This window comes from Schistocerca piceifrons, chromosome 3 (genome assembly GCF_021461385.2).
Source record: "Schistocerca piceifrons isolate TAMUIC-IGC-003096 chromosome 3, iqSchPice1.1, whole genome shotgun sequence".
Lineage (NCBI taxonomy): Eukaryota > Metazoa > Arthropoda > Insecta > Orthoptera > Acrididae > Schistocerca > Schistocerca piceifrons.
This window is the reverse complement of record NC_060140.1, coordinates 218,106,115-218,250,293: the sequence shown is the minus strand read 5'-3', so window position 1 is coordinate 218,250,293 and position 144,179 is coordinate 218,106,115. Positions and strand designations below refer to the sequence as shown.

The window sequence follows — 144,179 nt, the reverse complement described above, 5'->3', positions numbered from 1 at the left end:
TCAACCTATGGTAATCTACTGTTTCCACAAAGTCCACCCAACAGTTTCTGTCCCTCTGTGCTAGTGCCTCCTTCTCCTTTTCATCTCCCATCCTGTTTATTTGTAATCTTCTGCTAATGCATCTGCTCGTCTTTCCCTGTTCCTCTCCTTTTTTGTTCCTTTTTTTCCCCACCTCCCGGTTCATGTCCTCTTACCCACACTATGTGTCACCCTCCACCAATGCACGTGGCTGTCTTTCTTCTTTACTGCCCCTCACCTTTTTCACTCCCCCTCCCTACCTCCATGCCCCACAGTCTTCTAACACTGTGACTAGCAGGTAGTTCCTGTACACTCTGCTAGACCGTGCTCTTCTTCACCCCCACCCCTCCCTCCCACATACCCGTACCCTGCTATCCCTCTCCCTTTCTCCACCCAATCCGGAGTTGTACTTGTTTGTATGAATATGTGTGTGTGTGTGTGTGTGTGTGTGTGTGTGTTTTCTTTTCTGAAGATGATTTCGGCTGAATGCTAAATGTGTAACAGTCTTTTCATTGTGCCTGTCTGCAACTCACTGTGTCATATTTATAGTGAGCAGCAATCTATTCTTTCCCTAATATTGTTAACTAAATAATTAAATACCAAAGATGATGTGCATAGTCAAAGACTGGTAGAGCTGCAATATATGCTACACCATGCATCCATCAACTCCAAATTTCTGTCAGTTCTGTCTTTAAACTATTTATGAAGTGTGTGTTGTGAGTTTAGAATCATTTCCATGTAAGAATGAATTTAATTCTACTTCTTTTGCTATTTTGTTATTAGTGACAGGAAGAAAACACAAAAAGATAAGAGCAATAGTGTTTCATGTATCCACATTTTTCAAGAGAGAGTTAGTAGTAGAAGCTCATTCTCATACACAGCTTGCACCAGAATTGTTAACTGCTAGGAGATTGCAGCTGAAGTGTGTAATGTGAAAACTGGCAATTTTGTGTTGCATTCTTAAAGTGTCTCAGTGTAGAACAAATTGGGCAACAGATTTCATTCATGCACACTGCTCTATCTGCAGGTGATACATTCTTATACTCAAAACACAGCCAGAAAATGGTGTGTGCTAATTTCTTTCAAACACATGTATCTGATTCAAATATTCAGAATATAATTTTGTATATTGATGCTATGATACATTGTGTTACAGGAGGCTCAGACTCACAGCGTGGCATTCGTGTCAGCAGTTATGATCCAGATGATCCCTCTTTGGCGGGTTGTGGAAATGGTAATGGTGTTAATGGTTACGGTCCTGTATTAGGAATGGGACTAGCTAATTCACGCAGACATACTTCACTATCTGGTGGTCAGCGAGTCTCTACTATCAGTGCAAACTACAATGAGAAAACAACACTTCTGAGTTCTGATGATGAGTTCCAGTAGTTTTTTTTTAATTTTTTATAATGAACACCTACTCTCAGATGTTGCCAAATGTATGCTGATCTTCTGGGTTAAGAAACCCAGTTAATGAGCAGTATTGCTATTATGGTTGTTACAATAACTGCTGAGTTTCTAAACTTGGTGGCTGCATGTTATCAACAAACCTCATTGTAGAGAGCACCATTTACAAATTTTAAGATTGTTCCAAAATGTTGTGTAAATATGCAAGTGTGTATTGGAACTTCGTTGCAAATGCTTTGATGTATTGAGTCTGCATGTAAATATTATTCCTAAATGACTTTTATAAAAAAAAGACACATTCCACTATAAGCCACAACAGTCTTGTTATCATTTTGTCCATTTTTTGTATTGTGTACTGATGTCATTAAGTCTCAGACTATTTGGTCTCAGCAGGACTGTTTGAAAATCTGCATCTATCAATGACACAAGAGAAATTAAAATAGTTCTGGGTCAGTTGCATTTATGTAAAAATTGTGTGAAAACTTTGCCTGACATTTACTGGTACCAAGTCCACTAAATGACAAATTAATTCTTACATTTTGTTCATTTTATTGTTCATTCATTATTTAATAGGTTTCATTAATGTTTCCATACTTGTATCACTTTATCCATTCATGTGTATGAAACTGATATAAATATAAAAATTTGAAGCAATGTGAAGAATGATAAAAAGGTGCAAACAAAGATATATTCAACATCTGAAGTAAATATGAGTTCCACAAAGGATAGGATGTTAACTGATACATAGCAAAGTTGCATATACATATATAAGTTTGAAAGGAAGGAAGTTGGAAAAGGATTAGTGATGATACTGGAAACAACATATATGAAAAAAGATTAGATAAGTACAATGGATCGTAGTTTTTTGAGTAACATAATGGAAGAAGAATCCTAAGCCACAAAGATGAGAAGAGTAATTAAAAAAACTACCAGTGCAGAGAAGACAGAGAAACAAGGTTAATGGCACAAAATGATATGAGTGAGGAAAGAAAGAGATCTGAACACAATGGAAAATACAACAATAACAGGAAATAAAGTAGTTGTAAATTACGGCCACAATTTTGAAATAACAGACAATTTTTTTTGGAGTGTTCAAGAAAGGAATATTTTGAAACAGGATGCACAAAGTTTCAATTAAATGAACAATTTCAGTTTGTTCAATCATCATCATTTGTGCTTCTTGAAATGTTTGAGTTACACAGTGATGTAATTAATGACACAGTCTACACAAAAATTACCAATTTCACATCATTATGTACACTTACAGAATATTGACGAACAAATAGTACAGTTAATATTTCCACCAAAAAAATTTCTGTCTGAAAACTCAAGATAAAGCTATTTGGAAATTCTCCTTATAGAAGGACAGAGAGATGCTATGCTTCCATCTTTCTCTACCAGACATTATGCAACTGCTGCTTCACCTGGCATGGACAAATTGCAGCGACACATGGACTTTGAATAATAATATGTCTGATAGTGTGAAACAAAATTTTGCAGATGTGAACAGTAGGGCCAACACTTTTATGAAAATCACCATCACTGATGGGCTACATCATGAATTGTTTGATCTCCAACCAGAAATACCCAGGTTCAGCTACAGATGTCTGGTAAAAATAGCACTACAATTTTAAACTGTCATGTTCCTTATATGTAAGGCTTTAATTTTAAATCTGAAACGAGCAGTACATTTGGATACTAGATTAACACAATAATGCAATAATCTGTCAGTGTGCTAAACTTCTCATGTCTGAAACTAATAGTTCTGTGTAATGTGTTATGTCCGACCAATTTAATTGTCTGTTAAATACAATGTATGCGATCAGTTTTTTTTCACAGATCTAATCATTTCACCTTAATGAATCTCTTGTAATACTGTATTGTCATCCCACTAAAGTGAGTGCTAAACTTTTTTAGTTCCTTTTAAAATTCACAGAGTCTGATGAGAAGCTATCCAGAAACTCTTATATTAAACAGTAGATTATACATCAGCTTATAGTGTTCCTTAAATGTAAAAGTTATGAAAGGTACAGGATACCTTTGATTTGTAGTATTGGTGGGTACAGAACTGAGCTGATCGCATATTATGTGAAACTACAGTCGTAAGACAGCCTATATGTACTTAAGTAGCTCTGAGTATGACACTGGTATTATTATGAAAGAAGTCAAAACTGGAAGGTAAAAAAATACAGTAGTGACTCGTAAATTTTGCACAAGATGAGAACAAATCTACCTCACGTATACACTTCAAGCTGATGGCAACTGTATAAGAACTGTTAGTTTCCAAGTATATTTTGGTATTTGTAGTTAAAATGCAGTGCTTACTTCACACACACATTCATTTAATTTTGCACATAGGTCCAAAGAGAATAAAGTAAAGTATACTATAAAGGAATTGGACATGTGTAACCCATATTTTAATGTAACACTGTAATTTTGTTTAAGAAACACTCAGAAATAATATTGTCATATCCACACAGGGGCTCTCAGAATGAAATAAAAATGAAAGTCCCTGTTGGCATATCTGCAAAAATTTCCTGTTATGGCTACCTGCCATTTTAGCATGTTTGGAGGAATGAATTACAGCAGTAATGAATCTTTTTGAGAGTTGCATTACCTTTTTGTATCTAATTTATATGACCTACTATGTATATCCTGAAAATAGAACAGACAGTATGGTTAGACTATGGAAATCAGTTTTAGGAACTAAAGACAAAGACAGTCTCAACTTTGCTTTGTCATAATTTCATAAATCACTGACGTGAATCTTATGGTTAACTTCACATTCATAAAAAGCTCTTAATAATATGTGGTTGCATATTAAGTACCTGATTACTGTTGACATTGCCTTCATTCACAATTGCAAACCACTTCTAACAAAGGATCCATCATCAAACTATTAATAAAATAAGGATGAGAAGAAATTACCTTTTATTTCTCTATTTTCTTAAAAATGTAGCAATACTTGACTTGTAGAGGATGGATCGAAGAATTATATGAAATGGGCAGACAAGATTCCAAAAATCATGCTGCATAAAAAGGTTTTTTACTTCTTAAGTATATGCTTTTTATGCTGCCATTAATGGTCTGCATGCAAGGTATCATTTGGCAAATTTCTGACCAGGAGCTGCATTTCCTTTCTAATCATATTAGTATTAACTGTCATACAAATCTGATAATAGTCATATTCATGTTTTGAACCATTTGTCACATTTTTTCTATTACATGCCACTTGTTGTGTTTGTAAGAAAGAAATTGCCTCAGTATTAGTAGGGCATATTAACAAGGAAAATAGTTGTGATTATAATTTAAGACAAAACTACAGAAATAATGTAAAAGGGGTGCTTTTATGAATATTTTTGTACATATCTAAGTGGTAATAATTGTGTTTCTTCTAACTATATAAAAGTCTTGTTGCTATGTTTAGAGAATGTCTTTATAGTTTTACAGGTCTGTGCTTAAAGACAAAACCCATATTATTATTTTGTGTACAAGTTCCTTCCTATGATGTCTTTCTTACATTTTTTTTGTTTTTTATATTCAATTGTCCTTTGTTTAATATCATTTTGGCTGTAGACTACCAGCATTTAATGTGTGTTATTAATTATTTACTTGACCTCTGTAAAAATTCTCCTTTGAGATACCAGTATAAAAAGTCACAATTTCAGGGTTGGAAATTTCGTCACATCTGATTATGTCACATCATTCTTTGTAGTTTTATATTAATGGTGTATTAAAAAATGTAGCATTATAAACACCCACTTTTATATCCAGGCTGTTGTTTTTATACTGTGTTCTTTAAATTTCTAATTTATGGATGTTAAAAGATTGTCTTAACAGCAAAAATTTAAAATTTATACTTTTTGTTACACATCACTGGTTCTGACTTAATCAAGTTATCCTCAAACCATAATGATGATTGAAGTAGGAAATAGTTACATAAAACAAGAATTGATGTCTTCAGTGAGAATATGTAATTTATAACAACACATTTATCAAATGTGTACATTAATATATTACTCATAGTGACCCATTTATCAGATGCATTACATTCCAAGGCCAGCTTGCTTCCTCTCATAAATATTCCGTGTGACAACTTCTGGTTACACAGTCATCCATGTAACATAATGTCATAAAAAAATTGCCCCATACCACTGCAAAGTCGTAAGTTATGGAAGTAACAACCTTACTGTGGTAATAACTTTCATGGTTGTAAGTTAACTACCCAAGTACCATATATGTATCTGCCATAACTAAGCAAGGATAAAAATATGGCTTAACAAGCTTAAATCTTTTTTGCAGCTTAATTTATCTTGTTATTAATATCTTGATGTCTTCACTGACATCCATTTCCAGCTCTCTAAGGTGCATTTTTCACAATACGGTTACTAACAAATAGCAATATCGGCAATGAAGCTTTGGTGTACCATTTCATGTGGAGTACATAGGTCAACATAGCAAATGCATTCTCTGTGATGAAGCATATCTTTAAAAAAGTACAGCACTTACTTCCCAACAACAATTAGTATCACAGTTATGCTGCAAACATTGTCTGTTAATAATATAAATGATTGATACTGCCATAATTTTTAATCAAATATTGACATAACTATGTCTAGTCCTAGACTCCACACCAACCCTGTTCATATAATCTCAAAAAGTTGTGGTTTATTCTGGAGATGCTTGTTCTCCTACCCATTTAAATAACATGTACAAATCCTGTTGTGTGACTGTCTGGGTGGATAAGTGTATGCATGAATGTGTACGCAAGTGTTGAGGGGTGGGAAGGAAGGTGGGGTGGCAGCACACAATGTGAGTCTCATCAGAAAAAGAGAATATTGATGACAATAATGTGCTTGAACATTCACTAAAAATTAACTGCCTGTCAGACCTTGGCCTGAGCCGAGATCCTATTCTTTTGCTTGCAATGAACTAACAATCACACCATTCAAGCTTGCCTCATGGACTGACTCTTAAGTTTCAGACTAATACCAGTTCTTCTCTGCACATTCCAAACTCTACAGCGACCTTCCTTGGAGAGAACTTGCAGCAAGTTGAGGCTTTGAGTAAGCCTGCAAGGTGTCTCTCAGAAGGTGCAGCTAGTAGTAAACTGCTCTTGAAAAGCAGGAATCCTGGTTAGAGCCTCTATTTGCACGCCCTTATAATCTCACAAAAGTACTGTATACTTGCTACAGAATAAAAAGATTTCATCTCAATTATGAAATCCTATTCATGCATTGAGCACTTGTCTGCTACAGAACACATAAATTACACTTCGTTTGATACTTTTACTGAGAGAAAAAGTAATAGAGACTGTATTATGTCTGTTAAATTCCTAAGTAAACTGCTCTAACCTGAAAATAATTTCGAAATAGGAAACAACTGCAAGTGAAGAGAGAACATTCTTCTTCAAGTGCCAACAGTATTTTTATGCTTGTATTGAAGTTCAGTAAATAATACTGTACACAGTTTTGTTCTTTCAGAGGTAGAGAGGGGAACAATAATTTTGCAGTGATACTGTTGTTTTCCATAATTTGATGTAAGCCATTGAGTATCAGCTTATGTATACATTGTTGCTTGTAAATAATATTTAACTTAAGAATATGGGCTTTGTTGTTATGTGAATACACACATAATAATAGGAACAAACACAATCAATATCAGAAATTAGTTCCAAAAAAGAATTTATTTTCAGGTTATTAAAAGATCAGTAATGTAACTTGGGAAATAGAAAAAATAATTAAATACAAATGAAAATAATCATTATATGCTTAATATCAGACCAAAAATACAATAAATTGATTTCATATTATGTAAAAATGTATCACAAGTAGCCCAAAGTGACTGCATGATGGCATACTTTGTATGAAGTTTCACACTACCTAAAAGTAATTTAAATGGTTGTACTTAATCAAAATGTAAGTTGTCATATGACTAATTACAATTTGAGGAAATTAACTCTCCTTTTTGAAATTTCATAAAGAAGGCAATTTTTCTGAACAGTTATGGATAAATATGAAGCACAGAAATATGCCATTTAATCACATACACTCTTGGCTCAAAAAAGAATTACCTGAGGCATAACATAGGATCAAACTTAGTTACAAAAGTAAATATGTAACACATTATCAGTACAGAGACACAAAGAGGTAGTTTGCAACAGATGAATGATGTAGATAATATCCAGAGGATGAGCATTGTAGGAGAGCAATTAATTGACAAGTGCAAGATAAACGCATGAAAGAGATGATCATTATAAAAATACATAAGTAAAGTATGGATCTGTAAGGAAACATTCTGAATACAGATCTGAAAATGACAACTCAGGTGTGATTCTGAGTGTGTATTTTTGCAAGTTTATTGTTCTTTTCCTCAATATTTGCTCATTTCTCCATGTCCCTTGCATGTGTATATCATTTCGAGGATTGTACTCATTTTTATTTGTTCTTTGCTTATTCTAGAAAACATGTTCAGGTTTAATTATAATCACTGTGACTACTCGGTGGCTTCTTTCCAGCAGTGCTTTGTTACCTTCACAGAACATTGAATTTAATCTGTTTTACGGCACTGTTTGAATTCTCAAGAATATCTTCTGTATTCATGTAAGCTACATGAAATTATTTTCTTCTTACCATTCATATGCTTATAGCCTCAATAATAAACCACCTCTTCTGAAAACATTTGTGACAAGAGGTGAATATCTACTTACCATGAACAACTGGTCCAGGGTCGAAGGGTACAATACTGAAAAAAGTTGTTAGAACTATTGTTACTTTACAAAATAAAGAAAGCAAGAGAATTGCTGTATTTTTTAATTACTATGCTTCCCAGTGCTGAGAACATATTTTGGCAGTTGGCAAGTAAATGCTACACTTCTATTTGCAAAATCATTAATATTTATTTTTAGCTTCTCTTCTTGAGATCTGACATCCGTTTTATTACTTTTTCCATTGTTTTTATTGATCTCAGCCCTACAAAAAACTTCAGTAGTCAGTTATAACTTTCACTGTTGACTGTATTTTAAGTTTTAGTCATTATTTTATTAGATAGTCTTCATAATACTATTTTCATAAATTGTCGATATATTTTAAAGGAATGTGTAAATGACATGGTTGTTTATAAAGAAAAGTTTTTAGGGTGTGCATGTTGTTCTTACCTATGTGCATTTCTGATGGATTCCTTCTACAATTGAAAAATTGCTTCACAGAGTTCTTGACACATCAGATGTGTATTCAGTCTCAAATGTCTCACAGTTTCCTCCTCCTCCTCCTCCTCATCATCATCATCAGGAGATATTGTTAGTCCATTAGGTAATTTATTTAATTAGTCAAATTATGTCATGGAGAGGTCATGAAATTTCCACACGCTATTAGAGATTATGTTGATGCCTATGACTGAAGAATACTGGTAGTTATGATGATTTCATTTGATGATAGATGACTCAACATATTTCTCTGCTGCCTTTCAGTAGCAGTTACACTGGTCAGTCAGTATAAATGATTTCAGAGTACTGTCCAGAGCACTGATGCCACATTTCGACAAATCTGCTGTGGCCAAATACATCCTCATGAACATACATACGAATATGATAAAATGGAAATATTATTCCATGCATCTACCTACCGGGATTCTATTATTAAAGACGCAATTGAGATCAGAATGTGCAACAAAAACTTTAACCAGGACAGCAGCTACAGCATTAGTACTGCTTGGGAATGGATGCTTAATACTGAAAGCCAACAGAAAAATAAACAGAGTCATCCACTATCTAGCAAAATCAGCATTGGTAACAATGTTCTTCAGTCATAAATACAGACATAATCTCTTGTAGCATATCAAAGTTCTGTGACTTCATAATGCCTCCTGCACATAATCTGGTCAACTATATAAAGTAACTAGCACACTACTGAAATCTCCTCATGATGATGATGGAGGAAGATGCTGAAAGATTGGGACTGAATACAAATCTGATGTGACAAGAGCACTGTAAAGCTTTTATTTAAGAATGTTGTCATGAAAAACTACACTGTTGTATTCTTTCTCCAGTGCTTAACCTACAGTGATTGTGTGTTTCTCTTCACTTTCAACTGACTGGCACTCACATACAATTAATCATGTCTTCATTCTTCACTAATGATAGAAGAGAGGACACAGGCCAACACAAGTCATAATAATGTTTTAGACATTATTTCTGCTTATATGGCTATATATTTAATACATTCCAAATCATCCAATAAACTGGATGAATGAACAGTGCTGTATATTAAGAGAGAAAAATTAAAAACTAAGAACTGATGTAAATGTGAATGATCTCATTTTAAATGTCTAATAAAGGAAAAATAACTAAATTTTCATGTCAAGTTACACAAGTACTTAAGTTTCATTTGTGGAGAGTATTATATGTCTGAAAATAAAAATATTTTTTATTCAAATGTTAGTCTTAAGAGCCATAATTTCTGTTTTATTCCAAAATATAGTTTTCAAGACATCCTTTGTTTACAAAATATCAAGAAAATGAAGAGAATAAAATATTATACTATATTGTATGAAACAGCTAATATATGTTTTGTTTGACATTACATAATTTTAAATAAGAAACTCTTCTATTTATGTGTGATGTTATATAAATAGAGTGCCATATTTCAAGTATCCTGCACCTGAATGTGTATCATACTACTATTATATACAGCTATTTCAATATATGGATGTTGACCTAAAACCTTTGTTTTTACTCAAATAACAAGTACATTTGAAAAATCATGTTATGAAACTGCAACAACACTTATTACAGAAACTGATGAGTCTTTATATATTGTTTCATCTATGGTACACATGGATCCAGACAGTAATGAGCTCACTCTGGATATGTGACATCTCAAGATAATGGCTGCAAACACCTAGTTGCACATCTAATTTAAACAAAACCAAGCACACAACAAAGATCAATAGAACTCTACTGTACAAAGCTCTCTCTAAAAGTAAAGAACCTTTTTTCCATTTACTTTGATTCAAGATAATGACATAAAACTTATTTTACAACATATTTTGGTATCTTAACTGTTTTTCTACATAGGCATCATTCAAACTTAAAAATTTGTCGTAAAGCTCTGTAAGGAAAAAATCTTCAGTTAGGGAGAAAGATCATAATTACTTGGAACGAAGTTCAGAAGCTTCCTACTAAAAATGAAAAAGAAAATATTTTGTCTATGCTGCACACTGTGGTTGTGCATTATTGTGAAGAAGGGCAACACTGGTAGACAACAATCCCCACCATTTGTTTTGAATAGAATAACGTAGTCAGTGAAAGCTCTGACAGTAGGCCACTGCATTTATGGTGTCTCTTCTAGGCGTGAACTCAAGGAGTAGGATCACAGAACACCAAAATATAAGCAGTGCACTGTCTATGTTACAGTATGGAAGCAGAGAATGGCAGCAGCTCTCCTAGTGGCCTGGCAGTGACCTTCGAATAAGAGAAAATATGGTACAAAAACCTGAGTTTTTAATTTGAAACACTCAATTTAGATCACAATATTTTTCATTTATACATTAGGCATGGAGTCTAGTACCAAAGTGTGTGTCCAGAAACCAAAAAGTTTTTGTGACCTTGCAAAATCAAAAATTAAGATCAACTTCTTGTTGCCTGTGTTTGCAGCCATGTAAAATATTTTCAGTGACATCATGGTCATATTTTGACTGTAAAATTATTTATTTGTAAAATCCAATATCGCAATTTCAACCATGTGGCCATTATCAACTGGAAATTTTTGTACTTTTGCACATGTCTAAACCTAAAAACCAACTAACATGACATGACACAGAATCTGGTTTCATCACATTGTGTTTCTGATTGACTTCTTGTTTGCATTGCACTGTTTGAATTGAATTGTGAATATGTTGCTTGTGTTCTGCTTTATTTTTGCATGCATCCGTAAATGATTCCATATTTGCTTTTGTTTCATATAAAACAAAAACTTTTTTCATTGCATAGTTGTGTGTTAACTGCTCAGTTTAAATGCACTGAAATATATAGTTTGTACCCTTTTTGTATTTAACAGACAACTCCATGTTAGCAGCTTTACACAGAATTGGTATTCAACTTGACTGCGTCTTGTCATGTAATGAGTATCTATTTCTGCTTTGAGTGGTGTTCCTTCTTGCCAATGAGTATGCTTTGTACTCTTAGTGATTAAGGCATTCTTCTTTGCAAATGCTAAAACTGCAATAGTATTATTGCAAATGTGTTCCCATTTTATTAATAGGTTTTACAAATAATACACTTTAACAGAAATCAGTGTGCTACAATCACCCTCTGACTCCAATGAAAATTTAAAATCAAATGATATAGACTCTTACGCTTCCATCGTTGGATCTAGCATTGAATTCTGTATAACTAAATTAGAGTTCACTAAATGCAGTAGGTCTGCCACTCGTGGTCTCGCAGTAGCGTTTTTGCTTCTTGAGCACAGGGTCCCAGGTTTGATTCCCGGTGGGGTCAGGGATTTTCACCTGCTGCGAGATGACTGAGAGTTGTGTCATCATCATCATCATCATCATCATCATTCTACCCCATTATGGTCAGAGGAAGGCAACGGCAAACCACCTCCACTAGGACCTTGCCTAGTACAGCAGTGCGGATCTCCTGCATCATTCCCCTATGCTCTGTCAAGAAGCATGGGACTTCATTTCCATTTTCCACATGCAGTAGCATTCAGTATGGTGAAAGTACATCCAACTATACCACACAGACCCATGTACAAAAATGCAGTTTAAGGCAGAATATTTACACAACATAATAGTACTTGACACAATAACTATGTACTCCGCCACTAATACTACATGCATATTCTGTGAAAAGAAGCATAAGTATGTACTCATTCCATGACAAGATGTAATAAAGCTGAATATCAATTCTGTCAAAAGCTGCTAGCACAGAAATCTCCATTAAAGATGAGAAAATATGGAAAATGGATATGAAAAAATATAAACTGGCATACATGCATTATACTTACAATCAATTTAAATCAAACAGTTTGCATGTGGATTAGTGTGCAGGAAGAAATGTCTACAGAATGTTATGTGATGAAACCTGCTTTTGTTTTATATGAAACAAAACAAATATGGAACCATTTACTCCACCAAATAATAAGGATGTGAATGAATGTCGAGCAGAATGTGAGCAACATATTCACAATGCAATTCAAAGATGACAATACAGGCATGAAAGCGTAAACAGAAACACAGTGCTATGAAACCAGCTTCTGTTTTGAATGAAACCAAAACAAATATGGAATCACCCAATAAGAAACAGAGATGATGGATTTATAAACTTGCAGTGCACTGAGTGGCCTGGCAGCAAACCCAGGTCATGTTACTGGATGTTCTATATTAGTTTCACCCCACTGAGTAGGATGCCATTTCAACTCCAAGACAAAGTGACCATAATCTTTTTGGCACTCAAAATTTGGCTTTTTTTGGTTTTGACATGGATCATGAATGACAACATTCTATTTACTAGCAATCTGTTTCTGGACTTCTATGCAAAACCCAGGTTTTGTCACCACTAACAATGTAGTTAAAAATCTCCTTGATGTGCTCATTGTACCGAATGAGAGAAGTGGGTGCAACTCTCACTCGACGCATTTTGTACTCATCATCAAAAATCGAGAAACCCTCCTACCACACACTTTTCTATAGCCCAAATCACCATTAACAATTGCATTAAGAACTGATTATAAGTTTCAGAAAAGCAAAAGCACAGACCATCGACAGTAAAATATCTAATCTGCTGAATTTTTTCCTCAGTCCTCAATTTAAGTTTGCCAGACACAACTGAAAATTGACCTGATTGATCCTCATCATGCATCGTCTGCCATTAAACATGATGGCATCATTTTCAAAGTGAAACTTCATACATCACATTTACATAAACTTTGGCTATCTGCCTGTAAATTTCGATAGGACAGACTTTCTTTGCATTCAGAAACTGTATTACACTACAAACCTGATGCATGGTGTGATCGTTTATTTTATAGTAGAGTTTAAAATTGCACAAATTAACAGTGAACACTATTGGCATAGCATCAAACTAGCACAATGATTGCGAAGGTTTATTTGGACAGAGCAGGGGTGGGAGGTAGAAAATTCTGCAGCTAAAACATTATTTACTTTTAGAGTGATCCTCATATCGTGTCAAATGAAATAATAAAAAATTAGTATTATATTCTTTTATAATAATTGGAATATTAACTAGAGATCAACAGACCAAATATAAGTGGTACTGCTGGGCTGATACCACCTATACAGTACATATACAAACAGAAACAATGATTAAATGATAATAAGTTGTATGAATATAACATTTTAAAATTGTGGGTGTGTTTAAGGTGTTACTTGCATTCACAAACTCATCAATGGATAGAAATATCAAACCCATAAAAACTGACATAATTTATTTTTAAAAAGTATTCCTGCTTCTTAAGCAAGTAATATGTGTCAGCATTATTGCTGACTCAAGAACTTACACACATATTAAGACAAAACAGAAAATAAAATCAGATTTCTCATAAATGTCATTCGGGGTATCAAACATGCTAATAAAAGACTGAAAGTGGGATGCTACATCAGCTCATTTTTAACTAACAAGTCACACTGATGTAGCTGTAATTGGAAACTCTCTATTATCAATGTAGTACACTTACCACATTCCTAAAATCAAATTTTAAACTTTTATGTAAACTATTGGTAGCTATTTACAATATCCTGAAGACACTTCAGGAAGTAAGGGACTTACATCAACAGCTTCCGTGTCCCCCCCCCCCCCCCCTTCTCAGTTAGTCAAGATTACTTTTCCTTTACTTAATTTTGTAATCAAATTCTGAGTCAGTGTGCAGAAAAAAAGGTCAACATTCAGTGGTTGTGCCAATAAGAACACCGCTGCTTTTACATGCAGCTATACTTTTAAATCTTGGAATGTACAAATAAGTTTTCTGTTTCCACTTCATTGTAATGCTTACACTAAATGACTAAAGCAAAAATTACTATCACTACAATACCTTTAAAAAATGGAAATTATGCAGGAATCTTAACCTCAGGATGTCAACACTCAAAATCACAATATTTTTTGGAATACTTAGCATTATTATTAATGTTACTGTGTTAATTTCATACTAATAAGTGATTAAAAGAAATTTCTGTAGACTAGAATGAAATACCTATCACAAAGTTTAAGAACATTTTGCCACTTCATAAAGTATTTATTTACTTATTTGAATAAGGAGTCCATTTCTTTGCTGTAGCTCTAACTGTTCACATACGGAAAAAATGATTCAAGGCCTGTGCTGTTAAATGGACATAAGTAGAATAAGAGCAGTTACACATAACAGTAGTTACTGAAGCTCTTGTGCAATGGTGGGGGAAGCATTTGAGCCCAATATACAAACAGCTTTTATCTTTCATGACTGTTATATCATCTGCTATGACAGAGTGTCAGTAGGGTGTTTCCAAGAGCAAATTGGTTGTTGTGAGTGACCATGGGGGTATGCATCTGCACGTTTTCAAGACCTGCGGAAAACAGATTTACTTTCATAGATGGTACAAATTTTTATAACACAGCACATGAGGTGAAGGTATGTGCTGGTTTTGAGAAGTTGTGGTATGTATTAACAACTGCCTGTGTAGTATAGATATTGCGTATTAACAAAAAACTGGCTGTGAAACATTGTAGAATTGCTTTTTATCACTTCAAAACTAAATGAACAAGGACAATTTAATACTAGAGTTGGATAAAAAGAAACATTGCCATAACATGAAGGATGTGCATCCAGTGGCATGCATGCCGTCTGTATCTGATAGCAGGAGGTCAGTTGAAGTAACGCAATGAGTTACAATGGCTGTGTCTGCAATGTGTACTGTCTGGAAGCGGGAGGAGCTAGTTGAAGTGCCCTTACAGCATCTTTAGAAAACACGAACATCATGCATGGATCAAGATTGAGGTGAGTGGTGGCCAGTATGCGCAACAATGTTTCTAGGGAGTGTTAGAGGCATGTAGTGATGCAACATTGCTGTACTATATGGTGCCGGGATACGTGGAAGTGTTTTGACATGGCAAGGATATCATTAAAGATTGTACCTGTTTGGGATGTCCCCCCTCCCCCCCAGTTCACCATGGACAACAGGACAATTGAGTTCCTTGCCTTCCTGTTATATGTGGATTGCAAATGGACTCCATGCCATAATCTTTCATGACAATGCAAAATGCCACAAAGCGAACCCCATGCAGGAGTTCCTGTGTGGGAGATAATGGAACATCCACTATATTCAATTGATATGAGTCCATGCAGTTACAATCTATTCACCAAAATGAAGGAAACTCTTTGTAGCATGACCTACAATGCAAGAGACGGCTTCATCCATGCCATAGTCCTTGTGAGACACTGATAGAGAAGAATGCCCTGACAGTGTACAACACCTTCCATCTGTATGGTGGTAGGTGATAGAGATGTGGGGCGATTATATTGAGGGCATGTAGTACAGTGAACGTCTGTCAGTAAAGTCTGGTAGAATAATAACAATGTTGCCACCACTTTTTATACAACATCTGTATCAAATAGATGTACCATTCTAATGCAATTTTAACTAACTACAAAAATATAAGAACAAGGGAAATTCCAGCATGGAGCAATATGTAAAATAAGAGAAAGGCAACCACTCACCTACAGTGGATTGATGCATGGAGCACAGAAACGTGTAACAGAATGCCGCATTCACACTACCTTTCAAGCACTAACTATTTTTCTAATTAAAGTACATACATTCACACACACAACCACACAATATACCCAAATGTACACTTCTGTACCCATGGGAGTATACGTTTGGGTGTCTGTTTGGTTATGTGTGTGAATGTGTTTAGTTCTGCTAGAGAAAAAGTTAGTGTTCGAAAGCTAATGTGATAACAGTTTCCTGTTATGTGTTTCTGTGCTCCATGCATCAATCCACCATAGGTGAGTGGTTGCCTCTCCCTCATTTTAGGTACAACTACAAAAATAATGTTCTCCTGCAGCTGGTAACTTCATTCAGTTTGGAACTATTCCATTATACAGTAACAATCTGTGCAATTATTTGCATGAACAAACAGAAAACTATGTCAGAAATGCATGAATGATAATACTGTTTGTTGTTATTGCAAAGGGCAAAAATGTAATCAGGACAGTTTAGCTCACAAAGACAAATTTAATACAATTTCAAACAAGTTGGTGCCAGTGCCCATGAGGCACCAAGTAGAAAGGACAACTAAATCAAGTAGGAAGATCTGTAGGTTCAGTAACTAGATAAAGAGGCAGTAACGTCATATCTCAATGAGGAACTTGAACTAATCAGATCTGGGTAGTAGCATGTAAAGGAACTGTGGCTCAGGTTTAAAAGAATAATTGACCAGGTACTGCAGAAATGAGAATCTAGTCATATGTAATGGCTGTCAGTGGTGCCAACATCAGTATTCAGACACTTATAGATGACAAGGGAAATTAAACTGAGAATAGCAAAGGAAAGGCAGCTCTTCTTAACTCCATATTTAAGTATGTCTTTGGAAAGGAGCACCTATAAGTACTACCTTAGTTTAATTTTAGCACTCCTTGTGAGGTTCTCTTTTTGTTTTCTCACTTCACTGATAATTACTCGTTTCCTAACAAATGATGGATTTTTTCACTTTTATTGCTATTTGATGATTGCTTGGGTGGAGTTCATTAAGAACAGTGAATTGAGGTACCACTATTAGTTTATTACATTCTTTGTCAAAAGATATTATTGAATTATAGTAACAATATTATGCCACGAGATTTGAATGAAACTTCAACTTTTAAGAATGCATCAACCTCAGAAAACATAAATTACTTGCAAATTACTGATCAATGTTTTTTTCGACAAGTGACAATAAAACTCAGTACACTACACACACTGGCAGTGAAAACTCTGCACATGTTCGAAAATTCATACAAAGTGCACTGTCAAACGACCATAAGGCACAGAAATCAGTGTATTCACCTTGCCAAAACATATGAGAAAACATTACAACATCAAAGCTGTGACAAGTTGTAGATTGTGTAGCAGACTAGCTACCAACATAAGTACCCAATAGCTTCATGTAAGCAAGAAAATAAAATAACCCACTGATGATAGCACAAAAAGTGCTGAAACATGACTGGGTAAAACGAAACTGGAAAGGTATCTTATGTAAGGTGTAATTCCTCATCCTATTTTCATAGCAAGCACAGACATAAGAAGAACTGCAAAACCACAAGATTCCTGCTTGGATTTGTTTTGAATACTTCCTCTGACCAAGTGACCATGACCAACCACATCCATAGATTTTGCTTCAACAACTTCAGTGCTGGTGCTTGCTTAAAAGCAGGCCACCACAGAACTCATTGTTGAACCAACCAAATATACATTGACAATGTGTTTGTATCTTGTGATTGCTAATCTCTCATGAACAGAAAATGTTAACTGCTGTACAAGAATCTCTATGAATTCTGTCTCTTTGACAGGCTTATCCAAATTATGTTACAATCATAATATCTCACCAAAGATTCATGAATGGTACAATTACTGTAGCTGTACAGCGATGGCATCAAATTTATTTACTCAACTGATCACTATTTGTTACAGACCAAAAGTTATTCAAAAAGGCAGCATAAAAATCACTGAAATTATGGTAGCTATAAGGCTCTCACATGACCGACATGCGTACACAATCTTACAAACTGCCCATGCAGAGATCTATTTTTTTGTTCCTCAGAGTGCAGTGTTGAGAAAGTATGTTCGAACTGGTGCATGAAAGCAATGGGATGCAACCCTTGAGCCAGTTTGCACTCTCAAAATTTTTGTGTACCAATACTAATATAAAAAAATCATGTTTGGCATTGCAATGAGGATATCACAATATTTATCTTGTACTAAACAATGGAAAGTCCAGGATGGATTTTGTTGTTATATAATACTGATTTTTTCTTCTGGCATAAGATTGTCTAAAGTGAGTTGCTGCATGTGTTCAAATTTAGAAGCCAGACCATGCATTGTTCTTGTACGATAGTCACCATTTTAATGAGTAACTTTTTACACTCAGAACAATCACTCTTTACCACTATGCGCTCTGCATTGTGATCATTGAATTTATCTTCCTCTCGATCAAGTGTGATTTTGCGGTGCATACAATCTTTGTCTTGCTTAGATTTTAATACTTAAACTTCTGATTTGAGATTAAACTGTAACTTTGTTATGTAATTCATCCTGTCTTCCCATGAACAGACTGATGAGCTACTTTCAGAAATTTCCTAATGCTTCCAAAATTCTAGTGCATTCTTTTTCATTTGACCCCCACTTGATGTAATTCTCATTTGAGATCATCAGTTTGCTGTTGAAGATCCTTACTTATTGCTTTGAAACACTCAAGCAACTGGCTTAGTCCAAACATTACTGGTCATAACTAACTGTTGGTGTGCTAGTCCATAGCTGGAGTGAATTCCAGTTCGCAAAACCTTTTACTATCACAATTTAAATTACTGTTTTAACAAAATTCCCTAATCATTTTCAGAATCAATATTCTCAGTTATACAGTCCTGGTTACTAATACCTATTGCACTCACAGCAATGTCTTCATTGTTAGCCTTCATTGTTATGCATATGCATATGGCCTATTGTTTCTAAAAGTCACATCTACTCACAGTTTATAGGTGACTAATCATCACTCCTTTCCAGCACAGTGTTTAGGAAATCAACGCACCACTATGCTGGAATGCTGTGCACTTACCATTTACTGTAGTTCTGCTGTACCGGCAATCTTCGAAGTTGTCAGCTGACACACGTATCGTCAGCTTTGCAGTCGTATTTCCATCGGCTCTCTTCATTAATAATTACTCATTTTGTTGTCAATGATGGAGTGTTTCATAATTAGTATGGCTTGGTGACCAGTTTGGTGTAGTTCACATGACACAATGGAATGATGATGATGATGATGAAATGATAAGGACAACATGAACACCCAGTCCCTGGGCAGAGAAAATCCCCAACCCGGCCGGGAATTAAACCCAGGACCCTGTGATCCAGAGACAACAATGTTAGCCACTAGACCATAAGCCACACACAATGAGTTGAGAGGATACTATTAGCACATTACAGCCTTTGTCAAATGGTGTTATTGAATTACAGTAATGAAATGATGTTCCCTATTTGCTAACTACTGTTCTATATCCTTCCTATACATAACCATAAAATTCAGTAAACTACTTACATTTCTTTCAAATACCTCCTCCGAATGACTGTTCACGACTGACCTCATCTATGGACTCTCATGGCTGCAGTGCTGGTGTGCACTGAAAAACATGCCACCATAAAATTAATTGTTGTACCCGGAGACACTAAACAGTTGACTGTTGCACATCACAGAAGTTATTTGTTCTCCTATCAATCGAGATGCAGCAGTGGTGACATCACACACTGTAAAGATGAGTGACAGAGATGTCAGTGGCACTGAGAAACAGTTAAAATTTATAAAACTGAACAGGGGCCCAGGTTCTAATGGAATCTCCATCAGCTTCTATACAGAAACGTAGGCTGAGTTAGGGACTCTTTTAATCATAATATTACCATGAGCTGTACTGCATGCAGTGTGGCTTAGCAGTTAGCACCAATTGCTGGTGTGCTGTGTGTTGCCATTTGAAACCTGACCACCAGCAGTTAGTTATTATCATTATGGAAGGTTCTCGAGAGTTTTTATGTATGTGATGTTTATATATTTGGGAATATTTTGTATTTATATTTAGAAATAGCAGCACATACTGTCCAGGAATTCAGTTCTGTTCTGCTCTGCTGGCTGTATATTGGTGTTTGTAATACACATATTTTCAGTATTTGTTTCATTGATGGTCCTACTTTTGGATTTGGACTCTATTCTGGTTATGGGATGGCAATAAACCACAGATACATGACCTAAAAACTGTACACTGTAGTTGAAAGAAGGCACCAGCCATATTTGTCAACATGACTGATAGCAGAAGTCCAGAAAAATTACCATCCAATATAACTGACATCCACATGTTGTGGATATATTATGAGCTAAAATGTAATGAGGCACCTCGAATAGAATATTCTCCCTGCAGAAAGTTGCACTGATTCCAAGAACACTGGTCATGCCACACCCAATTAATGCTTTTCTCACGCGACATCCTTAAGGCCACAGATTATGGCAATCAGGTACACGGAGTATTTATTGAGTTCAAAAAGCATTTGACTCACTGCCAAAACAACACTAATTAATGAAAGTACAGCTGTACGGAAGGAAGATAGCACGTTATCCAGGGTAGAGTCATTGACAAAAGTAGTAGTAGTAGTAGTAGTAGTAGTAGTAGTAGTTGTTTCAGACATGCCCCAGGGCCGCGTACTGCGACTCTCACATGTTGTGTATTAATGTAACCTCAGACATTTTGCAGATGATGTAGTTATCTGTAATGAAGTACTACCCCATAAAAGTTGCATAAATAAGATTGCAAAATGGTGAAAGCTTGACTACTTGCTTTAAGTATTTAAAAATGTACTTCAAAAATCTCTGAAGCATAGTATCCTATGATTACAATTTTCATGGTTCACAACTGAAATCAGTCAACTCGTAAAAATACGTGGCTGTAACAATTTGTGAGGATGTGAAATAGAATGTCCACATAGACTCACTCACAAGTAAAGCAGGTGGCAGACTTCACTTCACTGGCCAGATACTGGGAAAATTAAATCAGTCAACACAGGAGATTCGTTAAGAAACTCGCTTATGACCAATTCTAGAATATTATATTATTCCAGTGTGTGAGACACAACCAAACAGGACTGACAGAGAATATTGAACATATACAAAGAATTGCTACATAAATGGACAAAGGTTTGTTTCACTTAGATTTGAGCTCCCAGAAATGTTAAAAAAATCTGAATTGGTTGACACCTGAAGAGAGCTGCCAGTTACCTCATGAAAGCTTACTTAAAAGTTTCAAGAAGCAGTATTCAGTGAGGAACCTAGATACATTCTTCATCTCCTTATGTATCACCGCAGTAGGGGCAAGATAAGACTAATTACAGTACAGACAAAGGTATTTAAGCAATCATTTTTCCTGCACTCCACAAGTGATTGGAAATGGAAAGAACTGAAACATTTAGTACTATGTTGGGAACATTCCCCCACATCATACACTTAACAGTGGTTTGCAGAGTACGTATGTACATACGAGTGGCGTTTGAAAAGTCCATGCAAAGTCCGAGAGATGGCACCAATGGCACTTATTGAGGTCATGTTCAGTTAGTAACATCTTTGGAAAGAACGTACACCAAGTTTCAGTCACATTAGTCTATTTCTTTGTGTTTTGCATTAGTGTGAATCAAGGAAGTCGAGTGATTGTCAAAAAACGGACTAAGAAGAATTTCGTGTGATGATTAAACATTACTTTATGAAAGGCAAAACACCTCAGGAGACTAAAGAGAAGTTTGATAAACATCACGGTGACTCTGCACCTTCGATTAGAATAGTTTATAAGTGGTTTCAAAATTTTCGGAGTGGCCATATGGGTGCAAGTGATGCTCAACGTTCTGGACACCCTGTGGAGGTTACAACTCCAGAAATCATTGATAAAATCCATGCTATGGTGATGGATGATAGAAGGGTTAAGGTGCGCGAGATTGCTAGTGCTGTGGGCATCTCGAATGAATGTGTACATAATATTTTACATAAACATTTGGACATGAGAAAGCTATCTGCAAGGCAGGTACCACGATTGCTCACGCTTGACCAAAAACAGGATCGTGTGAAGCGTTGCAAGGATGGTTTGCAGCTGTTCAGGAAGAATCCACAGGACTTTAAGCATTATTTCGTCACTGTGGATGAAACATGGACACATCACTATACTCCTGAGACCAAACAACTATCTAAACAATGGGTTACCAAGGGAGAATATGCACCAAAAAAGGCGAAGACCAACTCTTCGGCAAGAAAGGTTTTGGGATTCACAAGGGATAATCCTCGTTGACTATCTGGAAAAGGGTAAAACTATTACAGGTGCATATTATACATCATTATTGGACTGTTTGAAAACCAAGCTGCAAGAAAAACACTGGTGATTGGACCACAAAAAAGTGCTTTTCCATCACGACAGGGCACAAACACACACCTCAGCAGTTGTGGTCGCAAAATTAATGGAAATAGGATTCCAACTCATTTCACATCCCCCCTATTCTCCAGACTTGGCTCCCTCAGACTACTATTTGTTACCAAATTTGAAGAAGTGGCTGGTGGGACAAAGATCTTATTCAAACGTGGAGGTGATTGCAGCAACTAAAAGCTATTTTGCAGACTTGGACAATTCCTATTATTTGGAAGGGATCAACAAATTAGAACAGCATTGGATGAAGTGTATAAGTCTAAAAGGAGACTATGTCGAAAAATAGAAAAGGTTTACTCCAAATATGTACGTAGTTTTTATTTTTGCATGGACTTTTCAAACGCCCCTCGTATGATTAGATGGCTGTTATGATACAGAAATTTTATATGTCGTGTTTCCTCTAGTTGTGATAGTTAAGGTCTATTTCTGGGACACAGGTCATTTTTAATTGCTTGAAATAATTCGGGTCTCTGTTGGAGCAAAACAAACATATTGCTGAAAACCATCTGTAGGTCTATTCAGCTATCCTGTGGTGAAGTTTGTTGAGGAGGCCCGATACTTTCCATTATGAATATAGATCATCATCTCTTCAAAAGGAATATCTTTACAGTCATAATATTTTACTTTCTCCCCCAGACTTTTATAGTCTTCTGTATCAATAGGTTCAACAACGTCACAAAATGTACCAAGATAATTTTCTTGATCAGCTCTGACAGGACTTCTTTGTTAGGTTGAATTATGCTTCCAGTATTGTGATGCCTTTACGAAAAGCAAATTGAGAGGCAGTTAATAAACTCTACACTGAAAAATTAGTATTCAATTATTAATTAGTTATTTCCCATGGAATACTTTCACAATATATTGCAACAGTATGGAACAAGTCCATTTACAGGTTATTCAATCACTATATGGCTGTATGCTGACATTCACAGATGATTTCACGCAACAGGATATAATGTACCAGCTATGCTCCAAAAATTCTGGAAATTCGTCCACAAAGTTTTTCTATGCTTACCTTTTACTTACTGCTCATGTTCGGCTTCAAAATACTCTGCTCCACTATTGATACACCACTCCGTTTCCATTTCCGGAAGCAATCTTGGTATGGATCTAGCTGAACCACGCAAAGTGCAATCTGCGAATTTTCTTTTATTTCACCTGTTGTTCCGAATCTTCAACATTTTGACAGGGTTTTCAACTTTAGAAATAAAAAAAAAGTCTGCCGGGGCCAGGTCTGGAGAGTACAGAGGATGAGGCAGCACAGAGATTTAAATTTTTGTGCAATAATCACCCACCAACAGGGATGAAAGTGTGGGTGCATTATTGTGCTGCAAGAGCCAAGACTTGTCTTACCGCATTTCAGGTCATTTCATTCTCACATTTTCTTGCATGCACTGCAACATACCTTGATAGTATCATCGATTAACGATTTGTCCCTGTGGCATGAATTCATGATGAACAAATCTTTCAAAGTCAAAGAAAATTATCAGTATGACTTTGACATTTGACCTGACCTGATGAGCTTTTTTTGGTCTTGGAGAAACTTTCATGACCCCTGTGAAGACTGAACCTTGTTCTCATCATCTTAACCATAGACTCAAGTCTCATCACCAGTTATGATTGTCTTAAGGAACATCTCGTTCTCATTTGCATGATCCTAAAGCTCTTCATAGACTGTTAGGCGAAGGTCTTTGTGGTCTTGACTCATGAGCTGTGAGACGAACTTGGCAGCAACACGATGCATTCCAAGATGCTGTGTCAGCATTTTGTGACTTGATCCAACTGAAATTTTACATTCATTTGCTATCTCTTGGACAGTCAGTCTTCCATTGGCGTGCACAATTTCATTATGTTCCTGACATGAGCGTCATTGGTAGACATTTAAGGGGGTCCTGAATGAGGGCCATTTTTAACTTTCGTCTGATCACTTTTAAACCATGTGAACCATTCGTAACCAAGTAAGGCTTAAGTACTCATCACCATAGGCTTCCTGCATCATTTGATGTGCGTCTGTATACGTTTTCTTGAATTTCATGCAAAATTTAATACAGACACATTGCTCCTCTAACTCTGCCATCTTGAAATTCACAAACTGTGCGACAACATTATACGCAATACAGCACAGGACAGTAACTAACAGACATATGACAATCAAACTTACAGCAGTTACATGTTAAATACAGGCATGTGAAGGGATGCCAACCGAATTTCACTCCAACGCACCACTGGCACAAAATTATGAATGTTCCAGAATTTTTTGGGCACACCTCTTATAGCTTAATACTGCAGGTAGCTACATAATACCTTTGCCCTAAATAAGTTTGAACATAAAAATTCTTCTATGGGTAGAAATTGTCGTCCAGAATGAAAATTATTTGCTCAATTTGAAATATAGTTTTGCTATTTGTCAGGCATTTAATGTCATTGGGGAAGTGATCAAAGATTTTGATAGCAGCATTATTCACTCCTTCCTGAATTAGTCAATTTTAACCCACTAGTCCCCAGCATTACATTAATAGGAAATGTGACAGGACTGGCCTTTTACTGATTATTTGGCAACAATGAACTTCTCTCATATTGCAATGGAATGTCCGGGATGGAATAACAATTATATTTTGAAAAGGATAGAGTACTACTCACCACATATATGAGATACTGAATCATAGACAGGTACAATGAAAAGACTGCTGTACATTTTAGCTTTCTGTGAAAAGGACTTCTTCTTAAGTAGAAAGTGCACACACATTTATTCAAGCACAACTCACATACATACGACCACCATCTCTGGCCGCTGTGACCAGAGATGGTAGTCACGTGTGTGAGTTGTGCTTTCATGAATGTGTGTGTGCTTTCTACTTCCAAAGAAGGCCTTTTGGCTGAAAGCTAAAATGTACAGCAGTGTTTTTCTTGTGGCTATTTGCGACACGTCATCTCTTATATATGATGAGTAGCAATCTATCCTTCTATACTCTCGTTATTCTTGTTTAAGAGTTGTTTGACATCTGTTCCTTCATTCCTGTATTGGGGTTCTGAGAAGAATTTCCCTACTGGGAGCATTTAGTAACTGAATTTAAAAGTATCTTTTTACAGCCTGAATCTCATCACATCATGGGTTTAGAGTTAGTACAACAAATAAAATAATTTTTTCATTCCAGATCAAAAAATGCAAAAAGTTCATTAATAAACCAAAAATCACATCATTTATATAAATTTATGCAACATTAGTTTTATCACAGACACACATGCTAATTTTACAGTGTTACATAAAAGTAATGCTAGGCACTAACAACACCACTTTCATAATTTTTGTGTGTTACTCTATTATGACTAGTGCTACTGTAATTTTTCTTAGACAGCAAGATTTTGAGGGCAAAGGCACTATGAAGGAAAATTGTATACCCAAAACTGTCCCCTTCCAAAGAAGGAAATAGAGAAAAATGAAAGAGGACCTTCTCATTCTGCCATACACAAAGAAAATTGGCTGTTTCTGTGTAAATGGTATTACAACTTCGTTTTTTTCCGCAGAATTAGATACAACTTGTGTAAGCCCAGTATCTAATGTTAAAGACAGTTCATTGACTGTATATCCTTTTTGTTTTCAACCGTACGGCTAGGGCCCCCCGTCGGGCACACCGTTCACCAGGTGCCGGTCTTTCAATTTGACACCACTTCGGCGACCTGCAGTCGGCGAGGATGATGATGATGGTGATGATGATGATGATGATGATGACGATGACAGCACAATACCCAGTCCCTGGGCAGAGAAAATTCCCCGACCTAGCCGGGAATTGCACCCGGGCCCAGAGGACTGACAATCCCTCATACTGACTGTTCAGCTACCGTGGTCGGACTCCCTCTATCCTGACAAATTACAACAATCACATATGCGGAACTGATCAAATGGATCAAAATGTGAATCAACACAGGATAAATATCCATAACAGGAAATAGTACTGGGCTATTTTCAGTTGTATATTGAATGTCACGGTATACAATGCCTGGATACTATACTGTAAAAATTGAAATACAAAAACTCATGTAGATTTTTGAAGAGTAGTTGTGCAGGTAACTTGAGGAGGCAAGTGATGCCACCGAAAGGACCTGAACAAATCCAGCACTTTGGTACTGTGGCAAATTAGCTCTACTTTGTTGGAATGAAGTACCTGATCTTGAAAATACAGCAGCTCTCAATAAGATAACGTGTTGGAATGAACTGTACAACATTAGCATGTGTAGAGCGCAAGAAATGTGATGTCGGACTGTGTGTTGAGTGTTTTTCTGATTTCATACAAAGCAATGTGTTGCGGATGTGGTTGTTGTTGTTGTTGTTGTTCTTCTACTTTTGTAATTTTTCTTATGTTTCATTTGTTTCTTCCCTCAACAAAAATGCATAACCTTTTATTTTTATCCATTCTGGTTGGAGAGCACTGAAGCAGTTTTCGCAAATTTGACTGTAGGAAATACTGCAAACAGCCACAAATTTTCTTGAAATGATTTTATTATACCATTACTAGTTTCGGGCCTGAGCCCATCGACAGATGGTTGCGCCGATTTCTTGAAAGTTTTGCGTTTTTGTTAGCGGCAGCCCCGCAACCGTTCTTGTTGCAGTTACAACACAAACCTGTCTTACAATATGTAAAGCAGAGCATTTCACAAAGACATAAATGTAAAACTTGTGAGAAGACAACAGTACCATCTGACAATGATATCAGGACCGAAACTATGGTATAACAAAATTATTTCAAGAAAACATGTGGCTGGTTACAGTATTTCATATAGTCATCAGTGTTCTGCCAAAAGGCAGGTTTTCACATGGTAGTTCTCCAGGCTGTCCGGTCTTCTGCCATCCTCTTCAGGTCTGCATAATTTCCTCTTCCCTTTATGTCATCTATCGTCTTGAATCTCCTTCTTCCTCTCAGTCTTCTCCCACAAACCAATCCTTCCAAAGTATCTGCTAGCAAGCACTCCCTTCTCAATGCCCCAACCAGTTCCTTTTCCTTTCTCTTACAACCTTCAGCAGACATCATCTCTCACCAACCCTTTCCAATACTCTTTCATTACTCACTCTTTCCATCCAGCTTATTCTCTCCATTCTCCTCCACATCCACATTGCAAATGGTTTTCATCCTCTCATCTCAGCGTCCATGTTTGTGCCCCATATAGTGCCACACTCCAGATAAAACATTCGCCAAGCCTTTTCCTTAGACCTTTATCTAATTTGACACATAAGAGTATTCTTTTTCTGTTGAATGCCTCCTTCGCTATGGCAATTCGAGTTTTCACCTCCTGATGTAATCTCAAGTCTTCAGTTATTGTGCTTCCAAGATATTTAAATGCACTTACTTGGCTAATGGTAGATTTTCCTATTTTAATAGTGGACAGTTGGTATCTTGTACTGATGACCATTTGTTTTTGCTGTGTTTATTTGTATCCCATATTCCACACAAGCTTCATTCAGATCTTTCAGCATGTTATTCACTGTCCACTCACTTTCTGCCACTAATACTATGTCATCAGCAAATCTTATACATTCTGTTCTCTTTCCACCAATACATATTCCTCTTTTCCCATCTAAGCCTTTCATAATAATCTCTTCAAGGAATGCATTAAACATTCGTGGGGAAAGGCAACAACCTCGTCTAACACCTCGTCCAACGCTCCTTCTTTCTGACATTTTATTTCCAATCCTTATCCTTACTTTCTGGTGTAAATATAGATTCTATATTAGTTGTCTCTCTTTCCAATCTACTCCTTTCCTCTTCAAAACATCCATCATCTTGTTCCACTGAACTCTGTTAAAAGCCTTTTCTAAATCTATAAAAACAGCAAAGATTTCTCTACATTCTTCCATATATCTTTCCCCTATAGTTCTTAACAGTCCACTAGCATCTCTTGTTCCTTTTCCTCTTCTAAATCTGAACTACTCCTCTGCAATCCCTCTATCCAGCTTGCCATATAGCCTTCTATTCAACACTTTCAGCAAGACTTTGCATGAGAAATTAAGACTGATAGTTCTATGCTCTTCACATTTTTTAGTGTTTCTCTTTTTCTCTATTGGTATCATAACTGTTGCAAGGAAGTCCTCAGGCCACTCCCCTTTGTCATAAATCTCGTTACAAAGGTAGACTGTTTCTTATCTTGCCTTGTTTCCCAGACTCTTCAACAGTTCTGCTGGCAAATCATCAATTCCACATGCCTTCCTATTCTTCATCTCCTTCAGCACTTTTTCTGCTTCTGCTTCCAAGATGGGGAATCCCTTTCCATCTTCTGGCACATATTGCTCCTCTTCAACCTTAATTTTACTTTGTATTTCATCCCCCTTATACACACATTCAATATATTATTGCCATCTGTTCAAAACCTCTTGTGGTTTTGCTAGAGTACCATCCACTCTTTCTATTTCCATGTTATTCCTCTTTCTTTTATGTTCAAAAACTAGCCAGTCTATACATAATTTCATACTTTCCCTCTTTCTCCATTTCCTCTATTTCGTCGCATTTCTGTTTCATTCATTTTTCCCTTGATTCCTCAGTTTCTCTTCTTAATTCAGTTTCCTGTACCTCTATTTGCCTCCTTCAGTTTCTACATTTTTCCACTTTCTCCTCTCTTCTATCTTTTTCAACATGTTTTCTGTTATCCATTCTTTCCTGGTACTTTGGGATACTCTAATTCCTAGAACTTCTTTGGCAGAGTCCATGAATCCTTCCCTCATTTTTATTAACACTTTCGTCAACACTATCTCTTTCCGATTTTTCCATAAATCTGTTTTCCAAATCTGATGCCTTCTACCTTTGAGTCTTTCTGTGTTCAGTCTTTCTTTTGCTTTACCTCTCCAGACTTTTTTCAACTTCACTAGTATTTCTACCACTACTAGGTTGTGGTCTGAATTTATATCTGCTCCTGGATAAGCTTTGGCATTCTTCAAGCAGTTCCTAAACCTTTTTTGTATCAGGATGTAGTCCAACTGATTCTATCGCTTGAGCCTTGTCCCGCAGTTACGCAGGATCAGCCATCGTTAATCGGATTTGGCATGTTAATGTTTAAGGGGTGCCCTTCCTGCCGCCACTCTGTACCCCCCGGGATAGAATTAGTGTACCCCAACTGTCTGCGTCAAGTGTTATCCATGGAATAGTGCGAATGTGTCCAGACGTCTGCGAGCCGTGTAACTGAGGCGGAACATGGGGACCAGCCCAGTATTCACCTAGCGGGACATGGGAAACCGCCTAGAAACCACATCCAGGCTGGCCGGCACATCGGCCCTCATCGTTAATCCTCCAGGCGGATTTGATCTGGGGCCAGCAGTCCTACCCAAGTCCAGGAAGCAGCGCGTTAGCGCTCTTGGATACCCTGGCAGGTGATATAGTCCAACTGATATCTTTCTCTATTCAAATTTGATATCCATGTGTAACATCTCCTTTTGTGGTGAACAAATAATGTGTTACCCACTGCTAGTGAATTTTCTTTAGAGAAACTAATTAGTCGTTCACCTCTCTCATTTCTTATTCCTAATCCAAATTTTCCTACTGTATCTTCATCTCTTCCTTCACCCACCACTGCATTCCAGACCCCATGATGATAATGCAGGCATTCCTATTTTCTTTCTCGATGAGTTCTTGAGTTTTCTCATAATATTCTTCCAATTCCTCATCTCTATGCTGGCTGGCTGGCACATATATACACCTGCACTGACACCAAATCTTTTGAACTACCTTTCAGTCATATCATCATCAGTCTTCCATCAATATATTGTACCTTCATTACCTTATTTTTCAGCTTTTGCCCTATCGATATTCCTACTCCGTTTTCACCACTCTTGATTTCCCCTGAGTAAAAGAGCTTATAATCTCCACTTCCTATCTCCCCATCTCATTGCACACAAACCGAGGGCATCTAATCTGTTCCTTTTCGTGTCCTGTTTTGCATTCTCTAGCTTTCCTGCTTGCAGTAGTGTCCTCACATTCCATTTTCCAATCCTTATCTTTCCTTCCTTCACTGTCCCTTTCTTCCTTTCATATATGTCTACTCTGAGTGTGTTTCCCTTCCAGAGATCCGAATGAGGGGATGTTTTAACTCCAGAATCTTTCACATGGAGAGACATACCATGTACTGCTTGGGAATGTAATGTGCTAGTTTCCCGTTACTTTCCACATAGGCAGTAGGTTGCCCAGCCTAAAATCAGCCGCTCACTATGAGTCAGACACTGTCTGTAGCCAATCTTCTGGGGTACAGTTGCTACTTGTACTCTTTTGTACCCAAAGAGAAATTTTTGTACCCATAGAGAATCATATGAAGATTAGTTTTGTTCTCAACAGTGATGGGCATTACATGTATGGCATGATATAATACATTAGAACTGGAAACAAAAATCATATTTTCACTTTAAATGCATCTTTTTCAATGTAACAAAACAAGGTCAAAATAATAAATGCAAAAATAAATAAATAAAAATAGAAAATAAAAATAAATAAAATAAAATAAATTAACAAAAGAATAACTCATGCACTTAACTTTTTTTCCTACAATTGGCATTATTATTTCTTCAGAACTTTAAGAGGTTACTTAAAAGAAAGCTATGAGTGAAAAATGTATTGTGTTGCTGCAGTGAAAATACTGAGTTATTTAAACAACTTCCTGCAACATGATATTGGTGAGCAATAATAATTCTTGTGGTGCACTTAGGAGCAATGAAAATTTACTTTCTTCACAATTAGACACGTTGTCTGCAGAATGAGGTATCATGCAGAAGCCGGTACCTCAAGACTGCACCACAAATAAAGACACTTACTGCCAAATGCAGCAATGGATCAGACACATCAAGTAGAGGTGCCCCCTAGGGCTTCCTTATGCTGCCACAGCTAGATGTCTGGTCGCAGTGCCACTCAACCCAATGATCAATTATAATTATTATTTACGACAACATTACCATTACAGTGCAGATCTGTCTCTGTGTGGATAGAACATTTATTCTGAACTTTAAATCCAGTTAAAGACTAATGTTCTCTGTTGTGAAACTATCATTCTGTAATGAAGTGCTAAATGTTATAACTGCCAATGACAGCATCAGTTTCATGTTGTGTGTATGAACACTACTTGTTTCCAAAGCTAAGTATTTACAATGTTCAAGTTTTAATAAACAACTAATAATTTGTGAACTAGATTTGTTACAAACACCACATTAGATATTCCAGAACACTGTTCTGCAGGAAATTGTCAAATAAAATTAAGCAAATATTATGTGACTGATCAGTTTCTCTTCAAGACTTGAATGACATGAAATGCATAAATGGATAAACTGAACTGTTTAAGTTTGAAAATGCCCCCCCCCCCCCCTCCCAATTTAAATTCTCATCAATATGTACACACAGAAATTTTGAACCTTTTGCTTGATCACTATTCCTGCATCTACAATTTTACTCTACAAACCATCTTATCGTGTGTGGCGAAAGGTTGTCTGATACCTCTATCTTTTTTCCCCCTTTCTTGCTCCATTCGCAAATGATATGTAGGAATAATGATTGTTGGTAAACCTCTGAATGAGCTCTAGTTTCTCTGATTTTCTTATCATAATCATTTTGCAACACACACACACACATGTGTGTGTGTGTGTGTGTGTGTGTGTGTGTGTGTGTGTGGGGAGGGGGGGGGGGGGAGGTAATGCCTTACCTAACTCTCGGAATTTCAGCAGTAAACTTCTCTGTGTTTCATAATGTCTCTATTGGAGTGCCTGCCTCTGGTGTTTATTGAGCGTCTCCACAACATTCTCATGCCTACTAAATAAGCTTGTTCTTAGTTGGATGTTTTCTATTTATCCAGCTTGGTAAGAGTTCCAGACAAACCCGCAATACTCAAAGAGTCAGACAAATCAGTGTTTTGTAACCCATTTCCTTCATGGATGAATTACATGTCCTAAAGATTCTCCTGACGAATCTCAATATGATATCTGCTTTTCCTAAAACTACAGACCACTCGAGATGGTTACATTTGTGTATTTTATAGTAGTTACTTTTGCCTTTAACTCTGTCAATTTTGTTCCATTGAGGATGATGTGCTGAGTTCTATCTGCAATGAAGCCTGAACCCAATACAAATCTAGTTCAATACACGATGTGTTTGTATTTTGTCCACTAAATGATATCAGAAAACAGTATTGAAAGTCAAGGCATATGCCATTAACCTAGATGCTATAGTGTATGGCACTTTGTATCTCATGGACAAATGGAGCTGAGTTTCACAAGATTTCTGTCTGCAAACTCCATTTGGTTTTTATAGAGGAGATTTTTGATTTTCAAAAACTTTATGCATTAGCATAAAACATGTTTTGTAATTCTACAACAGACTGACATCAGGGATATAGGCCTACAATTGTGCACATCTGTCTGATGACTCTTCTTGAAAATGGGTACGAGCAACACTTTTTTTTCAAATTGTTGGATTCCCTTATTACCTCTAGTGACCCACGATAAACTGTTGCTAGAAGTGGAGTAAGTTCTTTTGCATAATCCCACCTGGCCAGATCCCATTCTAATGTTAACTGATTAGTCAATTTTCTATTCTGCTATCACATACCTCAATACCTCACATTTAGGCATTCAAGCAACAACTGAAAGGAGCAATCTCATTACGATCTTCTGCAGTGAAACAGTTTGGAAAAATCAAATTCAGTATTTCGGCCTTCTCTGAGTCATCTTCCTTTTTAGAGCAAATATGGCCACTGAGTGACTGTACAGATGATTTTGATACACTTACTGACTTTTTATAACACAAAAACTACTTCGAGTTTTCAATCAAATCTGCCAAAATTTTACTTTGAATTCAGAGAATGCTTCTTGCATTAATCTCCAGCTCATTTTGCCTTAGTTCAGCTTTTCTCTGTCAACTAGGCTTTGACTTTGTTTATGTCCATGATGAAGTGTTCTTTGTTATCATAACAACTCTCTAAGAGTATTATAGAATTGTTGCGGGCATATTCCATCCCTCACAAAAGCGGCCAGCACATACTGGTGCAAGATGTATTGCAGAATGCTTCTGAATTTTATCCATGTGTGTTCCACAACTTCCTCCTCAAATCTGAGTATTTGCTATTGACTACTCGTATACTGTGTAGTCTGTATCCCCTCACTTTTGCTAATTAAAATATTTTCATGTCTTAACACACCTTATGGCATCTGTAATCACTGATGATATCACAATCTGTCTGAAGCTCTATTCTACAGTAACTGATTCAAAATGTTTTGTATTGTTAGTTACTGGGAGGTTTAAGGCACTGGGCCCTCAGGTCAGCTTTTTAATTATCTACACGAAGTGCAGAGTTGAATGTACTGTATTTTTTCCCATTTAAGAGTCCATTTGCATGACCAGTCAATAAATACAACATAGTATTTACAATTTCCCTAGTGCTATATGTTTAGGGATTGATTACAATACTTGTGTCACCTGCAAAACAAACCTGTGTCACTATATATGTATTAAATCAAATTGATAAACAAGAGAAACACATTCAATAATGAATATTGTGGAACTCTATTAATGGTCACCCCACCCCCACCCGTCTGCAATTGTTGCGATGCGAGACATTCATTAGCAACATGATTAATTCCAAAAAACCTTCAATTTTTTAACGTTTTGCAATTTAAACAGTTTAGGGTACAGAAAATACAGACAGGATGCTTTGTTGTTTTTACATCCTCTTAAAATTGGTGACTGTATATGGCACTATAAATTGAGCAATATTTCCGAAAACCAAATTGTGATTTATTACACATAATACTCCTACCAAGGCGCTATTCTTAAGCACATTACTTTCTCACAAATTTTAGATCATTGTGTAAGGAGTATAACAAGTCAGTAATTACTGACATCACTCCTATCATATTTCTAACAGAGGGTTCAGCAATGGTGTATTTTAATCTCTGGAGGGGGCGGGGGGAATAAATCAATAACGTCCTAGCTTTGTAATGCATCACATGCTGCAGAAAGGATGGTACTTACTATATGGCAACAACTCTTTGGTTATTGAAAATGCGATAACCTTGGGGAAGACTGTAAGGAAATATATCATCAATTATTATGGATGCGGCTTCCTCAACATACCACTTTGATCTTACTGCTGAGCTCTTTGATTCTATGTCTCTATGACATTTTTAAATACAATTATTAAAAATACCTGCTATCTGTGAATGATCATTTATAATCCTTTGATTCAAATCACAAAGTTACCTTCTTCTGTCATATATTTTTCTGTCTTTTGGTTCACTATGACTGTCATTTTGAAACATTTAATGAACTTGTGGTAAGTGGTCCACCTTCTGGAGCTATTACTCAGTCTCCTGTTATTACATTATCAACATACTCTTACATATGTCGTGGAACCACCAACATTATCAGTGCAGATCAAGCAATACTGTATGCTTTCAGTTGACAACCAAACTTATCGGTAATAAGTTCCATACATACACTCACAGTGGGCAATAAGCTGCACTTCTTTCTTCATTCACATCTGCTATACAACGATGTTCTCTGTGCTTGTCAGAAACTCACTGTTAGTGTATCTATAACAAAGAACTATTTGTGTGTTTCAGCATAAGGTAGAGGTGATCAAAAATTCTGCTAAACTGGCAAAGCTGCCTGCCCAACAGGTTCTAAGACTGTGTCTCCTGAGATACACACAATACTGTCTCCTTTCAAAGAAAATGACCAAACAAATGACTCAGCAATATTTTGCCAATAAATAAACATTTATACTCAAGATGGGTAATATAAAATCTTTAATCTACTTCATCCACAGACATTAAGTCTGAATAATTGTACAAGGAATGCGGCACTCTCACACATGGGTCATAAGTCCATTTTGGAAACACACGTTTATACAAATTCATGAGAACAGTATCCTGTGATTTAAGCTGGCCATCGAAGACACACTTCATATGTCCATGAGTACCTGGAAATAACAAAAAGCTTGATTATCAAATAATATTTATTGTTTATAATATTTATGAAGATAAAAAACAAACTTTAAATTTAATTTCTTCATCAGATACTAAATGGAGGTGGTACGCATGGAGGATATAGAAAAATTTAAGTATTTACTCTTTGCTTGTGGACTAACTGACATTTTCCAATTGGAGTATTGGGTGCATCAAACAATTTTATAAGAAAATAGGTTAAACAACATATTTTCTACATAATAATTTATATCATTTTATAATACTGAGGCCCGATTACAATAATTATCACTAAAATATGTGGCTTTGGTCATCTAAACGCAGCTATGCACACAGCACGTATCTCTAGTCATGGGATTTTGGGGTCTACCCAGCGAGAAGACGACCAGATGTCCTCAACATTGTAATCATCAAGGGAATCAGCCACAACAGTGTGGTCAGCATGCATGCAGCACTCTCCCTGGACCATGTGCCAGTCATCTTGATCACAAACACTAACATCCTGCCAGCAAATCACTGTGGCCTAGATCTCTGAGGAAATGGACATGTTCATGGCAAATTTCACACCAGGGGACGATCCCGCTGACAATGACCATATGAGACTTGTGGCAGAATGTCTCACTGCTTTCCTCAGCCGAATGTCTCACTGCTTTCCTCAGCCATCGCGCAGAAGACAACGCAATACAGCCCATTACCATTGAGTAAGTGCAGCTTCAACATCACTGCTGTAACAGCAAGAAAGCATATGGACAAGCCATCAATACTAACCAACTGCTGAAATAACTAACAGCCGACCATCTGCAGTCTTAAATCAGGTGCTGCTTAGCAGTGAATTTCCAACATGCTGGAAACATACTGAGATAGTTGAACTTCCGAAGCCAGGCAAAGACACCAGCCTGGCAAGGAATTACTACCCCATCAGCCTACTACCAACACTGTCGAAAATCTTTGAGCAGCTATACCTGATGCACCTGCTGACTCGCCTAGAAGCAGAAGCCATACTCCCTGATGAGGAGTTTGCTTTTCATCGGAAATACTCATCAACAGACCAGCTACTGTGCCTAACAGAGGAAGTGTTCACAGCAGTTGACCGACATGAGTATTTGATGATCTTCTGCTCAATGTGTCACGTGCCTTTGATTGATTGTGGCCTGACTGTCTCCTGTACAAGCTACTCATGCTGCGAATACCTGTGTCACACATGAGTCTCCTCCAGAGTTATCTTGGAGGAAAGTCGTTTCACGATGGGGCAGGGAATTTTCCATGGAGTGCTGAAAACTTACAGGAGTATCTCAAGGGCTGGTCATCGGCTCAGTACTTTACTCCCTGTACACAAGCCGTGACTCCCTTACAACTTGGGCCATGAAGTGAAGGCTGGCTTACAACGATGAGAAGAGTCAGGTGCTGATCACTGCTCATTGGCACATCAGTCCAAACATGCTCACAGACTCGGTGAGGGGTGACCCTGTACCATGAGGTGCTACAGCAAAGTAATTTGGCGTCACATTAGACAGGAAGCTAACATGGCGACAACATGTTGAGAACATCACAAGAAAAGCACTGGGCAGAATGAGGTTGCTCTACCCAGTACTAAGCCCCACCACCATGCTGCCAGAACATGCCGGTCTCATGCTGTACAAAGTCACCATACGACCACTACTAGAATATGTGGCAGTTGTATGGGGCAATACAGGTGACAGCAACCACAAGAGACTTCGAACGTTCCAGGATAGAGCACTCCAGATGGCATTCTATCTTCCAAGGTACTTCCCCGCAGAGAAGCTGCATCACATCACTGACATCAAGATGTTGAGAGACAGGACCTACGATGTGGCAGCCACCTCCTACAAAAGCACTGAGACATATGGGAGCTCAACTGCAAACCACACTGGCACACATCACCTTGACGGCCAGACATGCTGTGCAGATGATTCACCACAGTACAGCCAAATAAGTAACAGTTCCACGAAGCAGGAACAGTATACACAATCAGTAGCTTCCACACTAACAAATAGCCACAACCAACAGGAACAAAAGCAAGAGGCTTTTATAAACTACAACAATTGCAAGAAGAAACAACCTGGCAGTTTCTTCCAACATAATGAGAATAATGAGAGAGAGAGAGGGGGGGGGGGGGGGGAGGGAGGTTCCGACTCTTCTTTCCTTCTTCCTCTTTTCTCTCCTCTGCACCCCTACATTTTTCCTATTCTGTTATAAGCTACAATGAAGAAAATTATATCCAGACATTATTTTACAAAGCTTGACACATTACCTGTAAAGACTGTTTCACTAATTGGGAACCAACAGCTTTCACTGTCTGTTGACATTTCATATTTTTGAAAGATGCTGATCAACAAATATGTTACTGACGTTTCTTGTTTTGGAAAAACAGAATGACAAAAGATTAAGGTTTAATGTCACAGACAAAATTTGATCATTAGTAACAGATCGCAAATGCAGAACACACTGATGGGCAGAAATGTGACCAGACTTTTTCACAATGTAACATCCTGTCATTTCGCTTAAGCAATCTAGGGATATCAATGAATCTTGATGGTCAGATAGGTGGCGGGATTTTAACTTTGCTTCTCAAATACAAGTGCTGTGAGAAACAATGAACCCCTATCTCAGTTTTGAATTGAATTTTTATAAGGGAAAGGAATATTATACTAATGAGTTTTTCATAATGGAGACAAATAAGGAATGTGGTAACTATCTGGAAACGAACCCCCCCCACCCCCACCTCCACCCCTTTCCGCATACACACAACAGTCACTGAAAGGGTATGAAGAAATGAAGAAAGAAAAGTTCTAAAGATGAAGCTTGGACAGCACTGAAGTTCTGTAACTTTCTTATTTCACAGGTAGGTGTGACAGAATACAAGCATTTCCAGTCCTAGTATATGTTTAATGTGCCACGCTCACCTTAGACTAATATCTCATTTATGAATTATTTTTCGTTTTCAGACTTACCTAGAGGCTCTTTGATATGTCCTCGCCGACCATATTTTGTATGAAGCTCGACAGGCTTAAACCAGTTTATATCTTCTCTGTTAAAAAACATATACCTCGCGACTGCAGACCTCTTGTTCACCTTGATTGGATGTCCACTAAGGACAATTCTTTTCACAACAATCCTATCGGGATTTATGGACAACACACTACCAATTCCAACAAGCATCTGAAAAATATCATTACACATACACTGAAACAAATAATCAGATACAACTTTACTGTGTTTTCATATCCATATTTGTTAATGTGAGGGTGTACTTTTGCATAAGTATCTATGGAGCTAACACTTGGTTCAAGAATCATAAAAGAAGGTTGTATACATGGAAGAAGCCTAGAGAAACTGGAAGGTGTCAGATAGATTATGTAATGGTAAGACAGAGATTTAGGAACCAGGTTTTAAATTGTAAGACATTTCCAGGGGCAGATGTGGACTCTGACCACAATCTATTGGTTATGAACTGTAGATTAAAACTGAAGAAACTGCAAAAAGGTGGGAGTTTAACAAGATGGGACCTGGATAAACTAAAAGAACCAGAGGTTGTAGAGAGTTTCAGGGAGAGAATTAGGGAACGATTGACAAGAACGGGGAAAGAAATACAGTAGAAGAAGAAATGGTAGCTTTGAGAGATGAAATAGTGAAAGCAGCAGAGGGTCAAGTAGGTAAAAAGACGAGGGCTAATAGAAATCCTTGGGTAACAGAAGACATACTGAATTTAATTGATGAAAGGAGAAACCATAAAAATGCAGTAAATGAAACAGGCAAAGAGGAATAAAAACATCTCAAAAATGAGATTGACAGGAAGTGCAAAATGGCTAAGCAGGGTTGGCTACAGGACAAATGTAAGGATGTAGAAGCATGTATCATGAGGGGTAAGATAGATACTGCCTACAGGAAAATTAAAGAGACCTTTGGAGAAAAAAGAACCACTTGCATGAATATCAAGAGCTCAGATGGAAACTCAGTTCTAAGCAAAGAAGGGAATGCAGAAAGGTGGAAGGAATTTATAGAGGATCTACACAAGGGTGATGTTCTTGACGACAATATTATGAAAATTGAAGAGGAGGTAGAAGATGATATGGGAGATATGATACTAATTGAAGAGTTTGACAGAGCACTGAAAGGCCTAAGTTGAAACAAGGCCCCGGGAGTAGAAAACATTATATTAGAACTACTGATAGCCTTGGGAGAGCCAGCAATGACAAAACTCTACCATCTCATGAGCAAGATGTATGAGACAGGCGAATTACCCTCAGACTTCAAGAAGAATATAATAATTCCAATCCCAAAGAAAGCACGTGTTGACAGATGTGAAAATTACCGAACTATCAGTTTAATAAGTCACAGCTGCAAAATACTAACACGAATTCTTTACAGATGAATGGAAAAACTGATAGAAGCCGACCGTCGTGAAAATCAGTTTGGATTCCGTAGAAATGTTGGAACACGTGAGGCAATACTGACCCTACTACTTATCTTAGAGAATAGATAGAGGGAAGGCAAGCCTACGTTTCTAGCATTTGTAGACTTAGAAAAAGCTTTTGACAATGTTGACTGGAATACTCTCTTTCAAATCCTAAAGGTGGCAGGGGTAAAATACAGGGAGCGAAAGGCTATTTACAATTTGTACAGAAACCAGATGGCAGTTACAAGAGTTGAGGGGCATGAAAGGGAAGCAGTGGTTGGGAAGGGAGTGAGACAGGGTTGTAGCCTCTCCCCAATGTTATTCAATCTGTATATTGAGCAAGCAGTAAAGGAAACAAAAGAAAAATTCAGAGTAGGTATTAAAATCCATGGAGAAGAAATAAAAACTTTGAGGTTTTCCAATGACATTGTAATTCTGTCAGAGACAGCAAAGGACTTGGAAGAGCAGTTGAACGGAATGGACAGTGCCTTGAAAGGAGAATATAAGATGAACATCAACAAAAGCAAAATGAGGATAATGGAATGTAGTCTAATTAAGTCGCGTGATACTGAGGGAATTAGATTAGGAAATGAGACGCTTAAAGTAGTAAAGGAGTTTTGCTATTTGGTGAGCAAAATAACTGATGATGGTCGAAATAGAGAAGATATAAAATGTAGACTGGCAATGGCAAGGAAAGCGTTCCTGAAGAAGAGAAATTTGTTAACATCGAGTATTGATTTAAGTGTCAGGAAGTCATTTCTGAAAGTATTTGTATGGACTGTGGCCATGTATAGAAGTGAAACATGGACGATAAATAGTTTGGACAAGAAGAGAATAGAAGTTTTCGAAATGTGGCGCTACAGAAGAATGCTGAAGATTAGATGGGTAGATCACATAACTAATGAGGAGGTACTGAACAAAACTGGGGAGAAGAGAAATTTGTGGCACAACTTGACTAGAAGAAGGGATCGGCTGGTAGGGCATATTCTGAGGCATCAAGGGATCACCAATTTAGTATTGGAGGGCAGCGTGGAGGGTAAAAATTGTAGAGGGAGACCAAGAGATGAATACACTAAACAGATTCAGAAGGATGTAGGTTGCAGTAGGTACTGGGAGATGATGAAGCTTGCACAGGATAGAGTAGCATGGAGAGCTGTATCAAACCAGTCTCTGGACTGAAGACCCCAACAACAACAACAACAACAACAACAACCTATGGAGACAGATTTTAATTTATTACACGATACTCAAATTTCAAGTATAAAGCAATGGAAACAAAAGAAACTTACTATCAATAGTATAACACACATTTAAATAAAACAATGAAAAGAACAATGTCATTCATATCAGTACAAACACAGAATATTAACATCCCATCTAAGAAATGAAACAAGAACAATAAAACACTCTATCTAAGAATAGAAACAAGAACAATATAACACACAGTCTAACAATAGAAACAAGAACTATCTCCATGGATTGAGCATTGATAAGTAGACTTCAGTTTAGGACATTGCTTCAGAAACTGGCCGGTATATATAAGGCTAGGAAGCGTTGAATGGGAAAGAAATACTTTAAAAATTAGTGATATTGAGGCCAGTTGATATGAACTGCTTTGAGGATGGCTGTGTGTTCACAGAATAAATCAGCATTTGTAAATATGTTCGCCTCATGTCACAAAACTGGAAGAGGAGAGGGGAAGGTGATACGCAGGAAGTTGGAATCTGATCCACCTGTTATGTTTTCGGCACCCAAGAATAACTAACATTTTCACTCTTTCATTCTATATCTAATGCAGATGCATTCATAATAGGTAATGTATACAGGAGCGTAAAATTGATATTTGCATTAAGTCTCATTTAAACTTATAGTTATTTGTTTATATTTGTCTACCTGATTACTATGGTGCATTTGATTTTACTAGCAGCCTGAGTTATTAAAAATTACAGCTAACCGAAGTTACGATAATGTCGTACAACGGCAAAATACCATGAGCAAAAAAGCCATAGAGGAAGTATTGTTACTAATCATTCAAAAGCAGACATTTCTGACTTTCCAAGAACATATTTGGAATTATCTGAAATCAATTAACTTATGCAATAATTGACATAAAAAAATCAGGATCCTCAAAATTTTAATCACCTATTTTGCTTAAATGAGTGTAGTATTGCCACTATAACTTTGCTGATGCATTTTTTTTCTGAATCAGACAATACCTCTTACTAATTAATTCAGTAATTAAGATTTGAAATAATTTAGGCTCATACAATACTTATTTAGAAATGGATGCCAACTAAACAGGGGATTTCAGATGACACGTAATAATAATGTTCCATGTAGTTTTATGAATTACTTACCTGAAACATTTTTCATAAACCAAATGTGCAATATAGTAAAATCTAAATTAGCCAAATTTCAAAGCATTAAGTATTTTCATAAATCACATGTTCTTACATTTGTCTTTAAATAGCCACCCTTCGCCAAAATTGGCCGTCTGCACTTGGAGGTCATACCAATAATACATTATGTCAGTTCATGAAAAAGTCGGCAAATGGCCAGCACACTGACAACATCATTATGTCGTTCCATGTAAAACTCTGCTGCCACTATTTTTATGTGCAACAGATATGTCGCCTAATGTAAAGTGTCTCCAATTGTGAAATATCTTTGCTCCGTAACACCTTGTGTGAAACAGTAAATGTAATTTCAGAGTGCATATATCACATCACTATTAACTGGACAGTATTATTAATGCTGATGATCTTACTAAAAATTATTTGTGCACACTGTTAATTTCAAGTGTCCATCTCTGTACATTATGCCATTGTGAACTTTAACCAATACTGTGATGCTGTTTAATGATTGCGTGATTCCTCTTCTGCATGTATATGCAAAGGAAGAGATATGTGTCCTTTTAACTGTATAAACTGTGAATTGTAAAGCTGGAACTGGCCATCAACTATGGCATAGTGGCAAATAAAATACAATGAACCACCTTTAAAAATTATTTTTGGCCAATGTACATCTCTTGGCATTCTCCCTAAAAACATCAATTTCCAGGATTTTTTTTTCCAGTACAGCAAGATATGAAAATTCAAGTTTTATCAAAGTTGGGCGCAACATCAAACAATAGGTAAGCATTCTGTCACAGAGAGATGCCATAGCATGTGTCACAGTAATGTTAACGCTCTCAGATTGTTTCACTCTGTTGTAATCTGTCCACAGTTATGACAGACGGTAACAGAGTGACATGTCAGAACTCAAACCTGGTCACTGTTATTTAGTTATCCATTAGTGAACCGATTATCAACTTAGAGAAATGTGGCATAAATTTTACTTATAAAAATGAATTCCTTAAGTTATAGATCTAGATGATGAAAACAGATCATGAAGCCAGAACAGATGAAGTGCTGAATGTTCGTTTACTCCAGCATATGTACTCTATGTCTGCCTCTACATGATGAAAGGCACTGCTGAGTGAAATGAGAATAGATGTTTATTTTGCCCTCAGATGACTGATCAAGTATTCAGCAGCAAACAAACCAGATACATGGAAAATGTTGTTGAAGAGAGAGATGGTGTCAATGATGACTAGCAAACCATGTGCTGGGCTTCAGAAAGGATAAGGACTAAATGAGCCACAATATGGTTTGTGTACCTCACATACAGATGAAACTTTTGGGCAACTGGATGCAGATAATAATCAAACAAAATAGAGAATATTCAGTGGGTGCTTAGAAGAAACCAACAACTGCATAGTTATGATTGTTAAGGTTATGGATACTTAAACTATGATAACAATATGGAGTATTTTGTCAACTTTTATTGTGATAGTTATGCACTATGTACATTACCAGAAACATTGCAGTGATTATCAGTGCAGCAATTGTAACACATGATTGTGAAAAATGGCAATTATTTTAGAAACTGCTTCTCTTGGTCATTTAGAATATTATAAGTTGACTTTGGTTCCTAGAGTACTGAAATCTGAAACCTAACACTACATAATGAAGGAATTATCCGAATGGGATTGGAACTGGTAGACATGAAATGATTACAACTCCACAAAAACTGGATGATTTATTCAAGACAAAGAGCTCACAAATTTGGAAAGTCAATAACACATTGGTCAACGTCTGGCCCTTATGCAAGCAGTTATTCATCTTAGCATCAGTTGATAAAGTTTTTGGGTATCCTCCTGATGGATACCATGCCAAATTCTGTCCAATTGGCACATCTGGGCATCAAAATCCCGAGCTTGTTGGAGGGCCCTGCCCATAATGTTCCAAACGTTCTCAGTTGGGGAGCTCTCTGGTGACCTTGGTGGTCAAACTAGGCTTTGGTAACCATAAAGACAAGCAGACAGGCATTACCTTGCTGAAATGTAAGCCCAGAATGGCTTGTCATGACAATCAATAAAAAACGGGGAGTGGAATATTGTTGATACAATGCTGTGCTGTAGGGGAGTCACAGATGACAACCAACGGAATCCCACTATGAAAAGAAATGCCACCCCAGACTCCTCATTGTCAGGTCATATGATGGGCAACTGTCAGGTTCATACCCCAAAGCTATCTGGAGTGTCTCCAGACACATCTTTGCTGGTCACTGGGGACCAATTTGAAGCAGAACTCATCACTGAAGAGAATTCCTCTCCAGCCAATGAGATTCTCAGCTGAAGACTGGAATAGAAGGGAGAACCGATAGAGGTACTCAAGGTACCCTCCGCCACACACCGTCAGGTGGCTTGCGGAGTATGGATGTTGATGTAGATGTAGAAGATATGCCTGAAGGTGCCCCAGACAGTGGTGGGGCATGTATCTGACTGCTGCTCACCGTACAACCTGACAACCAGGAGTGATGGTCTAGGATGCCATTTCATTTCATTTCACAGCATCACCCCTTTTGTTGTCATTCATGCAACCCTTGCAGCACAGCAGTATATCGACAATATTCTATGCCCCATTTTGTTGTCTTTTTATACTCTCCTGGAAATTGAAATAAGAACACCGTGAATTCATTGTCCCAGGAAGGGGAAACTTTATTAACACATTCCTGGGGTCAGATACATCACATGATCACACTGACAGAACCACAGGCAACAGAGCATGCACAATGTCGGCACTAGTACAGTGTATATCCACCTTTCGCAGCAATGCAGGCTGCTATTCTCCCATGGAGACGATCGTAGAGATGCTGGATGTAGTCCTGTGGAATGGCTTGCCATGCCATTTCCACCTGGCGCCTCAGTTGGACCAACGTTCGTGCTGGACGTGCAGACCGCGTGAGACGACGCTTCATCCAGTCCCAAACATGCTCAATGGGGGACAGATCTGGAGATCTTGCTGGCCAGGGTAGTTGACCTACACCTTCTAGAGCACGTTGGGTGGCACGGGATACATGCGGACGTGCATTGTCCTGTTGGAACAGCAAGTTCCCTTGCCGGTCTAGGAATGGTAGAACGATGGGTTCGATGACGGTTTGGATGTACCGTGCACTATTCAGTGTCCCCTCGACGATCACCAGTGGTGTACGGCCAGTGTAGGAGATCGCTCCCCATACCATGATGCCGGGTGTTGGCCCTGTGTGCCTCGGTCGTATGCAGTCCTGATTGTGGCGCTCACCTGCACGGCGCCAAACACGCATACGACCATCATTGGCACCAAGGCAGAAGCGACTCTCATCGCTGAAGACGACACGTCTCCATTCGTCCCTCCATTCACGCCTGTCGCGACACCACTGGAGGCGGGCTGCACGATGTTGGGGCGTGAGCGGAAGACGGCCTAAAGGTGTGCGGGACCGTAGCCCAGCTTCATGGAGACGGTTGCGAATGGTCCTCGCCGATACCCCAGGAGCAACAGTGTCCCTAATTTGCTGGGAAGTGGCGGTGCGGTCCCCTACGGCACTGCGTAGGACCCTACGGTCTTGGCGTACATCCGTGCGTCGCTGCGGTCCGGTCCCAGGTCGACGGGCACGTGCACCTTCCGCCGACCACTGGCGACAACATCGATGTACTGTGGAGACCTCACGCCCCACGTGTTGAGCAATTCGGCGGTACGTCCACCCGGCCTCCCGCATGCCCACTATACGCCCTTGGTCAAAGTCCGTCAACTGCACATACGGTTCACGTCCATGCTGTCGCGGCATGCTACCAGTGTTAAAGACTGCGATGGAGCTCCGTATGCCACGGCAAACTGGCTGACACTGACAGCGGCGGTGCACAAATGCTGCGCAGCTAGCGCCATTCGACGGCCAACACCGCGGTTCCTGGTGTGTCCGCTGTGCCGTGCGTGTGATCATTGCTTGTACAGCCCTCTCGCAGTGTCCGGAGCAAGTATGGTGGGTCTGACACACCGGTGTCAATGTGTTCTTTTTTCCATTTCCAGGAGTGTATTTCAGCAAGACAATGCCCACCTGAACATAGCGAGTTTCTACTGTTTTTCTTCATGCCAAACCCTACCTTGGCCATACTGGTCATCAGATCTCTTCCCAATTGAGAACATTTGGAGCATTATGGGCAGCAAACTCCAACTATCTCAGGATTTTTATGATCTAATGCACTAGTTGGACAGAATTTGGCATGATATCCCTCAGGAGAACACCCAACAAATCTATCAATTAATGCCCAGTCAAATAACTGCTTACATAAGGGCCAGTGGTGGACCAACACATTATGGACTTCATAAATTTTTGAAGCTCTTTCTCTTGAATAAATCATCCCATTTTTCTGAAAGTGTACTCATTTGTCTGTCTGTTCCATGTACATCATATCTCCCAATTTCCATCCAACTTGGATAACTCCTTCGCAGTGCATCATTTTTATATCTTCGGGTGTACATTTCTATTAAAAAAAATTAAAATAAAAGTGTGCAATTTCAAGGTATAAAATTATTAATCTGGTATTCAACGTAAAAAATCAAGATTAAGAACATTGTGTCCAGAGCTTTGGTACCTTCATGTGAAACAAATTTGCAGTCTAAACCAAAAAGAATGGAGAGAGCTTTTTATAAATGCAAGAAGTATGGAATCGTCTATCATTAAAAAAACCAATTTTCACTATGCAATAATTAATGAATCTGTAACTGTGGGTGATACAATTCCTAACATCATACGTGACATATTACCACAGGAAGTTTCAGTTATCAACAAACGGGCTCCAAAAATCTAAAGCATGAATAGTTCACTGAAGTTCAGTAACCCCCAACAAAACAATTATGATTAATGATACAATACTTAATTTCAAGTTGAAAAAATATGTTCACACAGTGCGAACCCGAACTCCATCAACAGAACCTGAACTCCATCAACAAAATTTCGGAGGTTGTTGAGGGATATTTTCTGACTCTCTTAATATAACGGAACTGTGGCCTCCAGGTATTGCTCAGAAAATATCTGCCCAACAGGCCAAATGTCAGCAGTATATGGTAGAAACAAACTTCTACCTTTTACTCACATCACTTGCTATTGTTGTATTTGGAGCCTATAAAAAATACATATGAGTTACTCAAACCATTGTTTCCCGTTTGTGGTAGATGGCACTATAATCGACAAATATCAAGTGTGCCTGTTTTTGTAATTACAAACCGAACATTTGATTCTACATTTCATTTATGTTGTAAATGTAAACCTTTGTGTTCTAATAGTTGATTTTTATGTTTGAAATTTACTTTAGTGTTGCAAATTTGACTGTACAATCCAGTATTGTCAGTCATTTTAATGTCTGTTTCGAAACACAGTTTAGTGTGATCCAGGAACAATGACGTGGATATAATAGTTTTCTGTTCCCATAATGATGCTTGATACTGGTGATTCCCCTTGCCTCTCACCATATGGATGTTTGATTTTGTCGAGTCAATTCACATTGCTGTTCCTGGTCACACAAAATATAGTTTCTAACCAATCTCTGAAACAGCTAACCGTACTGTATAATCAAATTTACTGAAGTAAATTTCAAACATAAGCATTCACCATTAGAACACAAAGGTTTATATCTGCATCGTAAATGAAATGTAAAATAAAATGTATCGGTTTGTAACAGTAAAAATTGGCACACTCGATATTTGTTGATTACTATGTGATCTACAACGAATGGGAAACAATGTTTTGAGTAAACTGTATACATTTTCTGATGTAGAATTTGAATATGCTATAAAAATAGAAAACACACCTGGCCCTGCCCATGAAGGAGGGGTATTAGGAGGTGGACAGCTGTAGCACACACATATGTCCTCTTTACTAATACTAACTTTTCATTTATAAATTTTTTTGTATGATGCATCATTTCTGAGATATTTAGTTGTCTCAAGTTAAAACAAACACTAAAATGTTACACTGTTGTTTCTTTCTTATAATTTCAATGTTGGTCTTTCTTACAAGGCATGAAAATTCAAAACTGTTGAGAGACCAATGTTGTTGTCATGCTCTTTAGTACGAAGAATGATTTGATGCACCTCTCCATGCTACTCTATCCTGTGGAGGCCTCTTCATCTCTGAGTAATTACTGCAACTTACAACCCTCTGAATCTGCTTACTGTATTCATCTCTTGGTCTCCCTCTATGATTTTTACCCTCCACACTTTCCTCCAGTACTAAATTGGTGATCCCTTCATGTCTCAGAATGTGTCCTACCTAAGAATCCCTTCTTCTAGTCAGGCTGTGCAACAAAGTTCTTTTCTACCAATTCTATTCAGTAGCTTCTCACCAGTTGGGTAGATCAGGTAACTAATCTCCGGAATTCTTCTGTAGCACTACACTTCAAAAGCTTCTAATCTCTTCTTTCCTAAATTGTTTATCATCCATGTTTCACTTCCATACATGGATACCTTCAGAAGAGACTTCCTGACACCTAAATCTATACTTGATGTTAATAAATTTCTCTTCTTCAGAAATGATTTTCTTGAAATTGCCATATCCTCTCTACTTCATCCATCATCAGTCACTTTGCTCCCCAAATAGCAAAATTCATCTGCTGCTTTGTGTCTCATTTCCTAATCTAACTCCCTGAGCATCACCTGATTAATTCAACTTCATTCCATTATCCTCATTTTTACTTTTGTTGATGTTCATCTTATATCCTCCTTTCAAGACACTGTCCATTCCGTTCAACTGCTCTTCTAAGCCCTCTGCTGTCTCTGACAGAATTACAATGTCACTGGCAAACCTCGATGTTTTTACTTCTTCTCTCTGGATTTTAATTCCTACTCCTAATTTTTCTTTTGTTTCTTTTACTGCTTGCTCAGTATACAGATTGAATAACATCCAGGACAACCTACAAGTGTATCTCACTCCCTTCTCAACCACTGCTTCCCTTGCATGCCCCTTGACTCTTACGACTGCCAACTGGTTTCTGCATGAACTGTAAACAGCCTTTCACTCCCTGTATTTTACCCCTGCCACCAGTAGAATTTGAATGAAAGCATCACAGACAACACTGTCAAAAGCTTTCTCTAAGTCTACAAATGCTCTAAATGTAAGTTTGCCTTTCCTTAACCTATCTTCCAAGATAAGTTATATAGTCAGTATTGCCTCTCATGTTCCTACTTTTCTCCAGAATGCAAACTGATCTTCACCAATGTCTGCTTCCACCAGTTTTTCCATTCTTCTGTAAAGAATTCATGTTAGTATTTTGCAACTGTCACTTATTTAATTGAAAGTTCGGTAATTTTCACATCTGTCAGCACCAGCTTTCTTTGGTATTGGAATTATTATACTCTTCTTGAACTCTGAGGGTATTTCACCATCTTATACATCTTGCTCACCAGATGGAAGACTTTTGTCATGGCTGGCTCTTCTAAGGTGATCAGTAGTTCTAATGAAAGTTGTCTACTCCTGGGGCCTTGTTTTGACTTAGATCTTCCAGTGCTTTGTCAAATTCCTCACGCAGTATCATACCTCCACATCTCCATTGACGTCCTCTTCCATTTCCATAAAGTTGCCCGCAAGTACATCTCCCTTGTATAGACCCTCTATATACTCCTTCAACCTTTCTGCTTTCCCTTCTTTGTTTAGGACTGGTTTAATTTTCTATTTTCTAAATGTCTCTTTAATTTTCCTGTAGGCAGTGTCTATCTTGCCACTAGTGATATATGCTTCTAAATCCTTATATTTGTTCTCTAGCCATTCCTGCTTAGCCATATTGCACTTCCTGTCAATCTCATTTTTTAGACATTTGTATTTCCTTTCACTTGCATTATTTGCTGCAGTTTTATATTTTCTTCTTTTATCAATTAAATTCGATATCTCCTGTGTTGGCCAAGGATTTCTCTCTTCTTCTTACCTTGTGATCCTCTGCTGACTTCACTATTTCATCTCGCAAAGCTACCCATTCTTCTTCTACTGTATCCCTTTCCCCTGTCCTTGTCAATTGTCCCCTAATACTTCCTCTGAAACACACTACAACCTCTGGTTCTTTCAGTTTCTAGAGGTCCCACCTACTTAAATTCCCACCTTTTTGCAGTTTCTTCAGTTTTAATTTACAGTTCATAAGCAATTAATTGTGGTCACAGTCCACATCCGCTCCTGGAAATTTAATACAATTTCCGCCAATATCCAAACAAAATTTAATAAGTAGTTTAATTCTAAGTAAAATGTGACATTTTCTTAAACTTTATGATAGCATGCAAGGTACCTGGCACAGTTACTTATATACTTACTTGAGTTCCCTGTTTTGTTTCCTTAAAAGCAAGTACAGGACATGGCGGAAATATGATGGGTGCGTACATACTCGCAACCACAGTGGTATCTGGTTGGAAGAAGCGCTCATACTGGAACAAGACAGAATATTGCAAATATATGTGAATTTTAATGTATTTATTTTATGTGTAATGATGAGAGTCATAATGTCCTCTCTTGCATTTAACAAGTCATCTTTCATAATAATCTCTACGCTTAAAAGTACCACACAGCACACCAAAACTATAAACTGTCTGATAAGTGAGCAGTAAATGTCCAGCTCTGGGGAAGAGAACATGAGGGACATCCAGCACAAATTCAGATGTATTGTACGGCATGTGTTGGAGAGACTGGTGCCACAGAAGATACTGACTGGGAAGAACCATTCAAGGTTCAATAACAATATTAGGATGCTACTACGCTACGAAAACAAAGAGAGAGCTGGCAAATAAAAGTTGAACAGAGTAAACAAAAATGTAAGGACAATTATGTGAGATTTCTGCAATGATTGCAACAACAAGATCTTACTTGCTCAGTTGTCAGAAACCCCTGAAAAGATTTGGTTCTATGAAAACACAGCAAAGGGAACAATATCACTTATCAAAATGCTCACTGAATATAATGGTGCTGAAATGGAAGATGATAAAATGAAGAGTGGAATATTAAATTCTGTCATCTAAAACTATTTTAATAATTAACTTCACACTGCATTTCTTACATTCGACTATTGAACAAAGGCAAAAATTACAGTACAGAAACAACTGAGGAGGAGGTGGCTTCTATTGCGTCTCTCTTCCAAGAATAATCAACTGTCCTCCAGCGTTTTGGTGGACACTGATAATTTCAGTTTTGCAATGAGTACATGGAGCTAGACCAAACAAATACTGTTTATTACACATTTCATGCAACTCCCAGTGTCAAGGAAAAATGTCAATTTGTTTCTCACTACAAACACAATGTTTTCTGAAGTAGCATCTCATTTGCCCATTCAACAGAACGACTCCAAAATAGTCTAGTTGAGCAGAATCTGTTTAAGGTGACTCCATCTATAAAATACAAAAACAAAACAGTAAATCACTGAAATCAATTTCTTATAATATTATGGAACATCCATTGTGCTTGTATACAATGACTATAGTGGTGGCAGAACAACTCCTATGTAGGAATTAACATGATCTAGAATGAATCTTTCACTAGGCAGCAAGATATTTGCTGGTTTGAATCTTTCTGGTAGATTAAAACTCTTTGCGGAACCAGGACACAAATCCAGAACTTTGGCTTTCGGGGTAAATGCTCCTACAAACTGGTCACTACTCATGATCTGCCCTCACAGCTTCAATTCCATGACTACCTCTCTCCTACATTCCAAGCTTCAAAACTGCAAGTGCTTTGGAACTTGTAGCATGAAACTGGAGGGAGGAGATTAGTGTCTAACATCCTGTTGACACTGAGGTTGTTAGAGATGGAACACAAGCTCGGATTGTGGAAGGATGAAGGAGGAACGCAGCCATGCCTTTTCAAAGGAACCATTCCTGTATTTGCTTTTAGTGATTTAGAGAAATAACAGAAAACCTAAATCAGGATGGCCAGATACGGGTTTGAACCATTGTCCTCCTCAATGCAAATGCAGTGTGCTAACCACTGTGACACCTCACTCGGTAGCATGAAACGGTTTTGATGTGTGTCAAAACACTTAACGAGGTCCCAGGCATTTGTCACTTGTGATATCCAAATGAACACAACCAGCAGTGAAAATTAAGATCATTTTTTTAAGCAGTGGCTGAGGTGGTGGTGTACCTACACCTTAAAAACTCAAGCAAAATCATTTATGTAAGTACCACTCACATCTAACAATTTAATCTGTTCACTCATGAGATCCAGAAGGCAGCAGGTAGCAGAACTCAAATTGAAGATGTCTTCCTTGATTGTCAGAAAGCCTCAGATACTGTTCCATACCACTGCCTCATAAACAAAATACAGTGAAACCCCACTTTTATGCTTTTCAGAGGACTTTAAAATATGGTGTAAAATGCGGGAAAATGTAAAATGTGGGAAATAACATTTTAAGCTGTAAAAGCTACGTATAGGATACCCACCTTGCAGTTTATGTATGTGCGAGTAATAGGCATCAAAATACTCTTGTCAGGCACTTGTTTACTAATACAGGCTTATTATTATCTAATAAGAATTGCTGATATAATGGGAACTGATAAGTGGGAAGCAGAAACGTTTGATTCAATTTCATACGTCATAACCGATGTTTTTGGAATGCCTGCAGCTGTCATTCAGTATTGAAATAATGAAACACTGCAACACTTACATATTTTTTCATGCTTAGCACAGTGTGTTTCAAGAATTTTTTCTCGATATCAAGTGCAAATATTTACATAAGTATTTTTTGTGGTGTTTCCATGTGCATTGTCCTGCGTCTCTTGAAGTGTAGTCGTCTTTTTGAGGTTACCCGGTACTGTGCCGCCTCAGTTATGTAGAAAACCACACACATGCAAATTATCACTCATTTTTTTCTGTGTAACATCACAAAAAACACATTTGTAAATATTCCACTTAACAACAAGAATAGATTCTCAGAACACATTTGCCTGAAAATATATGTAATTCGCGCTGTGTTTAAACCAAAAACATTTGAGCAACGCAAGCTGAATGAAGGTGTCAACATGCGCTACAAGTGGCCAAAAGATGAAGCTTGCTAAACATGGTTTGACAGAGGTGTGATGATGATTGTAACAATCACAAAACTGTGCATGAACTGTACAGAGTGTTTGGAAATCGTTTTGATTGGTCACGATATCTTTATTTGAACAAACAGTTACTCCTATCAGCCACCACACAGAGTAGAGTTTGGTATTGGTACCAATTTAAATCCGCTGAGTAGAGCATCCTGGTGTCAAGAAACTTGGCCATATAATGTATGTAAACACTACTTGATGTCCAACATCATGCCAACGACATTTTACGTAAATTTTTTCTCCACAAACATTTTTTCATAAAGTGTAAATCACGGGAAAATTATGTATTGAATATAATAGAGGGGAACATTTCACGTGGGAAAAATATATATAAAAACAGAGATGCTGTAACTTACCAAATGAGAAAGACTTGGTATGTTGATAGAGACAATAAAAACACACACAAATTTCAAGCTTTGGCAACCCAAGGTTGCTTCATCCGGAAAGAGAGAAGGAGAGGGAAAGACGAAAGGATATGGGTTTTAAGGGAGAGGATAAGGAGCCATTCCAATCCCAGGAGCGGAAAGACTTACTTTAGGGGTAAAAAAGGACAGGTATACACTCATACACACACACATATCCACCAGCATATATACAGACACAGGCAGACATATGTAAATGCAAAGAGGCTGGGCCTCTGTACTTCTGCCTCGAGTGACATCTCTGCCCAACCTCTTTGCATTTACATATGTCTGCCTGTGTCTGTATATGTGCTGATGTGTGTGTGTGTGTGTGTGTGTGTGTGTGTGTGTGTGTGTGTGTGTGTGTGTGTGTGCGCGCGTGTGGGTGGGTGCGCGCGTGGGATTGGAATGGCTTCTTACCCTCTCCCTTAAAACCACATCCTTTCGTCTTTCCCTCTCCTTCCCTCTTTCCTGATGAAGCAACCTTGGGTTGCGAAAGCTTGAAATTTGTGTGTGTGTATGTGTGTTTTTTTATTGTCTCCATCAACATACCAACACTTTTTCGTTTGAAAATTATGTATTTGTTGACATAAAATTGGGTGCGAATTAACACAGTGGACACATGAAATTTGATGGGAGCAATAAAAATGTCATTAACGGCAGGAAAACATCAATTGCAGGAACGTAAAAGTGGGGTTATACTGTACGTACATATGTTATCACAACAGATATGTGACAGCGATGATGACCTCACAGAAAACAGAACTCAATTCGAGATAACCGAGAGACTGGTTCCCTATTAGATTTATGATATGATGGAGAGAAAATTGCTTAATGCCAGAGTATGTAAGTGCCAAACTGCAACTGCCACAGCCAAAGTGTGACACCCAGCCAGTCCTAGGATATTTCTGGAGTTAATATGAGAGCAAACTCATCTAAAGTATGTGACAGAAATGATACAGTAAAGAGTTTGACAGCCTCGATGAGTTCTTAGGTAACATTTCTCTGCTCTGTAACAGAGTACACACTGCAATCTAGTGTGTGTTTTCCTCAAACTAAGTGCAATACAGAGACTCAGATCCAGACATCTGCCTTTTGCAAGAAGAGCACTATAAACTGAGATATTAGTACACCTCTTAGAATTTCAACTTGTCGCTTGTTACCATACAAACCATACAATGTGTAGCTTGGCGGCTACGGAGGAAAACAAAGCATGGACAGCATAGTTCATAGTATACAAGTAGTGAGAGCTAGAGACCAAGTTTCAAGTCCCATTCCAGCACACAATATTAATGTGCCGCAGGAATGAACTTTTTTTTCGTTCAACTTAAGAAGATCAAGCATGATAAAGCCTAATGATGAAGTATACTGTTGAGCAGGGTGCTGAATATTTACTACTCATTCCCCATTGCCAGATGCACCTACACAACATTAAATCAAATCCAGCAACTGTCAAGACTATTACATTCTTCTCTGCAATTTTAAATTTCTTTATATGTGTAATTTTAGTCAGCCTAAAATGACAAAAACTGACACAAAACATAACAGTACTTTCTTTTACTGCTGTTGGGAGCAAATGGTTTTATCATACATGAAATAACAGAACTTATTACTCCAAAAATCTCACCTTGTGCTTGGTACCATTAGTGTGTTGGCTGAATATCGGACATGCTTTGAAACGGCGGTAGCCACAATGGATTATGAGTTGCTCCTTTGACTTTATAGGTAACTGGCCACCCAGAGTATTTGGTCGCTTTAACACTACATTTAGCAGTGACATTTTTTGTTCATGTGGCAACAATCCAAAAATAGTCAATGGGTCAGAGGATTTATGGGATTCAACGAAATGCCGTGGAACATTCTTCACATGTACAGTTATGTACCATCCAACCTTCAACAGAAAGGAAATATGTTTAAATATTTCTCAACATGATCCTTTTTGCAAAAATACAAGAGAATATATACGACAGAATTCTTGCACTGGTACGTTTTCATTTGCTGAATGGCTATAGAACCATTTCTGAAGTAGGATTTATTTGCAAATATAAATATCTAAGACAGAAGCTATAATTGTGCATAAGAAGGGCTACATCATAATATATTTTAAATTATTTGAATTATGTAAAACTGATTAGAAAATTTGAATCAATGAAAAACTTACCATTGATATAATACTTCATGTAGCTGGAGAGATTTTAAAATTTTGTGCTGGTTTGGATTAACAACTGTAGATGAGCAAATTACAGTAAACCTTACAAATAGTGCAGCAAGATTCGTACTGAATTATTTTACACAGAAACGCTATCATCATCTCTCCTTATTTCACACTTTATTGCCCATAGAAACGAGATTACATTATTATATGGAGAAGTTCACTTCCTGAATTTTCCAAAATCAAGCAAATTCTCGAAGTAGTTAATTCCAGTTCAGTTTAAAAAAAGTAAATAATTATGAATAATGCCAACAATATGATTATGTTATCAATGCCTTGACTTGTTTACAACAATATTTAGTTTAGTCAGTCAGTTGTGTATTCTGTACATTACATTCACAACTGTTGTGATGTGGAACATATTAACTGAACATATACTTTTAAAGAGAAAGAAAAATATTTACATGGCTATATGCTTTCTGTATAAATGAATTATTATGTATATTAATGAATTAATATATTGCATAAAAGAAGCACTGTCATGTATTTTATTTTCATGGACAGATTGTCTAAGAGTTTTACAACTGCATATTTCATCTTATTCAGAGATGAAGTTCCATTTGCTAAATGATAAGCACACCATTTTTCTTTTTAGTGTTGTTCTTCAAAATATCTTTATTACTTTCAAACTCAGATGTATTGTTGACAATATTCCATAAGATATAATTAAAATATGCAAAATATGTTAGCTTACCGATTTCCATATTCACAAAGTTGATGCTTATGTTACGGCAAAAGTAACCAAATCTTAGGTTTCAGCATGTTTACTATATGCTTTTTCCAGTTTAAGTTATCATCACAATGCACACTTAAGAATTTAGATATTTGCAGCCTTTTATTATTTCTTGTTGGTATACTCCGTTAATAGTAGGTGGGATATTTAAAAAAATACAAAAGCTGATATATTCAACTATAATTTAAAATTGTGTGCCTAGCAACATATTATAGATCTCATCATTTCAGTTTGTGTAATATGACAGTCTGCAACATTTCATACAAATACTAACATCATTTTATGTACTTGCAACAGCATCATCAAATGCTGAAACAATAAATACACCTAGCAGCAAAGCACTGTATTTGTAATGTCAGTGAACTAATCATTTTGAGTTTCTAGCCGAACTTATATAATTATACTAAATGTATCTTTTTGATTTTCATTCACTTTCTGTTTTAAAAAAATGCAACAAGTGAAGTACCCTTCTTATTAAACTTTTATCTTGCGACTGTCTTCATGTAATAGGATATATATGTGGACATGAAAAAGAATTTCCAGTTTTTGCCAGATTGCCTGTTTAGAATTACACTTTTTCCCAGGTGTAAATGCATCATACCGTTGGTGATTTTTTCTCTGTTAAGTAACAGTACACGGATCCTGGAAGCTGTAAAACTTATCAGTCCTTTGAAAGGTGAAGGTTCTATACCTAGCACTTTAGGAAATGAAACCCAGAAAAAAACAATGTATTTTGGAAAGATCTTTGAAGCGTGGCAAAACTTAAACTGCACATTTTTATATTATGGAAGTATAAACTGAAGTTCCATCAAATGATATCGCTGGCTAATGACAGCAGATATTCAGAGCACAGTGTGCTGAATGATATTATTTTTTTCATTCTTTTCTTTTCTTATCTATAAGCTACATGTACAGTGAATGAGTTACAGACATCGCCAAAGGTAAATTAAAGAGTTGTTTTATGGTAAGGATAATGTTTTGATACATCGTTAAATACCTGTATGACACAAAGTAAGAAATACACTCTTCAGTTTATTAATTCCTGTATCTTCACCCCTTTTGTTTTGAGAAGTGGTAGCGTACGGACATATGCTTGGATCCATCATCCCAGCATTGTTAAAAATGTGAATTTCAACTGTTCATTAAAAGTGTTATAAAAAGTAATTGGAAAAGCAAAATTTATTCTCATGGTTAAGAGGTCAACTCCTATCTGTTCGTCTTTTCACTCACCACCGAGATCCTGTATCAAGAGGTTCGGTGCAGGCAAGAAGAATTTATGCAGTATCTGGAGGAGTGTTCCTTGACCTTGAATATATTGATATTAAAGGTCTGCTGATATTGGTTTCAATTAAAGGCTGATATTGGTTTCACTTAAAGTTCACCCAGGATTGTGCACAGATTCATAAATTACCTTCAAATTTCTTTCAACTATTCTTTCCAATCAATTTTTCCAATTATTCAAGCAATTATTAATCAGTTTCCATCATGCCACGTACCTATTCGACTGAAAACATGATGTAGTCGGCTAATAGTAACATCGTTGTTAAGTAACGCGAACACACAAATAGGAAAAGTTAATGGGAAGGGCATAGCCAGGATTTTGACAAAGGGGATGGTGGTTCGATTTGTTAAAGACAATCTTACAGAAAGGCATGTTTTTAATTTATTCTGTAAATTTCCATAAAGAACAAAAACCAATTTATTCAAAAATGAACTCTGAGCTTTCGCCAAGTGGGGATATAATCTTGTCACTTATGATAACTGTATTTTGGCAAATCACTAAGAAGCAGTCATGTTCCAATCTTGCTTCACCCTCCAAGGTCATTTTGCACTCTTCTTTAAGTCTGGTTTTGAGCTGAGGAAACAACCAGGGGCAGATGGGAACTAACTTTTTGGGAAACCCTCATTATTACTGAAAGGACTTTTGAAATAAAGAGGTCTCTGTTTGACAGAGAAGGTAGAACAAATTTTGGTGGTGAAAATGCAAAGGATCTGGAATTACTCAACCTTACATTTTCCCAAATTTTCTAATTTACTTATGCATCTGCAACATCTTGCAAATGTAAGAAAGATCATTTTCTGCATGAAAGAAGGTCCCAGCAGACAAATGCAAAAGCCTAAGCCAGAAGTCCCCAAAGAGGAGCTCGGTTTGCCTTTGATGCAGCTCTTTTCATTTAAGCAGAATTGCTGATCTCTAATGGAACTGAAATATGTTGCGAAGGAAAGGAATTCAGAAAGAACTGGCTTTGGCCTACAGCACCAAGCTGACCCTGCCACTTCCCCCTAAATTGAGAAGCAGCCTGCTGAAAAAACTCTTTTACAAATGAACAAACTATAGAATGTGCTGTCATCACATACCTCTTCCGCTCTTCACAAATCCTTCCCCATCCTTCTGGATTGGAATTGGTTTTCACAACTGAGTTACCACCTGTGATCAGATTGGATGGTACTTAGCAGTATAAATGCAACCATGGCCGTTTGGGTGATAGTTTGTTGACCAATGCGGTTTTTGGGTAATGCAGACAAATCAAAGTGTACTTTTATACACCGATTTTAATTTAACGTTATCTGTAATGATATTTACTGCTCTGCTGCCTCGTGAAATACTGAAACATTTCAGCCCAAAAGTCCTACCAGCCTCCAATTAATGACTCCAGTGTTCACATTAAACTGCTAATAGATAGGTAATTAGGCTATTGCAGTAGTGATACATATTTTTAACTTGCCAAAGCCAGTCTCTCTCTTCTTTCTTGGTACAAACTAATGCATAAACTATCGCTTAAATCTCTAACTGGCCTTGCTGACTAATGGTAGCGTGTAGATATTCATCTATGTTACTACAAGCAACCAGCTCATGTGTAATTTGATTTAGGTGATGGGGAGGGGGGTCTGGACCCACTGTACAGCCACAAGGAAAGCTAAGCTTTCACATATAATATTGGTCTTTTTTGCATGTGTTCCCTTTCAGATACATCAAACACAAATGTGCCAGCAAAATTTTAAATAATGACATAAATGGCTGGTCTTATGGCCCCAAAATTTTTCTAAGTAGCTGGTCCTCAGCTTTAAGTTTTGAATGAAAGTCTAATGCTGTGTGTGATTTAAGAAACACATCACAGTTTCTTACACGTAACAATTTATCTTGTGTGAACGGAAATTTACTTTGAAAGTAACACTAAAGCCTCCATTCGCAATATTTTCCTGTGAGCTGTTAGAAATGTTAAAAGTTGGGACATCAAGATCATCAAAACAAGGCCCATGAGAAAGACGCATCAAAAGCAGTTCCTTGTTACTAAGTACTGCACAGTCTTTGACACATTTTGCTGTCAACAGACACTTGTGTGTGCACTGTGATTCATTGTTTGTTTCATTGCTGCAGTATTATTCTGCAGCAGTGGCTAGAGTAAAATTCTTTGTTGGCATATCAGCTTCTACCAATCAAAATTACAAAAATTTAACTGAAAACTAAAACTATGAAAAATTTCAGAAATTGTAAAAAATTCCTGGATTTTTCCCAGATTTCCCAGTTGTCTCAGGCTGTATGCACCCTGAGTAAGGATGCATTTCCTTGTCCTCTGTAATTTTAGGTATATCAATGATTTTATTTATGTTCATTTATATTTTTATTTAGAGCCAACTGGTCCATATTCCTTTACTAATTACGTATACAGAGTTTGTTTACCTTTCAGCTATTTTACTACACTGGGAAGCGACTGGTTTGGTAATGTGTCAATTGTGCACCATCACTACGCTATTATATACACATTTGCATTAACAAGCCGAGCCTTGCAATCTAAATTTCTTATTATATAGTCCAATTACTGTTTCTGCATAATGCAAAACATCTGCTGTATTATACTTTATATCGTCATGGTCTGCCGTCACCAAGCTTTTTGCTCTCCAATGACAACTCTGCGCCTGACTCAAAGACATCCAAAAATAGGAGGTAATGAAGCCATCTTCAGCCTAGCAGGAGTTTTAATACCAGTGAACATTAAAATTGTATTTATTCAAGCTTTTTAATGTGCTCCTGCTGAGGTCATTGTGATGTGTTCGGTATCCTAACAGTTAGCTTTTGGAATATTAAAGTTCAGTCATTTTGTTGTTGTTGTTGTTGTGTTCAGTCCTGAGACTGGTTTGATGCAGCTCTCCATGCTACTCTACCCTGTGCAAGCTTCTTCATCTCCCAGTACCTACTGCAACCTACATCCTTCTGAACCTGCTTGGTGTATTCATCTCTTGGGCTCCCTCTACGATTTTTACCCTCCACACTGCCCTCCAATAATAAATTGGTGATCCCTTGATGCCTCAGAACATGTCCTACCAACCGATCCCTTCTTCTAGTCAAGTTGTGCCACAAATTTCTCTTCTACCCAATTTTGTTCAATACCTCCTCATTAGTTATGTGATCTACCCATCTAATCTTCAGCATTCTTCTGTAGCACCACATTTCGAAAGCTTCTATTCTCTTCTTGTCTAAACTATTTATCGTCAATGTTTCACTTCCATACATGGCTACACTCCATACAAATACTTTCAGAAACGACTTCCTAACACTTAAATCAATACTCTATGTTAACATATTTCTCTTCTTCAGAAACGTTTTCCTTCCCATTGGCAGTCTACATTTTATATCCTCTCTACTTCGACCATCATCTGTTATTTTGCTCCCCAAATAGCAAAACTCCTTTACTACTTTAAGTGTCTCATTTCCTAATCTAATACCCTCAACATCACCCGACTTAGTTCGACTACATTCCACTATCGTTTTGCTTTTGTTGACGTTCATCTTATATCCTCCCTTCAAGACACCATCCATTCCGTTCAAATGCTCTTCCAAGTCCTTTGCTGTCTCTGACAGAATTACAATGTCATTGGCGAACCTCAAAGTTTTTATTTCTTCTCCATGGATTTTAATACCTACACCGAATTTTTCTTTTGTTTCCTTCACTGCTTGCTCAATAAACAGATTGAATAACATCGGAGAGAGGCTACAACCCTGTCTCACTCCCTTCCCAACCACTGCTTCCCTTTCATGCCCCTCAACTCTTATAACTGCCATCTGGTTTCTATACAAATTGTAAATAGCCTTTCGCTCCCTGTATTTTTCTCCTGCCACCTTTAGGATTTGAAAGAGAGTATTCCAGTCAACATTGTCAAAAGCTTTCTCTAAGTCTACAAATGCTAGAAACGTAGGTTTGCCTTTCCTTAATCTAGCTTCCAAGATAAGCCGTAGGGTCAGTATTGCCTCACGTGTTCCAATATTTCTACGGAATCCAAACTGATCTTCCCCCAGGTCGGCTTCTACTAGTTTTTCCATTCGTCTGTAAAGAATCCGAGTTAGTATTTTGCAGCCGTGACTTATTAAACTGATAGTTCGGTGATTTTCACATCTGTCAACACCTGCTTTCTTTGAGATTGGGATTATTATATTCTTCTTGAAGTCTGAGGGTTTTTCGCCTGTCTCATACATCTTGATCACCAGATGGTAGAGTTTTGTCAGGACTGGCTCTCCCAAGGCCGTCAGTAGTTCTAATGGAATGTTGTCTACTCTGGGGGCCTTGTTTCGACTCACGTCTTTCAGTGCTCTGTCAAACTCTTCACGCAGTATCATATCTCCCATTTCATATTCATCAACCTCCTCTTCCATTTCCATAATATTGTCCTCAAGTACATCGCCCTTGTATAGACCCTCTATATACTCCTTCCACCTTTCTGCTTTCCCTTCTTTGCTTAGAACTGGGTTTCCATCTGAGCTCTTGATATTCATACAAGTGGTTCTCTTATCTCCAAAGGTCTCCTTAATTTTCCTGTAGGCAATATCTATCTTACCCCGAGTGAGATAAGCCTCTACATCCTTACATTTATCCTCTAGCCATCCCTGCTTAGCCATTTTGCACTTCCTGTCGATCTCATTTTTGAGGCGTTTGTATTCCTTTTTGCCTGCTTCATTTACTGCATTTTTATATTTTCTCCTTTCATGAATTAAATTCAATATGTCTTCTGCTACCCAAGGATTTCTACTAGCCCTCGTCTTTTTACCTACTTGATCCTCTGCTGCCTTCACTACTTCATCCCTCAAAGCTACCCATTCTTCTTCTACTGTATTTCTTTCCCCCATTCCTGCCATTTGTTCTCTTACCCTCTCCCTGAAACTCTGTACAACCTCTGGTTTAGTTAGTTTATCCAGGTCCCATCTCCTTAAATTCCCACCTTTATTTTATTACTACACATTCATTCTTTGAGGGATATATTAAACTGCGCAAAGTCAGATAAAAAGCTATGGGTATGGTAAACTTTCTGATAAATGAAGATACCTTACTTAAGATCAATGATATCTTATCAATATTTAGGAAAAATCATACATTAACTGAGGAAAAATGCTATGACATCAGTACCATGAAGTAATTTATTTCAGTAATATCTTTTCAACTTACCAGAGCTCCCTCCATATCATCTTCCTTCAAAAGCTTTTTTCGCATTCTTTCAAAATTTTCAAATTGGAAAATACGAGCATAGTCCTGAGGCAAATTCTCTTTCGGATCCCATGGTGATGTCCGAAATGACTGCAGGCCTCGATACTTTTGAAATCGTGTTCTTGCTGGTATGTCCTGCGGAGTGTCACGTTCATCAGGGAAAATTTTATCTTCTCGGGCTTCTAAAATTTTATGAAATGGATACATATAAATTTTAAGCTAAAAGTTATAGCTGCGTTATACACTGATAAAGCAAGATTAAAAAAAAAAGGGGGGGTGGGGGGAGGAGACAGTGGATGGGTGGCTGTATTTTTCTGTGAAACCAGAATTTTAGTTGCCATCTAAAATACAATGAAATTCATTATGAAAAAATTTGTCACATAGTAAACTGCGCTTGTAAATTATATTGATCACATCTGTTGTTTACACCATTATAGCCCTTGTCTAATGGTTGTGTTGCATCTGGTGACATAAAATGGATACTATTTTCTCATCCTACTTTCATTAGTTTTTGAGTAAAGGAGAGGTGTTATTTCCAACTCTAACTTCTAATACATCCCGCTAAATTTGCAAGCTCTTTGTTAATTTATTAGGTGTTACATAAGAAAAAACATTAGTTGCATTTTACATTGTTTCTTTGAGTTACAGATTGAGAAATATTTGCTGCCGGCCATGTAAACTGCGTCATTTCTTAGAATGCCAGCATTTTTTGCTAATATTGTACATTTGTTTTACAGAAAACTAGCCAACATTTTGTTGTGGTACTAACTTTTTATGAAAGCCAGCATCATCATCTTCCAGAAAATGTATATGCAGCTCCTTTGATCATTTCGTTTTTTTTTTCCTTATATTTTTAATGATTGTAAGGTTTTACAAAATATACAAAAGTTTACGGAAATGAATAACATGTTTTACTGACATTTTATTCCTCATAATCTGTGGTTTTACATCCATTAACAGAAAACTGGTATCCTAAGTCCATAAATATTCACACAAAATTTCGTCATCTGTAAGAGAGCATGAAGCCATGCCCATTTACTTATGTACTCAACGAGCAGACGCCACTTTCTACCTGCGTGGGTTCATACAGCGAATGCGATCTATCGGCCGTTTGAGGAACTAAATGTACGCGATCTGTCAGCTGTTTTGGACACTACATGTACCAAGTACGGCAATGAAGGCTGATCGAGCCCGTCAATAAACGTGATTTCGCATTTAAAAGTAGGAGAAAGCAGATCATGTTAAATTATGTGATCGGCACTCCACAGAAATTCCCGCATCCCGTCAATTGACGTGATTGGAACTCAAGGTGTTAAACTCACAAATGATGAATCTACCACTATATCTTATTATTTAATTTCTTGAATATTAATTAGTACAACATCCCCACATTATTTCATTGCTTTTCTTTGAACTCCAAAAACATGAACATTGATTTCGTTGTTTTTGACTCAAAAGGCACAAAGTAAATAATAAAATTAATAATAATAATAATAATAATAACCCACTGAACCCACTATCCGACATGCTAAATAATACAAATTATGGATACAATATTACTGGAACATACGCACACAAAATCACACATTTGCTATACATGGATGATCTAAAACTACTGACAGCAACAAATCAACAACTCAACCAATTGCTAAAGATAACAGAAGTATTCAGCAATGATATAAATATGGCTTTTGAAACAGACAAATGTAAGAAAAATAGCATAGTCAAGGGAAAGACACTAAACAAGAAGATTACATATTGGATAACCACAACGACTGCATAGAAGCGATGGAAAAAACAGATGCCTATAAATATCTAGGATACAGACAAAAAATAGGAATAGATAATACAAATATTAAAGAAGAACTAAAAGAAAAATACAGACAAAGACTAACAAAAATACTGAAAACAGAATTGACAGCAAGAAACAAGACAAAAGCTATAAATACTTATGCTATACCAATATTGACCTACTCATTTGGAGTAGTGAAATGGAGTAACACAGACCTAGAAGCACTCAATACACTTACACGATCACAATGCCACAAATATAGAATACATCACATACATTCAGCAACAAAAAGATTCACATTAAGCAAAAAGGAAGGAGGAAGGGGATTTATCGACATAAAAAACCTACATTATGGACAGGTAGATAATTTAAGAAAATTCTTTATAGAACGAGCAGAAACAAGCAAAATACACAAAGCAATCACTCATATAAATACATCGGCTACACCACTACAATTTTATAACCACCTCTACAACCCTTTAGATCACATAACATCAACAGATACGAAGAAAGTAAATTGGAAAAAGAAAACACTACATGGCAAGCACCCGTATCATCTAACACAGCCACACATGGATCAAGACGCATCCAACACATGGCTAAGAAAAGGCAATATATACAGTGAGTTGGAAGGATTCATGATTGCAATACAGGATCAAACAATAAACACCAGATATTACAGCAAGCATATTATTAAAGATCCCAATACCACAACAGATAAATGCAGACTTTGCAAACAACAAATAGAAACAGTAGATCACATCACAAGCGGATGTACAATACTAGCAAATACTGAATACCCCAGAAGACATGACAATGTAGCAAAAATAATACAACAACAACTTGCCATACAACATAATCTAATAAAACAACACGTTCCCACATACAAGTATGCACCACAAAATGTACTGGAGAATAATGAATACAAATTATACTGGAACAGAACCATTATAACAGATAAAACACCACCACATAACAAACCTGACATCATACTCACCAATAAAAAGAAGAAATTAACACAGCTAATCGAAATATCCATACCCAATACAACAAATATACAGAAGAAAACAGGAGAAAAAATTGAAAAATACATCCAATTGGCTGAGGAAGTCAAGGACATGTGGCATCAGGATAAAGTTGACATTATACCGATTATACTATCAACTACAGGAGTCATACCACACAATATCCACCAGTACATCAACGCAATACAGCTACATCCAAACTTATATATACAACTACAGAAATCTGTAATTATTGATACCTGTTCAATTACCCGAAAGTTCCTAAATGCAATGTAACATATACCGTACAGTTAAAAGGAAGTCATGCTTGATCAAGATCCGCGTCACTTTCCATTTTTAACCAGACATAACGTCTGAGAAAGAAAAGAAATAATAATGATAATCTGAAATGTTAAGGAACAGCTAACAACTTTGAAAATTTTTTCTCTAACCAAACTTCAGGCTTAACGTGTATGTGAAATGGAGAATCAAGTTCCTGAATAAATTAATCCTATACAACATGCCTATGTAGTTATTTTGTACAATCTGCTTTCTACAGTAAGTAGTGAAGAGCATCAGTTACATGGTGAACCACATCTTCACTCTGACCACTTCCTATTTCTGTCACCATACCACATATCACCAAAACTGCTTTCTAACTACCGCTTTGTATGAGTTATCTATTCAGCTCTTCTGTCACAAGCACTGTTATCCACTTGCCATATACAGAATAAATAATTCCCAACTGTTTGGAATCACATTCTGTCGCACACACTACTTAATTACTTTATGTTTTTCATGACATGCATCTCAACAATGGCAATTAAATAAACACTTCAATCTCACTTCTAGTTTCATGTTTTTATTACATAAATATAGCACCAAAAACACTGTAGCAGAATATTATCAAGGGTTTTCATGAAAAAATTGCTGTGGAATTGCAATGATGGCAGGCAGAGGTGACAGCACAGTAAACGTAGTTGCACTGCACAATAATACTTACAGCTGAATAAAGTAAAGAAATACACACCTTTTAATTTTTTTAATGTTTCTTTTTCTTCCTCCATGTCCATTTTTTCATCATATTTTTCAGCATCCTCTCCTGCTTCAGACACTGATACTGTTTCATACTCATCTTCATTTTCTTCATAATCATTCTCTGAACTCATTTCTGATTGAGCATCCATTGCTGGATTCTCACTGATATCACTTTCATCATCACTGTCAACTTCTGTAATTTAGGACCCCAAAATGGTTTACAATTTGGATTATACACAAAAACATTACTAACAGATAATAACAAATCACACAGTGAAAGAATACATTTGGAATGTCAAAAGGAAAAAGTGGAAGAATATCACACCTGCATCACAGTCGGGAATCCAAGCAGCTTGATAGTCAGACATGCCTTTTGGCACTCTCTTAACCAACCGCTGGGCCTTTTGCTCCTTCTCAGCTTCAGCTATTTCTTCTGCAGTGGGCCATGTTTGTTCTGCATCCATTGGATCTATAGGATTTTCACTCAGTAGTGACTCCTACAGTGTTATCGAAGATGTCAGAAACAGAGTGACAAAGAATTGTAAAAACTAAAACTATCATTGAACAATGAAGCAAACTTAGCACCAAACAAAACTTAGAATCTAGTTCTCACTAAACTATTTTGTAGGAATACTGATAACTACACCATCTATTTATGAAACGTATTTGTTTAACATCCATCTACTGTAACCACAAAATCCACATAAATATCAAAAATGGCACAGGTAGAAGGGAAAAACTCTTTTCTACACAAATTGTAGAGAGTTCTCACAGCACAAAATTCATCAGTTCGTAACTGACTATTTTGTGTTGCTACTGTCCCTGCCCCATTTGTGCTGGAAAACATGACTCACTTCTCTCTCTGGGCACAGCTCCCAATCTTAATCTTTCGGTTTTATAGCAAAGAAAGGTGGTGTCTGGGTTATTTGGTATGTTTCATTAGAATAAGTGGTTCTGGCTTTTTTTTTTTTTTTTGTATCTCACCTTCAGATCCACAAATGAAACTCCTGCACTTTGCAGAACAGTATGGATCTGAGGATGAACTGTAGCAAAGACCAAATCCACTTATTCTAACAAAACATACCACATGCCTTCCTCCAAGTGTTCTCTGAGGTATCATATCATTAATATGAAATTATGATTTTATGCTGACAAATAACAGATTCGTCTTCACATTCTCAAAGCAGTGGTCACTGCCTTTATTCCAGTGACATTGTGCTGCTGTTTAAGGCGAGGCCCCTGTAGGTATATTCTATGACCTTTCCAAGATCTTTGGTTATGTGAACCATCTATAGTCCTACATGGCTAAATCCAAACAGTCACAGAATTATGTTGTGTATCTAACAGCTTCTTTGAGTAACAAAAAATTTAAATTTCAGTGTTTCATATACTTAGCAACGGAACTTAAAAATTTAAAATGCTGTCATACTTTACTCACTGAGAGCTATAATCTAATGCTAAAGGTTTAACATAATAAGTTAAGAATTAAAGTTAGAAACTGTGTATATGTCTTGAGGCACCGTAACTCATCACACACAAATTACCTATCCACACTATGTTCATCCAATATTTGAGATTGAGAGCACTTTATGACTTCCAATAAACTTACACATAATTTCAAACCTTTTTGATACTTTCTCTCATTGACACCACCACAAAATAATTAAAGGAATAAGTTTATTGCTTACTACTTTGGCATCAAGCAGTACATTTTGCTTTAGTATTTCTTCAATATTAACTCTATTTGCAACACTTTTGTGACCCACATACACTGAGCTGACAAAAATCATGGGATACCCCCTAATATATCAGACCACTTTTTGCACAGCGTAATGCTGCATCTCGACATGGGAGGGGCTCAACGAGTTGTTGGAAGTCCCCTGCAGAAACAGTGGGCTATGCTGCCCATGTAGACACAGCCTATACTGCTATGGAGCCACCACCAATTTGCACACTGCCTTATAGACAACTTGGGTCCATGGCTTTGTGGGGTCTGTGCCACACTCAAACCCTACCATCAGCTCTTACCAACTGAAATCAAGACATGTGTGACCAGGCCATGTTTTCCAGTCATCTGGGGTCCAACTGATATGGTCATGAGCCCAGGAGAGGTGCTGCAGGCTATGTTGTGCTGTTAGCAAAGGCACTTTTGTCAGCCATCGGAACTTCAATTCTACTTGAAACTGGAATTTCTTGTGATTTCTACTATTCAGCAATCTGACCACCAGACTCATCCACAGACTTTGCTAACTGCTGTAGCAGTGGCAATACTAGTCGAGTCACTGAAGTTACATATATTTCTGTTTCTGTCTTCTTTTGTGGAGGAATAAACTGTGCTGCTTACTCACGTCTTCTTTTATCTGTTGTACCTCCATCATGGATACAATAAATTACTGGTGGCAGAGGCTGGTTGCTCTATTGTCTTCTATTTTCTGGCACTACTTCACTATCTCCACAACTGTATTGCCAGAGCAGAAGTGGCACCCTCTAATTTTCCAGTACTGTGTCTGATCACCTCCGATGGAGGACTGCCATTCAATATTTTTATTTCTTTATTTTTTCCCTGTTTCAGGAGTGAACAGAGTTTAGCTTTAAGTTTGAGGGAGCTCTTTTTTGAGGTTATTCTTGTCACAACTTGTTGCTTATTCTTTTCTGGGCTTGGCCATTCCACAAGAGAAACCTGTATCATCATGTGAGCTGCTTAAGTTTCAGTCGATGCAATTCGCACAACTGATGGACAAGGTGACATTGTTATTGGAGGACTGACAGCTCCTGCAGCAAGCCCTTCTTCAATGCATCGCCCAGGCTGACGACAATGGCAGCAGACACTGATCGACTCCACCATTCCACAAATTTGACGTTGCTGCAGAGGAACAGGTCAAATACAAACAGCAGCTGTTTCAACACTTTGTACCCTACAACATTTCAGGTGATACAACAAAAAAAAAACCTAAAAATAGACATAAATTGCCATATCCTCAATGAAAATTCCTTGTGGAATTTATTTCTGAAAAGCAATTGATGGTCTCCACAACTCAAACAGATTAAAAACATTATACATCAAACACACAAGTAGATCACTAATAATTGCCGATGATTATAACATACATTTTCTTCTGTGTTTAAGAAAGGATAGGAAACAATATTATACAAAAATGCAACAATTTATACATGTACCTGCTTAGATGGATCTGCTTCTTCCAGCAAACGTGTTTCTGACTCTGAATGTTTCTTATGGGCTACAGAAATGGGGTATGGGTCTGATGGAGCCTCAATTTTTTCCATCTGGAAATCACCCCAATTGGGAATATGAAGCAAACCATTTACTGACAGTGCATGACCACGCAGATATCCTGACACCTTCAATGAGCCATGGTCCCCCTCCTGAAATGGGGAGAACAATCACATAAAATTCATCTGTTTGTATTAATATGTTACTGAACTCAGGTAATGATCAAACTTTTATTGAACTTACAGAACAAACAGGAAGAAGTTAAGCTTTAATACAGTAGATTATGACAGAAGTATGAAGTTTGGGGAAATGGATTACCAGTTTGCAGTAAATACTCATTAATGGCCATGGTTTTAAACCTTTTCAATAACTTCCAAAATATTTTTCATTCTGGTTTTCATGGATGAAAATAAACAACTTCTAGAATGGTTGCAAACTAAGAGATTTTTTGACAAATGGCATAAACAAACGCATTCAAAAGCATTTCCTGCTTACTTTTATTTTTTTCTGTAAATTACAGAGTTGATACGTGGATGAATGGGTGTATAAAGTTTCTGGCTTTAGATTTCTATGAGGCTTCATGCAACCAAATTACTCTTTTCATTTCTAACATTAGAATAATTATGTTCCCGATTTGATGAAATTTGGACAACCCATATATTAAAAAGAAACATGCAGCAAAGATTACTATCTTAACAAAGGCATATGATTATTTAAATTACTTGTGTTCCATCTTTGCTTGTATAACTGTAGTTAATTTAGAGCACTGCTATAAGCTACAATCTAGTCCACTAGTATACACCACATTTAATATGAACCGCAATAATGATACAATTATTAGCAAACATGGGGCAAAAACTGGTATACATATACAGGTGTACCGATCCACATTAAACAACCAGACATATGGCAATGAATACATGAAAATAAACCGAGACAAGTTTTTACCTGTGAATCTGCAACAAATTCTATTTCTTCCACCAGCATATGTGGCCGACGGTCACGATAAGTAACTGAGCGAAGCTTCTGGCTCCCAGCACGGCGTAATACGTTCAGTGCCTCATCACACTTATCTAGTGCCATTATTTTCATATCTGGCAGCCAACGAGAGAAGATCTTTTGCAGATGGTTCTTCCTATCATGCTGTTTCTGAAGCAAACCACTAAAATATCTCAGAACAATTATTTAAACAACCATCTGCTAAACTGTATGTTTTAAAAATAAGTATAACAACAATGAACTGTAAAAATTGCACTATACTTGGAAACCATGGCTGTAATCAATAATATATTTATGGACTTTAATCTGAACTACTTTTCTCAAATTGATTTTTTGTGGAAATTTCTAACTTTGTTAGATCCCAAGTTACATGCAATATGTGAATATGTATTTATTAGTGTTTTCTTTAGTGTAAATGCAAACCAATCTCTTTGTTCACAGCATAATTTAATTTAAACAATAAGAATTTGCAAGAGAGGGAAAGGAAAACATGGAGACACTTCTATTACAAGCTACAGACTAGAAAAAGTAAACAAAGAAGGAGAAGATGATGATAACATGTACATCAGTAAATAAGAAGTATAAAGGTATGAATTCTTACTGAATATATACCTAAGAAGAAAGAAAGATAATGTGGCATGTCAAGAGGCGTTACTGTCTCAAATCTCACCTTCAATGTCACAGATGTTACCTACATTATCATAACTCTTTTTGGGTGCTGAAGAACGTATGTGTGCACAAAAAACTATCTGCAAATTTTGGAACTGAAATGTTGAGAATGTTACCATGATAAGGGCACTCAGACATGTGCTTTCAAGATATACCCTCTTACATAACAGACTAAGCATTTACACTACAGTCTCTCGACTATTTCTGTCCCTTAACCAACTGGTGCACTACATGTCACTGCCAATGCTAATTCCCTCTACACTAACATCCACAAAGCCTATGGCCTTTCCACCAATGAACATCACCTTCCCAGTGCCCGACTGACTCCAAAATTACAACCTCTTTCCTGCTCATCATGACTACCTATATGTTCACCCATAATTACTTCTATCTGAAGGTTGCACCAACAAACAGATCTGTGGTATAGGCATTGTCACCCGCATGGCACCATCTTATGCTAACCTAATCATGAGCCATCTAAAAGAATCCTTCCTAGAAACCCAGAATCCCAAAACATTGACCTAGTTCAGATTCACTGATGACATATTTATGATCTGGATCGAGAATGAGGAACACCTATTCAAATTAACCTCCATCTCATGGATGGCTTCATAAGTACCACCATCCACATCAAACCTATCAATAATGAACAATACTTCCACTGTGATAACAACTGCCCATTCCATACCAACAAGTGCCTTCCACACAGTGTTGCCACCCATAGTTGCTGCATCTGCAGGGACGAGCAGTCCCTTTCCAATTATGCTGAGAGATTTATTGAGGTCCTCACAGACTGAAATTACTCTCCACTTATTGTCCATAAACATATCTCTGGTGCCTTGTGTCTCCATCACCTACCATTTCTTACATACCTAATGACCAGCCACAACGGGAGGTACTCCATGACTCATTACCACCCAGGAATAGGCCAACTGAATCATGTTCTCCACCAAGTTATCGATTACCTCTTGTTATATCCTGAAATGAGTCATATCATCCCAACACCTCCCAAAGCAGTATTCCACTGTCCATCCTTAAGCCCCCCCCCCCCCCCCGCTCTAACCCAATGGCTTACATCTGCAGTAGACCTAGATGCAAGATCTGTTCCATACATTCATTCCTGTCAATGCATTTCTTTTCCCATCAAAGGCAGGGTCACCTGTAAATTCAACTATGTAGTCTACCAACTTGGCAGTATTCTACATGGGAATGACCACTAAAAATTTATCTGTCTGCATGAATACTTATCACCAAACTGTGGTCAAAAAACAGCTGGACCATCCAGTTGCCAAGCATGCCGCACTACATGGTGTGCTTGACTTCAAAAACTACTTTGCAGCCTGGTGCATCTGGATTCTCCCATCGAAATGAGCTTTATGCATTGCACAGGTAGGAGCTCTCCCTCATTCATGTAACCTTCCTGGTCTTAACCTTCCCTAGTCCCTGTCCCCAACCTACTTCTATGCCCTCCTGCTCCCACTCCAGACTCTCACAATCCTTCTACCCCCACCTCATATCACCTGTATAATTTTTTCCTTCTCTACTACAATCTCTCCCCTTTTTTCCCTCAAACACAGCCTCACGAAGTTACATCTAGCACCCCTCCCACCTGCCCACTGTCAAAAGGCAGCATTGCAGCTTCTTCCACACACATACCCTGCTAACCGACTCCCTCACCATACCACACCATTCCTGTATCCTCATTATCAACTCCAGCTGATCTCACAACAGTCGGGCCATAACACCCAGACATCAGGGATAACAGAGGCTGTCGCCTTTTTTTCTCTCTCTTCCTTTTTTTACAACAAACAACTGCAGTATTTCTTTAAATGTGCCTGCCTGCAGCTCAGCATTGCCTTTCTGTAGCGAGTGGCACTGTATCTGAATTCAACTGTTATTCCATACTATATTTTACGTAGTTTATTTGGAACATTTCATAGAAATGATTGAAGCATAAACCTCACTGCTCGCAACTGCTACAAATATTTCTGCTTGACAAGAAAATGAGTTGCTCTGACTTTTCTAAATGAAAACAATAGTATATGGAACAGGATGGTTCTCATAATAAACTTGTCCTTAGTGGTGATGCAACATTTTTGTGAATAGTACAATGAACAGACATAATATGTGAATTTATGGCACAGACATTTGTGGAAATTAATCCACTGTGTGTAAGCTCACAACAGGAACTAATGAACTGAGAAGCACCAATGTATTATGAACCATATGTTAGACAAGCATGAGTTATTGAAAATGTTACTTTTTCTGAAATAAAGAAGGCATACTATATTCCAGAGTACTGGTTGTTATAAAGTTGATGAATGTAGAAATAAATGAGTGTTTATTAATTCAAACTGAAATCAGAAAATATAATTTTTCATATTGTATGTGCTCAATAATAATACTGTGATAATACACACTTCATATCATGTCATCATCTTTTCCTTTCCCTGGTTGCTATATGTGTTATGGCAATGGTAGTCACAGTTGGTGGCTGCGTGCCCTTCCTCACGCCCCCTCCCCCCCACCCCCCACCCCTCCCAGGACTGAATCGGTGTACCCCATCTGTCTGTGTCTAGAGTAATATCACATTCAAGTTTGAGAATGTTTGTCATGAAATACTGTATGTTTTATGCAGAAAGTTTTGTTTAGCAAAACTAAATTTTACGCAGACAACACTTATTAACTGTGTGGAAGGTGGGGGGTGCGGGGTGGGGGTGGGGTGGGGGGTGGAGAATAGCACATCTAGAAAGATGCCTTCAATTTCGATCCCATGGTGGCATATGCCACCTGGGGGACAGTAGACGCCTTTAACAGGGAATGCTCACAGTCAGAAGGCTCAGTGTGGTGCAAATGTGTGCAGCAAGCAGGCAACCATGCCATGGGGATGCACTCGTGCTTCCTGCAGCCTACTGCGAGTTTGATGGCAGCCAAACTGTGGCCTTCTGAGTGGCAGGATGGTCCTTTCAAGAGAATTGTGACGCATGATGGACATGATGCATCATGCTGTCCAACAATGCTGGTAGCAGTGGACATGAGAACATTCTCATGCCCATAGGCGAGGCTTTGGACATCCACCCTGCACAGACACCTGAAAGGATCGTCATATTGTAAGGACAATGGTGGCAAATTGTACAGCTAGCACAGATAAGAGTGCTTGTGAACCCAGAAGTGTCAACACAGACTGTTGCGCACCACTTAGGTGCAGCGGGACTACAGGCATGCAAACTTGTAGCTCACTTTCCAATCACTCAACAGCATTTACATGCATGGTTTGAAAGGTGCCATCAGAGAATCACTTTGAAGATGGAATGCTGCACCATGGTCTTCAGCGATAAAATCAGATTCTGCCTGCACGCAAGTGATGGTCATTTGCACGTACAACATAGAGTGCAGCTGTCCACGACATACTGACCGCATCCCATGTTTTATGGTTTGGTGTACAATAAGACACAGCTTATGATCTGGAATGCAATAAGATACAACAGTCATTCACCTTCAGTGTCTCTGGAGGGGATGTTAACTAGTGATCGGTCAGTGCAGAATGTTTTTAAGCCTTTTCTTTTGCCATCCTTGCAACAGGTAGGTGCAGTGTTCTTCCAAGAGGATAATGCTCATCCACACCCTTCCTGTGACACTCAACATGATCTGCACGATGTGCAGCAAGTTCCCTGGCCAGTATGATTTCCGACTTGTCTCCAATTGAACGTATGTGGGATAGATGGGAAGAGAAGTGACTCATCAACCAACAACTCTTACAGGACTGCAGTGAACATGTCCAGTAGATGTCAAATAGCACATCCCAGGATGGAATTCACCGCACATATACAGATGGCAGAAGTATTGTGTGCACAAGACAGAAAAGGGCAAGGGATTGGCAGAGCTGTCATTTGTACTCGGGTGATTCATGGGAAAAGGTTTTCAGTGTGATTATGGCTGAATGACAGGAATTAACAGACTCTGAACGTAGAATGATACCTGGACCTGGATGCATGGGATATTCAATTTTGGAAATCATAAGGGAATTCAATATTCCAAAATCCACAGTGCCAAGAGTGTGCCAAGAATACCAAATTTCAGACATTACCTCTACCATGGACAACACAATGGCTGACGGACTTCACTTAATGACCAAGAGCAGCAGCAGTTGCATAGGGTTGTCAATGCTAATAGACAAGCAATACCGCATGAAATGGCCGCAAAAATCAATGTGGGATGTATGACAAACATGTCTGGTAGGACAGTGTGGCAAAATTTGGCATTACTGAGCTATGGCAGCAGATGACCTATGCGAGTGGCTTTGCTAACAGCCTGACATCGCCTACAGCACCTCTCCTGGGCTTGTGATAATACAGGTTGGACTCTACGTGTCTGGAAAAGTGTGGCCTCATTGGCTGAGTTCAGATTTCAATCGGTAAGAGGCGATGGCAGGAATTAAGTGTGGTGCAGACCCCATGAAGCCATGCAACCACATTGTCAAGAAGGCCCTGTCGCACTGTGCAAGTTGGTGGTGGCTCCCTAATAGTGTGGGCTGTGATTACGTGGAACAGACTTGGTCCTCTGATCCAAATGAACTGATCATTGATTGGAAATGGTTATGTTCGCCTACTTGGAAATCAATTGCAGCCATTCATGAAATTCATGTTCCCAAACAACAATGGATTTTTTAAGGATGACAATGTGCTATGCCACCAGGCCACATTTGTTCACAATGGGTTTGAAGAACATTCTTGGCAATTTGAAGGATTTGTCCACCCAGACCACCCAACATGAATCACATTGAACATTTATGGGACGTAATAGAGGGGTCAGTTCACGCATAAAATCCTGCACTGGCAAAACTTTCTCAAATATGGATGGTTATATAGGTAGTATGGCTCAATATTTCTGCTGGAGACTTCCAATGACTCATTGAGTCCATGCCATGTTGAGCTGCTGCACTACACTGGGAAAAAGTATTTATAGAAGATTATAACATTGGACAAGGAATTCTGCCCTATGCAAGACACCTTTTCAGTTTCTTTTTACCCAGACATGTTTCAGCACTTTTTGTGCTTTCTTCAGTGGGTTATTTTATTTTCTTACTGTAAAATTGTTGTTACATATTAACACTTAGAGAAACTTTTGGCACAAAATATTTACAATTGTGAATGAATAATTGTTGTAAAATATTATACATCATTTGTTTACAGTTCGCAGATGTGATATGTATTAACAACCTGATGCATTATATGTTGTTTATTACATTATTACTAAAGTTCTAGTTATAGCTTAATTGGCAAAAGAGTGGATGTAACATTAGTTTATATACCTTACTTGAAGCTATTGGGTATTTATGTTGGTAGCTAGTGGCTCTGGGCACTATGTGACTCAACTTCTGAGGTCATCAGTCGCCTAGAACTTAGAACTAATGAAGCCTAACTAACCTAAGGAGATCACACACATCCATGCCCGCGGCAGGATTCGAACCTGCGACCGTAGCGGTCGCTCGGCTCCAGACTGTAGCGCCTAGAACTGCACGGGCACTACGGCCGGCTTGGTAGCTAGTCTACCACACAGTCTACAACTTGTCATGTGCAAACAGCAAAGCATAATTTTTATTTTGTGTGTGTGTGTGTGTGTGTGTGTGTGTGTGTGTGTGTGTGTGTGTGTGTGTGTGTGTTCAGGGCTATTTTATCTACTCTCTTTGCATCATACCTATTCTCCTGTGCAATTTGTTTTATTGTGTTCAGTTCTTGTGTGTAATCGTGTCTGTTCATGGGTGTTTTTGTTCAGTCTGAGTAGTAAATATCTGAAGCTTGCTTCTTTGTGAGTCATGCGATGATTGGATTGGTTATGAATAATGGTGCTGGTGATTGTGGGTTTCCTGCAGATTGTGAATTCATGTTTGTTGTTTCTCTTCTGTTTGGCAAGATCTAAGAAATTAAACTTCTGTTTGTGTTTCAGTGGTGAACTGTATTTGTGGGTGGATGGAGTTTATGTTGTCATGAAGTTCTTTTATGCAGGTCTGTGGTTTGTCTATTAATCAAACTAAGTGATCTACATATCTGTCTAGTACCAATGTATTATTTTGTACTGTTTTGGTATAACTATTTTGTCAAAGATTTGTTTTTCTATCTGACTGCAGAAAATGTCAGCTATAAGGCCATTGATTGGGGATCCCATAGGTAGTCCATCTTGTTGAGAGAAAAATTTATTGTTGAATGTGAAGTAGTTTTGCTCTGTGATGAGCCAGAGTATGGCTGATATTTCTTGTATGTTGGAGGTTTCTTTGTATGATGTTGATGGTTTCTTCTGTTGGAATGTGTGTACATGGAAATTACGTCAAGTGAAATTAATGTTGCTGTGTTTGGTATGTATTCATTTCTTATTTTTTCTATTAAGTCACTTGAGTTCTTTAGACTTCTGTTTTCTCTGTATTTGTATATTGTCTACAGCAGAGTGTGTGCGTGTTTGGCTAAGTAGTATGTTGGTGCTTGGTAAAGTTTAACAATTGACGTATAGGTCTTCCAGGTTTGTGAACTTGAGACAATGATTTTAGGGTGGGGGCCTTGGAATTTTTCTGTATAATTCTTTTAATCTGTGTTTCTGCAAAAATCATTTCTATGTTTTACAGAGTGTTCTGTAAGCTACTTAGCTATCAGTCTGTTCGGTCACTTCTTAATTCTATGATGTTGTTGCTTTGAATGAATTCTAATGTTTTGTCAATGTATTCCTGTTTGTTTATGACTACGATCGAATTACCCTTGTCGGATTTTGTGATAATGGCTTTTTTCTGTGTCAATTTGTTCTGTAGTTTTCTGTAGGTTTTTTCTTCAGCAGTCCTTGTGTTTTCTTTTATCTCGCCATACACAAGAGAAACAACAAACATGAATTCACAATCTACAGTAAACCCACAATCACCAGCACCATTATTCATGACCAATCCAATCACCCCATAACTCACAAAGAAGCCAGCTTCAGATATTTACTACACAGACTGAACAAACCACCAATGAACAGACATGATTGCACACAAGAGCTGAACACAATAAAACAAATTGCACTGGAGAATGGGTATGATGCAAAGAGAGTAGATAAAATAAACCACAAAATACACAAAACAACACATAACCATGAAACACAAACACAACCAAATGCAACACAACAAATCAGCAGATAGTAAGCAACAAATGGCACATAATGACTTACAACAACAAAGACACACACAGGTTGGGTAATATACTAAAGAAACAAGGACTCAACATAGCATATAGAACCAATAACACAATACAAAGCAGACTTGGAAGAAATACCACCAACACTGACAAATACAGCCAGTCTGGTAAATACCAACTTACTTGCAACTGCTGTCAGTCTCTACATGTGGGTCAAACATGCAGGAATTTCAGAACCAGGTATACAGAACATGTCAGAGCACTGAAAAGCAACAGCTCACACCCAACTTTCGCAGATCATCTGATAGCACTCAATCACAACCTAACAAACACTGACACTAACTTACAGATCCTTAAAACTAGTAGCAAGTTATACAAAAAATTAACTATAGAAAAAAACTATCACATCCAAAAATAAATAGCCCAAGGAAAGAAAGTATTAAATGAATACGCATCACTGTGCAATAAAACCCTCTTTGTCACACCTTAAGCATATAAATGACACCCACACCAAAACTACTCATGAAAAAAAAAAGAACAAAACACACACACACACACACACACACACACACACACACACAAATGCCAAATACACTTCAAAACTTGCTCGTCTCACGCAGAAAAACACGTCACAAAACAAATTAATACTACACAGCTACAACAACATGTAATGGCGGCATAAACTCTGCCCGTGTTTGAAAATTTGTAAGAAAGTGTGTTGTTAAACGACCATAAGTCACAAAAATCAGCACATTTGCCCCGCCAAAATATATGAGAAAACACTACAACATCATAGCCATAAGTTACACACAAAGAAACGTGATATATACTCGTTTCCATTCGTAAATGCATAACAAACAAAGAAATAAAAATTACATTTTGCTGTTTGCAGATGACAAGTTGTACATTGTGTAGCAGGCTAGCTACCAACATAAATACCCAATAGCTTCATGTAAGGTATATAAACTAATGTTACATCCAATTAAGCTTTAACTACAACTTTAAAATATAATGTAATAAACAACATATAATGCATCAGGTCGTTAATACATATCTCAACTGTGAACTGTAAACAAATGATGTATAATATTTTACAACAATTATTCATTCACAATTGTAAATATTTTGTACCAAAAGTTTCTCTAAATGTTAACATGTAACAACAATTTTACAGTAAGAAAATAAAATAACCCACTGAAAATAACACAAAAAGTGCTGAAAGATTTCTGGGTAAAATGAAACTGAAAAGGTGTCTTGTATAGGGCAGAATTCCTTGTCCTATTTTTATACCAAGTACGGACATAAGAAGAACTGGAATACCACAAGATGGTTATAACATTGTTGATAAATAACAAAAAAATTGAATAATTTATAGAGTGTAACAGTTTGTAATACCACTATGATGTAATCACGATATATTTACTAATGGTGAAATTTACTGTACCAATCATCACAAAACCATATAGTAGTGTGTGGTTGAGACTGGGGACTTTTTTTTAGGCTGGTAGACACTGTTTTAAGTTTGTCTTTGTGGAGACTGATTTTTGTGTTGTTCCACTCGCACATATCTCAAATGAATGGAAGTTAAAACAAAAATATCAAGTTTAATAATTGCAAAGACAAAAGCAACACATCCTACAGTTGAGATAAGCACCTATCAATGGAACAGCAATTTGGTTAATTTAACATTGCTGTCACCATTGTTGGCATGTGGTGGTGTCACAGGTAACGAACCATAACAACCCACCAGCTTGTTGTCCTTATTCAGGATGTATGTAAAGCCTGGGAACACTTTCAATTATTTATTGCACAAGAACTAAACAATGTACATATGTCATACATATTGCATATTGAAGAGAATCAATGAAAGCGGTTTTTTTAATATAAACATTCAATATGCGAAACATGAGTGACCTGGAATACGTGAATATGGTAATCAAATTCTTGCCATACCCGTCCCAGCATGGCATTGTTGACTGTGGCAGTCGCTTCCCATACTCTCTCGGAGCTCTGCTACATCACGTGGTAGAGGCGGTACATACACCAGATCTGGTGATCGGGGAGGCCATTTCATGAAACAGCTCGCTACGCACCTGAACTCACCATGTTTGCGACTAGCGCTGACTATCGGCAAATTACCGAACTACGATGTGGCAGTATACAGGGTGATTCAAAAAGAATACCACAACTTTAGGAACTTAAAACTCTGCAACGACAAAAGGCAGAGCTAAGCACTATCTGTCGGCGAATTAAGGGAGCTATAAAGTTTTATTTAGTTGTACATTTGTTTGCTTGAGGCGCTGTTGACCGCTCAACAGAAAGCTTTTTGTGTTATTGAGTACGGCAGAAGCGAATCGACGACAGTTGTTCAGTGTGCATTTCGAACGAAGTATGGTGTTAAACCTCCTGATAGGTGGTGTACTAAACGTTGGTATAAACAGTTTACAGAGAACGTCAACTACCCGAGGCGATTGATCGGCCGCCAGGCAGCCCGTGACAGAGCACTTCATCACTGGCCTCCAAGAAGCCCTGATCTCACCCCCTGCGATTTTTTCTTATGGGGGTATGTTAAGGATATGGTGTTTCGGCCACCTCTCCCAGCCACCATTGATGATTTGAAACGAGAAATAACAGCAGCTATCCAAACTGTTACGCCTGATATGCTACAGAGAGTGTGGAACGAGTTGGAGTATCGGGTTGATATTGCTCGTGTGTCTGGAGGGGGCCATATTGAACATCTCTGAACTTGTTTTTGAGTGAAAAAAAAACCTTTTTAAATACTCTTTGTAATGATGTATAACAGAAGGTTATATTATGTTTCTTTCATTAAATACACATTTTTAAAGTTGTGGTATTCTTTTTGAATCACCCTGTACATGAAAAAAAAACTTTCAGGGGTTGTCTTCAAACTGACATATGTATGATATATGTACAATGTTTGTGCAATAAATAATTGAAAGTGTTTCCAAACTTTATGTACCCTGTATTACGATACAAGTTTTTAATGAATTAGATGGAATGAGAATTTTAAAAACACTTCAGTACACTAGTCTACACTTTGAATAGAATATTCAAATACAGCTGACTTTGAAGTTCTTGAGGAACATTCCTACAGCTATTCTTTCTGCATATGACAGCTTCATCTGCACAGATGATGAGTTGGCTGAAAAAATGATAAATTATGTGGCTGAAGAACTACTGCTGGATTCGGATGATGAACATGTCCACCAGCCAGATGACATTGATCAAATAGTTTGATAAACAGTTTTGAAGGATTCACAAATGCACTAAAGGACACACAATTAAAATCATTTTTGAAATATAAAATTAATGTGGCTGTAATTAAAAAAACTCCCCAATATCCTTAGTACAGTTATGCCAAGTTCACGTCTGCCACTGTATTGAATGTATGATGTACCAGCAGGATACACTAATTGCAGGCAGTTGCAATAGACCCTTATTATTATATAGCCACGGGAATAGCCTGCATTATTTTCTTTCAAAGTGAGGTTATCGAAGGTGTTATCAGCATTTATGCTCAGAAAGTTTCTAAGTTACTCTTTCTAAATGCTATACAAACTAGCTGTCAACACATATGCAATTAAATGGGGCCTCCACAATTGTAAGACAAAGAGCTGTAATGGCATCAGTGAACTACCTTACAACAACAAACAACATACTCCTATCAGAAAAAGAGTAAAAGTTAAAAACTAGAGGTAACTGTTTTCTGTTCTTTGTTTCTATGCATCATGAACCAGTCCTCTATAGGTAGGCCTACGTGGTTGCCTTTCCCTTATTTTATGTATTTTTACAGCATACTATTCTTACAATACACCCACTCTTTCTGGTTCTCAGCACAATTTTATTATCAGAATTAGTTTAAAATATTTTCCCTACACATATTAACCTTCTTTTGCTGTGAGATTTCTATTATGTTTTGCATTTCTGTCATTCAATTTCTAATCTAAATAATTTCACATGTATTTTGGTTCTTGCTTCCCCATCACCAAGTATGGTTCACAATTAAAAGACACCATACGTATGATGCTTGTGAGGAAGTGCAGCAACACACTAATGGGGAAAAGGCTAGTTGGCTGGCTGGCTGGCTGGCTGGCTGGCTGGCTGGCTGGCTGGCTGGCTGGCTGGCTGGTTTAAAAGAAAGGAGAAGGGGCCAAACTATGAGGTCATCGATCCCTTGTTCCGAAGGAAACAATGCCATAAGGGTGAGAATAGGACAATGAAACTTACAACACGAAACAGAATGAAAGGAAAAACCACAACAACGACTGAAGGGCAACAACAACAACTGAAGGGCAACAAACACTTAAATGCACAAAATGGGACAAGAAAACCACAAAGACACAAATACAGGTACAAGAGGGTAAAACAAGAAAGCAGGTTACAACGGCTGGCTGACCATGAGGGTAAAAAGGAAAAGCCAGCCACTCTGCAACACATTAAAAGCTCCACCCTGAAACCACAAGGGTGCAGGACACACAGGGACAAAGGAAATGCGCTAAGACTTAGAGCAAATGATAAAACTCACCCTCATGAATAAAACTTAAGACTAAAGCTGCTGTTGAGGCATTGTTGCCCAACACTGAAAGTAGGGTGCTGGGAAAGTTAAAATTCAACCGCAGAGTGGTTAAAAGTGGGCAGTCTAGCAAGAGATGGACGACCGTCATTTGTGAACCACAGAGGCATCAAGGTGGTGGTGCATACTGAGGTTATTCCATTCCATCTCCCAAAGCCGCAAAACCTTGTGGCATAATACTGAATGCAGGTCAGTTTCGGAGAAGTCGATCTCCGTAACGGTTTCCACATAGCCCGTTTGGCCAACCTGTCAACAAGTTCCTTGCCTGGGATTCCAACGTGACCTGGGGTACAGACAAACACCACTGAATGACTGGACCATTCCAGGGCAGAGATGGACTCCCGGATGTTTGCTACCAAAGGACGGTGAGGGTAATACTGATCAATAGCTTGTAGGTTGCACAAGGAGTCAGTACACAGGAGAAATCACTCGCCTGGGCATGTGCGGATGTGCTCAAGAGCACGAGATATGGCTGCCAGCTCTGCAGTGAAAACACTGCAGCCATCTGGCAAGGAATGCTCTTCTATATGTCCTCCATGATCATCATCCATCGAGCCATCAGCGTAAACCACTTCATGGCCATGGTACATGTCGAGAATCGAGGGGAAGTGACAGTGCAGAGTCGCAGGGTTAACTGAGTCCTTAGGACCATGTGAAAGATCCAGGTGAAGCCGCGGACTAGGTGTACACCATGGAGGTGTTCGTGAATGAACCTTAAGTATAGCTGGTAAAGGCAAGGATTCCAGTTTGAAGAGAAGGGATCACACACGAACTGCACTTGTAAGCCCTGACCTGTGCCGGAGAAGGAGATGGTAATTCGGATGCGCAGGAGAACATGTGTAACATAACTGGCCAGCAGCTGTGCGTGCCTAAACTGCAATGGAGGGACTCTGGCCTCCACCATGATGCTGGGCACCGGACTCATCCTTAAAGCTCCACAGTGGTGCACTGGGTCGAGTAAACGAAATGCTGAGGGTGCCACCGAACCATAAACCACACTCCCACAGTCAAGGCGGGATTGAACAAGGGCTCTGTAGAGCTGCAGCAGCGTAGAGTGATCTGCACCCCAGTTGGTGATGCTCAGGCAGCGGAGGGCACTGAGGTGCTGCCAGCACTTCTACTTAAGCTGACTGAGGTGGGGAAGGCAAGTCAATCGGGTGTCAGAAACCTTTCCTAAGAATCGATATATCTCCACTATGGTGAGTGGACCATCATTAAGGTAAAGTTCTGGTTCGGGATGAATGATACGACGCTGACAGAAGTGCATAACACATGACTTTGCAACTGAAAACTGGAAACCATGGGCTAGAGCCCATGACAGCGCCTTGTGGATGGCTCCCTGTAGGCACTGCTCAGGAACACCGTTACTGGTAAAGCAGTATGAAATGCAGAGAAGTCGTCTGTATACAGAGAAGGTGAGACGGATGGCCCTACAGCTGCTGCTAGACCATTAATGGCCACTAAAAATAGAGATACACTCAATAAAGAGCCCTGCAGGACCCCATTCTCCTGGAAATGGGGGGAACTATGGGAGGCACCAACTTGGACACGGAAAGTACGAAGTGACAGGAAATTGTGGATAAAAATTTGGATCAGGCTGCGGAGATACCTCTTGTATAATGTGGCAAAGATATGATGTCGCCAGGTGGTGTCACACAGTTTTCGTAAATAAAAAAAAGACTATAGCCAGGTGTTGGTGTCTGGAAAAGGCTGTTCAGATGGCAGACTCGAGGGACACAAGATTATCAGTGGTAGAGCGACCCAGGCGAAAGCCACCCCGGCATGGAGCCAGTAGGCCACCTGACTCTAGAACCAAATCCAACCGCCGACACACAGTACGTTCCAGCAGCTTACAAAGAACATTGGTGAGGCTAATGGGCTGATAGCTATACACATCAAGTGGGTTTTTACTGGGTTTACCACCAGAATGATGGTACTCTCCCGCCATTGTGATGGAAAGACACCATCACGCGAGATCCGGTTGAAGTTTACGAGGAGATGTCGCTTGTCATCAGACGAGAGATGTTCAATCATCTGACTGTGGATACGATCTGGCCCAGGAGCTGTGTTGGGCAATGTGCAAGGGCACTGAGGAGCTCCCACTCTGTAAATGGGGCATTATAGGGTTCACTGTGGCATGTAGCGAACGAGAGGACTTTCCTTTCCAACTGCCGTTTGAGGGAGCAAAAGGCTGGGGGGTAATTCTCCTATGCAGAGGCTCGAGCATAATGCTCAGCAATCATGTTTGTGTCGGCAGATAACATGCCGTTGAAGTTAATGCCAGGGACACCTGTTGCGGTCTGGTACCCAAAAAGACGTCTGATCTTCGTCCAGACTTGGGACGACCCAATGGTCGAGACATATCTCTCCCAACACTCCTGCTTTCATCTTTTGATAAGCTGGCGAATGAGGGGATGGAGCCACTTAAAGGCTATGAGGTGCTCCAGGGAAGGGTGCTGCTTATGGCGCTGTAGAGCTCGCTGGCGCTCCTTAATTGCCTCAGCAACTTCCGGTGACCACCAAGGGACTATCATTTGCTGGGGCATCCTGAAGAGGGAGGGATCGCGTTTTCCACCACAATAACGATTGTTGTAGTCACCTGCTCAACCATCACATCAATGTTACCATGTGGGGGAGAGTCAACGGTGACTGCAGATGTGAAAGTATTCCAGTCTGCCTTGTTTAAAGCCCATCTGGACAGGCATTTGTGGGCCTGATGCCGGGGCAGTGACAGGAAGATGGGGAAGTGGTCACTACCACACAGGTCATCATGTGCTCTCTAGTGGATAGATGGGAGTATTCTTGGGCTGCAAATGGATAAATCAATGACGGAGTAACTACCACAAGCCACACAAAAAAGTGTGGCGGCCCCAGTACTTAAGAGGCAGTTCGACATCTCTGCATTGGCCAGTAAGCACAGTGTCACTCCTCAAGGGGTTATGGGCGTTAAAATCTCCCAAAAGTAGGAAAGGTTTAGTGAGTTGATCAATCAGTGCAGCTAATATATTCAGGGGTACTGCACCATCTGGAGGAAGATATATATTGCAGACAGACATTTCCTGTCATCCTTATTCTGACAGCCACAGCTTCAAGAGGGGTTTGAAGGGGCACAGTTTCATTAGAGGCTGAGTTTAGGACATACACCTGACACTTGTTTATAGTTGCTACGGTTCCTGTTATATCCCATATAGCCACGGAGAGCAGGGGTCCGCATTGCCAGGAACTAGGTTTCCTGGAGGGCAATGCAGAGAGCAGGTGTAAAGCTTAACAGTTGCCGTAGCTCAGCCAGGAGGTGGGAAAAAGTACCACAATTCCACTGGAGGATGACATCATCATGAGACTGGGAAGGCATGGAACATTCAATGGAGTAGTTTATACCCCAGAGTCACCTGCTGCCACCGACTTATTGTCTGAGCAGTTTATAACCAATGTGTCTGAGGGTCTGGTGAGATCTAGGTCCTCAGCGGATGCCAAAATCTCCACCCCATCCTCAGACACAGAGCTTGTAGGTAGCGGTGGTGTGGGTGCCACTACAATTTCCTTGGTCTTAGGGGTTTTCTTTTTGGATTTCTCTCGCTGCTGCTTGGGTTTCCCTGGCTGGGAGGACTTCACTGGCTCAGTATCCGGGACTGACGATGATCGTGAAGCCCTACGACCAGCTGCTTTTGGGCTCTTCAGCCACTGGCGGGTGTCAACTTTCCTACTAGCAGAATCCAGGGAAGGGAATGACCCAAGGGATCTCTTCCTAGCGAGAGAAGCCAAAGAAGACTTATGCTTCTCTGGCTTAGAAGGGGGGACGAATGTCACCAATGGTTGGGGCGGTGTTGCTCCCGAAGTAGGTGGTGCAGGAGCTACAGGGAGGGAAATGCCCCACACCATCAAGGGGGCAGGTGTAGTCTTCCGGCTCTGAGGGGTGACTGGGGTTGGCAGAGCTGATGGTGCCAGAATTGTAGCAGCAGTGTAAGATGATGTCATACGCACAGGATGTTGGCGTTCAAATTTTCTCTTAGCCTCAGTGTAGGTCAGTCAGTCCAGAGTTTTGTACTCCATGACTTTCCTTTCTTTCTGGAGAATCCTGCAGTCTGGCAAAAAAGGCAAATGGTGCTCTCTGCAGTTGACACAGATGGGAGGCGGGGCACATGGACTATTGGGATGTGATGGGCATCCACAATTTCGACATGTGATGCTGGAAGTACAGCGGGAAGACGTATGACTGAACTTCCAGCACTTAAAGCACCGCATCGGGGGAGAGATATAGGGCTTTACATCACAGCCGTAGACCATCATCCTGATCTTCTTGGGCAATGTATCACTCTTGAAGGCCAAGATGAAGGCACCGGTGGCAACCTGACTATCCCTCAGACCCCAGTGAACACGCTGGACGAAATATACACCTTGCCACTCTAAATTGGCATGCAGCTCATTGTCAGACTGCAAAAGAAGGTCCCTGTGAAATATGATACCCTGGCCCATACTTAAGCTCTTATGGGGCATGATTGTTACAGAAACATCCCCCGGTTTGTCACAAGTGAGTAACGCCCGGAACTGGACAGAGGATGCTGTTTTGATGAAGACTGACCCCAATCTCATCTTGGACAAGCCCTCCATCTCCCCAAACTTCTCCTCTAAATGCTCAACAAAAAACTGAGGTTTCATTATCATGAAAGATTCCCCCCCAACAGCTCTTGAACATACAAGGTACCGGGATGAATAAGATCCGCTGCCATCCTTAGCCTGATGTTCCTCCCATGGTGTGGCCAGGGAGGGGAACAATTTGGAGTCATACTTCTGTGCGTTGAATTGAGCTCGTGAATGCTTAGAGAGTGCTGGTGTTTCACCACCAGCAAGAGATGATGGACTATGCTTCATCACGTGTGATCCGCCCTGATGCCACCCACTCCGACCAATGGCCCTCCCCATGGTCGCAACCCACCCGCAGCAAAGGCCACCTGGCAGGATGGCCATTGCTGGGAGTCCCGATGCCCCAGGGGGATGGGCATCTACCCCTTGGCATACGTGGGGAGTTAACGGTGCAGGCATCAGCAGGGCGATCCCTGTGTAGTCAGGGGGCTACAACCAACAGGGTACATGGCGGCCCAACCACAATGGACTGGCTACTGTGCTGGATATCAGGTGGAAAGAAGTCCATGGTCATCATTGCATAGTTAATGGTGGAAACACAACTAGGGAGGTGTCCTCACTCAAGAGATGGAGAATGGGCAAGACTGCAATGCGACGGACAGAAAGTGGGCTAAAGATATCAATGCACGATGGACACAATGCGCCATGTAAGGCGCCGTTCCCCAATTGGTTTACTCTTCGGGAAAATTTTTAAGAATGGAGGTCAAACCCTACAGGGGACCATCATAAAGGCCAAAACGTGTGAAACTCCTTTTAGTCGCCTCTTACAACAGTCAGGAATACCTCGGGCGTATTCTTACCCCAGGACCCGCAGGTGGACAGCATGTTAGTCACCACAAAAATGCAAATGAGCTTTTTCTTTTCTATGGCAACAGAAGCCCTTTCATAGATCTTCACACATGAGAAGAGTTCACAAAATTTCATTGGACTGTTCTTCTTCATCCACCCTATAACCTGGATCTCACACCTGATTTCCGACTGTTTGGCCCAATGAAGAAAGCAATCCACAGGCAGTTAGTGGACGGTGACGTATGGCTGTCAAATTGAACAGAGACTATGTTGAAAAACAGGTCTTGAAGCCAAAAGATTGGGGAATAATATGATGTATTGGAATCTGGAATAAATCCAACCTGCTTTTAGAAAAAAAATGCCTGCATTACTTACTGAACACCTCTCATAATATTTATAACTTTTTTGACCATGAAGCAATGACAGGGTGTCCACACAGACAAGGAAAAAAAATTCCCGGATTCCCCAGCTAAAAATACAGTTTCTCCTGGATGAAAACACACTTTTTCCGTTTTATTGACAGTATATTTTCCCTCGGAACTGTAAAACTTATCAATCCTTCTGAATGGTGTTTTTATACACGGGCAAAGAATTTCCCGGCACTTTAGAAAATGAAACTCAGGGAAGAAAACCCCTTTTGGAAAGTTCTTTGATGTGCAGGAACATGTACGCTGCATATTTTCGTATTACAAAAGTATAAATTCGAATTCCACCGAACACCGCATGTTACTTTCCGAACCACTGTAATCGATATTGTGATGTGCTTTTGTAAGCCAGTCATAGCTCATGTCACGTGATCTCGCCAGTCCATGACAGCGGATATTCAGACCCCAGCACACATGATGTAATCAGCTAATAACAACAACATTGTTAAATAGTGCGGAAACAGGAAAAGTTAATGTTTTAAATTAATATACATAGTGTTGCTACAAGAAAAGCAAAGCTTTCACATATAACATTTGTCTCTAAGGTTAATAAGTTGCAAGAGAAGCTAAGCTTTCACATATAATGTTGATCTTTTTTGCACGTGTTACACTTTAAGATATATCACACAAATGTGCCAGTAAAATTTTTAGCCGAATCCAGTGAATTGTCCTTAAAGTTTTCCACAAGTAAATTAGCTACCGCAGAGGAGATTCTCATAGCACTACATCAATTTGCTCATAACAACAACATGAATGTCTGATCTTCTGGGCTCGAAATACTTCTAAATGGCTTGTCATCAAACGCTCTGTGATTTAAGAAGTTCATCGTACATTTTCGCACATAGTTCACCTTGCGTAAAAGGAAATTTACTTTTTTCAAACCATCATTCGCAATATTTTCCTGCGATCTGTTAGAAATAGGTTCGTTTCAGTATTTGTCAGAGAGTGGCAGATAACAGGCGCCACCGCGCTTTGGCAGGTGCTATGACGCAGGAAGCCCGTATGTTCGTACGTGTAAAACATTAAAAAGAGCTTACATTATGTCATAAAAGAAAAAAAGACATCAGAGGATCCCCCAAAAGCATCGGAATTTCATGAACCATACTAAAATGGCACATTCAAAGTGCATACTTAAGGAGCACATTTGTATATCCAGATTCCCAATGAAGTAGGCCTCAACCTGATATTAAGCTTTTCAGTATGGGTTTCGTCATGTAAATTTTCTTGGAGTACCAGTACTGTATCGACTCATTTTTGATTCCTTATTATGGTGTAATGCCACACGTGCTAGAAGATGAAAACGTGCACTTGAAATGGAGCTAGCAGTTGAAATTAGCCAATAGTGTGGAACCAAACACTTCGTTTCAAACACATTGACTGCCTCAGCATAAAAGGTTAATAAAAACCAAATTTCTTTAGCAAACGGACAAAAATAACTAAAGTGTTCTACAAGGCGATTAATGCACAACTGTCAGAAAAGTGGAAAATATAAATAAAATCTGAAACTAATAACATATATCAGCCATCCGTAATTATGTGAACGTATTTTAATTCACTTGATAGCTCTCGGCCACAGAAATCTGTTTTGTTTTCATTTGACATAAGAGCAGTAAACAAAGATGAAAGAGCAAAATCACTAAATGTAAACACGGGTTACATGGAGACTACACACTTCCCCACTGTAACTCCAACTGCTCTGCGCATCAGCCCCCGACCTACGATATTTCCGAACCGGGGCAATACTTAGACCCCCGCCCCTCCTCCCTCGAGCGTTTGAGATACGACGTCGGAACTTTAAAAAAATCGAGTTTTCAAAAATATGTTCATTTTGTAGCGGACATCTTTCTGAAGATGTCTGATGCATATGTCCGAGGAAATGTAAGACATGTTATTTGCTCTTAAGTGTGCCAGAGTGCAGTGCCACCTCTCTTCACACAGCATTCTTCTATCGCACGTCACTGTATTTCGCTCCCTGGAATTGAAGCATGTATATTTATATTTCGTACTGGACGCTATCAAACTATAATCAGGACAGTGGAAATTAAAATGTCCTGTGGTGCCTCTCCTGCTCCCAGTCGCCCGGTTTGACATCCTGCCCTCTTTTTCTTTAAAAAAAAGAAGAAGAAGAAGAAGAAGAAGAAGAAGAAGAAGAAGAAAGAAGAAGAAGAAAGAAAAAAAAAAAACTTGCAATTAATACTGGATGGAATTATTTGTAATCGGGAGAACAAGAACTCCAGAAAATTTGCACTCTTTATTGCCTGTTAACTAAGAACTTTCTGTTTTAAGTGACATAAAATTAAATATAGGATACATAAAACCAGTAAAGACAAAAGACGAGCAAGACAGTACACATTTATTCAATCCTTAGCTCCTAGCATTGTTTTCTCTCTAATATTGCTACAGCTTTAGATGGTGTGCTTTCCTTTCTGCAAAAGAATCTATTACCTCATCAAAGTTAGTCAAACATTTAGCTACATCAAAAACTGAAATATCGTTCTCCAATACTGAGTAAGCTATTAATACAAATAGTATCCAAGACTGGTGTGGTTTCTCGATCTGATTACGCCTATTTTGTCAGTGTCTGCTTTATAAAACAAAATAGGCCTTTCTAACACTGCAGAAATTGTAACACACACCAAATAAACGAGACTTTTTTGTAACATGACAGAATATAATTCATGAAGACCAGCATAAAATGCCTATTAGGCCTACTACAAGCAAAAAGCTTTATATTAGAAAATAGTTTCACATTTCATGCATACGCTCCAGTTTCTCGAGCATGAGATAAAAAAGCAGTAGTACAACATTTTTATGTAAATTTGGAATTGTCATTATCTTCCCTAATTTGTGTGACGTCCCTGTTTCTTCTCCTTCCTCTTTCTAATAAACAATTTTGTCATGACTAATTCTGGAACTATTCTTGCCTTTGTCAAAACTTATACGCCGATTAACTTCACTAACTGTGCCAGAATCACCGGTTTAGTTATCCCTGATCTGGTTAGGCATTTATATTTTCGTACAAACCTACTTCCAGAATAGAACTTAAGCGGCTGCTAGGCGGGGACCATACAACTGGCCTTTACTAGTGTAGAGATCTGGCCAAAAATTTTCTGACAAAATTTCATTTTCTTGGATACACCGAGAAGATAGTACGTAATCTTTCTTACCTGTTATTCCTGTTAGTCGTTTATTTCCACTCTGGTAGTCTGACTCTACGGATTTCGCTAGTAATTATAACAATGCTTATCATTTGCAAACCCAATCAACAATATAATCAGACAGTGATTGGCGTTCACTCGTTCGGCTTTACTCCGCTCAGCTCGTATAGTCCGGTCCCTTTTGCCTGCAGGAAAGTTTAGTTCTAGATGCGAGGAGGATTCCCCTGTCAGACATCACGTACACTATGCACGCATTAAAAAATCAGCTTATGATTCATTCAGAAATCAACGTACAGAGGGTGTTCAGAAACCAACAGGGATGCGTTTCAAAATCATATGAGTAATCGATAGTCCAACGTGGGCCGGATGCTAGGCGCTTTGTGAAACAAGGTTTTTTCTCCTGAAGAATATGAATTTGGCGCTCCCCCCACAATTGTCTCCCGGGTCAGATACCTCGGTTAGCCGACCCCCCCCCCCCCCCTTCCTCTCAGATATCCGTGCCTGATGCGCATGCTGCGTGAATCTGGCAGCTTGGGCGCAGCAGTAAAATTTTTCCCGGTTGCATCTAGCTGCTTGCTGCGACTGCTTACACAGCCAACAGCCACATTTCTGTAGCCAGAAGGGGGAGAAGGTACAACTGTACCTCATACGCCACTCAACTGCGCATGGATACAAGCCCGCTCGTAACTGCTAAAACACATTTAATGTAGACAGTTGTGGCGTCACGCTCATTGGAAGCAATTTGTTGTTATGAAGCATTACATAGTCTTCCTAAAGCCTATGTCACATTTTGCTGTTGGCAAACAGCTGTGTTTCGTTATTGTACATGGCACATTTCCTTTGCAATTTATGTTTTATTTTCATATTTTTTTCTCGTTCTCGTTTTATTGTTGCAGTACTATTCTGCAGTAGCAGGATACAGTAATATCCTTTGTTAGAGTATCGATTCTTACCAGTCAAAATTTAAAAAATTTAACTGAAACAACGTAAATTCCCGGAATTCAAAAAAATTCCCGGGTTTTTCCAGGTTTTCTCCCGGATGAATAAATTCCCGGGTTTTCCCCCGGATCTCCCGGTTGTCCCAGGTCGTATACACCCTGAATGAAGGAACAGGATGAAAATTTCAAAATAGAAACATAGGTGCAAGGGCAACATATACCGGTATTACGGTTCCCATAACACACTGCATTTCTACTCAAAACTAAGCAAACCATATGACAAATATTAAATGGAATGTACAACTAGCTGGCATCGATTTTGGGTTACAGATAGTGAAAATTATGAAAGTGAATAAAATAGCAGAAAGGAGAATAATGACTTCTTACATATCAGACTTAGAAATAACTTATAAGAAAGGAAACAATTTTTTTTAATCTTTAAGATTGAAGGTTATACAGGACAGACAAAAGAAGGGGGACATCAACAATAAATTGTTGCAGGCGAAGAAAACTTTCTTTAAAAAAGTGGATCTGTTGGCATCATCAGATATTGACACAAAATTAAAGAATAAGTTTCTAGAACAAAATTCCAAAAGTATTGTCTTGTATGGGTGTGAAACATAGACTGTGGGAAAAATCAGAAAAAATGAAACTGGAAATATTTGGAATGTGGAAGTACAGAGGGATTTTAACAATTAAAATGATGGATAATGAAATGAAATTGTACTAAAAATAATAAATGAAGGGAGCTGCCTATGGAAAACAATTACCAGAAGAACACAAGGGCTAGCGACAAAAATCTTCTAACCAATCCAGAAAGAGTGGTCATGGTGCTAAAACGAGCAGTCAAGGGGACAATTTGTAGAGACAGAAAAACAAGTTTATGTATTGATTTCATCACAATTTTTATGAAAATTATTCAGTACAGTATCAGTAAATACCTTAATTGGTACATTGTCTAGATGTGTTACAGCAACAACTGGTGTGGGCAATCCTTGAGCCATTGCAGCTGTGAGTAGTACTTCTCCTGTTGTATCTAAGCCTTCAGCTTCATCAGCTGATAGGAGAAACAATACTGTATCCGATACTTTCAAGGCATCCAATACACCATACAAGTCACCATGTCTTGGGCATACTATAGTAAACCGCTGTTTCAGTCGAGGAATGCTAGAGACAGGACAAAAACAATACAATTACTTTTTTATGTATGTCACTTGAACTTTTCTAGCAGTAGTGAAAATAATTGTACATTATTCTGGGACAAAAAGGTGTGTACAGCTGCAACGCTTGACACAAGATGTAGATACTGACATAAAACACTTAAATAACTATTAAAAGAAAAAAAATATGAATATTTGCTGGGCATCAAGAGGTGGCAGGAAATACTGCTAGTGCCACAACCATCTACATTAATAAAAGTGAGATAAGCTATTGCCTTTATTGAGGAATCATTTCAGTATTCAGGAAGCAAAATGAAAGAAGGAAAAACAGAGTTTCATATTCTGTCGACAAGGCCATTAGAGAGTGAGGAAAAGCTTGGATTCGACAAAGATGGAGAACAACTTCATCCATGTTCCGTCAAGCGAGCCCATCTCACCATTCAACATTAACAAATTTATGACAATCATGATAAACCTCTTGATACTTGGCTGGAGATTTGAACACTCCTCATCTGAATTAAAGTCTGAGTGCCTTCAACATCACACCACCTAACTTGGTCATGTAATGCAGTTTGACAAAACTGTGGGGAAAAAATGCTACCTAAATCAGGCTTCAAACATATTTTGGACAAATTTTTGGGTAATCACACTAGATATTCTGATTCAACCTTAAAGTAATATTGTATTTGGGAAAATTAAGTACAGCCACTATCATCACAAGAAGTGGAATGAAGCTGTCTCATGTAACTTGAGATGTCATCTAGACAGATATCTATAAATGGAGCATGTTTATTGGAATCTGTGGTGGAGTGAGACACTGACAAGGTACAGGTCTGGACAAAAATGTGGAACCACCATAAACACAACATATTAACATGCCAAATATGGCATAGGAAAAACATTGACATTCAAAACAACTCCCAGTCATCTTGGAATGGATAAATACAGATCCTAGATGTAAAAGGTGATTATTCAAGTTAATGACAGGTGATCACATTAATGTGAATGGACAGTGAATGTTCCCTTTGAGAAAGGTGAAGGGAGATCGCCTTGCAATTGTGGATTGTTTTATGGTATGTAGCTTGCTCATAACGGCCACAGTGAGCCATTTCTTGTTCCAAGTCTCCCAAAGCTAGACATTAATACATAGCAATTTCAGTTGATGAGGAATGTGGATAGTGATCAGTCACCCCTCTCTCCAACGTAGACCACAAATGCTCAACAATACTGATACCTGGTGACTGGTGGCCAGAGGAGATGCAAAAATTCATCCTTGTGCTCACAAAACCAGTCCTGGACAATGAAAGCTATGTGAACAAGGGCCATATCTTGGAAAGCAGCATTGCCACTGGAGAGAAAATATTGTACTATGGGATGGATATTATGAGCCAAAATGACCACATAATCCTTGGCGGTAATGTATCTTCAGAGTATCCATGGGACCCATGGAATACCACAATATGGCCACACAAATCATCAACCAATCCCCACCATGGTTCATTCCTGGGGCAAATGTGGTCAGAAGCTGGAAACAGTGTGCAATAAGACTCATCCAAACAAATGACTTTCTTCCGTTGCTCCACAGACCAGATTTAAAGGCTTTTGGAAGCATGTTTTCCTGTTACGGTCATTTGCACCACTGACGAGTGCTTTTGGGATTCCAGCTCAATTTGCAAACCCCTGCTTAATAATTGCTCTTTACTTTTTTATGTTGAAGGTGTTTGTGAGTGTGACATTCACTTCTGCAGTGACTTTGGCAGCTGTTGTCCTCTATTTTTTTGTAACAATGCTTTTCAATGACTGTCTGTCATGATTGTTCAACACACAATTTCGTCCATGTTGTGACATAGAAGATGATTATTTTTTCCACTTTCTCTGTACGCAATATAAATCTTCAATATGGTGTCTCTTGAAACTCCAAACACATTAGCTACTTTGGTTATGGAAGCACCTACCATGTGAGCACCAACAAATTACCCACATCTGAGGTCACATAGTTCTGACATAATATAACTCATAACTACACATGGCACTGTTCTGACCGTGCCTGACTCTTGCAACTTATTGAGGACATTGCATAGCTACCATTCATGATAAAATATAACAGCACAATCTGCAGGCTTGGCTAGCATCCACATTTGTGTTCAACCATACATTTCTCATGGTGTTCCCGAATTTGTCTCCAATCCCTGTAACTTCCATTAACCAAAAGAGAAACACAGTTGATATCGTACATTACCTCAATAACACACTTGTACAGCATCACTTTCAAGATAAACACTGGTTTGGATTTGTCAGACTATTGCACAATGTGGCCCCACCTCAGGATAACAACCAAACAAACAGCAAAGGATACTAAGCTAAGTGACAACTGCCAGTCACTAAGCACACATTATAATGTCAAATAAAATACACCTTTTAAACAACTACATACTCTCGGTTCAAAATAATTTGGTTCCGTAGCTTGACGTGTTGTGTTATGACCACCATACCCTTCAAAGTGTTCATTTCATGAGATAGTTGACACGTAATTAGTGATGAAGCTTACCCACATGATACAAGAATAAACACTCTTTCCTCAATTGCTACTATATGAGTAATTGTTTGCTGAGATATCTGTCCGGCTCTCTGTAACTTGAATGACTCATTTTCTCAAATGTTTCTACTCTAGAGTGGTAAATTTCTTCAAATTAGGTTGATGCGTGTTATAAACCCTTTCTCCCTATATTTGTTCAGCTTTCCTGGCACTACATCCTGTTGCACAATACAGTAGCATATGTAAATACTTGCATGTCTAAAAGTTCATTTCATGAGCAAAATGCTCCATCTATTACTACATGTTAAAGGTATTGAACTCCACCATGGGCACATAAAACTCGTCATGTATTTATTTTCAAGGAGGAACCACCAGTATTGATGTGGCAGGAAGTTATTTGCTATAAAACATGAGCACTTTGTAAACAAATAGCCCACATGCCCCGCTCATAATAACAAAAATACTCATTTGTGAGCGTATGTTTCTTACAGCTATAAGGTCACTATTAGCTGTATGATGTGACTCTATAGGTTTAGGATATCCTTTATACAGTTTTCATCTTTGCACTGGTTATATTATTATTAGTTGTTGTGATTTAAAGTAATTATAAGTATCAATAACAAGTTGATTAAAATTTCAGTAACACCAGTCGAATACAGCAATATCATGGCCCTCTAAAAGTCAGTACTGGTTTTTTATGTGTCTGTAGTTGTAGTACTAAGAAAAAAGCATCAGAGTAGCTTTATACTTTGATTTACATATAAGTATCCCACATAATTTAACCAAAAGTATTTGTAGTGAGATATTTTTTTCTCTGTGAGTAAGTTATTCCTAAAGCTTAAAACATGATAGTCAGCTAGAAGAAATTTGTGTACACAGTACATGAGGCAGAGTCTCACCACACAATACCAAACTTTCTGCACTATTATGCTTGACATACAGGATTTGATGGTGTTTTAAAGCAGTAAAATGTACCCCTGACAATCACTAGGTCATTGTGACATACTTTCAGGTCTCCAGCAATGTCTAGCAATTATGAAGTGTACTGGAATGAATTTTTCTTTATGTCTTTACTTTGTCTACAGATGTAATGTTTACAGGAGATGCATCAGTGCATTCATGGGGAACTCATTTATATAGCTTCTTGGTGTCTTAGGATTGTGTAATGACACACTTAATTGTATTAACAGTAAAATTTAATCGAGAATACTATTAAATAATGTAACAGAATTGTTCGCCTGTAATTCCTTTCACGATGGGAAATATTTAGTACTGCCAACAGACACACAGGTGGTTTCATCCTGGGGTCTTAGTGACCTGTCCTTCCTTTTTAATTTTCCCCATTCTGTTCTTCTCTCCTTCCTTAATAGTTCCAAAAGTAGGATAGTGTTGTGTACTTTAATTTTTATGTATTTTTATTACAACTGTCATACTCACAAGGTCACCTCTATCTCTCTTGAGTGACTTGAACCATTACTGCTCACAGACTGTTGTTGTCAATGGAAGCTAATGTGCATGCACTCCATTCACTTAAGAAATATACCTGATCATACACAGTTCAGTCATATAACTGTGACCGCCGCCTATGTTTGACAACAAAATGCAATAACCACTCACAGACAGCTGCTGGCAGTCCTAGCAGTGAAGGGTACATAAAATGTGTTGGGGTATGTGGAAAAAAGTAAAGTCATTGTTGTAATGTGGAAACGGAGTGATTTATTTGACGTCCAAAAGGGCATATTATTGGGTTTCGGGCCAAGGGTGAAAAAATTTCCAAAAGAGGTAAGTTTGTAAGCTATTCACATGCTACCATGGTTGAAGTATATCATGCATGACACAATGGCGTTATCCAAAACTGGCTATGAGGCAACTGTTGTGCACAACATGGCATAGATGACACAGGGCAACAACAGCTGCAGTGATGTGAATAGGCAAATAGATATGCGACTGTTAAGCAACTGACTGCCAAGACAAACCATGAGGATACCAACAGTCTCTTCTCCTCAATGACTACTCGGCGAATGTTGCTACGTACAGGCCTCCACAGCAGGCACCTGGTTCATGCACTCATGCTGACTGCTGTTCACTGGCGATGAAGGCTGGTATTTGCTTGCCAGTACCACAACTGGACATCTATTGAGTGGTTGGGTTGGAGTTGATTTGAGGAAAGAGACCAAACAGTGAGGTCATTGGTCTTATCGAATTAGGGAAGGATGGGCAAGGAAGCTGGCTATGCCCAGACAAAGGAACCATCCCAGCATTTGCCTGAAGTGATTTAGTAAAATCATGGAAAACCTAAATCAGGATGACCGAACATGGGATTGAACTGTCGTCCTCCTGAATGTGAGTCCACTGCGCCACCTCATTCGGTCCACGTCTTTTCAGTTTACAAGGTCTGTTCAAAAAATTCCAGAACATTCGTAGTTTCGCACCAATGATGTGTTGGAGCGAAATGCGGTTGGCATCCATGCACACACCTGTATTTTACATGAAACTGCCAAAAATTTCATTGTTTTATGTCTATATAATGTAAATGTAAAGATTAAAAAATTGCTCACCAAGCGGTGGCTGAACACACACACACACACACACAAATAACATTATATCAGGCAAGCTTTTAGAGCAAGTGGCTCCTTCTTCAGGCAGAAAGATTGAAGGGGAAGGAAGAGGGATGCAAGAAAATGACTAGTGAGGTCTAGGAAAAGGAGTAGATTTCAGAACCACACAACAGGGAGACTTTCAGACAAGATGGGAAGGAAAGACTGGTTGTTGGGAACTGCACTGGATGAGATTTGAAAACTTGAGAGCTTAAATGTGGAAGACGGGTTGATATGCAGGACAGAGATTATTGCGAAAACATCGTGAATGAGTTAATAAGAGTGAAAAGCTGAGTCCATTGTACATAACAGAGTTGGGGGAGGGGGTGGGGGTTGGAAGAGCGAGAGAGAGAGAGAGAGAGAGAGAGAGAGAGAGAGAGAGAGAGGTAAATTAAGGCCAGGTGGGTGGCAAGAACCAAGAACATGTTATAGCGGAGTTCTGAGAACTGGTGTCTGGGGGAAGAATCCCGATGGTGCGTGTGGCGAAAACAGGTACCGAGGTCATGATTGTCATGTTGTAGAGCAAGTGCTGCAACAGGATATTGTGTGTTACCAGCATACACCCTCTGCCTATGCCCATTCATCCTAACTTCATCCTAACTCATTTTGATGTAAAAGGCCAAAAAGTGCTTACATAACAGATGGTATACGACATGTGTCCTTTCACAAGCAGCTCTCTCTTTGATAGTATACATTTTGCCAGTTACAGGCCTCGTATAGCTGGTAGTAGGAGAGTGCATAGAGCAAATCTTGCAGTGGGGGGACGGTCTCAGTGGGAGATGAGTGTAAAGGAGCATAGCATCTGACTAGAATATTGCAGAGAGTGGGAGGTGATGAAAAGCTATTCTAGGTGGGGTGGGCAAAATCTCAGACAGAATGGACCTCATTTCGGGGCACGTTTTTAGGAAGTAATGGCCTTGTTGGAGTAACCGGCCAGGATAATACTGAGTGACCAGTGATGTGCTCCGAAGCTGTTTTTGGGAGGGGTCAGCAACACCAGGACTGAATGTGATGGCCAACAAAATCTTGCTTTTGAACTAGGCTGATAGGGTAATTACATCCAGTGAAGGCTGAGATGAGAATAGTGGTGTACTGCTGTAAAGAATCGTCATCCGAACAAATATGTTTGCCTCAAATGCCAAGGCTGTATGGGAGGGAATGCTTGACATGAAAAGGACGTGTGTTCTGCTATCACTTGGTGAGTGGATTTTTATCCATCCAATTAAATTATACTGACAAAGATTGGTTGTTTTCATTGTTGTATGTCTGTTAGTTATTGTTCAGTGCTGTGTTGAGTAGAACATTGTGTCACACAATTTGCGAATTTCGAGATGGCAGGGTTAGAGGAGCAATGTGTCTGCATTAAATTTTGCATGAAACTCAAGGAAACCTTTACAGAGACACACCGAATGCTGCAGGAAGCCAACAGTGATGAGTGTTTAAGGCATACTCGGTGTTACGAATTGTTCACACAGTTTAAAAATGACTGGATGCACGTTAAAAGATGGGACACCCCTCGAAGTCTACTGACAACGCTCATGTCGGAAACATCAACAAATTTGTGCACACCAATGAAATACTGGCTGTCCAAGCGATTGCAGAAGAATGTAACATTTCAGTTGGATCATATCATGAAATCCTGACACAGCATCTTGGAATGCATCTTGTTGCTCCCTAGTTCGTCCCATGGCTCACCACAAAGACCTTTGCCTTGTAATCTGTGAAGAGACTTTGGATCACACAACTGAGAACGAGATGTTCATTAAGAGAATCATAACTGGTGATGAGACATGGGTCTAAGGTTATGATGTAGAGACAAAGGTACAATCTCCACACTGGGTCGGGGAAGGTTCTCCAAGACAAAAAAGCAGCTTGTCAGGTCAGGTCAAATGTCAATGATGTGCTGATAATTGTCAGTTGATGGTACTATTGGGACATGTTGCAATGGTTGCAAGAAAATGTGAGAAGGAAACTGCCTGAAATGTGGAGAGACAATTCATGGGTTTTGCATCAGGATAAGGCACTTGCACACTCATCCCTTTTGGTGCACAACTATTGCACAAAAAACAAAATCACTGCCTCATCCTTCATACGCACCAGACCTCATCCCGGTAGACTTATTTTTCATTTCCAAAGTAGAAAACTCCGTTGAAAGGACAAAGATTTGCAGTGATAGATGAGATAAAAAAAATCTCCAAACGGAACTTTGCACCAGCCAGCAAGAGGAGTACCAAGACTGCTTCCAGAAATGGAAACGGCGTTGGGAGTGTTGTATCAATTGTGGAGGGGAGTATTTCGAAGGACGCCATGAACAATAAGTAAATAGTAAGAGGAGAAAAGTTTTGTGGAAAAAGTTCTGGAATTTTCTGAATAGACCTCCTATGCTCCATCAGGCAGATGGCCGTGGGCGTGTAGTGTGAAATGTCTAAAAGCAAACACCCTGTGTGCATGAGGGTTTGGGGAATGTTTTTGTGGCGTTTCTTGAGCAATCTGGTCATTGTGGAATGCTCAATGGATTAACGCAACTATGAATCTATCTTTAGGGACTATGTCCTTTTGTTTTTCCTCTGCACGATGGTATCTACCAGCAAGACAACGTGACATGCCACACAGCTTGCAGTGTATTTGTGTGGTTTGAAAAGCACCAGGCTAGGTTTACCATACTCCCCTAGCCACCAAACTCCCCGAATTTAAACCAAACTGAGAATCTGTGGAGCCCCTTCGATCAGACTGTTCACGCCATGGATCCTCAACTGTGAAACCTTGCACAGGTGGCCAAAGCACTGGAGTCGGCAGGGCTACACGTCCCTGTTGGTACCTACCAGAACCTCACTGAGTCTCTTCCAGCAAGTCCCGCAATGGTCCGCACTCCCAAAGGTTTTCGCCGGGTGGTCACATTAATGTCACTGAATAGTGTACTTTCCTGAACGAGTATTGTGTAGTTGGATCCTTTACCAAAACAAATGCATGTAGGTGACACCATAAACATGTTTGCTTATCTCTGGTGCATTATGGTGTTCTTAAAATAATTACAAATAGCAATGGAACCTATATCTCACTATGTAATCAAATTTGAAGAATTTAACAAAAAGTGGTTAACCTAACAAACAACAACTGTAGAAAGAATTGGAATGAGGATACACTCAATCTGACAGTCATTGTGCTATTCTGTTTCTGACCAAGTCTTATCAGACCAATTTATACACATGCACACACATTCATATTAACTACTTAAAAGATCTATGCAACATAAAACCAACCTTATATGAACATTGCCTGTGGAACTGTTGTTGATCACAGCATCAGAATCAGCTTGCTTAAGAAGCTCAAGCACACCTAATGGATCAATTTTTTCTGATAAAGGGACGACTGATAGTAGGAGAGGGTGATTATTGCCGACACCAGATGAAAAACGTTTTTTAAGAAGCATTTCTTCACGTTTCTTTTGCCGTAATTGCATGGCTTGATTGCGTCTTTCTTCTCTGTGCAATTCGCGTGAAGCTTTTTTAGTGGTTGCTTTTGCAGAGACACGTCCTGTAAACATACAGAATTACACACAGTTTAAATGGCAGTATTTATTAAAAAAAACGAGAGGATGACTACTGATACTGAAATGTTCCCATTTTATGGTAAATTAAACAAATGCACATTTTTATCATGTCAGATATTTAACAACTCCTATTATTGAAACAAATAGTGAAGAAAACCACTACATAAGTATCAGAGCACACAAAAAAACACAAATATGGGAGGCCCTTTAAAAAGTGGTGTATTTGAAACCAGGAGTCCACCCTTCCTCCCCCCCCCCCCCAACCAGTAGAGGGGAGAAAAAAAAAGTACTGTGATGACTTGTGTGGCACATTATTTCTACATAAATGAAAGCTACATTATTGTAATGAAACACATGACAGAGAGACCATAAAAAAACAACCTTCACATTTTAGTATTTTTGTGGTTAAGTATTTCACACAAGTACAACATAACTGATAGCCAAATCAGAGCCAGGAAATAATTATAAGAAAATAGAAATAAAAAAAAGTGCAGTTGTGTCAAGCACGTTTCATTTAATGATGCAAGTAGTGAATTGGAGATAATTTACCATGAACAAACTCTTGAGACTAGGCATGGAAAGATGGAGACATGACAAATATCTTAGAAACAACAAACAATACTAAAATGAAAAAGAACACTTTATATCATTTCCAACAGGTATTATGTCCACATTCCCTGAAACTTCAAAAACCTTTTAAGTCAGAAATTTTGGATACATCAGAGGCCGATGAGACTACAACAGAAGTGAGAACGTGCACTAACTGTAGAAAGAGCACCATTAGCTATGGCAAAATGTGTTCTGCCAGTTGAGACAACAAAAGAAATTAGAGGAAGATGAATGAGACAGTAAAAAGCTGTATTGCCTTAGAGACCACGGCTTCTGGTCTACATCTATATCTGTACTCTACAAGCCATGGTGAAGTGCATGAGAGAGGGTATGTCCCACTGTACCAGTTATTTGGGTTTCTTCCTTTTTCATTCACAGATGGAGTGTGGGAAGAATAATTGTTTAAATGACTCTGTGTGTGCTGTAATTAGTGTAATCTTGTCCTTGTGATCCATATGTGAGCAATACATAGATGGTTGTAGTATATTCCTAGAGTCACCAATTAAAGCCAGTTCTGGAAATTTTGTAAGTAGACTTTCTCGGGATAGTTTACACCTATTTTCAAGAGTATGCCAGTTAAGTTTCTTCAGAATCTCTGTGACTTTCTCTCACGGATCAAATAAACCTGTGAACATTTGTACTGCCCTTCACCATGTGTTCAGTAACCCCAGTTAGTCCTAATTGGGGTGGGCCCCACACCCCTGAGCAATATTCTATAATGGGTCGCATGAGTGATTTGTATCAATCTCCTTCGTAGACTGACTGCATTTCTCCAGTATTCTACCAATAAACTGAAGTCTTCAACCCATTTTACATACAACTGAGCCTATGTGGTCTTTCCACTTCATGTATTTGTGATTAGGCTGATTCCAATTTTTTTTGTGGACAATTTCACATTTCTGATCATTTAAAGCAAGTTCCCAATCTTTGCACGACTTTGAATTCTTATCAAGATCTGACTCAATATTTATGCAGCTTTTTTTGGACAGTAATCCGTTACAGATAACTGCATCATTTGCAAAAAATCAGGGGTTGCTATTAATACTGTCCACAAGGTAATTAATATACAACATGACAATATGAACAGCAAGGGTCACACCTGAAGTTACTTCTACATCTGACAAAGTCTTTCCACCCAAGATAACATGTGTGTCCTCCCTGAAAAAAAAAATCCTCAACCCACTCACAAATTTTGACTGATACGCCATATGGTAGTACTTCTGACAATAAATGTGGATATGGTATTGAGTTAAAATGCTTTTTGGATGTTGTGGGTTGGCAGGAGAGCCAACACCGTGTTATTAGAGGAAGCCGAAAGGCACGCGTTTTAGCTCACGCAGGCTGGCGAGAGGTAGTATCAATAGTAACTGGTACTGGCACCTTGCTAGGTCGTAGCAAATGACGTAGCTGAAGGCTATGCTAACTATCGTCTCGGCAAATGAGAGCGTATTCTGTCAGTGAACCATCGCTAGCAAAGTCGGTTGTACAACTGGGGCGAGTGCTAGGAAGTCTCTATAGACCTGCCGTGTGGCGGCGCTCGGTCTGCAATCACTGATAGTGGCGACACGCGGGTCCGACGTATACTAACGGACCGTGGCCGATTTAAAGGCTACCACCTAGCAAGTGTGGTGTCTGGCGGTGACACCACATTGGATATAAAGAAATAATGCATCTACCTGACTGCCTTGATCCAAAGTTTTCATTATGTCATGATCACTTCTACCATTATTCTTGTAAATGGGTGTGACATGAGACAGGCCTACAACAGATTATGGTCGGAAGAGGAACTAACTCACCTGCAAATTCACTATAGAATCTGACAGGCTATCACTGGGCCCTGAGCTTTGTTCAATTTTAATTAGTTTAGCTGTTTCTCAACACCACTGAAGACTAATACTTATTTCATTCATCTTTCCAGTTTACGAGGATTAAATTGGGACAATTCTGAAAGATTTTCCTTTTTAAAGGAACGTTTGAAAATAGAGGTCAGCATTTCCCCTAAGATTAAGGAATTTTAAAACAGTTAACAGAATTGTCAATGTTTATTACTATAAATTATGAATAAAGGTTTGATATGTATTAAGGCAAACACAGAGAACTCAGTTATTGTTAGTGACTTTGTTGCTAAAAATATTTACTATGGTTATTTATTTATTTATTTGTGTGGTTCACATGCAGTTTAAATTACAGATATATGACATTAGTAATATTATGGTTGGTTGGTTGGTTTAAAAGAGGGGAGGGGGGGGGGGGGGGAGGGAAAGGGACCAAACTGCAAGGTCATCAGTCCCTTGTTCCCAGTAAAACAATTTTCAGAGAGAAAGAAGAAAACAAAGAACACATACAGCACAATAACAGCAGAAAGGAAGAACCAGAAGAATGACAGAAGGACAACAAACACTACAATGGACAAAACAGGACAAGAAAACTACAGAGAGATGGAAGAAACAGGGAGAACTGACTAAAAACAAGAAAGCAGATTACCATGGCTGGCTGACCATGGGAATAAAAAAGGAAACGCCATTCACTCTGCAACACATTAAAACCTCCACCCTAAAAGCCCTAGGGCAGAGGACACAGAGGGACAAAGGACATGCACTAAAACTCAGATCACCCTCACAAATAAAATGTAAAACTAAAGCTACTGTTGAGGCATTGTCAACCAACACTGAAGGTAGGGTGCTGGGAAAGTTAAAAACTGTCACAGAGTGTCTAAAAGTGGGCAGTCCAGCAAGAGGTGGACGACTGTCATTTGGGAGCCACCGCAATACTGAGGTGGGTCCTCGGGATGGAAGAGGTAACCACGTGTGAGCCACGTATGGCCAATGCGAAGCCGACAAAGGACAACTGATTCCCTGCGAGAAGCCTGTAGGGAAGACTTCCACACATTCACAGTCTCTTTAATGACATACAGTTTGTTGTGCATACTGTTACGTCACTCCATTTCCCAAAGCAGAAAAACCTTGCGGCGTAAGACAGAATGCAGGTCAGTTTCGGAGAGGCCCATCTCCAGGGGCAGTTTCCGCGTAGCCTGTTGGGCCAGACTGTCAGCAAGTTCATTGCCGGGGATTCCGACGTGTCCTAGGGTCCACACAAACACCACTGAACGACTGGACCATTCCAGGGCAGGGATGGACTCCCGAATATTTGCTACCAAAGGATGGCGAGGGTAGCACTGGTCAATACCTTGTAAGCTGCTCAGGGTGTCAGAACAGAGAAGAAACGACTCAGCAGAAAAGGAACAGTTGTACTGAAGTGCACGAGATATGGCCTCAAGCTCTGCAGTGAATACACTGCAACCAGTGGGCAAGGAATGCTGTTCAATATGGCCTCTGTGGGCGTAGGCAAAGCCATCGAGCTGTTGGTCAAGAATCGAGAGGAAGTGACAGCCGAGTGCGGTGGGGATAATGTAGTCCTTAGGGTCATGCAAAAGGTCCAGACAAAGCTTCGGCCAGTGTACACCATGGAGGTGTATGGGAATGGACCTCAAGTAGAGGTTGTAAAGGGAAGGACTCCTGTTCGGAGAGAAGGGATCGCATGCAAACCGCAATTATGAGCCCTGACCTGGGCTGCCGATGCGGGAGATGAACGGTCACGGGTGGGAAAAGAGATGGTAATTCGGACGCTCAGGTGAAGTACAAATGGGTGCAACATAATTGGCAAGCAGTTGTGCATGTTGGATCCGCAATGGAGAGACTCCGGCCTCCACCAGGACATTGGTCACTGAACTTGTTCTAAAAGCTCCCGTCCCTAGGTGAACGCCACAGTGGTGCACTGGGTCGAGTAAACGTAACACTGAGGGCGCCGCTGGACCATAAACCAGACCCCCATAGTCAAGGTGGGATTGAACAAGGGCTCTGTAGAACTGCAGCAGCAAGAGCGATCTGCACCCCAGTTGGTGTTCCTCAGGCAGCAGAGAGCACTGAGGTGCTGCCAGCACTCCCGCTTAAGTTGACGAAGGTGAGGTAGACAAGTCAATCTGACGTTGAAAACCAGTCCTAAGAATCAATATGTCTCCAGTACAGTGAGTGGATCATCATTAAGATAAAGTTCAGGTTCCGGATGAATGGTATGATGCCGACAGAAGAGCATGACACACGACTTCACAGCTGAAAACTGGAAGCTGTGGGCTAGAGCCCATGACTGTGCCTTGTGAATAGCTCCCTGTAGGCGCCGCACAGCAACACCAGTATTGGAGGAGCAATATGAAATGCACAAGTCATCTGCATACAAAGAAGGGGAGACGCTCTTTGATTGCCTCCGCGACTTCCTGTGACCACCAAGGGACTCTCTTTCGCAGGGGGCATCCTAGGGAACGAGGGATCGCTTTTTCTGCCGCAGAAATTATTGTTGTAGTGACCTGCTCAATCACAACATGGATGGCACCATGTGGGGGAGATTCAAAGGTGACAACAGAGGTGAAAGCTACCCAGTCTGCCTTGTTTAAAGCCCATCTGGGTAGGCGTCCATGGGCATGATGCCAGGGGAGTGACAGAAAGATGGGGAAGTGGTCACTGCCATACACGCCATCATGTGTTCTCCAGTGGATAGACGGTAGACGGGAGGAGTCCTGGGCTGCAAAACGATAAATCAGTGGCTGAGTAACTACCATGAGCCACACTGAAATGTATGGCAGCCCCAGTATTTAAGAGGCAGAGGTTGAGTTGGGATGTCAGTAAATTTTCGACATCTCTGCCACGGCCAGTAAGCATGGTGCTAAACCACAAGAGGTTATGGCTGTTAAAATCTCCCAAAAGTAGGAAAGGTTTATGGAGTTGATCAATCAGTGCAGCCAATACATTCAGGGGTACCGCACCATCTGGAGAGAGATATATGTTGCAGTCAGTTATTTCCTGCGTTGTCCATATCCTGTCAGCCACAGCGTCAAGAGGCACCTAACACTCTATTACAGTTGCTACGGATCTTGTAACATCCCCTGTAGCTGCGAAGGGCAGGGGTCTGCATTGCCGGGAACCAGCTTTCCTGGAGGACACTGCAGAAAGCAGGCGTAACGCTTAACAGTTGCCGTAGCTCAGCCAGGTGGAGGAAAATACTGCCACAAATCCACTGGAGGATGATGTGATCGTGACACTGGGAAGGCATGAAACACTCAATGAGGCAGTCTAAGCCATGGAGTCAACTGCTACCACTGACTTATTTCCTGAACAGGCTATGTCCATTGTGTCTGAGGGTATGGCGAGATCTAGGTCCTCAGCAGACGCCATAATCTTCATCTAATCCTCAGACGCAGAGCTTGTAGGCAGTGGTGGTGAGGGTGCCACTGCAATTCCCTTGGTCTTGGGGGTCTTCTTCCTGTATTTTGCAATTTGGAGATAGTGAGTGACTCTGTGGACACTAGAAAATGGAGTGCCAAGTGGAGAAATTGGAACATTTCTGACATTCTTCTGCTTGAGGTCAATAGAGAGGCAAGAACAATGAAGTCCACCAAAAACATTTGCGCCGTGTATGGGGATAATGCCTTTGGACAGAGCGCAGCAACAAAATGGTTTTGACATTAGTGACTCTCCATGTTGAGGAAGACTTTCAGGGTCTGATGGAGATGATTTAAATGGGTATCTGAACTACAGAATCAGAAAATTTGATGAATTGTGATCATTCCACTATCATGAGACATTTGGATGCAATAGGAAAGATTAAAAAATCTGGTGTATGGGTACCACATGCTCCAAGCTAAAACCACAAAAATCAGCGATAGGCCATACACGCAACTCTGCTTGTCATCAATTAGCTCGTGAACAAGACCGGGCATTCCTACCCTATATAGTTACTGGTGACGAGAAACGGTGTCTTTATGCTAACATAAGGAATAGAAAGGAATGGTTGATCCCAAACAAAGCAGCAACTACCCGTGCTAAGACCTGCGCGCATCCACAAAAGATAATGTTATGCGTCTGGTGAATCATGAATGGTGTGGTGTACTATGAATTGATTTCCCAAGCTGTAACCATCAACACTGACATTCAATGCCAATAACTGAGACGTCTTGCAGACACAGTCCAGAACAACAACCAGGAAGACTGTGTGAGGTGATGCTTTTCCTCAATAACACCCAACCACATTCTGCTAGACTTATAAATATCACTATACAGGAGTTGGGTTCGGATGACTTTTTGCATCTACCCTATTCACCTGATCTTGTGCTCTCAGTTTCTCACCTTTTCCACACTCTATCCAACAGCCTTCAGGGAACTTCTTTCCAGATGATTGCTCCAAATATGGCACAATGAGTTCTTCTCCTCAAAACCACAAGATTTCTAGTCACAGAATCGAAAAGTTATCCCAGCATTGGTAGATTATTGTAAATATTGAAGGAGAATATCCTACTGATGATTTAAGTCTCTGTTATGTATATATGTGTGTTCTGTTTACTAAACCTATGAAAAAACACTATGAACTTATGCACCAACCCAATACAAGATGATATTACATGTGTAACTATGTTACTATACAAAAACATAGTCTTCTGTACACAGTACATAGTGGAAAATACTTCCTGCCAAAGAGACTAATGTAAACCTAAAGGTGGATTTCAATATCATAATTACAGTGGAAACGGCACCCGGTTTTAACAAAAGTAGAAAGACCTTCCTACATTTTTACAAACTGCAGTGATGCTGATCAAATTTTGTACAAACATGGCATATGGTTTAAAAACAGATACTTGTTCTACAGCCCCATAGCTAACAGGCTCATCTGACTTTGTCAAGTTGAATGTGAAATGTTGACTGTCCAGTTAGGCAAAGCAATTGCTTTTCATATGAAGAATAACTGTGTAGGATCTACATCAAATGGTACTAGTACAGAAGTGTCAAAACAGAATGATGAAGTAGTTCTTGGGTTCAACAATACTATGGGTGAAGAGGACCCTCACTCACCACATTTTCCCCTGCCGAGGAGCTCTTGCAGTTATTATGAGATAGCAAGGTAGTTTAAGTCATCTGCTAACTGGATACTCTGCAAATACAACAGTACCTCTTAACCCATCAAAATGACATTTTTCCACTGTTCACGATGCCTATGATCTGACAAGTCTGTGAACAATGAGCAACTGCCAGTGTGACAATGAAGGATGTAGCCCAACAGTCGCTGTGGTGTGAGCAATGTAACAAATTTTATAGAATCTTCATCTATCATCATACATACAACACTAAAACAGATAACTGTTCATTCACATTTCTTAAAGTTTGGGGAGAAGAGATAAGAACCTAGAGGTTTGCTGATGAGATTGTAATTCTGTCAGAGGCAGCAAAACACTTGGAAGAGCAGTTGCACAGATTGGACAGCGTGTTGAAAGTGTGACAAAGCGAGCTGGGATATTTTTACTCCCCCTTTTGTTTTGCCATCTGCCTACTTGAAATTCTTTTTTTCACTTTTAACTAATTACCATTAACACACATGAATATAATCTGCTTATTCATAAAAGAGAAAGTTTGGACCTCAGTTTTAAAGAATATAACATCAGATCTAACTTTGTGCTTAGTTTTATGTATGTAACTGATTTTCTAATTATTCATTTTGACTATTCCTAGTTAGTATCTTTCATTATAGGGCGAAATCGGCAATTGTTTCATAACTTAAATTCTACTGTTGACATATAAACAAATATAAATTCTATAGGCTACTAATTATAAACATTTGGAAGATGAATTACTAGTAATCTTTAAGTATTTATTTGGCTCTATTTGAAAACACGTTAGCAAAGCCAGCCCTTAATTAATTACAAAGTAATTGACAGTTTTATCAAAAGTATTGCTTGCGTAAATACATATGAGGGTAATCCCAAAAGAAAGGTCTCCTCTTTTTTTTAAAAAGTACATAGACCTGTTTATTTCTACAATGGTTTACATCAGTTTACAGCATGAGCATTTAGCTATTTTTCAACATAATCACCATTTCTGTTGATGCATTTTTATAGGCGCTGTGGCAGTTTTTGTCTGCCCATGTCATACCAGCTCGCCGCCATGCTGTTCAGAAAGTGGTGAACCTCTTCTTTCACCTCGTCATTGGAGCTGAATCACTGGGACCACAATTAACGCTGACAAGTACTGTGAGACTCTGAAAAAACTCAAACGGGCAATTCAGAACCGAAGAAGAGGAATGTTGAGCAAGGGCATACACATTTTCTATGACAACGCTCACCCACACACCGCTCAGCAAACTGTTGCCCTCCTGCAACAGTTTCAGTGGTACATAATGACCCACCCACCATATAGTTCTGTCTTGGTGCCCAGTGACTATCACCTGTTCCCTAGGTTAAAAGAACATTTGGCCAGAAAGTGATTCTGCTCTGACGTCGAGGTGAAAGAAGAGGTTCATAACTTTATGAACAGCATGGCGGTGAGCTGGTATGACATGGGCTTGCAAAAACTGCCAAAGCATCTACAAAAATGCATCGACAGAAATGGTGATTATGTCGAAAAATAGCTAAATATTCAAGCTGTAAACAGATGTAAACCATTGTAGAAATAAACAGGTCTATGTACTTATAAAGAATAGGAGATCTTACTTTTGGGATTACCCTCGTATGTTAATGTCATGATTTAAACAAATAATTCAGCCTAAACCTTGCAGTAGAAGAAACTGTTTAAAAAAGAAGTGAATTTTTTGATGCATTCAGTTAACCTAACGAGTTAAGTTTTAATTGTAATTTCTGTACATTAAACTTTGAACAATGTGTAGTTTCAGCACCTATTATTGTGAGGATGTACAAGGGCCAGATTTTTGGTCCCGAGACAGTCAGTCCACTGCTGAGTTTTGGACGAGAAACTTGCGTTGATTAGAACAACAATGCTTCAACTAATTGTGAAATAAGTGTTACACAATTAGGCCATGTGTTAAAACAATGACAGTGTCTGATCCATACTTACGTTTCTATTCTTCAAGAACTGTGAACTTTGTGGTTAGGTTTTTACTGCTCGTAGATGTTAAAACAATAGTCACTGGCCACATTTAACTGTGTAATATGGGAGGGGGGGGGGGGGGGGCGGCGAACAGTGAAAGTAAAAGACTGTGAAACGCAACTGTGCATCTGTCAGCTACATCATTTGCAGTAGACAGTAATGCACTTCCACTCCCTGTTTTTTTCAGCCAGGACATTGACACCGAGGACAACAAATGAAGAAATAAAATAAAGCACAGGGAACGTCGTCACCAAAGGAGGAGACAAAATGAACATCAATAAAAGTGACACAAAGATAATGGAATGTAGTCAAATTAAATCAGGTGACACTACATGAGTTTTGCTATTTTCACAGCAAAATAACTCATGATGGCCGAAGTAGTGACAATATAAAATGTAGAACTGGCAATGGCATTTCTAAAGAAGGGAAATTTATTAACGTCAAATACAGACTTACGTGTTAGATAGTCTTTTCCGAAGGTATTTGTATGAAATGTGGCCATATGTGGAGGTGAAACATGTACAATAAATGGTTTAGACAAGAAGAGAATAGAATAGAAGCTTTTGATTCTGTGACATCAAGGAATCACCAATTTAATATTGTAGTTGCAGGGGAGGGAAAGAGAGTGTGTGTGTGGAAGGGATAGAAATTGTAGAGGGTGACCAAGAGATGAATAAGGGAAGTAGATTCAGAAGGATGTAGTTTGCAGTAATTATTCAGAGATGAAGAGTCTTGCACAGGATAGAGTAGCACCAAATCAGTCTTTGGACTGAAAACAACAACAACAACAAAATGAAAAGAAAAAAAAAAATATTTTCTGTGTTTTAGTATTTGTAAAACCCTTGACAATGCAAGCATATAAGACTGTCATTAATATAAAATAGATTTTTTGTCCACTCTTAAATGTATGATGCCCCTGGGGCCGGGGCATCATCCTTTGCATCCCATTTTCCTGCAGGTAGGTGCACCTATGATATTTGATGTACATAATAAGAGAGACGATCTGGGAAACCTAAGCCATTGTGTTAACAGTCAGATCATACTTTGTGTTACCAGATTAATACTTGGAGGGAAAAAAATCTGAAATTTGATACTTATTGTTTCTTTCATTCACTAATTCGAAATTTATGCATGAATTGATTGGAAATAATATGCATCATTACTAACAACCAATGATATATTGTATGTAAGGACGTCGGGTATTTATGACTTTAAAAATATTCATTTCTCACATAGGGCCTATTTATCTATAAGTTGTAGAACACTGCAAAAAATCATATAGATTCATATGTTATAATAATAGTCTACTGGGTTGTATAATTCTGTATTTACATGACGTACTGTAGTTTTTGCCAAGAGCTGACCATGCTATGAACTTCTTTTGTAAGGCATTCATTACATCGATACGAGAAACCTTACTGTACTTCTGATTCCAAATCTAAACCAATGAATACCATACGCTGGAATAATAGTGGCACACTAGTACCCTCAATTACAACGCCACGCTCACATTTTCCTCAGTACAAATCCATTATACAAGTCGCAAGGCGTTTAATTATCTTTCTGTAGTACGAAAACATTTACCTACCCTTAAGAGCATCGTGAATAGCTCCTTTACTCCGATGACGACCATGTTTATGGGATTTATTTTGTTGCTTAAGTACACCAGGTCGATGACGCTCTTGAACGGAATTCATTTTAACTTTGTGCCAAACACAATTTTCCTTCTGCTATTTCACCTCGATGCAACACTGCTCATCACTAACAAATAAACAAACACACGTGCTCAACCCTGTTCAAAGATGTCACATCTGCGCAGAGTCGCAGACAGATCGTTGCGAGTGGACAGAAGATTTGCACCAACCTGAGGTGTGTGCAAACCTGGAAGTTGTAGTTGGAGGTTTGAGCGAAACTTCTCAAATCTGTGGGCTCAAACCACATCTGCGCAGACAAGTTGGAGCGTGTGGACAGGAGATCGCCGCAAATCTGGCGCGAAACAGCTGTTTGCTCAGTCTCATGTTTGTATTTGTGCGCACAGGGCATTAAAATGGCTGATACTCGTCAGTGTTCTCGAGAGTTGTTAGTGAATTCATCCAAATATATAGAAACCACCCATGTTTATGGAACATTAAAAGTTAAGAACATAGTAACCGAGACAAAAAGACAGTACCATACAATGCTCTAATTGAAAAATTGCGGGCAGTTGACGCCTCGGCAAACAGAGAAACAGTAATGAAAAAAAAAAAAAATCGTTGCGAACTGTTTACCGAAAAGAGTTATCCAAAGTTCAGAAATCTAGATCTGGTGTAGATCAAGTATACCAACCAATGTTATGGTATTTTGATCTGCTTGGCTTTCTTATGGTTCGCCCTGCAAATCTCGCAGTAAATTTACGTGAGAAAACTGCTTTCGCTTTAGCAGCCACTGTCTACACCATTTTGACCGCTTTCTCTATTTCCTGCGGTTGGTCTGAATGTTTTTTGCAACACAAGTTGCGAACACAGACCACAACAGAACGTCCTCAATTTCTGTTTCAAAATAGCTGAATTAAATCTTTGACGTTTATGGGGAGCGTAGCGCTTGCCACTGATATTTCTTTTTTTACACCGATAGATAGCGGGCGAGTAGTAGGTTGGTGTCGTGTAAACCAACGAGTTAAAATTTCATAGAGTGGCTATAGGTCCGCCATGTTTGAAGCAAATTCAAGTTCTGGCCGCCATGTTTTCTTTAGTCAAGGCATTCGTCTGCTGTGTCCCGCCCCCTTGTAACTGCGTTTGACTTACTTGAAATAGCCCATACTAGCTTTATTTTTTCTAAAACAAGCAATAGACAGCAGTGATTTTAGTGTACACTTACAGCAAAAAGGGATGTTTTTGTCGAAATATGGCTAAACTTTTCGATGTAGATAACACTACAAGACAACTCAAATAAGTCTGTCCATCCACTATAACGTTACTTGTTGCCCATAAATTAATGCAATTAGAGCAGGTACCACCAGAATATTACGGTGAAACTTCTAAACATGGTGTGATTAACTATCAGAAACAGTAACGGGCGCAGAAACGCGATATTTTTGTCGCTATTTCAAAGTAAACAGTCAAAGCCTCAAAAACCAGTACACTGTGGACGAGAATTTATTTGAAATATGTGTTACAAGTAGTTAACACAAGCATAGTAATTCAATAATAATCTACAAGAAAAGTAAAATAATTTATTTACATTTAATTTTAACAATGCTTTAACTGACATTCATATTTTTCCAGTCTTTTCACTGACCTTTAAATAAAATAAGCTTCGTGTATAGTTGTCTCACAACTTTACCTTTCTGTTCAGATGATTTTGATTTGCATAAGTGATTTATTCGACATACAAAATAATGTTTGAGCAGCAGTTTTATCAGTTTAACATAATGGGTTTCTTCACCAAATTCAGTTTCTGTAAAAAGATGTTCATTTGTTTATAAATAAGGAGCCTCTCACCAATTGCAACACTTCTGTCTGGATCCTCAACAAAACGTTTTTCTGACATTTCAGGATTGTAGCCTTCTTCTCAAACTAGCAACTAAAGTCTGTAACTGCACTATTCTTCTTTTGTGTCGTACACTAAGTTGCTTCATTTGCTTTATCCGCTTCTTTAGTCGCACATTCTCTGCTTGTACTCTGTTATATTGTGTTTTCATCTTCTTAGGGCTTGGTAGACAGTAATTGTGGTCAGCAGAAATAGATGTGGGTCCGACAGGCACTACAAGAATGCAGTTACATCATAAGTTTATAACAGAGTTGCACCATAAGATTATAATAGAAAGTATGTAATTCAAAGTAATAAGAACACGGAGTAAAATTAAATTATTGACTTACTTTGTGCTAATGATGTCACTGTAACAGCACTATCTTGCAAATTGTCGAAAGATCGCTTTCTGGGTTGTGGTCGTAATACTTTATCTTGCTTTTGTAAATGTGGTGGAAAGTTAAAGATAGTAGGTACTGCTTTTGACAAAAGGCGCCTCTGGACATTTGTGTGGTACATATATTTCTCTTCAAAATGAGCTGAACAGAGGTAACTGGCTGTAGTAGGAAACCAGTTTTCTCGCTTCATATTTATAACCCATCTTTTTGTAATTTCCTTATCTTTTAAAGGAAATCTGTAATCAACGATAAATAAATTACTTTCCTGCATTTGTCTTAAGCATAATTACAGTTCCAATGCAAATGACTCTTTAATAAACATTAAAAAACGTGTGTCGTATTTCGGTACAAATTTACTTACTTATAATATGAAATATTTGTTGTTTTATCGCTGCGATTTGTGCAGTTGAACGCTGAACACACTGCAGGCATATTGACTTTATATTTTGTAACAAAAAAGTCAACGAGAAAAGTTAAATATTGCAGTAATATCACAACAGCTGACACACTTCCAACACAAACAACAGTAACGCTTTCCTAATGTTTTGACTAAGGAGAACATGGCGGCCGAGTTAGCGTTGGTTGCCGCTAGGAGCGCTGTAACTAGTTTCTCAGCCACTCTATGAAATTTTAACTCGTTGGTGTAAAACACACCACATTTGCAGCAATCTTTTGCATGTACAGACATCTGCGCCGTTGTCTGCGCAGACAGATCGTTGCGTGTGGACTGGGCTTAATTTATTAATCAAAATGTAGGACAACAGTTAGTGAGGGAGGTAGATTTATCACAGGTAAGGATAGTATTGATAATTTTTTTCGGCTACAAAACGAATAATTTTTAAAGCAGAATATTCGCTCGATTGGTGTTGCACAGTCTATGGATTTACGTCAGTCTAATCTTTGATTGCTCGTAAAGCGCTCGTATTTCAAACACAGGCTGGGGAGAACTTCTTGTTGCCCCTGTTTTGTGTTGCGCATTTTGCGCTCGAAAAGGTAAAGTAGATTTTGCTTCGTCCAGTCATCTGGCTGTGAAAAATTTATATGTTTTAATTCCTGCAGTCATTAATTCAAAATGCAATGTCTTTGCCAGTTTCTTCTTGGTTCAATAGAAATTATTTCGAGAAGCTTGAAATAGTTTTTACCCTGTTTGTAACAAACAACACTAGATTCCTCAGTAAAATTACGATACCGTTCTGCGAACACTCTTATCTTTCTGAATGGTTGAAATTCAATGCCGGAAACTGTATACTCTACTTGTTCCTTTGAAAACTGGGCGCTTATGCCGTTTAGGGGGTACATGCGCAGATCACGAGAAGAGTACCTATTTTTGAAGTGTTAATCATTCGCTTTATTTTGTCGATCTCTGTACAAACGCAACCACATATCACGTGGAGTCAGTCTGGCAAAACGCCAAAGGAAAAAAAATAATAATAAAAGGCGTTTCGGAACTCACCGTGCTATGCTGAATAATTACCTGGCGGAATTTCTCTGGCGTCAACGTTTTGGGGAAAATCCATTCCACAATTTCATTGAGTATGTTCGAAAAATCTATCCTAATGCTGCTAATTAACTTGAGGTAGCTCTTTTTACCTAATCTGTGATTCGAGCTTTAATGTATATCTGTGCAAAATAAACAAATATGATTTTTTGAGAAAATTTTGTTATTAATTCCATCTTATTTGCAAAAAAAAAAAAAAAAGTTTTTTTTAAATTCCGTGCATACATATGCAATAGGGGCCTACATCATTTTTGATAAAAAAATTTGAGACAATTAACTGATCTCTTTTTTTCATCCATGTGAAAATAAGTACTTTTTGGCGACGAGCACATCAGATATGACTGTAACACTCAATTTTTGAAATAAAATTTTTTTGGTATTCCGTACATATATATATCATCAGAAATACAAGTTTCCTTCAAAAATAGGTACTTTTCTCGTGATCAGCGCATGTACCCCCTAAACTGCATAAGTGCCAAAAACTGGTGGTCATTTTTTCATTTGATGCACATTGGGTAGGTTTTATGCAACCCACATACATTTTCGGAAGAAGGGGACATGTATAATGTTGTTTCCACATGTTGTTGCATTTTATTTCCTTCACTGTATGTGGATTGTTGCCATCTAGGTCCATACTCTGCATACCACTGTGATGTGCACATTAGATGGTACTTTACCAGTTATCAGGGCTTCGTCTCATTCCATTCACGTTTAGACCATGGGAAGATTGACTATTTAAATGCCTCCATGCGTGCTGCAAATCATCTAATCTTGACTGCGTGCTGCAAATCATCTAATCTTGGGGACTAGTGTAGCAGGGGATACAACCCGTCAGCTTTGGACAATGATGTCACAAGTCGCCAAACGAGAAGCGATTCTTCTTAGTGTTGTAGCTCCCTTCAGTAGCTGATAAGTATTTTTTGGCTTAAAAAAAAAAAAACCTCACGAGATAGAATAAACAGATCCACTTTATTAAGCAATCAGTAAAAAAACGAAACTGAAACATAACAGCAAAAGCAAAAATGGTAAACTGCTCTCTGGCGACTTGTGACGTCATTGTCCAAAGCCGACGGGTTGTATCCCCTGCTACACTAGACCCTAATCTTGACGTCACAATCCGTATGTGAGTGATAGTAAGGGGGTGGTAGTACATAGCTAGAGTCGCCATTTAAAACCTTTAGGATAGTTTATCTTCAAGTATCTGCCAGTTCGTTTTTTTTTCTTTCTTTCCCCCCCCCCCCCCCCCCTCCCCCGCCTACCAGCCTGACTGCAACAATCTTGCAAGGGGCAAGCAAACTTGTGACCTTCACACTGCCCTTCTCTGTACGTGTTCAATATCCACTGTTAGTTGTATTTAGTATGGCTACCACACACTAGAGCAATTTTCCAAGATGGATTGCATTCCTCTAGTATTCTAGCAATAAACTGAAGTCAGCCCCCTGCTGTTTCTGTGATTGAGCCTATGTGATCTTTCCATTTCAGGTCTGTATAAAGTGTTTGTAGGAGTCAACCGATTCCAGTTGTCACTCGTTAACACTGTATTCCAAGGATACAAAGTTTTTGTTTGTTTGTTTATGAAGTCCACAGTTTTATATTTTTGGATATTTAAAGCAAGTTACCAATCTCTGCACCACTTTCAAATCTTATCAAGATGTAATTGATGCGCAGCAAACCACTTTTTTCCTTCTGCTTTTCTTTCATTACAATTTACCCACATTTTAGGTTTATATTGCACAATCAGCTGGTAAATCCAGCCATGTGAAACTATGAATTGTGTATGACCTATCCCCCCCATAGCTCAGTGGACAGTAAATATTATTTCTGTATGGAGAACCTGTGCTCAATTCCTGGTACTGCTAGTGATTTTCTATATTCAGCTGTCTCTTACCTGAATGACCGGCTTGTCTCAATGCTGTATGGAGGACGTGGGTTAAATTCCTAGTGCCACTATAGATTTTTTGTTTGTCTGGGTATTGGATGCAGGTCTTATAATCACCCTCAGAAGGCTAGCTGATGTGTCGTTTGACTAAGAAGAAGCAGCATTAGTTATTTAGTTAATCATTCATTCAATCTTGTTGGATTGTTCATTGTAATGCAATGAAAATAAATAGGCCTAGCTCCAGTATTCATACACACAGAATATAAGAGTATGCTTACAAGTGTAGGAGAGGTGACCAGCCACAGTCTTACTGAGGAACCACCACAGCCTGAAATGATTTAGGAAATCACAGCAAACTTAAATCTGGATGTCTGAACAGAGCAAACTCCATCCTCTCATATATAAAGTCAGTGACTTAGCAATTGTACTGTGTTGTTAGGTTGGCCCCACTGTTTAGTGTTGTCCTGATCATACACACTTTGCGCCAAAGATGTTATAAGAGAACACAGTGCTGCCTCAAGTACTACAAATACACTCCTGGAAATGGAAAAAAGAACACATTGACACCGGTGTGTCAGACCCACCATACTTGCTCCGGACACTGCGAGAGGGCTGTACAAGCAATGATCACACGCACGGCACAGCGGACACACCAGGAACCGCGGTGTTGGCCGTCGAATGGCGCTAGCTGCGCAGCATTTGTGCACCGCCGCCGTCAGTGTCAGCCAGTTTGCCGTGGCATACGGAGCTCCATCGCAGTCTTTAACACTGGTAGCATGCCGCGACAGCATGGATGTGAACTGTATGTGCAGTTGACGGACTTTGAGCGAGGGTGTATAGTGGGCATGCGGGAGGCCGGGTGGACGTACCGCCGAATTGCTCAACACGTGGGTCGTGAGGTCTCCACAGTACATCGATGTTGTCGCCAGTGGTCGGCGGAAGGTGCACGTGCCCGTCGACCTGGGACCGGACCGCAGCGACGCACGGATGCACGCCAAGACCGTAGGATCCTACGCAGTGCAGTAGGGGACCCCACCGCCACTTCCCAGCAAATTAGGGACACTGTTGCTCCTGGGGTATCGGCGAGGACCATTCGCAACTGTCTCCATGAAGCTGGGCTATGGTCCCGCACACCGTTAGGCAGTCTTCCGCTCATGCCCCAACATCGTGCAGCCCGCCTCCTGTGGTGTCGCGACAGGCGTGAATGGAGGGACGAATGGAGACGTGTCGTCTTCAGCGATGAGAGTCGCTTCTGCCTTGGTGCCAATGATGGTCGTATGCGTGTTTGGCGCCATGCAGGTGAGCGCCACAATCAGGACTGCATACGACCGAGGCACACAGGGCCAACACCCGGCATCATGGTGTGGGGAGCGATCTCCTACACTGGCCGTACACCACTGGTGATCGTCGAGGGGACACTGAATAGTGCACGGTACATCCAAACCGTCATCGAACCCATCGTTCTACCATTCCTAGACCGGCAAGGGAACTTGCTGTTCCAACAGGACAATGCACGTCCGCATGTATCCCGTGCCACCCAACGTGCTCTAGAAGGTGTAAGTCAACTACCCTGGCCAGCAAGATCTCCGGATCTGTCCCCCATTGAACATGTTTGGGACTGGATGAAGCGTCGTCTCACGCGGTCTGCACGTCCAGCACGAACGCTGGTCCAACTGAGGCGCCAGGTGGAAATGGCATGGCAAGCCGTTCCACAGGACTACATCCAGCATCTCTACGATCGTCTCCATGGGAGAATAGCAGCCTGCATTGCTGCGAAAGGTGGATATACACTGTACTAGTGCTGACATTGTGCATGCTCTGTTGCCTGTGTCTATGTGCCTGTGGTTCTGTCAGTGTGATCATGTGATGTATCTGACCCCAGGAATGTGTCAATACAGTTTCCCCTTCCTGGGACAATGAATTCACGGTGTTCTTATTTCAATTTCCAGGAGTGTATGTACACCTCAATGTTCTCTCTTCAGTCCATCTGGAAACCAATCAGCTTCCCCTCTGACAAGTGAGATGTTAAGCTCAGAAGAATAACAAGACATTGCTACCATACGCTATAGATCATAGTACATTTTCTTGAAAGAAAATCACATTGTGATTATGATTTGTAATGTGACAGGGTGCTGCAGTTGTTGCCTTTCATTATTACTTAAGTCAGACCAGTCAGTAATGAATCTAAATGATATTGAATGTGAATAGCAACCTGACATATTGTGTGTCCACGTATAGCATATCACTAGCGGAATTCATATGCGCTGCATTACCAGATTCAGTTTAGCATCTCAGTATTGTAGTTCGATGGTGGAGGAAGGTGGAGTCATGATTTATGCTAGAAATAATTTAGTTTTTAAAGCCTTAGAAATAATTAATTCTTGTATTCCGCAATACTTTGAAGTGTGTTTCATAGAACGGACAGCAAATATATTGCACTGTCTGCGTTAATCCAAGTTATGATGTGAAGTTCCTTCAGACGTGCATGCATGCCTTACCATTTGACTATTTGAGCATGACTCACAGCCAGACCAAACCTCCATATCTTATCAACCATGTGTCTACATCCTGTACTCTACATCCATTATGTATATTCCTGAATAGGGGAGACATTTTACTTGAAAGTCACTTGCCTGTTGTCAGTGGACATATATGATATTGCAGTACCTGTGTTATTCCGGATAACGATTTAAAGTTCCTTCAGACATGCATGCATTGGGAATAACACAGGCACTGAAATATCATATTTATCAGCCGACACTGGGCAAGTGACTTTCATGTAAAGTGTCTTCCCTGTATGGAAATATACATAATAGATATGTGAGTACAGGATATATACATGTGATTATTGACATACGGAAGTTTGGGTCGTGCTCAGATAGCCAAATGGTAAGGCAACCACTCATGTTACGCAGAAAACTCAGGTTTGAGCCCCAGTCTGGCACAAATTGTCATTTCATTATACAGCTAATGGGTGTCCATATTTGTAACTGCGAATACATTTCATGGACAGCAAATAGTACATCAATTGTCATATTATCAATTATTAGGATATCTGTGGAGAATCTGGTAATCTTTCTCAGAGTGAAGCAGTCTTATCAAAGAATTTAAATCATATTACTAGGTGACTTTAATGTACATTTATTGATTGAAAGTAGTAACAGAGTAGAACTGGAACAATTTCAGACCATGGTGCCATAATTCTTGCTGGCCCTCAGTTCAGTCTTAAGATAAATAACCAAAACCTGTCTGGAAAAGAGAGAGATTAATAAATAAAGAAACAGTGGAGACATACACACAGAAACGACAGCTAGTTGACTGGCCTAAAGTACACTGATCAGCCAGAACATTGTGACCACCGATGAACTATCGATGTAAAACTGTCCAGGCGATAGCATTGTCGCCTGGCAAGGAATGACTGCTAGTCAGTCAAACGCACAGTGCATGTAGTATCAGTGAGTATGCTGTCCGTGTGTAGAATGGGGGAGGTACATGATCTGTTTGAATTGTGACGGCCCAGAGGCTTGGAATGAGCAGTTTGGAAACTGCAAGATGTGTGCAGTGTTCAAGGAGTGCTGTGGTGGATATTTTCAACACTTGGTGAAGCCAAGGGGAAACCATGTCCAGATGTCATGCTGTTGGGCAGTCAACCCCATTAGAGATGTCATGCACTGTAGGCTGGGCAGACTGCTAAAACAGGACAAGCGGAAAACTGTGATGGAACTAACATCAGACTTCAGTGCTGGGTAGAGTGCAAGTGTGTCTGAACACACAGTGCAGCGAACACTCCTAACGATGGGCTTCTGCAGCTGATGACCCATTCATGTTCCAATGTTAACACCATGACATTGTTAACTATGACTGAAATGGGCACATGACCATCGGTACTGAACATTGGCGCAATGGCAGATCATTGCATGGTCTACTAAATCCCAATACCTTCTTCATCATGCCGATGGGAGGATGCGAATCCATAGTCTTCCAGTGGAACAGCTCCTTGACACCTGTACTGTATGATGGAGACAAGATGCTGGTGGCTCCACAATGCTCTGGGGAACATTCACATGGGCATCCATGAGTCCAGTGGAGCTCATTAAAGGCACCGTGATGACCAAGGAGTATCGTACACTGGTAGCAGACCATATGCATCCCTTCATAACGATCATGTTTCCCGACAGCAGTGGCATTTTCGAGCAAGAAAATGCACCATGTCACAAGTCCAGGAATGTAATGGAGTTGACCAAGGAATACAGTGGCAAGTTTCAGTTGACATGTTGGTCCCCCTACTCGCCAGATCTGAATCTGATCGAACAAATCTAGAATGGAACTGAATGTGGTGTCAGAGCTCATTGCTCCCCTCTGTGGAATTTATGGGAATCAGGTGACTTGTGTGTGCATATGTGATGCCAACTCCCTCCAGGGATCTACCAACGCCTCATTACTTCCATTCGATGATGTGTTGCTGTTGTTATCCATTCCAGAGCGAAGCATACTGCCTAATAAGTAGGTGGTCATAATGTTCTGATCAGTGTATATATTGCAGCAGATCTTATCTTCAGATTTAATGGATTTGTTTATCAAGCTACAAATATTTTGAGGAAGTGTTTCCAAAGAAAAGAGTTGGAGAAAACCAGTGTAACATTACATTTAAGCCATGAATTGCTAAGGGCATAAAAATCTCATGTAAAACAAAAAGGAAATTCTATGCATCAATTAAAATGTTAACAATTCTGAAATGATGGGACAATGTAAAGTGTACGCCAAACTGTTAAGAAAGGTGATACAAAAATCTGAAAGTATGTACTTGAAAGAGGAAGTTAATAAATCTGGCAACAAAACTAAGACCATATGGAAATATGTGCAAAATGAGATGGGGGGAATGGCTCAGCTGCCAAAGAAATGATAGGTTAAGAAATGGATGCAACAAAAAGAATGATTCTAAAATTATGGCTAATATTTTCAGCAGTCACTCTGTGGGAACTATAATCCACAATTGAATACTAACATCAAAAATACGAGGTCTGTTCAAAAATTCTGCTTTTCTACACTTACCTTTTGCTTATTGTGCATGGTCTCCTTGAAAATACTCTCCTCCACAATTGATACACAACTCCAAATGCCGTTTCTATTTCCAGAAGCAGTCTTGGTACTCCTCTTGCTGGACTGTGCAAAGCACTGTCTGCGAATTTTCTTTTATCTCATATGCCATTGTAAATCTTCGTCTTTTCAACAAGGTTTTCTACTTTGGAAATAATAAAAGAAGTTTACAGGGCTAAGGTCTGGATAGTATGAAGGGTGAGGCAGCACAGCAATTTTATTTTTTGTGTAATAATCATGCACCAACTGGAATGAATATGCAAGTGCATTGTCCTGATGCAAAAGCCACGAATTGTGTCGCCACATTTCAGGCCGTTTCCTTCTCACATTTTCTTGCAGGCATCGCAACATGTCCCAATAGTACCATTGATTAACAGTTTGTCCCTGTGGCATGAATTCATGATGAACTGATCTTTCAAAGTTAAAGAAAATTATCAGCACGGTTTTGACATTTGACCTTACCTGATGATTTATTTTCCCACTGAAAACATTAACCATGCAGGGAAACTCTAGAACAAACAGCTGGATCACAAAGGGAATAAGGGTTTCATGCCAGAAGAAAAGACTACTTCATGAAATATGTGACTCAAAAAATTCCTCACCTGTAGTACGCGCATGCTATAAAAAATACTCCAAAATATTAAGAAAACTAATAAAAGCAGCAAAAATAATGCATAATGATGAAATCATTTATAATTCAGCTAATAAATCAAAGGCTATGTGGAGTGTTATAAAAAAAGCTGGTTGGCATTGAGGAGGTCATTCTGTTCAAGATACCTCATTGTGTTTGAGATCAGAGTATATTATAAGATTCTACAACTAATCGATGTCAAGGATATTGGACGGTAGTTTGGTGGATCACTTCTACTATCCTTCTTGTAGACAGGTGTGACTTGTACCTTTTTCCAAGAACTGGGCACGGTTTTTTTGTTTGAGAGATCAACAATTGATTATAGTGAGAAGAGGGACTAGCTCAGCTGCAAATTCAGTATAGAATCTGACAGGGATTCCATGGGGGCCTGGAGCTTTGTTTAATTTTAACGATTTCAGCTGTTTCTCAACACCACTGGCATGAATACATATTTCAGTCATTTTTCAGTGGTACAAGGATTAAATTGAGGCAATTCTCCTGGGTTTTCCTATGGGAAGGAACATTTGAAAACAGAGTTAAGCATTTCAGCTTTTGCTCTGCTACCATCAGTTTCAGTTCCTGTCTCATTCACTAGGAACTGGACACTAACCTTGGTGCCACTAACAGCCTTTACATACGATCAAATTTTTTTTGGATTTTGTGAAATGACATTTGACAATATTTTGCTATGGTAGTCATTGAAGGCATCATGAATTGCTCTCTTGTTTCATTCTCTCTACAGCCCTAAACTTTGTTCTACACCTATTATGTGGTAATCTCTGTTTTCTTTAGAAGTTATTTTACAGTGACTGTATACCATGGAGGTTCCCTCCTATTGTGAATTGTTCTACTGGGACATATCTATCCAGTGTGGGTCAACTAGTCTTTTAAACTTGAGGCAGAGTTCCTCTACATGCTCCTGACCTGTGCTGAAAGTTTCAAGTTCCTCATTGAGATGTGACACTACTGACTGTTTATCTAGTTTACTGAACAAATACACACATCAAAAGAACTTTTACATCACCCCAGTTCCCAGAATTCCTGAAGAAATCTTTTGAAGGACTTCCTTCAGAATAATGACATCGCTCGACTAGAGTGACCAACATGTTCTCCAGACATGAACCGAATCAAACATGCCTGGGATAGATTGAAAAGGGCTCTTTATGGACTACATGACCCACCAACCAATCTGAAGGATCTACGCTGAATCACCATTGAGAAATGGGACAATCTGGACCAACAGTGCCTTGATGAACTTGTGGATGGTATGCCACGACAAATACAGGCATGCATCAATGCAAGACAACGTGCTACTGGGTATTAGAGGTACCAATGTGTACAGCAATCTGGACCACCATCTCTGAAGGTCTCACTGTTTTGTGATACAACATACGATGTGTGGGTTTCATGAGCAATAAAAAGGGTGGCAATTATTTGTTTATGTTGATCTCTATGCCAGTTTTCTGTACAGGTTCCGGAACTCTCAGAACCAATGTGACGCAAAATTTTTTTTTTTATGTGTGTATATTATTCTGTTAGTTTTAGTTATATTATTCTACTTGTTTTAGTTGTCTTTTGTACTTTGATGATCATTGTTGCCACAACCACGTGATGGTCACTGGTATCAGATTCAACGTGGATATCCTCGAAGAGATCAGGCCCATTTGTTGTCAATAGATCCAATATATTTCCATCATGAGTAGGGTTGCTAACTATTTGTTCTAGGTAGTTTTCAGAGAAAGCATTTAGTAAAGTTTCACAGGATGTCTTATCACACCTGCCACTAACAACACTCTAATTTTCCCAATTAATTGTTGCATGATTAAAGTCTCCACCAATGATTAAGAGTATGATTGGGGAACTTACGTAGAAGTAAACTGAGGTTTTCTCTGAAGTTTTCAGTTAGATCAGGAGACGAGTCTGGCGATCAATAGGATCCAATTATCATTTTATGCCCACCCGTGATATTGAGTCTTGGCCAAACAATCTCACATGCAACTTCAATTTCTGTATTGGGGGATTTGAGTTTTTTGTCTGCTGCGACAAATACACCACCTCCATTTCCCATTTACCTATCCTTTCTGTGTTTTACACACTAAGTGCACCTGGCACCCTTTCCTGACCTTTGCTGCCATTTCCCTAAGGGATAACATCATTTTCCACTCTTTTGAACTTACAGCACTTAATAGACAACCACCCTTTTCTGTTTGCCTTGTCCTGACACCGGACCAAACAGGTTTCCCCAGAGCAGTGAACTGATCCCACTGGCTCAGTTTCAGTGAAAGACTTGTTGGCTAGGGGGAGCAGTACAACACCTTGAATCATTCTTGATCGTCTTCCACACTGTATAGGACACCTGGATCTACCATTGACATGCCATCCGCAGTCAAGTGGAGACGTAATGACAGATCCCGTATTTTCAGAGGAGAGGATAGTACTTGAGGTAGACGACTCTTGAGAGCTCTTCCAACACACTGATTCGCAAGAACTGCCAATCATTTGCCAGTAGTTTGGGTGGTTTCCAGATGCTTACGAACATCAACCAACTCATCCTGTGTTTGAGAACATCATTCACAATGGGTCTGCATTTTGGGTGGTGCAGTATATTACAAGGCAGTGAACAAATAACTTTAAATTAGGCCCACTGATTATCTTTTAATCTGTTGAGCTAAAAAGTCAATAATCCACTACAAGAATTGAAGCCGATACACTAATCATGTGTGTGGCCTCAGTTGCCTGAGACTGCAGTCATATATATATCTACAAACAAAGATGATGTGACTTGGCAGGTCGACAAACACACAAACAAACACAAACATACACACAAAATTCAAGCTTTCGCAACAAACTGTTGCCTCATCAGGACAGAGGGAAGGAGAGGGAAAGACGAAAGGATGTGGGTTTTAAGAGAGAGGGTAAGGAGTAACAGAAAGAGAAAATAAATAAAAAATAAATAAAAAATAAATAAAAATTTTCTCTTTCTGTTACTCCTTACCCTCTCCCTTAAAACCCACATCCTTTCGTCTTTCCCTCTCCTTCCCTCTTTCCTGATGAGGCAACAGTTTGTTGCGAAAGCTTGAATTTTGTGTGTATGTTTGTGTGTGTGTGTGTGTGTGTGTCGTTTTGTTGTGCGTATCTGCAACTCTACATCTCCGCTGTATGGTGAGTGGAAAGTTTCCCTTTCATTATATTGTAGCAAATAAAAAAGCCTGTGTTAAAAATTACTAGTTTCCTAAAATGATTTGATGTTAACTATAATTGTTAACAAACTTGAAAACAGAGTTAATCTATGATAAATGTATATAATGCATAGGGCTACTCCTATATAAGGAAAAACTAGATGTAACACAATATGTTAGAAATCTGCTACAGTAACTAAATCACAATCACTAATTTATTACAGACTGCTCGTAGATTATGCAAAGGACACTGGTAGCTTCCAAAAATTCTCAAAAATGCACCTTTATTTGTGTTGATATACAGTATTGTTTTAGGAATACCCTTTATGTCTTTACCATTTACCCCATGAAGTTGGTGCTAAGGTAAGCATTTGCAGTTTTTCTTTAACCCAACGCCTGCTCAGTTTCTCTAAAAGTTGTTGCATTAAACTATTACAGTCCGTGCGCTCAGCACTTCCATGTTCTTCAGACATATTTTCCACTGGGACATTTAGTACTTCTGATGTTGTTTGTTGGATTTCTAACACCAAACAGTGGGACTTGGAATGAATGTACTTGGTGTGCCTGTCTTGCATACTTTTGCTAACATTAAATGGTGAAAATTCAGGTTATTCACAGCCATCGTTAAGTTAAGTTGTTCAAGGATTGTACAGGGATCTGATGTGTATTCTGGGTCTTCCAATTCACATTCATCCATCCTGGGCAAGCTATATAATGAAGGAGATAAAATGGCCTTCTGGCATGTTATACAAAGCTTAGTTACCTGGGATAAGTTAAGGAATTTTATATTCCTTTGGCATGTTTAAAGAAACAACTTTCAAACAGTTCTTAGTAGTCCTTTTACCATACTTATTAAAAAGATCATAGCAAATCACAGCAAATTATTTTAGGAGTTGCATAATGTGCTTTTACCAGTTTAAATTTTCATCAATATGGGCACCTAAAATTTTTGAAATTTTCGCCCTGTTTACTATTTCCTCTTTGTGCGCTACAGTTGTTATTGGTGTAGTACCGCCTGATGTGCAAAACTGAATATTTTTTAGATTAGATTAATTATTCATTCCATATACCACAAAAGAGGGGATCCTCCTGGGTGTGGAACATGTCAGATAAACACATTACAAAAATGTTTATTTATTTATTTATTTACTTATTTAGCCATCCATGGACATTTCAAAATGTATGGATGTTGTCAGTTGCGTACATTCATATATTTACACAGTTTGTTGTTACATGTAGTTAAACATTGTGACATATAAGTTATTTACAATCATATTTGCTCCTTATCAAAATATTGTGAAACAAAAGCCATTTACAATCATTTTGTACTAAGGAATTCACTTCTAGTGTAAAAGCAGTGTTCCTGCAAAAACAATTTAAGACTTTTCCTAATGTGGTACATATTATCTGCTTCTTTTATTTTCTGCGGCAGTTTATTATATAGTTTTACACCTTCACACAAGAAGCTATTTTGAGTCGTATGTTTATTCTTCCTGCCTAGGTGAAGACAGTGACTTGTTCTTGTACTATAGTTATGAAAAATGCTATTTGTGCTATAATTTTCTATATTTTTCTTGATGTACACTATGGTGTGGAATATAAATTCACAAGGAACAGTTAAAATTCGTAACATTTTGAAAAGTTCTCTGCAGTGGGCCCGCTTACTGCTTTTTGTTATAATTCTTACTACTCTCTTTTGCATTTTAAATACTGTTTGTAAATTCTGAGCACTGTTTCCCCAGAAAATAATACCATAACTAAAATATACAGTTCGCAAACATTCACTACTGCATGCGGATACAAGGACTCTTAAGTGCATGACTTGTTGTGGATATCTTTTTCGAGAGTTTCATAGCATCTTCATTCCACTTCATTTGGCTGTCAATGTGCAACCCTAAGAATTTTGTTGTAGGTACATCATCTATAGAGATGTTACGTAGTTTTAAATTTAAGGGACTCTGTTTTCTGTTCATTCTAAAGCATATTGTATTTGTTTTCTTTGTGTTGAGAGTTACTTTGTTTTCCTGAGACCATTTGTGAACATCCCTCAGCACTTTAGTAGAATTTTCCAACATTTGTGGTGGTGTCTTACTGGTGATTACTATGATGCTGTCATCCGCAAACAATATCTTCTCTCCATGGCTGATATGTTGCGGGAAATCATTTGTATACACCAGAAATAATACAGGGCCTAGTACACTTCCTTCAGGGACCCCAATATTGATATATTGTGGATCAGATATATGTTTCTCAATGTACTGTGGCACCGACGAGGTCGACACCAGTATCGATCTGAGTATCGTCTTTGAACTAAGCTAAACATTATCTTTGTGCAGTTCCACCATCCAGTTCTGTGTAAGCCTTGCTTGTGTAAAGAGCTGAATAAATGAACTACTGTAAAATGGGAGTGTTGTTTGATGTAACCGACCCGAGCATCCTCCTCACTGGTGACCCCGAGTTGTAACGTCTTCCGTTTTCGCTGTTTTACTGTGTCTGCAGCCTCCGTGTCGGTTATTTTCGTGTGTATTACATCAACACAACATTCGAACAATGACTTTGGTCCAACGCCTTACATCGGATTTTGTGATCGACATGCATTTTGTTGTGGGCGATGTCCACCCACCAGGTCTGCAACACGATGCCTCTCACTCGACAATTACGCCAATTTCGCTGGACGTTTTCGAGCCTGCAACAATAAGTGAGGTTAGGAGTGTGCATGACTCCGGCTATCAAACGCCTTTGTTCCCTCCACATGTGCCCTCCATCATCGACTGTGCAGTTACCTCTTACGGATCTCCGTGCAGTGTGGGACCAATGCCAATTTCTGCAAATGCTTTGTTGGACAACCTACCACTGCTAGGACAACGATTTGCTATGCCGCTATCCGTGCCGTACCATGCGGATACCTCCCACGTGGCCGGAACAACTTCATTCACAGGTCAACCTCCTCAGCATCCGACCACACCCACGCCTGCCTTGGTTCAGCATCAGCACATGCCTTCCTACTTCGATACCTTGGACTGCAACACGAACAATAACTTGTTATCTGTGCCTGACCTCCACCTCCGTCCCACTGCTATGCCTCAGTGTTTTGTGCCACGACATTCACCTTATCCACACACTGTTTTGAGTGGTGTGACTATGAACTGTGAACATTTGCACATTCCATCCTACGTTCGACATCATTTCCCACACTGTGCTTCTGGACAGCCCGCACCTCTGCAGCCTCCCTGCAACACAGGTGGCCCTGGCTCTGATCAAACGTCGAGCTTTCCGCGGACTAAAACTTTGAATTTTTTCTCACCTGTCGCCCACGTGCCGGCTCTAGTCAAGCTTCCGCTACCGTTCTCGGCACATCTCGGTGCCTCACCCGCATCAGTCTTCCGCTATGCGTCAATTCGAGCACACCCGCAACGTGTTGTGCTTCCGAAACCGCAATCGACACATTACGGTGTCTCGCCCACATCAGCCTTCCGCGTTGCAACAGATTGCACTCAACCACAACGTGTCACCTTCACGCTGCCACCCGAAAAGCTATTGTTGCCACATCCCATGGAGACACACTCTCCTGGAATACTACAGCAACAACAGCTTGATTCAGGCAGTGCCCCGCCGAACTCAACTCAACCTGTTCTTCCGAACATTCTACAACACTTACTGATGCTGCCGCTGTTTAATACTGACAGAGCAACAACCTGGTTCAAAATTGTGGATGAAGTGTTCAACCATTCCAAACTCGACGAGTCAACTAGGTTTCTGTGCCTCATCACCCACCTGCATGACCAGGAGGACTTGATTGCTGACCTGGTCGATGCCTGGGACTCTACCTGGTACACTCTAGCCAAAGAGACAGTTCTACATCGGCTTACATGCTCAACTGAGGCAGCAATGCGGCAAGTGCTCCACGTCGAGCAACTAGGCAAAGACAAACCTTCCCAGCTCTGGAGACAACTACGTGCCCTGGTCAGCGCCGATCTATTCTCTGACACAGCTCTCCTCGCCATCTGGTCAGATAAACTATCTCCTTACATCTGCTTTGCTCTGGCTCAAAGGCCTCCTGAACCTGTTGAGAAAAGAATGACGATTGCTGACAAGCTACACGATGCATCACTGCTCCATTCGCCAGCCACTGCCTACCTGACAAGTCTCGGGTTCAGGCTGATCGCTCTGCGGCCGGACGCGGCCCGGACCATACTGTGCCGACTGTTCCGCTCGCACCGGGAAGCAGTAAACAAGCAACTGGGATGTCACCAGCTCTTTCTGTGGTCACGCCCCCTCCCGCAACCAAACCTGCTGCGGCCTCCGAACCTCAGCCACTGCCACTGGCAGCGAACTTTCCGCAGGAAATTCAACTGAACAACCCGTACTGTTACTTCTACACGGTTTGGTGAGGCAGCAAGAAACTGCAGACCACCCTGCTACTTCCCAAACGTCAATCGCAGGTAGGTTTGGGTGCCGCCTCCTGCGCACAGCATGACAAGCACCTCCCAGTGCTCCATTCTGTCCGGGAATGACCGGATAATTGTGGATGACTTTACATTAAAGACATTTCATCGGGATACCTTTCCCTAGTGGACACAGGCGCCGACGTTTCACTGCTGCCCACGTCCTTAGCATCATCGAACATTCGCCCTCATCATACTTCACTGCAAGCTGTGAATTCCTCTAAACTACAATGCTCGGGTTCAACCCCACACGTCGTCTCACTCTCCGCAAACTGCAAACTCGAGTGGACTTTTTTAGTGTGTGAAATTGATGAACCTATGCTAGGCATTGACTTCTTGCGACACCACAAACTTTCACTGGACCTAGTGCGAAACACCATGTTTCATCACCCATCCAAAACTCACTTCCCCTGTGCTCTGTCGAGCAAACCTCCCCCGTGACACGTTGGTCCAGGCTCATCTCATCCGTACATGCTCGTCTCTGTCAACGACGTTAGAAGAAACAACACACAAGTGCCTTGTCGAGCTTGGAAACGTCACTCGCCTATGCAAGGAAAACTTTGAACTCTCTCTTCAGCTCCACGAAATTCAGCTCCAGCTCTCCGATGCAGCAAAGGAATTATGGACACTGCAGCAAGGACAAAGCAAGGTCAGTAAGTGCGCTGAATCTGCTTGTAGTCCCAGCAATCGAGCCTCCATGTGCTTACTTGCCACTACCCCTCGCATCTGTGCTATCAAGTCTACCATAACGTGTACTGACATTTCCACAGGGCCACACCCCCCTAACACGGCAGCATTTGACACTCAGCCGGACCCGAATGCGCATGCGCGACGAGCGTCACGTGTTCCTGAACTGACAGCTCCTACCCCTCCCCTCGCGGACAGCACGTCAAACTATGCAATTCGGCTCCTGTGCGCCGCCATGTGACCGCCACTAACAACACAAACAGTGCACTCATGCCTAGCGCTTTGCCTGTGACCGTGCTGCCTCAGGCCGCACCCTCGGACAATGGACTCACTAACACTTCATGAGCTCTACCCAGCTCACCCGACCACAGTGCCACTGCTTCGGGCCGGTGGCCATCTTGTCACATTGACTCCTGGTATAATTCGCCGCCTAGGCTCCCGTCAGATCTGCCGAGTGGCTCCGAAAACCACGACCACGCCTCGTCTGACCCACCCGCCACACATTGTAAACAAACCACCTCCCGTGCCGCTGGCAACATTTCCGTCATCACCAACGGCACAGTTCACAAGCTTTGCCTCATGCCAGGCCCCCCCAATCTTCAGTAAACCATGTCGACTTTGTTCTGAGTGCCTCTCCGACTTTAAAAAGCAGATTTCTGAACTTCTAAGCTCCGGTGTCATTGAACCCTCTGCCAGTAGCTGGTCTATGCCCATTCATATGACACCCAAGAAAGACGGGTCCTGGCGCATGTGCGGAGACTACCGTCGACTAAACGCACGATCAATTATGGACATCTACCCCATACCCAACATTGCCGACTTTACCAGTTCCGTCGCAGATGTGACCACGTTCTTGGTCATTGATTGCAAACAGGCCTAACACCAGATCCCCATGGCACCTAAAGACATCGAGAAGACAGCAATCACCACCCCAATTGGGTTATTTCAGTTTCGATTCATGCCCTTCAGTCTGAAAAACTCAACCCAAATCTGCCAATGATTTATCAACAAAGTGCTATTCGACCTAAAATTCTGCTTTGCATATCTTGATGACATTCTTGCATTCAGCTCCTCCGTTGAGGTCAACATTTGACATGTGCAAACTGTTATGAACACTCTCATGGCAGCAGGCATCAAGACCAACCAAGACAAACTGCAGCTACATCAACCCGCTGTCACTTTTCTTGGTTTTCGGGTCTCTGCCGACCGCATTTCACTGCCCCTGAGAAAGTACAAACAATACTAAACCTACCCAGACTTTCGTCATTCAAAGAGCTCTGGCGCTTTCTGGGGGCAGTTAATTATTATCGCCGCATCTACCTCGAGCTGCGGAGATTCAGGTTCCAGTGATGGACGACTTGGCAGGCACCAAGACTTCTGGATCTCGGCCCGTTCCATGGACCCCTGCTATGACTGCCTCTTTCACTGCCCTCAAAATCTTCTTGCCGAGGCCTGCACCATCGCTCATCCTAATCCCAATGCGCAGCTGTTCATCACCACAGACCCGAGCGATACTGCCATTGGCGCTCTCCTTGGCCAGACAGTCGATGGCCAAATTTCGCCTCTGCAGTTCTTTTCGTGCAAGCTCACCAATGCACAACGGAAATATTCCGCATTTGACAGGGAGTTGCTTGCGCTCTATGAAGCGATCAAGCATTTTGAGACTGACGTTGAGGGACATCCTTTCTATGTTTTAACAGACCACAAACCCCTGGCTGCAGCCATTACAAACCCACCAGCTGAGCCGCCTCCTTGCTGCTTCAGATACATGGTCTTCATATTTCGGTTCACCACCAATGGCAGGCACATAAAGGGTGCTGACAATATAGTTGCTGATATCCTTTCACGAGTTGACACCGTTCATTTGCTGTTAGACCTCTCTGAATTGCCTAACCCTCAACTCACCGACGAGGACATGCAAAACCTGATTTCAGACTCTACCTCTTCACTACACTTCGTCCACACCACCTACCCTGGCATTTCTTGTGAGATCTGGTGCAATGACAGTATGGGCACGTTACGCCCCCTCATCCCAACTACGCTCCTTCGAGCTGTCTTCAGTGCACTGCATAATTTAGCCCACCCCGGTGCTCGTGCATCCACCTGTCTTGTAGCGGAGCGCTTTGTGTGGACAAATGTCAACAACGACTGCCAGCAATGGGCACGCTCCTCCGTCGCATGCCAACGCTGCAAAGTACAGAAGCACACTTCACCCCACTCGGTGCCTTTTCGATCCTCCCTGGGCGTTTCCAGCATATTCATATTGACATTGTCCGCCCTCTCCCCCCCTCTAACGGCTTTCGTTATGTTCTTTGTCTATCAACCAAACAACTTGCTGTGTCGAGGCTGTCCTGCTCCCAAATATCATGGCAGAAACTGTTGCTCGAGCTTTTGTCGAGTCATGGGTATCACGTTTTGAATGTCCAGCTATCATCATGAGTGACCAGGGCAGACAATTTGAGTCAGCCCCGTTCAACGAGATTTGTAACATTTGCGGCATCCGGTGCATCCATACCACAGCATATCACCCGCAAAGTAACGGGCTAGTTGAGCACTGGCACCGCACTTTCAAGGGGGCTCTTCGATGCCACGACTCAATATGGACGGAGGTCCTTCCCCTTGTGCTACTCGGCATTCGTGCGATCTATAAGGAAGACCTCAAAGGCACAATAGCCCCAGTTTGTATACGGCCAGAACATTGTTCTCCCTGGCGAACTTGTGAGCCCTTCTGCTTCTCTCCCTCAGTCTGACTTACTGCATCAGATGCCACTTCATCGACCTGCACATCCCTCCATCCGCCATCCATTCCCGCCCTAAGGTCCGCTTCCTGACATCTCTGAACAATTGCGAGTACATCATGCTCTGAGATGACACTGTCCATGCTCCCCTCCAACCTCCATATACCGGCCTCTACTGAGTTCTCCGGCGCTCAGCCAACACCTATGACATCCAGATAATAGAATCAGCTCAGTCTCTCTCAACAGACTTATGCCTGCTCATGTCGAGCCAGCTTCTATCCCCTATCAGGCCACGACCACGCCACTCACTGTCGTGGCTCACAACGCTCTGACCAGTCCCTCCACGTTGGACTTAAACACTCGGTCGAGTGACTTCCACCTCCAATCGTCGCTCTCTTCTCTGACCTCACCCTCTACTCCGGTCTCTCACTCTCCATCGAGTGATCACATGCTCCCCACATTGAGCTTACCTATGATCATGCCCTTGCTGCGGGGCCCTTCGCCGGTCTCTTCGACCTCTCCACCGTCACCTGCCTCGCCCTGTCAAGGTTTCTCACACCCCCTATCTTGAACGTGCCCTCACTCGAGGTGTTTGTGCCTCTCCCCCCAGACATAATCCACGACATCTCTATAATACTACTTTATGACACACTGTTCGTTGTGTGTTTCCCTTCATCTGGTGCTCATGACACAACCTCTGCCATTCCCTGCCACCTGGTGAAATGTGTTCCCCTCTCACCTGACGTCGACCTGGACATGCTTCGTGTGTTCGCCATGCCCACTGGAGACATTGTCGTCATCACTCCGTTCCACCCGCAAACTGCCGACCTACCTGTCGCCGCACACTCAGCATGCCCATTACGATGCCCAGCGCGCTTCGATGACTTCCAGGTTCGGTGGCCGGACCTTCCTTCATGACATCTACCCACACAGCCTACCGACGACACTGTCGAGCTGACCATGGTCCGGCTCCCGTGGACCACCCTGCCGACACCAAGCCTTGCTTGTGTAAAGAGGTGAATAAATGAACTACTATAAAATGGGAGTGTTGTTTGGTATAACCAACCTGAGCATCCTCCTCAGTACTTTGATCCACTGGAGACATGTGGGATCTCTACTGACTGTACTCTGGTTTCTAGAAAAACTTGAGTTTCATTAATTTTAATGATCCTTGGTCAGTAAACAGTAAAATTATGTACATTAAAATTATTACAGGTTGAATAGTTACATCTGCTTTCATTAAATCCACCATTCACACAATAGCTAATTACTTTGCTATTACAACCAAGTATTGTCAAAAGTTAAAGTAAGTTATTCATTTCAATGATCCTCAGTTAAGAAAAGTCAAATTATGTACAAGATTTAAAATTAAACTTCTTCTATATACAGACTGAAGACTTACATCGGCTTTCCATACATCCATCATTCACACAGTAGGTAGTTACTTGGCTGTTACAACCAAGTAATGTAAAAAATTAAAGTGTAATAAATTTTAATTAAAATGTTCTATTGCACTTGTTGAGAAATTCGTGGATGGAATAGAAGGAGTTGGCCACCAAAAATTCTTTTAAATTATGTTTAAATTGTGCCTTGTCTGAACCTAAACTCTTAATGGTTGCTGGTAACTTATTGAAAATACGTGTTGCTGAATACTGGACTCCTTTCTGGGCAAGAGTAAGTGATTTTATGTATATTGTTCTTAATCCTAGCATTGATACTGTGTACTAAGCAGTTAGTTGGAAAAAGATATGTATTATTTACAACAAACTTCATTAAGGAATAAATATACTGAGAAGCTGTGGTTAGTATGCCCAGTTCTTTGAATAGGTTTCGACATGGTGTTCTTGGGTTTACACTACACATTACTCTTATTATATGCTTCTGTACTCTAAAAAAATTTTCTCAGTTTGTGGAGTTACCCAAAAATATGATACCATATGACATAATGGAATGAAAATAAGCAAAATATGCCAGTTTTTTTACATTTATATCTCCTATGTCAGACATCATTTGCATTGCAAACACAGACTTGTTTAGGCACTTTAGCAGTTTGTTAGTATGTCGCTCCCAACTGAATTTATTATCAAGTTTCAGTCCCAAGAATTTTACTCTCTCAACTTCTCCTATTTCCATGTCATCATATTTTATACACACACTAGATGAAATATCTTGGAAGTTCTGAACCGCATATAGTGGGTCTTTTCAAAGTTTAATGACAGTGAATTGGATATGAACCACTTATTAATGTCAATAAAAATTTGATTAGCTGCCTTTTCTAAATTTATATTTGATTTACTATTTATTGCAATGTTCGTATCATCTGCAAATAAGACAAACTTGGCATCTGGTAATGTAACAGATGACAGGTCATTAATATACATAAGAAAAAGCAGTGGACCTGGTATGGAACCTAGGGGAACAGCACATGTAATTTCTTCCTAGTCAGATGATGTCTGATTGCCTACTGCTGAAGTGTTACATAATGACACCCTTTGTTTTCTATTAGTAAGATATGATTGAAACCACTTTGCATCTGCAAATAAGACAAACTTGGCATCTGGTAATGTAACAGATGACAGGTCATTAATATACACAAGAAAAAGTAGTGGACCTGGTATGGAACCTAGGGGAACAGCACATATAATTTCTTCCTAGTCAGATGATGTCTGACTGCCTACTGCTGAAGTGAAGTGTTACATAATGACACCCTTTGTTTTCTATTAGTAAGATATGACTGAAACCACTTTGCAGCACTACCAGTGATGCAATGATGTTTTAATTTACTTAAAAGGATGCTGTGATTCACACAGTCAAAAGCCTTTGACAGCTCGCAGAATATGCCAGTTGCCTCTAATTTGTTGTCTAATGAATTAAGGACATTTTCACTGTAAGTGTAAATAGCCTTCTCAATATCAGAACCCTTAAGAAACCCAAACTGTGACTCTGACAGTATGTTATTTTCAGTAAGGTGCGTACGTAGATGCTTGAACATAACCTTTTCAAAGATTTTTGAAAAAGCTGACAAAAGTAAGATCGCTCGGTAATGTGACATCATTTCTTTGTCCCCTTTCTTGTGGAGAGGTATAACTTCAGCATATTTAAGCCAGTATGGGGATGTTCTTGTGATAAGTGATTGATTACACAAATAATTTAAGGTACGGCTTAGCTCAAATGAACACTCTTTTATTAACTTTTGTTGATATGTTACATAACCACTGGAATGCTTTGATTTCAAGGACTTTATGATGGATTCTATTTCTTTGGGTGAAGTAAGTGTCAATTCCATTTTACTGAGGCTGCTTGTGTGCACTGGTCTCAGATATTCCATTACATTATTTACTGAATGGGGTTGTCAGACCCCATGCTATCAGTAACAGAGACAAAATACTTGTTTAAATGGTTTGCTATGCAACATGCATTTGTTACCAGGGTTTCATTTATTTTTAGAGCTATTTGTTCCTCCTCATTTCTGGTCCTACCTGTCTCTGACTTAACTATATCGCTTATTGTTTTTATTTTATTGCTGGATGTATTTATCTTCTCCTCATAATGCAGGTGTTTATAATTCTAGATAACCTTCTTCAATGTTTTGTAGTAATTTTTGTAATGAGCTACAATGTTAGTATCAAAGGTGTCCCTACATATCAGATAGAGTTTCCTTTTTGTCTCAAATGATATCTTTATCCCTTGGTGATCCGTGCTTTCTTAGACTTTTGCTTAATTTGAGTTACCTTCAGGGGAAAACAATTTTCAAATAAGGTGCTAACTTTATTAATGAACGTTTTGTATTTTCCATTTGTGTCTTGGATGCTGTAAGCATCCATCCAACTAATTTCTTTGAGCAATCTCCTAAATTTCCCAGTTTCTGACTGTTTTATTGGCCTTTTGTACTCGGTTCTGATAGATGTTTTACCCTGACAATTTTCAAAATTTAACATTAGGTGTTGCATGTTGTGATCAGATAGCCCATTTACGATTGGTTTTGTAATGTGGCTTAGTTGCCTAGAATTGTCTATAAAGATATTATCAATGGCAGTCTTAGAACATTTGTAAGCCCTAGTTGGGAAATTTACAGTAGAAATTAAATTGAATGACAATGTAACTGATTTCAGTAACTGTTCACTAACAGTGTTTTTCAGGACATCTATATTAAAATCACCAGTAACCACTAGTTCTTTGTTTTTTAATTTTAGATGAGACAATAATTCTTCAAGACCGTTTATGAACTGGTTGAAATTTCCTGAAGGTGCTCTGTATATGGCTACTATTATAAAGGACCTATTATGAAATTCTATCTCTGTTGCACATACTTCTAAGTCCTGCTCTAAGCAAAATTTATTATTGTCAATATTCTTAAATATAAATCTGTTTTTAACAAATGAGGCAACTCCTCCTTTCTTCATATTTTTGTCTACAGAAGTAAGAGGCTAACTTAAATTCTGTAAGGTTTAACAAATCTATACCAGTGGTCACAAGATGTTTAGAGAGGTATATTATATCAACTGGGCTCGATGACTTTAATTCATCAATGCACATAAGTAGTTCATTAATTTTACTTCTAAGCCCTCGAATATTTTGATGCACTAAAGATAGTTGGCATTTCACATTTACTGAGATGAAATTGGGTGGAAATAAAATTTCTGCTGATTGCTGTAACTTTTTAACCAACAGCTGTGTTCGCCGATCCCATGTGCCAGGATTATGCTGTTTGATTTCTTTCTTAAACTGAAAGTTTCTTTCAATCTTCACTTCTCTCAGAACTTGACTTTGTTCTGTCCTACCTATCCTAAAAAAGGTGCTGCTCCAACACCTATGACCATTGGTATATTACCATTCATGGCATATGTTGTATCTTTTTGAAACTGAGAGTGAGGTCATTTATAGAAAACCAGTCAATGCTATTGTTATGAACATTGCTTACCATTTCTTCTGTTTCTACACGTGTACTTGGATTGATTACAATACTAGTGTCATGTGCAAAAGAAACTAATTCTGCTTGTTGTGTATTAAGTGGAAGATTGTTTACATATATGAGGAACAATAGTGGAGCTAAGACTGAGCCTTGGGGAAACCTCTATCTGATTTCTTCCCAGTCAGAATTATGTCCCTAGGCTATATTGGTGGAATTAAAAAGTACAACTTTCTGCATTCTTGCAGATGTTTTCCATTGATTTGGCATGCCATCAATTCCATAAAACCTCAGTTTGACTAGAAGAATACCGTGACTCACACAGTCAAACGCCTTATAGTTCATATAAAATACCAACTACCACTGATTTGTTTTTGAATGCTTGTAAAATTTGGTGAGTGAACATGTAACTGGCATTCTCAGTAGAGCAACTTCTCTTATCTGCTGAAGATCTAATTTTTTTTCTCAGGTCGGATACTAGTCTAGAATACACGATTTTCTCAAAAATTTTGGAAAACGATGTTAGCAGTGAAACATGGCAGTAGTTATTGACATCTCTCCCATCACCTGTCTTAAAGAGAGGTTTGACAGCAGCATATTTCAATCTCCCTGTAAAATTGCCTTGAGTTAGAAATGCAGTACATATTTCAGATAAGCTAGAGCTAAGTGTATGGGAACAAATCTAAAGTACTCCATTAGAAACACCATCCAAAACTAGATGAGCTTTTATTCTTGAGAGGATATATCATTTCCTTGATTTTAGAAGACGGAGTTGGTGATACATTTGCATGACTGAATTTTATGAGAGTTACTTTTTCAGCATACTGCTGTGATTTTTCTCTTGAACTTTTTGTCCCTATACTTCCTACTACATTTAAGAAATGATCATTAAATGTATTTGCTACCAGTGACTCATCATTTATAGCCCTTCCATTCATTTCAGTAATTATATTATCCTGTTCTGTGGCTGGTTGTCGTGTCTCATATCACTATAATCAATATAGCCTTAAGTTTGTTGTCTGAATTATTGAGTTATGAATTCCATGCATGTTTCTTGACTTTTTAATAACCTTTCTTACTACTTTTGGATAGTTTTTGTAGTGTGAAACTATTGTATGATCTCTGCTTGTTCTTGCCAAAAGGTACATTTCCCTTTTCCTTCCACAAGATACTTTAATTCTTCTTGTGATCCATGATTTTTTGTGTAGTTGTTTAATGTCATTTCAGATTATCTTATATGGAAAGATGTTTTCAGATAAAAATTTATCATGGAACAGATTAAATTTTACATTAGCATTTGCTTCATTATAAATTTCATCCCAAATTATCTCTTGTAAACTATTCTTAAAAACATTTGTCCTGGAGTCATTTATCCAAACTAACTGTGCATCATGATCAGAGAGAGCATTTGTTACACGGTATACTGTCATTTCCTTACTCTGAGCTTCACTAATGGAAACATTATCAGTTAAGATCCTACTGACTATATCCACCCACATTGGAAAGTAAATCACTAAGATCAAATTATAGGATCCAAATAAGGTTTCTGGATCAGTTTCCCTATCAGTTTTCCTATCAGGGTTCTTCACAAAATCTACATTCAAGTCACCGTAGACTAACTGCTTGATGCTATCTGACAGATAGTATAGTAATGTTAATTGTATAGATTAAAAAATGTACTCACCAAGCAGCAGCAGCAGCAGCAGAACATGTATATAAAAGAAGGTTATATGAAGCAAGCTTTCAGAGCTAGCAGCTCCTTCCTCATGTAGAAGAGTTGAAGGGAAAGGAAGAGGGTTAAAGGAAAAGCACTGGAGAGCTTTCAAAAAAGTCATCCAGAACCTCTAGTCAGGGGAGACTTATGGGACAGAATGAGAAGGAAAGACCATTATTGTCAAAAATTGTTTTTGTTGTTAGATAGTATAGTAAGGATTCCACATTCCTCACCATTTCAAAATTTCCCAATAGGATCTGTATGCAGTTACAGTTAAAAGTCTATTATTTATCAATATTAGTTCACAAACAAAAACTTCTGTGTGCTGATCACTACAAAATCGACTTGCCTCAGTGTCTTTGAACTTGTGTTTTGTCTTAGTGTACGGAACAACTCCCCCTTTTCCCATGTTAGTTATGCATGAGTAAGCAGCTAGAGTGAATTCTTTTATATGTAATTTATCTAACCCCTGCCT

At 39.3% G+C, this 144,179-nt stretch overlaps 3 protein-coding genes across 4 annotated transcripts in view; 1 reads left to right on the top strand and 2 right to left on the bottom strand.

The window, feature by feature from the left end:
• The window catches only part of LOC124788126 (transmembrane protein 184B), a 143,448-nt gene extending 141,785 nt beyond the window's left edge, over window positions 1-1,663 (top strand). Inside the window, exon 10 of one of the 2 annotated variants that reach the window (XM_047255262.1) lies at window positions 1,175-1,663. In XM_047255262.1, coding sequence (XP_047111218.1) covers window positions 1,175-1,407 — 233 coding nt within the window. In that variant the 3' untranslated portion in view covers window positions 1,408-1,663. The remainder of the gene's footprint in view (window positions 1-1,174) is intronic. The other variant, XM_047255261.1, reaches the window with a different exon arrangement.
• A 33,692-nt stretch (window positions 1,664-35,355) lies between these two features.
• On the bottom strand, window positions 35,356-114,825 carry LOC124788070 (pre-rRNA-processing protein TSR1 homolog). The gene is made up of 12 exons (XM_047255164.1): window positions 114,611-114,825; window positions 103,203-103,476; window positions 94,591-94,816; window positions 71,228-71,428; window positions 70,225-70,431; window positions 67,373-67,544; window positions 67,040-67,240; window positions 63,175-63,395; window positions 55,420-55,683; window positions 50,626-50,736; window positions 38,529-38,736; window positions 35,356-35,552 (listed from the first exon to the last, which is right to left on the bottom strand). The coding sequence occupies exons 1-12, from the start codon at window positions 114,717-114,719 to the stop codon at window positions 35,380-35,382; spliced, it is 2,367 nt and encodes a 788-aa protein (XP_047111120.1). The 5' UTR covers window positions 114,720-114,825; the 3' UTR covers window positions 35,356-35,379.
• Window positions 114,826-116,551: 1,726 nt separating this feature from the next.
• On the bottom strand, window positions 116,552-117,359 carry LOC124788526 (THAP domain-containing protein 1-like). Its single transcript, XM_047255797.1, has 3 exons — window positions 117,289-117,359; window positions 116,880-117,163; window positions 116,552-116,763 (listed from the first exon to the last, which is right to left on the bottom strand). Exons 1-3 carry the CDS (start codon window positions 117,357-117,359, stop codon window positions 116,552-116,554), a joined length of 567 nt encoding a protein of 188 aa, XP_047111753.1.
• Window positions 117,360-144,179: the final 26,820 nt, after the last annotated feature.

What these genes read in the sequence shown, in the direction of transcription:
- LOC124788526 (XM_047255797.1), bottom strand. Translation starts at nt 117,359, where the DNA reads ATGCCTGCAGTGTGTTCAGCGTTCAACTGCACAAATCGCAGCGATAAA. An exon ending in ACAAATATTTCATATTATAA is followed by an intron (nt 117,164 to 117,288) that starts GTAAGTAAATTT and finishes CGTTGATTACAG; the next exon opens with ATTTCCTTTAAAAGATAAGG. An exon ending in AGTGACATCATTAGCACAAA is followed by an intron (nt 116,764 to 116,879) that starts GTAAGTCAATAA and finishes GCATTCTTGTAG; the next exon opens with TGCCTGTCGGACCCACATCT.
- LOC124788070 (XM_047255164.1), bottom strand. Translation starts at nt 114,719, where the DNA reads ATGAATTCCGTTCAAGAGCGTCATCGACCTGGTGTACTTAAGCAACAA. An exon ending in AAGCAGATCCATCTAAGCAG is followed by an intron (nt 67,545 to 70,224) that starts GTACATGTATAA and finishes ATAACACTGTAG; the next exon opens with GAGTCACTACTGAGTGAAAA. An exon ending in ATGATATGGAGGGAGCTCTG is followed by an intron (nt 55,684 to 63,174) that starts GTAAGTTGAAAA and finishes TTTCTGTTGAAG; the next exon opens with GTTGGATGGTACATAACTGT.